General features: G+C 37.7%; 9 protein-coding genes and 1 long non-coding RNA gene across 11 annotated transcripts in view; 8 read left to right on the forward strand and 2 right to left on the reverse strand.

The window, feature by feature from the left end:
- Positions 1-6,622: 6,622 nt before the first annotated feature.
- On the reverse strand, positions 6,623-22,878 carry LOC140921593 (uncharacterized). The gene is made up of 8 exons (XM_073371593.1): positions 22,518-22,878; positions 20,113-20,305; positions 17,495-17,796; positions 15,614-15,754; positions 13,179-13,576; positions 9,351-10,523; positions 8,389-8,650; positions 6,623-7,431 (listed from the first exon to the last, which is right to left on the reverse strand). Exons 1-8 carry the CDS (start codon positions 22,686-22,688, stop codon positions 7,045-7,047), a joined length of 3,027 nt encoding a protein of 1,008 aa, XP_073227694.1. The 5' UTR covers positions 22,689-22,878; the 3' UTR covers positions 6,623-7,044.
- Positions 22,879-29,100: 6,222 nt separating this feature from the next.
- Positions 29,101-40,134, forward strand: LOC140953874 (uncharacterized). Its single transcript, XM_073403252.1, has 3 exons — positions 29,101-29,274; positions 39,176-39,383; positions 39,779-40,134. Exons 1-3 carry the CDS (start codon positions 29,101-29,103, stop codon positions 40,132-40,134), a joined length of 738 nt encoding a protein of 245 aa, XP_073259353.1.
- Positions 31,957-33,075, reverse strand: LOC140921605 (uncharacterized). Its single transcript, XR_012164029.1, has 3 exons — positions 32,912-33,075; positions 32,534-32,683; positions 31,957-32,161 (listed from the first exon to the last, which is right to left on the reverse strand). It is a non-coding gene; the product is annotated as an uncharacterized lncRNA (long non-coding RNA).
- A 363-nt stretch (positions 40,135-40,497) lies between the features above and the next one.
- Positions 40,498-47,227, forward strand: LOC140953875 (uncharacterized). Its single transcript, XM_073403253.1, has 7 exons — positions 40,498-40,869; positions 41,516-41,880; positions 42,630-43,766; positions 44,173-44,443; positions 45,263-45,648; positions 46,010-46,101; positions 46,878-47,227. Exons 1-7 carry the CDS (start codon positions 40,777-40,779, stop codon positions 47,225-47,227), a joined length of 2,694 nt encoding a protein of 897 aa, XP_073259354.1. The 5' UTR covers positions 40,498-40,776.
- A 1,571-nt stretch (positions 47,228-48,798) lies between these two features.
- Positions 48,799-70,474, forward strand: LOC140953876 (uncharacterized). Its single transcript, XM_073403254.1, has 8 exons — positions 48,799-49,096; positions 54,362-54,566; positions 56,604-56,920; positions 57,823-57,963; positions 59,372-59,739; positions 62,035-63,183; positions 67,415-67,676; positions 69,085-70,474. Exons 1-8 carry the CDS (start codon positions 48,920-48,922, stop codon positions 69,490-69,492), a joined length of 3,027 nt encoding a protein of 1,008 aa, XP_073259355.1. The 5' UTR covers positions 48,799-48,919; the 3' UTR covers positions 69,493-70,474.
- Positions 70,475-73,171: 2,697 nt separating this feature from the next.
- On the forward strand, positions 73,172-76,965 carry LOC140953877 (uncharacterized). Its single transcript, XM_073403255.1, has 3 exons — positions 73,172-73,310; positions 73,859-75,918; positions 76,465-76,965. The coding sequence occupies exons 1-3, from the start codon at positions 73,172-73,174 to the stop codon at positions 76,963-76,965; spliced, it is 2,700 nt and encodes an 899-aa protein (XP_073259356.1).
- Positions 76,966-102,041: 25,076 nt separating this feature from the next.
- On the forward strand, positions 102,042-126,948 carry LOC140921591 (uncharacterized). The gene is made up of 13 exons (XM_073371592.1): positions 102,042-102,127; positions 104,326-105,574; positions 106,693-106,890; positions 110,048-110,245; positions 112,102-112,407; positions 113,475-113,672; positions 114,586-114,783; positions 117,719-117,849; positions 120,635-120,898; positions 121,875-122,079; positions 123,006-123,292; positions 125,727-125,864; positions 126,810-126,948. Exons 1-13 carry the CDS (start codon positions 102,104-102,106, stop codon positions 126,879-126,881), a joined length of 3,468 nt encoding a protein of 1,155 aa, XP_073227693.1. The 5' UTR covers positions 102,042-102,103; the 3' UTR covers positions 126,882-126,948.
- Positions 126,949-126,965: 17 nt separating this feature from the next.
- LOC140921598 (uncharacterized) overlaps positions 126,966-140,000 on the forward strand; it is a 66,634-nt gene continuing 53,599 nt past the window's right edge. The window contains exons 1-4 of one of the 2 annotated variants that reach the window (XR_012164028.1): positions 126,966-127,174; positions 128,350-129,426; positions 129,959-130,220; positions 132,063-132,812. Coding sequence is in view for 1 of the 2 variants with exons in the window: in XM_073371600.1 (XP_073227701.1) it covers positions 126,966-127,174; positions 128,350-129,426; positions 129,959-130,220; positions 132,063-132,446 (1,932 nt within the window). In the remaining variant the exon portion in view is untranslated. Of the gene's footprint in view, positions 127,175-128,349; positions 129,427-129,958; positions 130,221-132,062; positions 133,736-140,000 lie in introns of those variants that run through there. The other variant, XM_073371600.1, reaches the window with a different exon arrangement.
- Positions 136,290-140,000, forward strand: part of LOC140921603 (uncharacterized) — an 11,232-nt gene continuing 7,521 nt past the window's right edge. Inside the window, exons 1-3 of the mRNA XM_073371608.1 lie at positions 136,290-136,648; positions 137,650-138,788; positions 139,802-140,000. The exon at positions 139,802-140,000 is cut by the window's right edge and continues 13 nt beyond it. Coding sequence (XP_073227709.1) covers positions 138,685-138,788; positions 139,802-140,000 — 303 coding nt within the window. The 5' untranslated portion in view covers positions 136,290-136,648; positions 137,650-138,684. The remainder of the gene's footprint in view (positions 136,649-137,649; positions 138,789-139,801) is intronic.
- LOC140953878 (uncharacterized) lies at positions 136,368-138,675 on the forward strand. Its single transcript, XM_073403256.1, has 3 exons — positions 136,368-136,648; positions 137,650-137,780; positions 137,873-138,675. The coding sequence occupies exons 1-3, from the start codon at positions 136,368-136,370 to the stop codon at positions 138,673-138,675; spliced, it is 1,215 nt and encodes a 404-aa protein (XP_073259357.1).

The raw sequence follows: 140,000 nt of genomic DNA on the forward strand, positions 1-140,000 counted from the left end.
GTGTAGATTTTGTGATAATCGATGCAAGAGAAATAATTACCCGAACGATGTAAGGCAGTGAGGGGTGTGTTCTGATCTTTTTTAAACTCGTGTAATGGGTAACGTTTGCTGTCCAAATGAATAACATTGAGTATCTCTGTCTTTAAATGGCGCAGGTGCAAAATGCTGTGAGAAATTTCTATTGGGAAAAGATCTTTACTTGCGGCCCATTCTATTAACAGTTTTAATACTCGCTATTGGGCATCTGGCAATATTCACTCATACTCTAGCGATCTTTTGGCAGTGTCAGAAAGGGAATCCTAACGCAAAAAAAATAAAAAAAATAAGATACTCTTGCAGATTTAATAAGATGATGGAAAATATTTTCAATGAGTGTGTCTATCATTTTATCACTTGATCAATTTTCACCAAAAGAAACATCTAGGTGATTGTGACAGGAGTTTTCATAACGGTCAAATGTGTTCTGTTTACGCAGTCAAGTTTAAATTTACCAATGCTAAGCAAGAAACTGTTTTCGTAATTTAAAGAATTCAATCCGAATGTCACAGGTGGCCGAAGCTTCTAGGAGCCTTCAACATGAATATGACATTGGTAACGATCGTGCATGTGGGATATCACCCTTAACAGATTTAATTCTGATAAATTTTCCTTATTCCCTTTAGAAGTTAAAATTGATCTGATGTAACGTAAACAAGTAATAACGCGTAGAACGTAAATAACTTACTAATGAAAACTAAATAAGTCAAACAAAACAACGTGAGAATTTTGGAGCGTCGTTTAAGTTTCCTGCATGGGGTAACAGCTTGTAATGCATTACTAAGGCCCGGTTCAGACGCCGATCTTTTCACGAGCCGAACCTAAAACATTGAATTAAGTACATGAAAAGTTCGACGTCTGAATCAATTAGGAGCGCCTATTTCAATTTGGAACCCTTACGGCTCAGCCGTTTTTTACGCCTAGCCCAGCCGGGAATTTTTCGACTGTGGAACGGTTTTGGAAGGCTTTGATTCAGGCGCCGAACTTTTCATGTACCAAACCTAATGCATAAATTATAATAACGTATTTTGTAAGCGGTTTGACAAAAATGACATTTTTCTCCATTTGAACTTAGTTCGGCTAGAATTAAGATCGGGCATCGGAATCAGGCGGTCTAAATAGTTTGGGTCGGCCTTAATTCGAATTAGGTTCGGATCATGAAAAGTTCGGCGTCTGAACCGGGCCTAATAATTGATTAACTACTTAGGTCAGAACGATCTGGTAACTTAAAACGAGACGTCTTCATTTCAGACCATGAAGCTCGACAAAAAGACATTTATAACGTAAGAGTGCTGATAACATTACCAGTCAAACCTAATATTATTCTAGTAAGTGTATTTTATTCACAAGTCCTAACCTACTGAAGAAGGGGGGGGGGGGGGGGGCGAAGGGCGGAGATCCAAAGATGCCTGTTAAAGAAATGTTACTAGCAACTACAACGTCTCTTAGTTTATTCACGGTTTGTTGGATCTAGTTGTTGGTTGGGAAGGGAAGGCCTTTTTTGCAGTTTTGAGTGATCACAATTTGGTGTCCATAGACTCGTGTTCAAAGTTCTGCTGTGTGTAACTGGGATCAGTTGGTAATGTTCTTGGTTCTATCAAATCAATAGTAACCGTATCTTGTCCCTTTTGGCTTTTCCTGTCCATCCTATCTAAAACCCGACGTCTAGAGCACAATGTAATTAACGATTGTCTAAATTAAGGGATTTTCAATGCGTAGATGATTGGATTGACAAAGGAGCTGGAATAGGTAAGAATATAGAAACAATGAAAAATTATAGGAACAGAGACCATATGTGCCGCCGTCATATTTAGAATAATGGCGTGAGGAAGCCAGGAGGACACAGCGGCAGCAGACACAACTAGCAAGGTCTTTGTCAGGCGTCGGGCTTGGCGCGCACTGTTTTGCTGATGAATAGCATTCATTGGCGCATTGTTTCTCTGTTGAAACTTCCACCAAATACCAATATTGCAGCAACATAAAACAAGCCAAAAAATCGAAATTAATATTGTCGTAAGATAAACACCTGTTTTTGTTGGGAGTAAGTCTCTAACTAGTTTGAAGAATGCACTACTTAGAAAAGCCAGTGTACAAATTAGTTTACAATTGATATTTTTTCAGAACAGCAGTTTTGTGGAAGTTATTCGACATTAGATTCTCATACAAACACTGTAATTTCTCACACATTTGCCTACTCGTCAAGATGGCGTCGAAAACCGTGACAAGGTCTATTATTACAATTATTAAAATAGCCTTATCCGTAATTTTTACTGTGTTAAATAAAATAATAATAATAATCATTAATAAAATTATATTAATAGCGCTTATAAAAACATTTCTAAGCGCTTTACATAAGTTTAAAAATACAACAAATATCCTAATTTACAGACGAGTATAAATGTAGAAATTTAAGCTAATTACAAGAGAGAAAATTGAAAAATCAAATGGCTACAACTCAAAAGCAAGCTTAACAAGGTGCGTCGATAAACTATCAGACAAACGCACAATTCCCAGGCGGCTGAATTGCTGGTAACTCATGTCACCATAAAGGCGCCTGCAGCAACCCCCTGAGACCATAATTTATCATGTTGTATCTAACAGGTTTGAGGTTTAACGGAGCAAAAAAAAAAAAGGAGCGCTGGGATCTTGCGGGCTTATAAGTCTCTGAAGTTCTTGTAAATGACATGGCGCAGAATCGTTTAAACATTTAGATGTTCTAGCGTTAACTTGACCTTAATACTATTCCAGATTCTATAGCCAGCCTTTGCAGCTCCTGAAGCACGGGACGGTATAATGTACTCGTATGCAAATGCTAATAGGCAAAATTCCCGCTATTGTTTGAGCTCATTTAGCATTAGAAGTATGCTCGTAGCGTGTGAAGATCGATGATTGACTCGGGCCTAACAATGTGAAAACCACACTTTCCTTCGTTTGATTCCCTCCGTCAGTGATTCAACAATCCGTTCGTGAAATAAATTGTCAATACATTAACAAAATTGAACCTCGAATCAATACTCAATTGTTGACTGGGTTATTAAATAAAACGTTACCTGTATTTCTCAGGATAAAGAAGTTTCATAGACCGCAATGCACGAGTGGGTAAGCCGAGTTACCGCGACCCTGCGGCGATGTGATCGAAGAAAGCGCAGTTCCATAACGTCGGTAATGGGGGACAATTCTGTTGACCTCTTGCATGATTAATTTTGAATGACTTGATATTTCATTTGCACTGAAACCCTGATAGTCAAACTCGAAAATTTCTGCTCGGAAAGCTCCAGACGTCCGAATCCCATTGTCCGCCATGATTTTTTTTTACCGAGGAAGAGCTGGTGCTTAGTATTCCTTATATGGCAAAGCTTCACTCGTTTGTTTTGATTGTTCTTATGTCCTGTGAATAGATTATGCGTCTATCAAATGCACGGGAATAACACCCTTCGGGGCAAGCGCTAGCTCTACCCTGGCTGGCTGCCTGTTTGTTTTTTCCTTACTTTATTGCTAATACAGTGAAACCTGTATTAAGCGGACACCCTCTATTAAGCGGACAGTAGCCGAAGTCCCCAAATTTATTTCCCTTATTTACTTTAAGTGAAACCTTTATTTAGCGGACACCTCTATTAAGCGGACGCGGACACCTAAAAAGTCCCTGAAATGGTCATTTCTATCGTTGCCACCCTGTATAAGCGGACGCTTGTAATTAAATGCCACCACCCAACATGCCAAACACCGGGAATGCGAAAGATTACCTCGAATTGCCACCCACAAATTTTTCAATTTTACATTAAAAAACCTGACTTGACGAACTCATTTGATTAGTTTCACAGTACAGGATTGTTTTCTATTTCGTTTTGTTTGTATGGAGTTTGTTCCACTCATCTGATTTCTTCAAATTTGAGTTGCAATCTTTGTTTAAGGTACTATGATCAATTGGTCTACTTTGATAAAGAAATTAATGCAAACGTACATCGTCATAGTCTCTGGGAGTATTCTAAACGTTTCCACTGTTCATTTGAATGGCATTTGACACCTCACATGACGTTATCTATTGAAACCCGCATTAGGCGGACACCCTATATTAAGCGGACACTACAGCCTTCCCCGAGGGTGTTCGCTTAATACAGGTTTCACTGTAGTTCTAAGTGAAAGACCGTGGCACGGTTTACATTATAGGAAATTTCGAGAACGGACCTCTGGAGCTAGGGTTGAAGCAAGCACAAGAACCAAAACCAAAGCCAAAGCATTTTGAAAAAAATGATCAAAGAAGACGAAGACGAAATCTGAATCCGTAAACGCTTGTATGCATAATTCTTACATTTTTTAATTAGCAATTTACAGGAGCCGATTCCTGCAATTAATGAAAGTGTCAGTGAACTTTGTAGTACAGTATATAGTTGCAACTTCTGATCACAATTTGGGGTCCATAGATTCGTGTTCAAAGTTCTGCTGTGTGTCTTACGAATTGGTTGATGATGTTCTTGACTCTACCACCGTATTCAACTCAATAGTAACCGTATCTCTTCCCTCTTTGCCTTCCCTGTCCATCCCGTCTACATCCGACATCTTGAACACACTGTAATTAACGACTGTCTAAATTCAGGGATTTTTAACGCGTAAATTATTGGGTTGACAAAGGAGTTGGAATAGGTAAGAATGTGAAGATAAAGAAAAGTTGTTACAGGTACAGAGACCATGTGTGCCGCCGTCAAATTTAGAATAATGGCGTGAGGAAGCCAGAAGAACACAGCAGCAGACACAAAAAAGCTAGGTCTTTGTCAGGCGTCGGGTTTGGCAGGTTCTGTTTTGCTGACGAATAGCATCGCTTGGTGCATTTTTTCCTCTTTTGAAACTTCCAATAAATACCTACATTATAGCAACATAAGACGAGCAAAAAAATGAAATTAATATTGCATTATAGAAGAACCTGTTTTTGTCTCTAATGAGTTCGAAGAATACGCTAACAAGAAAAGCCAGGGTCCAAATTAAAGTAATGACAATGGCATATGCTCTCCTCGACAGTGTTGGATGTTTTTAGTGGCCAGTAGATGGGGTAAAATCGTTCACAAGATATAAACACTGCAGAAATTAAAGAGGCCTACAAGAAAATGAGATCAAACCAAAGGAAAAAAATCTCCAGCGGTTCCAGAGCATCTCGGTCTCCTTAGTGGTGGCCGAAAACCAACTCGCAAGTAAACGAACAAACTATGATGCAGCTCCAAGCATCATATCAGCGAACGCCATATTTATAACTAGAAGCAAACTTTTCTTACGGAGCTTGTTTTTCAGTGTGAAGAGAACAATTGCGAGCAAGGTTCCCCCGACAGTTAAGACAGCGTCAATCACGATAGTGCTGCAGATTGCTGTTTCGTCTGTTCTGGAAGGAAACTTCATCGTAGATGACGCCGGTGAGGTATTGGTAAAGCCGGCCGAAGTTGATATATTTTCATATTTAAAAGACGAATTCATCAGATGGTGTATCAGCAGATTTTGTGACAAACGATGCACAATAAATTACCCACAAATCTAATTCTTTCTTGGATGGCTTGTAATCACTTGCCTTAAAGTCGGTGAGGTTTGTAATTTATTTCGGGGTTTGTTTACCTTTACTCAACATGCTATTTATACCGTTCGCTATCGCTCGGGGCAGCTGGAGAGCGCTTTGGGAGATTTTTTTATGCTACTATAACAAAAAATTAAAAACTAAAATTAACAATCAGTAATTTCAAGATCGAAATCTTACTAGCCATAACTCTTTTACCGAGGAAGAGCTGGTTCTTAGTATTCCTTATATGGCAAAGCTTCTATCTAACGAAATAGACCTCTTTCTTTAGCTCGTATGTTTTGTTCTCAGGGGAAATTGCCATTTTGTCTTTTTATATGCAAGGGAATTACACCGATCGGGGCAAGCCGTTGCTCTACCCTAACTGGGTACCTTTTTTGCCTTACTTTATCGCTAATAGTCAGCTGAATAGTTCTAAGCGAGGGACCGTGAACACGGGTTATTACCTCCTGGGGAATTTCGAGAACGGACCGCCCTGGGTTAAAGCAAGCACAAGATCAGAACCAAAACAAAAGCCAAAGCATTAATTATCGAAAGAGGGAAAGCTCGAGAAGGCAAATCCATATGCGCGGTGATGGAAGTGAAGTGTTGTTGCTGTTGTTGGATCTCACGGTAGTTGATATATTGCTTTTTTTTATGCGAATTGAATCAGTTGTTGTTTTTGATTGCAATTTATTAATTACGCAGACGTTGAGACTTGGAAAAAAAAAGGTAATAGACTTGCAAAGGTCAGCGCGAAATGTAGCTGATAACCGGCTGCTTGAAGAAAATTTACCGTGAAAGGTTTTGTTTAATTTAAATCTTGCTTTTCGTTGCGTGTGATCCAAAAAATATACAGATTTCGAAGGGCGTTAAGGCCTCGGTGGATAACACCCTCCGAGTTCTAGGTAATTCTTTAGATCATACGAAAGCCGAATCCAGTGATTGCTAAATATTAAAGCGATGTGTTCCTTTTTATGTTTGTATTACTGACGTACTCAGAGCTTTTAAAATTCTTAAATGCATGGAAGAACCGATTTTCCAGTTCACCAATAATGGCCAATTTTCTTTTGGTAACTCGCTATTTCTTTTGAGGAGTACTTTTTGAAACAAAAAGTTCAAAATATGTTGAAAACAAGCATTATTTGTCTGTTTGTTATTATAATTAATATTATCGTTTATCTTAGACAAAGATGAATTGTAATCGTTACATTTCGCACATGAAAACGATTGTCTTGATACACATCATCCGTTATTAGTGCTATACAAAACTAGTTTATTTTCCCATTAGGATTACAAGTTTCGTTTTTCAAAGCTACGTCAAAGATTATTGCATTCCACTTATAAACTTGAATTATTCAACTATAAATTTCTAATTATGTTCAATCTGCAGACGAACTCCTTATGTTTTCAAGTGCAGCCTACAAGAGCCGACATGTGACATAGATCATTATTCACTCAGCGTCAAATTCAATTTAGACAACTTTCTTTTGGATGCACACTCTTTTTATTTCGTCCTTGCACGCCAGAGCTGTAGGGCGTGTCTCGGGGTTGCCGTCCCAGCACTGCATCATTAAGTTCTTCCACGGAGGTTTGTCGGAGCTACTCTTGTGCACTGGGCGATTACCATCTTTCAACCAAACAAAAAATTCTTGAACCGTACCAGGCCATTGATAGGCTCGCTGTCCGTACCACATCTCCCACAAGACTATTCCCAGGCTGTAGATGTCTGCTTTCTCGTCATATTTCTGGGAATCAAACACTTCGGGTGCCATATAAAAATACGTTCCAGCGACAGTGTCTGTAATCACTTCTACCGGCTTGGCTAGTCCAGCAATCTTAGTTAACTTTTCTTCAGATAGCTTTAATACAAATGAGAACATTTATTTGTACTTCAATAATAATAATAATTATCATAATTATAACAATAATTAAAATTTGTATGGTACAAGATTAAGAGGGATATAGCCAGTGAGAAGAGGAAGGATTTAAGTTTAAACAAGAATGTTCTCCAAACCAGCTACTGTGATAGATTTTTTCCGCTTTATAGTGTTTTATATAACACTAGTATCTCAATGCTTTTTTTTCTAACTCTAGGTCTGTTTGCAGGATATTATATATAAATACAATTGAAATCACCTAATGCCTCACCTCAAAGGTAATATCGTCGGCCCCAATAATAGTCTAATCTTAATCTTATCTCCGTAAAAAATGTGATTATTTCATTCTTCTTCAGAGACCACTCACGTATCATTGTACACGGGAACAGGCGCTGTGTGGCTAGTCAAAGTAGTAATCCGAAAACAGAACTGACATGTGTTAACCGCTCTCCCACCACCCCCCCTACCCCCACCACCACCAAAAAAAAACCAAAACAAAACAAAAAACAGATCTTAGAACAATCAAGGGGTCCTATTTTTCTAGATCAGTTACCTAGCAAGGTACGTGCAAAGACTAAATATAATAATAAAAATAATAATAATAATAATAATAATAATAATAATAATAATAATAATGGAAACTTTATTTCTGTTTTTGAATGTACAATTGTAAATCTCGCTACGTATAGGCAGTTTACAAATGCAGCTTGAGATTGGATTATTAAAAAGGAAAAAAAAACAACAAAAACACAAGAAAACAAAACAAAAGCAAAAAAAACCAAAAGATGTAAAATGTTGCTCTAATGGCTATTTTTATCATTTTCTTGATTATATAATAATAATAATAATAATAATAATAATAATAATAATAATAATAATAATAATAATAATAATAATAATAATAATAATAATATAATAACATAAAAGTATAGTTCATACCAAAATGTTTTCAGGCTTGAGGTCCCTGTGCACAACTTTCAGCGCATGTATGAAAGCCAAACCATCGGTGATCTCTCTTGCCCACTGGAACTTTAATCGGACAAACTGTTTTTTGGATCTGGTAGGGACTGACTTCTTGTTCTCGTCTTTAAAGATATAGTCTGCCAGGCTTCCAATGCATTTTTCGAAGCCCAAGACTACATAATTTTGGCGAAGTGATATGCCATAAAACTGCAAAATGTGACGGTGGTCGTTTAACTTCCTAATCAAAGGAAAGATAAACTTTCTTCTCAGCAAGGGTTTTGTTTTAAACATTTCATGGCTTCGAAATTCCAAACAGACTGTTACGTTAATTGATTTTACCATCATTTTTAATTCATAGCATTTTAATTTTTTCAGCAAGTTTCTTACTGTTATCTAACTCGTGTAAGTTGCGTTATTGTAAGTAGTTTTTCAAGGAAATCCAACCTTTTTTTAGCACCTGTCACTGTAATGTCCTGGACTGGCCGTATGATACTCAGACCTACCGTAGAAATTTCAATACAGATCGAGGGAGAGCTCTCAGTAGAGCGGGCGGAGCTTATTTAGACTCTTAAACTCATTTATAATTCAAAAGGAAAAGGAAAGAGCCAAGTCGGGAGAGTGAGGCATTTCCCCCAAAGAGCTAAACAATGGAAGGAGAAAGAGAAAATCGTAGTTCCCGACCCTTGTCCCTCGTATTCCGAAAACTGTCCAGCTCGCTTCCCAGCTGATAACCCTCACGTCTCAAGATAAGAGGGGATATCACCGTAAAGGGAGAGGGGGGTGGCTTTTTTTGGATTAAATAACTTCAAAACGGTGGGTTATTAGACAGATGAAGACCAAGACCAAATTTACGGTATTTCCAACAAAGAGTGAAACGTCAGAAAGCCCTTATTTTGCATTAACCAGTTTGAAGGAAATTCAGACTCTTGTTCTCTTACCTCAAAAGTTCAATATCGTCCATGATTTCGCTGGCGTTTTCAGCATTGAGCTCTTTTTTGCACACCTTCAATTCCACAGTTTTGCTTCCCTCCTCTTTTGTCATATTTTCTTGGTAAACACCACCAAATGTACCGCTGCCAATGGGGAAAGAAATGTCTCCTTTCCAACTTATTCGCAAGGGGAATATTTCTGTTACACCTAACACTGCATAAAGGCCTCTCATGCGACACCCGTCTTTATATATCTTCCAATAAACATTTTTTACCTCTTCCAAAGAGCGCTCCTTATTTTTAACCTGTAGAAGTTGCTTCTTTTTCACAGGGATTAACGTGGAGAAATAAGCGCCAACCTTGACAAGGTATTGCTTTACAGGTCTCAATTGCAATTTTACGAAGTTTTGAAGCACATTTCTATTTTTAACAGCGGTGAGAAAGTTCTTGGAATGGGTTGACATAAACGCTTCCTTTCCGTTTTGAAATTCACTTTTCTCCCATCGTGTCCTTAATCTTTCAATAACGTTTAACGAAAGGCTAAACGCAGGATAAACAGCAAAAACCAGTCGAATGGCAAGTGAAGGAATAGGGATGAGCCAGGCAATTACAGCAAAGAATGCGTAAATACCCCCAATAATGAGTCCTTGACGGCTGCCGCTTTTGGCCTTCTTGAAGTGGCGGTACCAAGGACTGTTTCTCTTTTCACCCTCATTATCATCCGGGACATCTGGAAGACACTTTAAGTGGTCTTCAGGTTGACTGAAGTACTTCTTCAGCTCTTCATGAACAAAATCTTCAGCTGTTGGCAAAAACATGCCCTCTTCGAACCAAGACTGTAATGTTTCCTGTAAACGGCTTTGGAATGCCCTTTCGATGTTTCGTTTCGTCTCCTCCCAGTCCCTGTCTTCCTGTGGAACCTCCTCTTCAGTCCACGAGGTGAAACGGAATTGAACGTCATCAGAAGAGAGATATTCGCACGCTCGATTCAAAGCTTCAAGCTCAAAGTTCTCGAAATGTTTATAGAGTCCTTTCATTATTTCATCTTTATGGCTTTTAATATACTCCAAGGCGTCATTGATCTGTTTTATTTCCTCTGTGACGTTTTCAAGTTTCGAGGAAAAAGTTTTGAGGGAAGTCTTTGCTTCAGCAATCATCACGGAAAGTACGTCATTAAGCCACCTAAACAAAGGAAAAGATGAAAATGATTCAGAAGCGATTTTAACATTAAGCCGCCTTTTTGTTACTGATACCTGGAACACGTTCTTTCTTTCCCATTCAAGCTTAGTATTCGGTGCGTATACGTACAAACAACACTTAGTTGTCTTAGTTGAATTAAAAAAAAAATAATAATAATATCATTTGTACGTGAAAATTTTTCATAATTCTTCATTCTTAATCAATACTTGGCACATAAACACTCAACCGTAAGCACAGAAAAGCAAAAGGTCGTCCAGTCGTGCACGGGACATTTATTACTAAAAATACTCTATGATCACTGACATGTGCTTAAAAGTGGGGATTTGCGCACCCAACCCATTCGCTACATAGACTGATAAGTTAAAGTGGACAACATGGTAAATTCTGTTAGTCATCCTTTGGAATGAAATTTATACTGCAAATCACGCGCAAGAAGACTGAAAATAGTTTTGCAAAGTTCAGTTCAAAGTCATCGTAACAGGTAACCCGTTATAAATTGTGAACACTAAAAGTATAAATTGACACCCTATAACAGTTTTTTTTTTCAATTTTCCAGTCCTTGAAAAGCTGTACGACTAAAAAGTTTTGTTCGCTCCTGCATTACCAACTGATATACCATCACCGTGTAGACAATGCAATATATACCGCTCTAATTATAGTTAGCTATGCTCTAATCTAAACCATTTTAAAACATTTTCCATTTTATTTTTTTGAATTTCTCTTGCCGAAAGTTCATTCGGTCCTACGAAATTGATTCCGAGAAATATAACAGGCAAGAGGTTACACGATGATTTTCATTACGTAGTGCATGAGTTGTTTCCTGAAAAAAACAGCACAAACATCCAGTGCCGCAAATTATGGTAGCTGTAACCATGTCCACTCCCTAAGCGCTAAAAAGCCTAAGCGTTCTAAAGTAAATATGATTTGCGCACCAAGATAATTGAACCGGAACTAGGACAACCACAGCAGCAGGAAATAGAAATTGCATAATCACGTTACGACTCAGCGATTTTAAGTCACAGGCAAGTTTGAGTTTACTCCCCGGACACCGTGAATTAACCAATGAAAACGTTTCAAAAGCCAGGGAAAAGCGCCCTGGGGACGAGGTTGAACGTTTCATATTTTCTAATCGACCAATCGAAACCAAGACATTTACCGACCTAAAAGCAACTAAAAACCTGTAAAACCGGTTACACCAACTAAAAATAGCACACGGCCTTATCTTAATGAGATTCTTGCGCATTTCATTCATGAAGATAAAAAAAAGGCTATGACGTCATCGGCGATAATGTATTCCTGCGCAAGTTAATGAAATCCCTGCGCAAAAAAACGGAGTAACCGGTGCGCCCAATTTTGACAGGTCGATTCATGTACCAAAATTAATGCAGCATCTAGAAATTTGTTTGACGACAACTGAGGCCAGGGTTGCTTTCCAATATGCCAAAATTTCCGCAGATTTCGGTCGAAGTATAAATGGAAGGAGGAAATTTTCAGGAAAAAGGTCTACCTCCAGAGTCCTCCTCTTTCACCAATCGGTCCGGTCCGACCTAAAAAGTCACCACTCCTTTCTAAAAATGCTCGTATCCACTCTTATTGGCTGAGAAGTAGTAAAAATTTTGGTTGGAAATGGAAGTGGGACTCCTCGATCCAGTTGGAAATCATATTTTGATCGAACAGTCTCGTTCCATTTCCTCTTGGTTAGTTCAACTGGTTTCAGTGGGCTTGGTCATGATGGAAAGCACCCCAGAGCTTTTGGTCATATCTTCTTCGCGTTCCTCCACTGTCGCTACAAAATGAAATATAGAAGTTATCAAGATTCTTCTGTTATGAAAAAAAGTTGATAAGAATTGATTTTGATCAATAAACATTTTTAGAAAAACTAACGATGATCAAATGGGACGAAATTTGCGGATACACAAAAGAAATTACATGAAGGATGGATTCATTTGCAGCTTACGCGTATAGCCGTCACATTTGCCCATTGGAATTTTTTAGTGCGTTTGAGGTCAAAAAATAATACTTGGCCGAATCATCGTTAGGAAGAGGAAATTAGTATCTGGATGAGCCACCTTAAAAGAGGAATAAGTATCCTTTCTTGATATACCTAAGTTAGCCAGCGAAAACAGCCGTTTCCCCTCGCTACTCGCCCCTGGGGACGTATCGCGAGGAGGAAAGTCTGCGACTCAGCAACAGATGACGTAAAATCTGTCCGGAATCCGTCAGAAGCGCTGATTGGTCGACACAGTAGTTACATTGTTTTGTCTATTGTTTACGAATGATAGACAAAAGACAAAAGACCACAAAGGTCGAATATAAACGCGTTGAATCTCTAACAAAACAGTCAATATTTGTGGAAAACAGTCTTCTCTAGAAGAAGCATTTGAGTTTTGATGAAGCTCGTTCGCAGATGAACACAACACTTCACCAAAATCAACCAGGCGAAACGTAAAATTGAACAAACTTGCATTTGGAACCCCATGACTACCGGACTTATTATATAAACATTGATTTACGTGATCAGTATGGAATTTCTATCACTGAGTCGCAGACGCTCCTCCTCGCGAAACTTCCCCAGCGGCGAAGAGCGAGGAGAAACGGCTGTATTCGCAGGCTATACCTAAGTAAACTAAACCTTACCGCCAATTAAGTTCTAGTCTGGCGTTAATGCATTTGGTGATCAAGCCATCCATACCATTCATCAACGAGTGAAAATCTTCTGTTGCGACATTGTACTGCTGAGCTACTCTGGCATATTTTGCTGACATGCAAATAAGTTGTGATTTGGGATCAAAGCCGGGCCAGATCTCCTTCAATTTCCTGATGGAAACTTCCTTGACATTTTGAAATTCTCCCTTTGGAACTTCGTCCCACTTGTTAGACACAAACAAGGCGCACTTTGTTAACAGATATTCCTGCAAAACATGCGTCATTCCGCACATTCCTTCTTCAATAGGGAACGCAGTGGCCAGATTTTCTCTCACTTCTTGTTTCAAAACTCTGAAGACGTTCATTACCATTTCAAATAATTTTCTGATCTGAAAAGTCGAAAAAATCATACAAATAATTTATAACGAAATTACCAGTAAGTTGTATTTAGTAAAACACTAAAAAACTAATTATTTTCTGCCTTTAGTTAAGACAAGTTACGAGTGATATCTGCGTACATTTCTTATGGTTACACTCTTTTCTTTTTTATAAGAATGTTGTTTTTCTGGCTTAGGCTGAATATTCTTATTTTTCTGCCGATTTTAGGCTGAAAATATTCTTGTATTATTCTTAAATTATAGCTTATGACATTTCCGTTTTAGAATTTATTGGGGTATATGTACATGTATTACATGTACCGTTCATCGAACTGTCATTAGCGTTGAACACTTTGCTATAGCTAGTGCAGGTTTTTTCGTTTTGTTGGCTAGTTTCGCCGTTCAGAGAAAGGAATAATTTTATACGGTTAAGTTAAAAACATAAAATTGTATTGTATTTACAGATGTTTCAACACACAAAATTATATCTATCCTTTTCAAAATCTCAGCCTCGGCTTTATTCTTAAAATATTCTTTAAAGTTCGCAAATTTCAGCCTCTATATTCTTATAAAGTACATTCTTATAAAAAAAAAGAGTGTATGATCAATGCGTAGTCATGAACCCACGTAACCTAATGTGTAATGTTTGTTGTTCGTGACAAAATAGGCAAATCTTTGGTTGAAGCTGTTTTTGTCTCAATAGCATGCGCTCATCAATTTCTGATCAAGCTATAGCTGCAGCAGAACAATTTTGTCTGAAAATTTGAGCCCAATTTGCAAGATATATTTGTGCTAAATATCGTTTTAAAACAATGGAAAAGGTCCGTTAGATCGAATAATGCCCCCAATCCTCAGTCTTCTTAAGCATAATGACCAAGCGCGAGGTCCTTGTTTTTAAGAAGACCGACGAAATCAGGCATTATTACTGCTCGCTCAGTATGCTCAGTATGCTCAGTATGCAGACCTATTTCACTCAGATGCCGGTTTTATTCTCGACATTTTGCCTCGCTTTCGTGCGGCTCACCACCAAGCTGACCATTGTAACGCTGGCTCAACCTTGTGCTTTACAAGACGCTTCTAACTGGATTTGTAGAATAGGCGGATATCTTTAAAGAGTATTTAAGTGGTACTTTGTCACGAACAGGAGTTGCAGGACTCCAAAGCATCGGCACATTTAACACAAAATAAAAATTCAGACGGCAAAATCCTCCCCTTTCTCTAATATCGTACCATTTGGGAAGATTGTTGCCACAACCAAGCGAGGAATATTTATTTTATTTTTTTCCTTCCTTGCCTTATCAATCAGAGTTTTATCTCTGATTGATAAGGCAGGAAAGGAAAAACAATCAAGGAAAGAACCAGGCCTACAGTTTGTTGTCTCAGAATTAGTCACGACAAGTAGACTACAAGTGATTGCGGTCACAATATGCGCGTAGTGACTGGTTGACTCTTAGAACAATCTGAAAGATCTGATTAGCTGATAGACTCACCAGAAATTGCCGGAAAACAATTATTCCTCGCTTGGTTGTCTCGACAATCTTCGCAAATGGTACGACATTAGAGAAGAAAGGGGAACACTTTTCGTTTCTTCCTGCCATATTTGCAGGCCTATGGTTTGTTGAAGCTTGTTGAGATCCCGAAATTTTGCTATCATGGCAACGTGGCGTATGACTTCTCCTCTCTAAAAATCTCCATCTTATAACTTAGGTTCAGTCTCCAGCCGCGGGTGTATCGGTGCGCCTGTGGGTAGTACCGCGGGCGCAGCGAGATACCTACGACTGGAGACTGAGTCTACTTATAGAACAGCCTTGAGACAATTGCAAGTTTTTTATATAAAATGACGACATCCATATCCTGCTGTTTTATCCAAGACAAAAATTTAAACATTTAATAACAAAACAGCAAAGACAAAAGCGACTTGAAGTTTCCTGATATTGAGACAATTCCTTCTTTTGCTTCGACAAAGGCCTGGCACACGAAATGGGTCGATTTACGTAATCAAATCAGGTAAAGTTGGCAAAAAATAATGTAAGCGGTTAGGATACTTACTGTATCTTTTTGAATTCCATCAGAGTTTGCGGCAGAAAGGACAAAAATGAAAGCAAAGACTTTAGGGAGATACTGGTACACCACGTCATCCAACTCTTTAGATTCCCCAACGCCAGGACTGTCAACGATCACTATGCCTTTCTAAAATTAAAGACATATCAGATTTAGTTTTATTTACGTTTTAAGCCATACTACCACTATCTTTGCCGCGTTGTGCTACCATTACTTATACTCCAAACTACTTGTACTTCTACTACCATTAGGCCCCGTTTACATGGAGAAAAGTCGTCCGTGGGAAAATGGTCATCCGCCTACCCGAGCTAACCTCGGCGAGCCAACGTTTCATACATTTCCTTACAAAATGTGGAAATGTGGCGAAACGTTTTAAAGAAACAATACGTTGGCTTGGCTAGAAGGGTGTCCTGCGTCACCCTTTTTCAATGGTTGGGTCTGACCCTACTAGCCGGGACAACTTTTCTCCATATAAAAACTGGCTCACCCAGCGGGATCAACTCGGTCAAGGCGAGACAATCACAGCATGCGCAAGCGCTGTATTAGACAATCAGAGCGTGTGTGAGCGCTGTTGGTTCCAGCAAAGAGGTCAATTTTTTTTATCATATATATGCGCATGCTCGCTAAAGTCGATAACTGACTACCGTGTTTTACCAAAATTATCAATAGAGCAAGGTTTCCCTTCACGTTACCCGTCTGCAAAAAGAGAGATTAAAAGGGAAACGTTGAAGATTTTAAAATCTTAACCACTTGATAGATCATCTGAGATGGGAAATCACTGAAAACGTTTTGAAGCTGAAAATCGGGGACGAAAATCATTTGAATCAAGGCCGACTGCTCAGTGCGGACACTTTCTTTTCTCGTCTTAATGTGAAAATTTAAATTACAATATACTATCGGAGCTATAAATAAAGTTTAATTAGACGTGGTTGTCGGTCTGAAGTTGAGCGGTTTAAAAAGGGCAGAGGTATTTTTCTTCTGCCACAAATTGTCCTCTGGCGTGCGCTCTTTAGATATATGGCTTGCGTTATTGACCAAGCTTGTTCGGTCAGGATGGCTGGATATTGGTCAAGTTCTTTTTTGCTTTTTTTATTGACAGAGACATAAAAAAGCAGAAAACAACGAGGCCATTATCCAGCCACCTTGACCAAACAAGCTTGGTCAATAAAGGGTTTATTACATGGCCAAAAAGAGAACTTTTTCTGGCGTGACCAGCGCGGGAAATCCCGAGCGAGCAAAATGGGTCCATCTTGCCTGCTCCGGTAGCCAATCAGAACTCAGGATTCGCTTCATCTTGCCCGCTCGCGGATTAAGCCATATAAAAAAAAAGTATAATGTATAGACTGCCGAGCTTCAGGCACCCTCGCTTGAACGTTTGAACAAGTGAAGCCAGCCGCTTAAGCTCATTCCTAAGGGTGGGACCTAATAACCAATTTTTTGAGGGGACAATTTTTCTTAAATTGAAATATCGTAAGGTTTTAGGTAGGCTAGTTTAGAGTTATAAGCCAGTTATGATGTACAAAACAATTCTGATGAAATTTCCAAATTGTTAATCAAGTGAAGTGTCTGTGCACAATCAATAGGTCAACAGGTTATGCTCCAGGAATGAAAAAGACCTATTTTAGTGCTTTTTATCCTTTAGACACAACAACAATACTATGGATATTTTAGACAGAGGTTTGTGTCACTGACACGGTATATGGGTTGAAACTCAGAGGAGCTATGATCTGAGACTTTTTCCATTTGAACTTCTGCACGGCAGCCAAGCAGAGTTATCTCCAGTGAACAAAAACTTAATTGTAGCGAAAAATACAACACTCAAGGATTAATTTTTACTTCGGGTATAAAACACAATGAAAATATAATCACCTGTAAAAGTGGATGAGGCCAAAAGAGTTCAATCCTCGTACAAAGTGAAGCATTCTCGCTAACAAAAGGAGAGATCTGTTCAACGTAATTTTGTTCAGAACTTCCTGAAGGCGGCTCAAGGGATATTTCCTTGGTTGGCTGTCCTGTTTCAGGGTCCTTACTTTTAAAATAGGCCTTAATTCTGCGTTGCTCCCCATACCTTATCTCGCATATGGTGGAAGTAGCTCGGGTATGTGCGGATGGAAGAATTTCTTCTCCCAGCAAAAGATTAATCAGAAGGCTTTTTCCGGCAGACGTCTCGCCTAAAATAAAATAAAATAAAATAATTAAAAATAATAAACGGTAAAATTCACAGAAAATAAGTCCCGGGGCTAATATTTTTCAAAGGCCCTTTTGAGGAGCTTATTGTTGGAGGGGCTTATATTCGGAGGGGCTTATCTACGGAGGGAAATTTGCGTTTCAAAATCGATTGGGCTAGCCTTATAGTTGGAAGTAAATTTACCGTTTTGCTTTGTTTTACTTTGTATTTGAGGGCAATTTTTCAAGTACAAGCCCCCGGGGGGCTTATATTTGGAGGGGCGATTTAATGGAGGGGTTTTTTGCGTTACCGGTTTGGGGGGCTTATATTTGGTGGGGCTTATACAAGGAGGGGCTTATTTTTCGGAATTTTACACTATAGATTTAGCCAGGGCTAAAAGCGAAGCTCTCTTTAATATTTAAAGTTTTCTCAAAGAAAATACTATAGACGAGGTGAAAACAACGAGAACGGTAAAAAACAATAACAACAGATCTAATAAGCAAAAAACAAACTTTGCACGTGCAGCACACTTCTTTTTTTAATTAGTAAAAAAAAACTTTGCACGTGCAGCACACTTTTTTCTAATTAGCAAAAAAACAGCTTTGCACGTGCAGCACACTCTCACCGCCGTTATATAATTTTCATGTTTTTCTTCCAACGAAATTGGTCTTCATTGTTATTCATTTTTCGCTCTAGCTCTTTTCCTGTTATCTAAGTTAGTGTGGACATTAAAATTTAGTGGAAAGAAAGACTTGTTTTTTTCTTTAAACGTCCAGGCCGCCATGTGATTTACCGCCGAAACGACCGGGGTGCGTGAAATGCAAACATTTCACCTCAGCCATTTCATATTCCTCCCCAGACAGGCTGACTCCTGACTCCCCTCCCCCTCCCCTGAGTCTGTACGGTCAGCGTTCGGTCGTACGCTGACGTCATAAATAATTTTCGGGGGTGGATAGATTACCAAATTTTCTTAACCATGGGGCTCCACTAAAAACACCCCACCAGAGGTTACATGCATGTGTGCATACCCGAAAAAACAAAAAACAAACAAACAAAACAAAAAAATAGGGTGTAAAATTTCCTTTTCAACTTTTTTCTACGGTTGAATTTACATTGTATTGATGGTGGGACAGGAAGTATTGACTTTGACGGGCTTGATTTGAATAATATATTGAGTGATCAACCACACAAGTAGACTTTTAGAATGACACCATTGACTATTACTAAAAACAACATATTATACAATTACTGTTTCCCTCATATTTTGAATGCACATGGTTTTTTTGCTTGCCTTATTGCAATTGTCTTCGGAACTTATTTTAAGTATTTTTGACCCTGTAACTTTAAAAAATTATATCTCTGCTGTTATTTACAGTTCAATATAGAGCTATACCTCATTAGAAAGGGCAAAAATTAAACTTTCAGAAAAAAAATATTTCGGTCTCAGGAAACCCATAATATTTCGCCAAAAAAGATTACAAGGCATATTTGTGCACAATTATTTTGCCAGGAGAAAACGATAGTCAAAAAGATTTTTTTTCTTCAATATCTAAGCAAAACAGCTCAAAAAATCGATTGAAAATATAGGGCGACTAGTGATTTCCAAGAAATTTATTTTCTGACGCTGTGACATTATGCAATGACGTCAGAGCTAATTAGCATAATGGCACTCGACACACAGTGGATGTTGACCTTCGAAAGACGCTTTATATTTTAGTTTCTCGGCGAAATATCGAGTTAAAAACAAGCAAACATGGATTCACTGATAGGAGTCATCAAAATAAGCAAGGCTTTGAAGGCAAAATTAAGCTTAGCGGGACGGAATTCACAGCGTTTTAAGAGAATTGTGTGCCAGACAGCCGACGACGGCGCATTCCACACAAAGATTCTTACTGTTTTCTTACCTTGGTTTTCGCGTTTTTTTGCTTGTTATCCTCCAGAATCCTTCAAAATAATTTGCTTGACTTGTATTTGGTTGAATAAGGCTTCGTTCTTCGCAAACACCGCCACAAATCAGTGCCGCATCAGATGGCCATATTTTCAAGTTTTTCAAAAATCGTTGCGTGAAGCTCAAAACACGGTGGGGGCTGGAACTAGGCACATAATTGGCTAAATCTATTAACTTCCTGTGGGCCAAATGGAAGTAACGTAATTTTTGGCGAATTGTTTTCCTTATCGAACTATTTCGTACGAAATTTTAGGGGTCCAAAGACAATGAGATTTATCGCACTTAAAAAAAATCTGATTACAAACTTACTAATCTACATAGGTTAACTGCAGCAAAACTAGTTTCATGCAGTAGAACGTAAATTAGTGGTACCTGTGACAAACAGGAAATATTCCTTTTGCTTTAGATGTTCAATGCGCTTTTCAAAGTTGTCAATGAATTTCTGCAATACAGGCAATTTCTTGCACGCTTCAGTCAGTATCGCCTCGGACTTGGTGTAAGATTCCAAAAGCTTGTCTCTTTTCCTGTCATAGTCCTCTTTAGCTTTTGATACAATGGTGAAGGCCTGAGAAATGTACAAAAAAAAAAGTCTTCAGCGTTCATACTAGCTTATGAACGCAGACTTATTTTCGCCAGTTGTCGCTTTCCATGTTCTTAACTACAATCAAGAGCCATACAATCCAACTTACTAAAAACAAAATATAAAGAGAATGGCCAAACTGTGGATTGTCATCTCGAATGCTTATATCGTTCCCACACCGGCCCACCTTGGGGCGCTAAGAATCCACCCAGTTCCTTCAAAGAATTCCAACACGTTGACTGAAGTTGCAGTGTGAACGTTGACGCACAAAAAAAGACAGGGAGAGTTTACGAGCGTGGAAGAGCCTTAAATATCGAGTTCAAAACGAGAGAGAAAGGAAAAAATGAATACATAGGAAACGCGCGAGGCGAGTGTCTTCACAGGAGTACTGAAAATCCCCTGTATCCCTAGCAGCTAAACTTTCGGCCAGTAATCTTAACTGTAAGAATTTTGCATCCTAAAAAGAACAAACAACTTTATCAACTAATTATCATCAAAGACCTCCAGTCACCTTTCGAAAAACTGTAATTGTTTCTGAAGAGATCGAAAGACTGTGCATTACAAACATCAAAATCAGTTGTTGCACCACGTATTTGAAGTGCGGAAACATGCCTTATGACCGACTATCTATCATCGTAAAATGTAGAAAGGTTATAGTAAAACCGGGAGAAAAAAACAAAATGCAAAAAAAAGGTGTTTTGGGTTCTCCTGAGATTTTTTTCTCAAAATAACCACTTTAGAGGGCAAAATATTTCTAAACTGGTGTTCATCTAGTCAGTTTGTGCTTGGACGAATAATATCCACCCGAAACTTACCTAAAAATGCTTTGCGGTCACCAATAAACAACACCGGATGAAGTTTGCTTAAATGAATCAGTTTCTCAACACTGGAATACCCCATTGTGTATAACGCAGTGATGAGTAAACTTAAAGAATTTTTATTTGGTTATTTTCATTTTTCGAAGCGAGAATTAAAGGTCCGCCAAAGAGGTTCAAGTTATCTCGATCGAATGTAAGATCAATACAGGGCTAGTAGGGCAACTCGTTCGATACAATCGGCTCCTGGTTCAATTAGTTTCGTACCTCTCTTGCCGACCAGCTTTATCGACGTGTCTTTGACTTTACCCCGAATTCTTATATTTAGGCCTTTCATGTCGTCCAGTCCTTTCAGTTTCCAGCACGGCTCTCAAAATCGTCGATATCTTTCACTTTGCTAAAAAAAACTAATACTGAGATATTCACAGTCCTCAAACTTCCGTTGTTAAGAATAGAAGCCAATACTCATCACAAAGCGATTCTCGGAAATATCGATTTGATAAAGGGGAGGGGGAGGGATGAACTATAGCTCTGATTCACACTATCATATCTATTATTAATGTCGAAATGATAACAGATATATACAAGAATGCATTAACTGACAGACTGCGTGATTCTCCGGGTTTACGTGGGTTTGACCAACCGTCTTACCTTTAGTATCTCGACTAGTATTTGGTATCTCTTACAGACAAAATAGGAACCGCTTTCTTCAAACGTGCGGAGTGGCGAGTGAGTGAAATTGTCAGCCTCGTAGACCCTCGGACTATCTTCCTAAGCTCAATCGCTAAGAAGGAAAATCCAAACGAATAGTTGAATTTTGTTCGTTACTTCGCACTGTTATAGTTCTGTCAGATCGGAATAATCCGGCACGGCGAAGTGCGGCTGTCAGATATTTGGGTGATCTTCGGTTGACATCGAAGCTTTGCGACGTGATCAGTGTGATGGAACTGATCGACTAGGAAGCGGAAGACTTTCGCTTTCACATTTCTTGTTTATTACATGATAATAAAAACGTGTAGAGAACTTTTTTCATGAAAAAGTAAATCCTAGTCGAGAATTATTCTTCAAATGACACTAGAAGAGTCATGATGAGTATACATATTGTTAATTTGTGCCTATCATGTTTCGATTGCCTCGGTACAGGGCAAAAATCCATAGCCTTTCTTTTCTTAGACATCAAAAGGGAAAAAAAGCCGTCCATCTTGAGGGTTAGGACACAAATCCTAAGAATGAAATTAACGAAAAAATTCTAAACTTATTTTTGCCTTATAACCTCGCATGGCCTCATGCGAGATAGTGATTACTAAATAGCGTTCATGCAAGCAATTGAATACCCGAGCTAAGATTCGTTCGTTCTGAAATTTTACCAACAAATACCGTACCTTTCCTGGTGACCAGTTCGTCGTCTTTTCTGCCTTTATTGTGGTTTTTATTAGGGACCTAGCGTCCTTCAATTCCATCACCCCTTCGTCCGATAAACCAAGAGCCTTCATCATTTCGCACAGCTCCATGAAGGTCATTTCATCGACGCATTTGGCTTTGCCAGAGGCCATTTCGAATAACCTACTAGCCGGTTTTTGCTACACACGAAGTTATTTGGGAAAATTCTGAGACCAAAAGGCTTAACAGCTCTATCTCGTATGAGCGTAACTTCTAAGCGTAATGCACCGCAATAAGACGCACCCGCCAAGCATCAAAGAATTAAAACTGAAATTCCAAGAAAAATAATCAGGTTATTACCCCCTCGGTCACACTCGCGCTTGAAATCACTCTGAAGCATGCTTGCTTGTGACGTCAGACCCGCAAACCTAAGCACGTGCTAGAGATCGAGCAAGCGGGATCTGGTCACATTGAAAGAACAACAGCTTGCCTCAATACTCCCGTTTTTCTTTACCTTTTTTCGCACTTAACGCGCACGCGAGCAAAGAAAAAGGGCTTTACTACGAAGAAAGCGCACTAATGTCGTCTCCTCAAACACTCTTTGGCTTGCGTATGGAACACTTGCTGCAGCTGAATCACCAGAAAGGTTTGGTGTAAAACTATCGGCATATGGTCTTGGAAATGCAACATGAGGCGCCAAAGGTGGTGGATAACTCGTTCCGGTAAATAAATTTGTAAACTGTCTCGGCACCTCGCTAAACGGAATGGGAGATGGAGTTGACGAAATTCTTGAGAAACGAAGACGGAGTCCTCGAGCGCTTGTTAATGCCCCAAAATAAAGGAAATATCAAGCAGTCAAACAGTGCTTGTCCTGATTGGTGAATTGTTTATCTAGCTTAGCTCAAGAGCACTCGGTTCCTTTGAAGGTTAAAGGTCCTTTTGCGGTTCTTTTGAAGTTTAAGCAACTCCACCTTTGTTATTAAGAAAGCAAGCAATGCCAAGTTTGGTCGATCAAACGATTCTAGCGCGAGTGTGACCTACAGGTGAGTGGCGGTGGGTGGAGTTAAAATCGATCAATTTACTGATGAACAGGAAGGTTTCTTAGAAGATTCAGGTCAAAGCTAAGGCTAATTTGTCCACACACTAGAAACGCAGAAAATTGATCTGTTTGTGAAACCTTCTAAAATGTTGATGTACATTACATTTACTGAAGAACTGAGATATAGATTTAGCCAAGCCTAAAAGCGAAGCCTCCGCAAGTCTTTTTTTCTGCAACTTTAACCTTTTAAGAGTGGCCAACATCAATTATCTCCTAAAAATGTCTATACATAACCACAAGACAAGGTAAGGAGAATTAATAATATGATCAGTTTAGGGACAACGCTTTGGGTCTTTTATTAAATTCTCTTTATTAATTCTTTAAGGAAATGTATAGAGATTAGCTATAGTCTAGGGAATTTTTATGTGAGAATTATTGGCAGGGGCTTTAAGGGTTAAATTAATAAACTATCTTGAATTTTTTTCTGATTATCGTGGGACTGTTGATCACAACTTTGTCTCTAAAAACTCATTTTTAAACGCCAAGTGTGGGTGACTGGGATCTGCTGCCGAAAGTGACGTCGAACCTCTTAGCCTAACATCAGTCCAGTTATTTTCCCTTTCTATGTTCGTCCGATCGACAGCCCGACCTTCTTATTGGACAACATGTAACCAAAGATTACCTATGATGCATAGATTATTGGATTGAACAAAGAGTTGGAATAATTTAGCATGATTACGGCATATTATAAAATAACTGAGATAGTACGCGTGATCTGATTGGTCAAAAACCTATGGTTTATTATACCGGTAAACCCATAGAAAAAGGCATCCGGACCACGAGCCATAAACAAAATCCGCTATTGATCTGCAAACAACGATTTTAGAAAGGCTAAAAAAACAGAACAAGTTACTTACCGTAGCCTTCTTAATATAAAAAGCGTTGGTTTACACATTTTATTACTGAGGGTCACAATCGCGACTGCCATAGCTTTAGAAGTTATGAAGTACAAAGCTGGAAAGCAGTTTACATTTCACGACGATGCCAAATCGACGAGAAAGACAACAACTGTGTGAATTTCTGGTGTAGAAAGTCTCTAGGAAAACTTAACCATGTGCCAACCAGCAACAAAACGGATAGTTTTAGCATTCTTGATTTATTTTATGTCAAAATTAAACTCCTTAATGAAAGAAATTGTTCCAAAAAGAGACCTCTGATCAAGATATGGTACAAAATCGGCCGCTGTAGGTTGTAAACAAGCTGCCAACGATGATGAAGGATGTCAGAGTTTCGGGCTGGTTTTTTCCAACATTTGCACAAATTATTCGGTGATATCGATGCCATAACCTACCTCAAACTACCTGACTTCACAAACCGACAAATATTAGCGCCAATATGTGGCTACGGCAAAGAAACCTTTCTTCACCACTGACATATTTCCATCGGGCGCTGTACGTACCTGTATAAAGTTACATGCGACAACTTCGTAAATGCAGCCACGTCGTTACCGCAGCATTTCTTGATCATAATAAAGTCCAGAAAACAGATCTTAAACCACTGCGGCTTGTAAAAAGTGAATGAAGTCCTCCATTACAATAACTGCCAGTTCCGTCTGTAAGCACGAAATTTTTACGGATCGACTCAACAAAATACAGCTGCGTACAGTCTGATGTTCAATTAATTTCTACTTCTGTAGTAAACAAACCATGAACGTATTCTTTCATTGTACGTTCGCATGAATATGTGTTGACTTTTCCTGTAAAACAGCTTTCATTAGTTATCATGTAATGAGCGCAAAAACTCGTGTTTTGAAGTGCTGTTGTTTGTTGTTTGACTGAACTGAGTTTTGAGAAAGTTCAGCGCTATTAAATCGTGAGTCATGATTGGCTTATGATGACTTTAGAGAGAAGACATGACTTGATCACGGTACTAAAAGCATATTTCTTTACCTAAAAGACTCCATTCTACTAAAAGTTATTTTATAAAAGCAATAGACCACACTTTCTATGGGTTTACCGGCGTGATAACCCACGCGGGATGTTGGGAGAACACTCGAAAAGCTTGTAAATCACTCGCCTTCGGCTCGTGATTTACAAGCTTTTCTCGTGTTCTCCCAACATCCCGCGTGGGTTATCACGCCGGTAAACCCATAGAAAGTGTGGTCTATTGCTTAAATAAACCTTTCTAGGTACAGGGACTTCGAGTACCTCAGTTAAGCAGTCGACAATTACATATGGAAGCCAGCACAACACAGCGACAGCAGATACAAAAAGTAAGGTTTTTGTTAGGCGTTTGTTTTGTAAGACTCTATTGTGTTGTAGAAAAGTGCCGTCTCTATGTTGAAACTTTCTCCAAATACCAATGTTACAGCCACACAGGACGGTTCTGTTTTGTTGGTGAGAGGAGATGGTTCTCATTTTACATTTTCTCCTAATACAAAAGTTACAGACACATATGATGAAGAAAAAAATCGAAAATAATATTGCAGAAAGATAACAAGCTGCTATGACTGAAATTAAGTTTGCAAGAATAAACTACATCGCGCTGGCAACAATAGCAAGTGTCCAGATTACACTTATAACAATGGCATATGCCCTTGTTGACAATGTACGGTGTTTTAGTGGCCGATAGACGGCGTAAAATCTTTCACAAGATATACAAAACTGCGGAAATTAACGAAGCCTGCAAGAAAATGATATCGAAGTGAAGGTAAAAGTAGTCCAACACTACCCCAACCTCTTGTGTGATACTCCATAGCTGAAAACCGACCTTTAAATAAACAAACAAAGGAACGGATACAGCTCCTAACATTACATCCGCGAACGCCATGTTTATAACCAGGGGAAACAAGCTTTTCCGCTTTCGGAGCTCCGTCTTTAGTGCGAAGAAAACAATTGCGACCAAGTTCCCCGTGAAAATGAGGAGAGCTTCAAACAAAAGAGCGCTGCAAACTACTATTTCTTCCGCTCGAGACGGGAAATACATATGCGCCGGTGATGAAAGTGTAGTTAGGTTGTTGCTGTTGTTGGATCTCACGGTAGTTGACATATTTTTCATTTTAGTGCGAATTGAATCAGTTGTCGTCGTTGGTTGCAATTTATTTATAACCCAGAAGATTTGAAAAAAAAAACTCTTACTTAAAACACTTGCAAGGGTCAGCGCGGAATGTATCTGAGCGGCTTTTTGAAGAGGATCTACTCTGAAAGCTTCAGTTAACTTCAATCCTGCTTTTTATGCACGCCTAGTGCTGATCCAATCGGCAACTTTATCACTAGGAACAGGTGCAATGCTCTGGGAAAGAATTTGAAATGAAATGTTATTTCAGATGGATAAATGACCTACCATTCAGCAAGTACACGAAAGAATCTTAACTTCAACTATAGTTTTTTTATTATTATTTTATTGTTATCATTTTTTAAAGAGGGTTCAACGTCGGTAATTTGACTGAGCCGTTCGGATGTCCATCAAAACTTGTCTAATTGCCTACTTTTCACAAGAGAGTATTTAACAATTATTCCTCGAGCCCGAATGGGCTCGGAGTAAATAGCCCATGAGGCCGAAGGCCGAACGGGCTATTGACTCAGAGGCCATAAGGGCAAGAGGAATATTTGTTTTAGTAAAATCCAAATAGTTGGTCAAAAATATCGAGAATAACAAAATTTTAGCTACTTAAAGCTAGACTTTAATCCTTTTTTGCCCCCCAAAAGCTGGCGCTTTTCGCTACTAGTGGGCTATAACCTATAGCCTTCGTAAATTTTCTGTCAGTTTCCTTTAGGACCTACTTATTATAACTCTATAGAAAATGATATTAAAGAATCTAATTCTCTCCACTTATTCAAAACGAAATTGAAGAAAAACTTATATACGAATTATTACTTATAAATCTTGTAGTAAATAGTTATCTTTCTTCACATGTCTGCTATTATTTTTATACTTATTGTTACATATACCATACTTTATATTTTGTCAACTCAGTCTATGTAATTAGTTAATTTATACTTACCTTCATTGTATTTTACTTTCGATCCTGGCCTTACTGTTACTGTTAACTTTATTTTTACTCTGAGGGAGCCCAATGTCTATAGGCCTCAGGGTTTCTTTTTGGGCTTCCTCGCCACTTTCATTTGCTTTTGTGTAACTGTCTTGTTTTATCGTTATTTGTATTTTGTGGTAAATTTAAATTTAAATGTTTAGTTGTTACATAGCAACGCTTTGTTTCTGTGGCGGCAAGAAGATACAAGCTCGTTACGTTTGTTATCCTATTTCATGGCGTATCATTTCATCTAGCTCATCCTACAACAGTTCAAGTAAAAGATGTAACCTTTGCCTCAAAGCGAAATTTTTAATCATGTGTCGTCCCGATCTATCATCACTTAACAAACGTAACGAGCTTGTATCTTCTTGCCGCCACAGAAACAAAGCGTTGCTACGTTACAACTAAACATTTAAATTTAAATTTTCCCCAACGATGTAATCTAAAAGTATATAGCCGATGGTTATGAATGTTCTTATCATTAAATCCCCTGAAGAGTGAGCGATCACGAAACAGGCTTGTCGGGATGAAAGTGTAGTTTTTTTCCTATTTCCTATATTTATATAAAAAATATATATATATATTATAAATATAATTAAAAATTTATAACGCGCCTTTTCCACACAAATATGATCAAAAGTGCGTGACACTAAATCTATTACATAGTAGGTTAAAAACATTACATATCAAAAGCTAGTCTAAAAAGATGCGTTTTAAGTAAAGATTTAAAACGTTCAAAATATCCCCCAAATGGAGAGCTTGTTCGCAGGCTATTGGCGAATGAAAGGCAAACCACCAGTTTACCCAAACCACCAGTGCATAAATTGAACGATTTTAACCCCACCCACCATCACAAAGTAATAATTAGATTTTTCTAGGAATTTGTAGCCTCCATGATGTTTCCGTGCACCACATTGGAATGGACTTTTAACAATTAATGAATGAGGCTGAGTATCATATGAAGAATTATGGACATCGAGGAGGGTGTTATCCGTCGAGGCCGTAAGCCGAGGCGGATAACACCCTCCGAGATCTCCATAATTCTTCATATGATACGAAAGCCGAATTCAATAATTGTTTTATTATTCATTCAAAATAATTCCTAGTTAAAAAACATAACTAAAACAAGCTTACCTTCATCGATATTAAGTTTTTCTTCGATAGTTTACGTTTAGGTCGGTTTGTCCAGCTCCGGAAATATTCTCCAATAGCAGATGTCGCCCTCCGAGTTGTCCGACTTGCTGTTTTTGCTGTTTTTAGCCATTATTTCGCCTAGTTCCAGCTGTAGTTCTTACCCTTGAAACGAGTGATGTGTCCGCCATTTTAGTTTTGAGAACGAAAAACGTGAATGGTGAATTATGAGTGTGCTTTTAGCCAATCAGAATTGAGGAAATATTTGGAATGAATAATAATACCGTTTATTGAGACATACTGATCTAGCAGCGTAGCACTGACAAAGTTCTTTAAATAACTTCGCTTGTAGCTAACACCGCCGGCTAGAAGGTTATGCGAAATGGCCACTGGCAAAGCGAAAAGTCTCGATGAAATGAAAATGAAGGAACTGACTGAAGTTTTGGAGGTTCTTGGTTTATCAGACGAAGGGGTGGAGAACCTAAGCGACGCGAGGTGTCGAATAAGATCCACGTTAAACGCGGCCGAAAAGGTGTCGAACTGGTCACCCGGAAAGGTAAGGTATTTCATTGTAAATGAAGGTTTCAGTACCTTAACGAGTTTGGCCGGGGTTCATGAATGTCCTTCAAGGGGAGCGACATTTCGTGATCGCTATGATGGAAGCTATGCGACGTTAAACCGTTATTGTCTAAGACCTAAGGACTGACTGGCTGTAAATAACAGTTTTTATTTCATTTATTTCATTTATGCGCGGCCCCAAAAGACACATAACTGTATGTTCTACTGGAAATTTCATTTTCTCCGTTAAGGTTACACCCGTTTCATGCTTGGTCCTTTTAACTCTTGAATTTAAATACATGAATTAAGTTTGACAAAAGCTCGACGTTGATTTCGTTTGGCAAAGCAAAGTAAGTTTGACGATGTCTGTCGTGTTATATGAATCCGCATGGTATGGTAGTTATTCAAACCTCGTGATCAGTTATGCCATGTCTAAATAAATTCATAAATTTTGGAAATGTTTTTTCGGATATCATTGTATTTTTACTTTTTCTTCAGCTACCACTGACTTGATACTAGTGCCTACATAATTATATATTAAGTTCCAATCTGGCACGAAGTCTGCATTGAACTCGTACCAACTCTTGTTTCTGTTGAGCACATGCAATTAATTACAATAGAGTTCGGCAAGACAGAAGCACGACGTATGAACTGTGCCTTAGATTTATATGCGTGCGTTTACAGCACTCCATAAAAGCTCTATTTTATTTTCTCGGAATATCAACCTGACTAGCCGCAGGCTCGAGTTTGGGACCGCGTTAACGTTTTTTGCATATTTATTGCCGATTAAGATAACGCTTGGTGTGCATCTTTTGTTTGGAATAGACAACGTCCTTAAGATTCTTTTGAAGGTCCTCAACATATACAAAAAAGGTCATTTCACCTGCCTTTGAACAGTAAGAGGTACAAGGAATTCAATTTGTTGCGACACCTGCTACGCAGGCTACTCCGGTTGTTTATACTGAATGTTAAAGAATAAGCTTGTACTTCTTGCTAAATTCTCTTTGACCAAACTTTGCTTTGTCTAAGTTGTTCATCGGTTTTACTAAGCGTCTTAGAATTGGGACTTTCTCTGTTAGAAATTCAGATTTGCTTTGTTCTTCATTTTAGATTCAATCAGGCGTGAGCAATTTTAAACTATCATTGTTTAAAAACAATTTTTCGGAGAAACGTATTAAGTATTGTTTTTATTACTGAATATAATATCATCACTCAGGGACAAAACTAGTCGCGTTCGTCAGAACGCATATCCTTATCTGGTGTCTCTGTGGCACTACTTTTCACAAGAGAGTATAAAGCTTATCCTCTCTTGATTTCACGGTATCCCTCAAATGGAGAGCTTGCTCGCAGGCTATTGGCGAATTAAAGGCGTGATAAACATTCGTTCTTTAAAATCGGACTACAAACTGAAAGCTACTGCTTTTATCTTAAACAGCTAAGAAAAGCTGGTTACTGAAACAGCAGGCCGTATGATTGTGATTTACAAACTTATTAAGTTGCCTGATACGAACTCTTCTAAGCTGTAAAAATATCTTACTATTCATGTTTCGTTTTACCCAAACCACCAGTGCGTAAATTAAACGATTTTAACCCCACCCACCATCACACAATAATAACTAGTAATAGTTGACATTACAGCTGCCCCCGCTCTGTATATTGTCGGTCACACTGTAAAAACTGACCAGTTATAGTGACCTCAAAAAAATGGTTAAGGTTTGAATCCCAGGTAACCGTATTTTATTAGGTTACAGTAACCAAAAAAATATAGTTCAGGTTAACCATTTTTTATTCCCGTTGAAATAACTTTTCTTTATGGGTTACATTAACCCTTAGAAATGGTTGTTTCTAGCACAGCCCACGCCACTTCTTATGACTTGTTTGTCATAACCTCTACTTTTTGGTTAAAATAACTTTAAATTTTTAGTTGTTATAACCGAAATAAAAAGATAAATATGTTTCAACCCATACAGATAAGTTATAATAACTATTTTTTGTGGTCATGGTAAACCAGTTTTTTGGGTACTAGTGATGAATCTGTGGTAACCCATTTAAAATAGTCAAGAGGTGGTAGCTTTAACCATTCCATATGGGTTACAAGAAAACGGTTGTTTTAACTGATAATAATGAATTGCATTAACCTCACAATAATGGTCTTCAGCAACATTTTTAACGGTTATGTTAACCGTTCTCTACAAACAACAACAACAACATAGTTGACCAATAACTTCATAAAAAAGATAATCATACAACATTGCAAGTAAAAAATGCTTATGTTTCTTAATACAAGTATTTAAAGCAGAACAAGGAATGATTAAACAATCAGCCCTGCTTCCTAAACTATAGCAAATTTAAATTGGAATACTGCATGTCTCTCACGAGACTGCAAAACAAGACTTTGTACACTGGCATATGATTGTAAAACAGAAACATCCTTAAGCAGAAAAAATTCAAGTAACTCCAGGGTCAATAGTGATACAGTACTTTGATTGAATTAAACCCTTAAGGTATAAGTGCCTTTCCTGCCAAAAATACTTTGTCAAATACAAAGGGAATTAAGAATTTCGTGAGATTCCATGATATAATAATTGTAAGATCTTGCCAGTGAAGAGTTAACTCCTCACCCACTGTACATGTAACTTTCTTTCTTTTGCTAATGATTGCATGAAGCGAAGCATATGATCTAAAAACTACCAGTGCCCTTCATTGTTCTACAAGCCATGTTTTTCTACTAGAAAGCAAAAAAAGATCCTATTCCAAGCAGTGGCTCGTTGAGGGTAACTCATCCGCCGGATCAGGACTTGTCTCGTTGTAATGAAAATATGGGTACTCGCCGAGCTTCATTCAAAGTTGTTTATTCCCTCAGTCGTTCAAATTTGGTGATATTTCTGAAATAAACGAAAATATTTCGTTTTTAAGTTCACTGGTTAACGCACAAAAAATTACAGTCTTTCAGCGATACGCCTGTGGGGAACACGCACGCACGCGTGTGCGTGGTCATCGTGAGTAACGCGCGACACAAAGCTACGATTAAAAAAAAAGCTTTGTAATAGCGTATGATAGCTCTGTAACAGCAGTACAATATTGCAATTAAGATGGTCATCCGAAGACTGGAAAATCCATGCAACTGTACTGAACATTAAGAAAACTTTAAAGGGCCACGCAAGTGCGTGGGGTTATCTCAAAACGCGTCTATTTTTTTGCAAAAAGATAATTTTAAAAACGATTTAGAGTTCTGTTTAAAAATAAGCAATACATACCGGTCATGCTGTTTCAGTGAAGGTCGGTGAAACAAGTCTTCGAGATTTTGCCTGTGTTCATTTGTCTTTAGTCGACGGGGCAGATATTTTGCTTATCTATTTCAGGCGGTCAACTGAAGTAAATTCTGTCATGATCTTCTTATCATCCTCCTTTGAATAAAAGATTTGCAAGGTATTCGTTAGCTAAGAATTTTATAGAAGCAGTAAAGACTGAAATTCAAGTGAGAGATCTATTCTGAAGACGTTCTCTTCGGACTACGTACCCTGTGAGCAGAGTCTCCATCGATCTTCCTAGATAAGTCGACTTATCTGGGAAGATCGAACGAGGCTCTGCTCGCAGGGTATCTTCGGAATTGCATAAATTTGAAATCACATTACCTTTTTACTTGCCACATCTCCATTGCTGTCCGTGGCTAGGAAACGAGCTCCCATTGACTTTTAACTGAGGGGCTTTATCCAGGCGAAATATAAAATGTTTCTTTTCGCAGCAATGAACCAAGAGCACTGAATTCAGCTTGGCGCAAAACGGTTAAACTAAAAAACTGAACTATGAGAGCCGAATTTGGCATTGATTTTGAAATTCCAAGTCTCTCATTGGCTAGCTAAGTAGATTAACGTCAAGGTGTTAAGTAACATACTACAGTTGACAGGAAACAATGCAACATTTTCTGAAAACCCTTAGTTGTTTTTCGAGTAAACTCGCCTAACATGTTTCCAACCATGAAATAGTTTAAGCTTATAAGAAGGTTACTGAGTAAGATTTTTAATTTACTGAGAACATTTAACGCCATTTAGGGTTCGCGACGTGATGAAATAGAGTTACTTTAGGTCACTTCAGACAAATACCGGAAACCTGCTGGAATTTTGTGACCGGTGAAAAACACGAAAGTATTTTTTGAAAACACGCGAGGATAGCTGTTGGCTTTTCGAGGTGCTCAGCATTGATTTGAATGGAATAACCTGTACAGGACATCTTGAAGAATAATTTCGCCTAGATGACGATTAGTTCTCTCGGCTAGTCCGTCGAGGGAAACGTCAGAGAAGAAAATAGTCCTCGCGTCACGCGACTTCGCCTCTCGAGCGCGCGTACCAGCCCAGTCATTGAAGCAAGACGCGAGTTGGATGCAAGTCATTTAATTAACAGTTAATGAATGAGGCTGAGTATCTTATGAAGAATTATGGAGATCGAGGAGGGTGTTATTCGACGAGGCCGTAGGCCGAGGCGGATAACACCCTCCAAGATCTCCATAATTCTTCATATGATACGAAAGCCGAATTCAATAACTGTTTTATTATTCATTCAAAATAATTCCTAGTTTAAAAACATAGCTAAAACATGCTTACCTCCATCGATCCATCGATGTTCAGTTCATCTTCGATAGTGTCGTTTAGGTTTGTCCAACTCCGCAAATATTCTCCAAATAGCAGATGTCGCCCCTCGAGTTGTCTTCTTGCTGTTCTTGCCATGTTTTTCGCTATTTTTTCGCCTGGTTCTTACTCTTGAAACGAGTGAAATGTCCGCCATTTTTTCAAGTTCACAACCAAAACAACTCAACCTCGTGCCCAGGTCTTCTCGGTTAACGGTGCCTTAACCTGCGAAAACGCTGCATTTTTGACGTCATTTCCTCGTTAAAGTCAAAATTCCTCCAAATTTGGTCATCAGTAACTGGTTATGGTGAATTAAACGTGTGCTTTTAGCCAATCAGAATCGGGGAAGTATTTTGAATGAATAATAAAATATTTTAACTGTTGGCGAAAGTTGATTTGGCTATTCAATCTTAACCTATCCTAAATCCCATAATAAATGCTGATTATTTGTTCTTTCTTTAGCGTAAGGGAAAAGTCTGCGTTGAAGGTTGGGTACTGAAGGCTTTTATGATCTGTTGTTGTAAACTCATACCCGCCGTTTGTGTAGCCATTTCCTTCTGTGGTTTTCCGTTCAGTTTAACCCCTCGGAAAAGTCAGTTTTGACCATTCAGTGTTTAACCTACTTCATAGCTCTAAATAACGGATCGTTATTGGTTAGTCATGACCAACAAATAGTTAATAAATAACAATTATTCACCGAAGTGGAGGTGGCTAGTGATGGATATTTACCGAAGCCGCGTTAGCGGCGAGGTAAATATCCATCACTAGCCACCGACACTGAGGTGAATAATTGTTTTAGTATATACTAAAACAGTGAGATAATTGAGCACAAAAATGATGATTTTTAACTCATTTACTGTTGCCTGCAACGATTACAATTTTGGCGCGCAATGACCGAACGGCCGCTGTCGTCGGGGCAGCACTAAAACACGGAATCCGGAATCCGGAAACGGAAACGGAATCACGGAAACGGAAACGGAAACAGAATACGGAATCAAATATCGATGATAGAAAATTAAAGAATTTCACAATACACAATTTAGTACAATCCAAAGAGAATTTGTCTTAGTTTTCTTGGCAGTTCCCTTAAATATATTCTTGTTATTGTGTCTTGATAAGGTTTGGTAGTGTGGGTTACTGCACTGCAAGGCCGATGAAAGTAATTTTACGAGTAATTTTTATTCACGAGTTCATGGGTTGAATAATACAGTTAAATATTACTTTTGTAGCTAATTGTCAAGAATAGTCGAAGCTAGCCTCAGACCACACCACGTGATTGTCCCCAAACTGAATACTCCACACATGACCGACCGGTGACGTGACCACAGTTCCGGTGTTTTAGCAATAAGTTCAACTTTTTCGCCAAGCTGAATACTGATGGAATACTGGTGTACCGGTAATTAAGTTTACGTGGACGTTCGTATTTTTGTTGAAGAGGCTTATTAAACATGGCGCATTATTTTGATGTAATCGGTTGCGGAATCAAGCAAATGCATGCACAATTCTCTCTTCTCTGTGGACTCCACAATGCCATGGTTCTCTTGAGTAAGTTGTCTTGATAAATAAAACTGAACACTGTTGAAGACAACCCAGAAAAGACACTGAGAAAAACTTGACGGCGACGCCTTTCAGTTATGTAAACGACGCCTCAGACGATTCAAACAAGGTCTGTCTCCATATAACATACCTTTTTGTTAAGGCACTAGTTTTTGCCAGTCACGTTTTTCTCCTCGCTTTGCTGTCCCATGCATTCATTGCCGACAGTGGTATCAAGCGTCTTTTCACCGGAATCGACTCCTCTAGTGACACAGCAGTCTCCTCTCCTGTACTCAGCTAATTTATTCATTTGTGCCTTTTTTTTTATCTGTTTATTTATTTCATTGTCATTGCTAATATTATTTTTTTCAAATCGATCGCTTGGAACCTTCTTTCACAGATTCCGTATTCCGTTTCCGTTTCCGTTTCCGTGATTCCGTTTCCGTTTCCGGATTCCGGATTCCGTGTTTTAGTGCTGCCGCTGTCGTCGCTTTTTCTTGCCGGCAAATAAAACTTTTGAAGGCATTTGTTTACCTCTTGCGGGGAAATTTCCTCAAAAGGAGTTGTGAATTCTTTTTGTATTTAAAATCATTCTGTAAAAAGGATTATTAGATTTAGTTTTAAGCTTATTTATGAACAAGTCAACTAAAAAAAGTAACGCAAGACTTAAACTTAATTTGCATTTGTAAACAACAAAACTTTTTCGCCGGTTTTATCGATAAATTCAAGTCAAAAAGACAAAGTTTTACCTGTGAAAACTTCCACCCCGAGCTTCGTCACTTTCTTCGTGTATTTCGGAAACAGCTTGCGTGATTAGTTGTGAAATTTCTTTGTTTGTTACGGCAGCAAACCGGGAAGGCATTTTGCAACTTACGCGAGTTTGGCGTCTCTCGCTCGGAGGAACTAGAGGTGAATCAGTGAATAGTGCAGGATATTCACTGATTGAGCAGCCAATCAGAGCGCGCGAAAAACACTATCCACTGTTTTAGTATATACTAAAAGATTTTAACCAATTGATTTCAGGTTAGATGCACATTTTTACCATTTGCTTAACCATTTGGTTTCGTTATTTTGACTGCCATGAAAAGTTATTTTGACCAGTCGATATTCTAACGGAATTATAACCGTCACAACAACTGCTGATCATTGGTTAATCTAACCAATAACATAAAGGTTACGATTTTAACTAGTTTATTTTAGGTTAAAATTACCTTTTGCAACTGGTTATAACCTTTTAATATAGTTACCATAACTGATCTGTTTTTACAGTGCAATAGCATTCTTGCTCGTTGCGTAGCTCTTTGAAATATACCGATTCATAAGGAAGATTTTCACACGTATTCCATACAATAGGTGAGATAAATACAGGAAACGCAAGGTTCCATGCACAGTTTCAGGTAGATTTACACAGCTTTGATCAAAACATTCTCAGTTTCGAGAATAGTTTATTCTAAACCATAAGAAAAGATTTAATGAGAAGTTGAATTTTTCGCTATTTCTCTTTTAGTTTTTACATTCAGTTCATTTTATTTGCCGAAAAGGAAGCCGTAGAAATTACAAGGACGTTTGATCAATTCACACTCGCGCATTCTAGTCTTATTTTAAACTTTGTAGCGGAAGGACATCTGTGAGCAGGGAATAAGTCAGCACAGAATTTGATTGTCGGCGAATTTCTGTAACCGTCCATCGTTCTGCTAGTGAGAGGCTAGCCGTTGTTCACTCGTCTTGCTTGTTTGGGGCTGAGTCTTATTCCGGTCAAAGAGAGAGAAAGAGTGTCTGGCAAGTTTTGCAATGAAAGATTTGTGAACTCGTGTCTGGAAAACTCTCCAAGTGTTTATATATACACAGTTATACGCACCTTATAACTTCTTCTGCGCTTAACGAGTGTCGTTAAAATTTGGGTTTATAACTTTCACTGAAACAACTGCTCCACAGAATGTCACTGATAACTGACGCAAAAGAGTGTCGAAGTATGACTGCACAATAAATGTTACAAAATCTACCTAAGCGGTCCCTTGGGGATGTTCTGTCTTTACGTCATCCTAACCATTTCGTTCTTGCGGGCGCAAACAATAGAAACGTCATCATTACCCAATTCCTCGTGGCCCCTGTTCATGCAAATGCTAAACGTTGAACAATAAGCATGTGCTTCATGTTAAATTCTCTTTGACCAAACTTTGCTTTGTCTAGGTTGTTCATCGGTTTCATTAAGCGTCTTAGAATTGTGACTTTCTCTGTTAGAAATTCAAATTTGCTTTGTTCTTCATTTTAGATTCTATTAGGCGTCAGCAAATTTAAAATATTATTGTTTAAAGCAATTTTTCCAAGAAACGTATAATGGCTTGCTTTTATTAAATAATATCATCACCCAGTGTCAAAACTAGTTGCGTTCGTCAGAACGCACTCCCTAATCTGGTGTTTAGTGTGGCTCTAGGGCAGAAGTTTTCGAGTTATCACGGGTTACTGCCAATTAGCAGCCCCTATTGATTTTATCTGGGGCCGGGAAACTGGACTCTTTTCGACTCGATTTTTTGTGATTTTTCCGTATTAGTGACGAACACGGATCCATAATCAATAATAACCTCTAGTTACTTCAAACATTAATGCAATACCATCCGCCATCCAGCGCCAATGGAGAACTCATATATCCGGAGACCCTGCCTCGAAAAGAATTTTTCTTGCATACTTAAGTGTTTAATTAGAAAAGTTAATTTGGGCCTTTTGTCAGTATCAGTCAGCAAATAAAATTGCATTATCTCTCTCCCTCTGGAATGCAGAATATCTTTTGACTCTCGGGGAAGGTTAGTATACTCGAAGGAGTAATTTGTGTGTGCGGCAAGGCTGTATCTTAAGTCCTCTCCTTTTTAATCTTTATATAAACGACCTACCTTCCACATTTGAAAATACGTTATCTAATTCTTTTGTTTTGCCAAACGGTGCAAAATTTAATTCTCTTTTTTATGCAGACGATTTAATCACGATCCGGAAACAGGATTACGAAATTGGCTTGATAAGTTGTCTTCCTACTGTAGTTCGTGGATGATGAAAATCAATCTCAAGAAAACTAAGATTATAGTCTTTCAGAAACGTGTCAGGAAAAATGTTGAACTTCGCTTTCTGATAGATGGTCAAATTATTGATGTTGTGCAACAATACACTTATCAAGGAACTAGAATCTCCTTATCAGGAAGTTTCTCAGTGTCACGTGAACATCTCAAAGAAAAAGCTCCTCATTCCCTTTTTAGCTTGACACCACATACGAATCTCAGCAAACTAAAAACATCTCTTGCTTGTAAAGCTGAACTTGAATATATTTCAGCTTGCTTTGACTTTCGCGACAAATTATTAACAAATTAGTTTAATTGGCCAGTGATTAAATTTTAGTTCTTTTTCTTAAAACATAAATATAAATAGCTTTTGCAATACTGTATGTACTTCTATGGTTCTGCAAATAAAGCTTTTTTGTTGTCGTTGTCGGTGGGGGATGTGCCGCCCAGTTCTCCAAATCTCGACCCTACTTCAGATCAATTTTTTCAGAATGCCATTTTCCAAAGCTGTTTTGAAACCTGGCCTTAAAATTCCATGCCCCTTTGCAGACCAGGCACCTAAAAAAATTGCACTCATGCCATAGGCAGCCCAATAATTAGGTGCTCTCTGATTGCTTGCTTTTAATTACGACCAGAGTGCAATCCACTCACATACTCTCCCGCCTGCCTTCACCATTTTCACTATTTTTAGGCCTTTTCCGTTTTATCTGAGGCTAGAGGAGAAGATGTCAGAAGAAGATCTGAATTAATTGAGTTTTATACTACAGCCGAGACCATTTTGGATAAAATGCATGAACGGATGATAACCTTACTTCAAAAGCACATTCCTAATGTGAAGGAGGATATGAAACTGCATATAAAGCAACTGAAGGAGAAGGAGTACTATCTTCTTTTTGCAGGTAAATGGCAAACTGCGCAAAAAAACATTAACTTAATTTTAACCTTAAATTATGATCCGTGATGTTTTAATGAAAGAAAACTTACTTAACCAAAAAGTGTTTTCTTGATAATCGTGGAGAGAAAAAACCCGCAGTTTCACGGATAGGTATTTTGTGCCGAATTTCCCTTAAACCCACCAATGCCGAGCATACCTCTTTGATCTGGCTGGATAGTCGTGATTAGTAGTAGAATCCTCCTCGCAACCAAACTGGTCTGGTCTGCCGGTTCTCTGAATAAACGGAAAACTCTCTAGTTTTGTGTATCATTTAGCCTCTCAACAGACCAGTTTGAATGAGAAATCAGAATTAAAAGGATTTCCCAACTGAACGCATCGTTCGTATCGGTTTATTTACAGGTGAAACGTCTTCTGGTAAAAGCAGCTTGATCAATCTTATTCTTGGAGAGGAAATTCTACCCTATTCCCATAAATGCTGTACATCCACCATATGTGAACTGAAGTTTGGGGACGAACGCAGGCTGGTGGTGCACTTTAAAGACAAGGATCATCCAGAAACAGAACTCCCAACTGAGGAAATCTTACTTGCGCAACCAACAGAATCTTTCAGCTACCTTGATCAGATCTTTTCATATATTCATGTGAAGAATGACAGTGGAAATAAAGGTTCAGTTGTCAAAAAGGTCGAGCTTTTTTGGCCGCACAGTCTTTTGCAGGTAAATCAACCTCATTTGCCCGCAAAAGTTTGTAGATAGACTGATAGTTCCAGAGCAGTTTTAGTCCATTGTGGTCTTCAAATAGTGTTATAAATTAAATCGATGACACTAAAGTTAATATGTTCTTTAATTTACACTGGATATATCACTGGAAATTATTGACAATTTCTTGCAAAACAAAATTATTTGACCAGCGATCAATTACATTTTAAAAAGATAAGGTTACTTTAACGACAATGTGCTCTCTCGTCCACATAGGCAACATAGGTAAATGGGCAGAGTACGATGAAGAGGTTGAAGTTGGAAGGCAAAAAGGCGGGAGCCTCTTCGAGGCTTTCTTGAGAGGAGAGAGGATGCTTTAAAATGTCCGGGGATTACTTAAGTTAAATACAATATATTCCCGGAAATGCTACTTTTCTCAAGAAATTATTTTGAATGGGTTACAAATTGCCAGTTTTTAGATGATCCTTGTTGAAAAGCGATCAAAAAAAGGTTCCGTCGATACTTCTTCTGTCGGTCATACTTCCTTAACTCATTTATCTATTTTCTCTCTCTTTTATCTCTACTGATTGGGCTGTTAGGCAGTTATTGTAATTTTAGGTGTGTTTTGATTTTCTTGGTTACTAATCATAGACAGGATTAGTAATCATTGACAGCCCTGGTGTCGGAGAATCTGATGAGATGGACAAGATGGTAGTCCAGTATCTACCTAAAGCGTTTGCTTTTGTCTATGTCATTAACAGTGCAAACGCTGGTGGAATTCAAAAAGACAGGGTGAGTATTTTATCCTTTTCTGTCGATTTTACCCATACGTTCCTCATAGAAGGTTGGTGAGGGGGCGGGCATAGGCACTCGCGCTTCAATCCGTGTATTTAAAATTCTCTACATTACTTCCACTTGAAACTAGCTGATTTTTTTCTGCGCGGGAGCGCACTTCAGTGGGAAATTTAAATAGCACTGGGAACATTCAGTTAATTTAACACGTCGAGATTGTGTTGAGACGTGATGACTAAAGGTCAAAAAAGGGTCCTCAGGGGAATCGCCATCTTGAAATAAAAGCCAAAATGGTTTCCGAGCAGCAGGGTTGTAGTCAGTCTCCTGCAAGCTTCTATTTTGACAGCAGTACCGCTCTGGTTCGACTAATTCTGTACGTTGTTCTAGTACTGCAGTTTAAAAATGTGCGAATTTTCTGATACGGGTAATTTACTTGTGAATGGAGAAAAGCATCATTTTAGAGCTACAAATTTAGGCCGAGTCAGTTCCGATGAGCCTTTGGCACAAATACAGTTAACGTTTGTCAAGACAACCTGCCACTTCACCAGTTCTCCCTTTTGCTACATCAATGGCGAATAACGAATTAAAACTTTACATCAGCAAGAGACTGAAGAAGTGACCCGTTGGCACAATTTTTTTCTCACAGCTTGAAAAGCTGCTGGTTATGGCGAGGGACATGTCACTCGGGGATCCAAACCAAGAAAAAGAAGAAGGTGGATTAACGTCCGTTATAGAGGAAGATCCCTTATCCAAATGCGCGTTGTTTGTGTGCAACAAGTGGGAGCAAGTGCCAGAGCAAGAAGTTCAATCAGTCAAAGATGAAACCGTAAAAAAACTAGGAAAAGTCTGGCCCGGCATTGATCCCGAATCACAAATCACCCACATGTCAACCGCTAGAGCTGTAACTGCTCAAAACCTTGGTGTTATCACCGAAGAATTTTCCTCTGTAATGGATGGAATAAAGTCAGTGATCCTGATGAGCATTGAAGCTAAGTTGGAACTTCATTGGAAGTAAGCGTTAATTTATAAACTCTACCCTCTCCTGCATCAAAAAAGGCAGCGATACTAATATTCTGCCAATACGCTCAGACCCTTCGATGCATGCACAACAGTTCTACCTTTTTTCATTCTGGTTAAGATGAAATTAAGACAGGAGGACTAAGCATTTTGCGAAGACTTCGCTGTAAAAGTGCTTGAGGTGCTGAGAAAAAAGCCGCATTGTGTGATTCGAACTTTTTATTTACCGAACTTAATGACTTTTTAGGTCGACCAAAATGATACAAGTTCGACGGTTGATTCAAACGTCAAACTTCATTTGTCGGACTCAATTCATTTTCACGACGTACACTGGTCTACAATGCTTGTCATTGAAAATAAATTATAGTAATTTATGCATTATGTTTGGCACATGAGAAGTTCAATCGACGAGTAAAACAAAGTCGCTCCACAGTCGAAATTCTCACGTGGGTCACTCGATCTCGATTCCATAAAAATTGTAGCCTATAGCCATTTTTTCTGGAGAATTTGATGGGAGTCTGACTCTAAAATCGATATTAGTTCAATTGGACTGAGTTTGGATAAGGATGGGGTGCTAGGTAAAAATCGACTTGTGCTGGCGGTAATTAATGCAAGAGAGGGAATAATTTTCATATTGTCAAAGTTGGTTAACACTACCTTCTTTGCCTTTCCTCAAAGGTGCGATCTTTTTTCTTTGTGATTAATTGTTGCCACAGATAACTACACGTGCTTTCATTTTTTAGTTGGCTTCACAGATTTCTTACAACGATTGTGATTCACGCAAAAGTGTTCTTGGAAAATGCTTCCAATACCCATGACGACATCAACCAGAAAATGGAGAAGGTTATTCACCGTTTAAATGTAATGAAAAGAGGTCAAAGGAGAGTGATTCAGGACCTGCAGGCATCTTTCAACGAAAAAGTCCACACTATTTTGTGCCAACTCTCGGAATATCTCGATTCTGAAGACGCAATGGCGCGCTTTACATCATGGTCGGAGAACGAATTTCCAGATCAGTATATATCGGCTTTGACTCCGGAAGTGGGAGAGAAAATAGACACGCTACTGTCTAGCCGTTTTCAAGAGGTTGTAAAGCAATGGGAGGAAGAAAACCATGTGTTTGCAGATGCTCGCCTTTCCCTCGTGAAAAAGGTTAAGAATTGCTACGATGAAGCTGAATTTCAGAGAAGGAATCTCCTATTCGACGCCACAGACGTACCTCGTGGTGTTAGCAATTTTAAAAAGTTTCGGTTTTCCATCGCCAGAAAGGCGTACATGAAGATAAGAATTCTTACCTTCGCGGTGTTTGGCTTAGTCGCCGACGCTATGGATGTCAGGTTTATTACTGAGTTGTATGGGGGTTCCAAAATTGACTTTAAGGATGTTATCTCACAAGCTTCAGTAACGTTTCTCTCTTCTAGAAGAGAGAAGAGGCAACTTAAAAAGTTTGTGGAGGGCAAATTAAACGATGTTAAGGACTGTCTTGGTAAAATTGAAGTTCGTCTTCCAGAGCTGATAGAGGAGGACAGAGAACTTTATTCAGAGCTGTATGGGCAACTCTTATGTAACCTTGAGCAGGAAACTCATTTCCAGGAGGAAAACAAAGACCGCTACCGGAGGATACGGGATGAGGGGTCACAATGCAGAGATCAACTGGCACTATTTGGTCTAAAAAATGTTTGTACCACCAAAATCAACCACGAAGAATTAGAATGGAAAGAAGAAAAGTCATCGCTCCTGGGCAGTGGGTCATTTAGTGCAGTTTATCAAGGAGCAATGAGAAGATGCGGCGAAGTTGCGACTGTGGCTTTGAAGGTGTTCAATGAGGCGCTAAATGCCGATAACGCCAGCGAAATCATGCAGGAGATGAAAATGTTAAGGCAAGTTAAAACGTTTTGTTTTGTTTCTTCCCTACACGTTCTTGTAGGTCATTTTTGTACGGAATTTGAATTCCCGTTTTTGAAAGACAAACTTAGGATGAGTTGGATTGACCTTCAGAAATATTCCGTATTAGGGACAAGTGGAAATAAATTGAAGAAATCACTTGTTTTGGCATTTACTTCATTGCAATACCTAGAAATTTGCTTGAAATAAAATATTCCAATGTATGTAGAGTTGAAATGGTCCAAAATCTACGGTAGAAGAGATTTCATTGTAACAAAACTTGCTTTTAAGGATTCTTATTCCGGAATACGATCAATGGAAAGTACCCTGTGTTGTAAACTAAACAAAGTTGAAGAAACTGACTGAGGTTAATTGCACCTCTTTCCTTTGTTCATATGTCAGAATTCTAAAGCACCCTCACATCGTGCAGTTTTATGGCATATATCTTGATATGAGCAGCCCTAAGAGCACTAGAGTCATCTTTGTCATGGAGAAGTGCAAAGGAAACTTAAGGAACCACATCTTCAGGGAACTGGAGTCAACGCCTGGTAGATCTAAAAAGGCTACTACCGTCAAAGAAGTTTGCCACTGGGCAAAACAGATCATTGATGGTTTGGCTCATATTCATGAATTGGGAGTTGTGCACGGGGACTTTAAGCTGGAAAACATCTTGGTATGAAGATAGAATATTTTAATATCATGATTGTAAAAGTATGATGATGTATACAAATTAGAGTCCTCCCGGAAATATTGAAAGGGCAAATCTTGCAATGAAGTCTTCTCTCTGGATTTAGTTAATTTGAGTGTCAAAATATGGGAGACAGTGAGCTGAAACCATTGTATCTTTTTCCTTTTGTAAAAACAGTGGATATCAAGGTATCAGGAGAGAGAGCACCCTTTACTTTTGGGTGATCTTTTTTTGGGGGGTGGGGGCGGATTTGTTTCCTTTTCACGATTAGCACAAAAAGGGGACTACTCAAAACAACTCCAAAGTAAATATCAATTTACGTAAAATATCAGTTGTTTTCTTGGGGTGGTAATGAAAAGTCAAATGTGACTCAAGTGACTCCGAAGAAGGCGTTGATCGGAGGCGTGGTCAGAACAGGCAGTCATGATCAGCTACCACGCAGCATGGAAGTTGTTTGGAAACACACCATTACATTTACCCAGTGCGAACAAAGACTTCTCTCGGGTGAGGCTTTTCCTGTAAGCGACACGAACGACTTCGTAAACGCTAAAAGCCATGCCAGAGGGAAATCGTTGCTCGAAGGGTAAATTACATTCCTAGTTTAATGGCCTTTGTTCCCACAAGTCTTTCGTAACTTAATGTAAAGTATCTGTACTATCAGCCAGAAGGTCAAAGGGTCGACTCTTGTCGGAAGAACTCTGAATTTTCAACTCGACTAGCCGGCGTCACAAACCCAAAAAAGCATAATCTTTGTCTAAACTATTGCACTATTTTTTTGTAACATAATGCATTGTTCCTTTAAAGTTGTCTGAAGATAACACAGTGAAGATTGCAGACGTTGGCCTGGCTAAAGCAGAAACAGAAATCACCGGCACCTTTAAGGGAACACCTGTTTATATGGCACCTGAAGTGTTTCATTCCCAAGTGTACGACTCCAAGGCAGACATCTACAGCCTAGGGCTGTTAATGTGGGAGATGTGGTACGGACAGCGGGCCTTTGCTGACGCTCCAGGAACAACGCCCCGAGGTTTTTTTGACTGGGTTGATAAAGGAAACCGTCCAGTTCACAAGCAGGGCTGCAAGACGCCTCCATCCGTCTGGGAACGGTTGATGACACAGTGTTGGGACGGGAATCCAAATAAACGTCCCAAAGCCAAAGAATGTCACGAAAGAATGGTCAAGTCTGTAAGGTTTGAAAGTAGTGTCTGATCCTTAATAACGGATAAAGTAATAAACTGGCTGATTTGTTAGAGCCTTTGCAGCAAAATTACAGAAGAATCATTAGGAGGATTCAAAAATTCATTAGAGAGGCAATCATATTATCCAATAGGAATTCGATTAAAATGTGTGCATGTAGCTGACGCTAAGAACAGGGTAACGCGTATAGGTAACTTGGAAATATATAGTTTTACAGTTAACTAATTAATCTGCTCTTACTAGCTAGCTACAAGCTACTCATGTATGGTGTAGCTTCATGGTAAGCCATTGATGCCGGAATTAAAGATTTGATTACAGATTTTAAACAATATAACCGTCAATTTGAATCGACAGAACAACACAAACAACTGATATAATAGATGGTTTGTTCTACTATTTTAGCCATGGGATCAACAACTTTTCGAAGGAATCAGTGGAAACTATAAGTAGGTTGATGTTAATCAGTTGAACGTTTTGAGATCTTTGAGAATTTACAAAACAACAAACAAACCAAAAAATAATTTTGAGGAAGCTGAATTGAATTTTGTATCAGCATCACGATTATTTTTTATTATTTTTGTACGATCCCAATAAATTAATAAAAGTGTGCAAAATTTCTACCCAAAACGTTTCAGTATAGCAACTCAAGAGGTTGCCGTCCGTAGAGTTAAAAGTTATAGAGTGACAAGTAATTTCGCCATTACATGATCTTGAAGTGAAAGGCGTTAACTGTTTGTATCTGTAAACAAGAGCGTTTATGACATAGTCTTAGGAGATGGTTCCCAGAAGGTAGTTACAGAGGGTCCCTGTGAAATATGGACATGAGTGAAATTGGTAGCCTTTATATTTAGTTTTTGCAGATGCAAGTTTTGTTTTGTCTTTTAACTACTCACAGTTCTTCTTTTGACTGTGGGTCAAACTAAAGGGTCTTAAAGATCATTGAATGACTGTCTTAAGTAAAAAAGTAGATTATAGTAAAAAGTAGATGAGTTAAAAAAAATGACGAATTGTAAATTTATCCTTATTTATTCTTACCTTCCGTTAATAGCTTATCGCCGTTGTAAAAATATTAACGACATGCTCGTTAGAGCCCAGCTTACTAACAGCACCGACACCAGTAACTCCCGACCCACCCCCGGTTCCTTTCGGTGCAACAACAGGAATTGTACCACCTGTCCCTATATTGAACATGGCCGTAATCAATACACTTTTCATTCTACAGGTGAGACCCACTACATCAAATCTCATATCACTTGTGAAACTGTTAATGTTATCTATTTGATTCAATGTCGCCTGTGTAATCTACAATATATTGTAGAAACTAAACGACGCCTCAAAGACCGTTTTAATGAACACAGACGACCTGTACTCAACCCTACTGGTAATTACATCCATACTGCAGTTTCAGAACACTTTTTAACCAGTAATCATTCCGACAATCATATGCTTTTGATTCCTGTTGAAAAACTTAAAAATGGGCGTGATTCTTTCGGGAAAGCACGTGAAGCCCACCTTATCCATAAAGCTAAGACAATTGAGTCTCTGGGTATCAATAAACGTGATGAACTGTAACTATATATAGTATATCTTTTATTTTTTTGTTATCTTGCCTTTTAAAAGTAGCGACACCATACCACGTCATATTATGTGATTTCCGGTCATTATTTTACCTCATATTTATTTCTGTAAATTCGTGATATCTCAATATAAAACCTGATGAAGACTGGTATTGGCCCGTCGAAATATCGCAACTAAACTCTATTTCACGTTGTTTGCTCAGTCCTTTAATTTAACATTGGAATTATAAGTTAGCTGAAATAATTCACCATTTTCACATAGATCATAATGCACCTTGTTTACCCCTCAAAATTTTGCATAAACATTGTCTTCGATCTAAGACGACTATAGTACCCAGGTATGCAACATTTGTGAGTGTGTGTGTGTGGGGGGGGGGGGGGGGAGGGGGGTGTGTACAAGGTGCAATATGGTCTATGTGAGATTGGCGAATTAGCCTACAAGCAAGCTCTCCTATTTGAGCACCAGCGAAGCGAGCCGCTCGAGAATGCACGGGCGGGTGGCGAAGCGGCGAGGGGCTCTCGCGCGTCTACCTTTCACAGGAGAGTATTTGGCAATTATTCCTCGAGCCCGAATGGGCTCGGAATAAATAGCCCATGAGGCCGAAGGCCTCACGGGCTATTCACTCAGAGGCCATGAGGGCGAGAGGAATAATTGTTTTGGTAAAATCCAACTAGCTGGTCAAAAATATCGAGAAAAAAAGTTTAGCTACAGTTAAAGCTAGACTTTAATCCTTTTTTGCCGCCAAAAAGCCCGCGCTTTTCGCTACTAGTGGGCTATAACATATAGCCTAGTAGTACCTCAATCAATCAGAACGCAGCATTGATAATAGACCACTAGTTGGATTTTACTAAAAAACTTTATCCTCTCTTGCTTTTCACGGTATCCCGCAGGCTATTGGCGAATGAAAGGCGTGATAAACATTCGCTCTTTAAAATCGGACCACAAAAGAAAGCTACTGCTTTTATCGCACTGCGCTTTTCACAAACATGCGAATTCTGAAGTTCAAAAGCCATAACTGACGATTGCGTTTTTCGCTGCCGTCAATAATAATAATAATATTAATAATATTTATTATTTGGTATTGCGCAAATTAACATATATCAAAGGGAATATTAATAGTTCGCATATATCATATCTTAGGGAACAAAACTTAACTTTAATGGGTTCAAAAGGTCATGGTTTGTGATTTGTGATTGGTGGATTTGGATCCGTTTTGTGTTTCTGTGTTTCAACGTTCGTTGCTTGTGATCGTAATTATAATTGACGGTAGCGAAAAACGCAATTGTCAAGGCGGCTTCTGAACTTTAGAGTTCGCATGTTTGTGAAAAGCGCAGTAAACAGCTAAGAAAAGCTGATTACTGAAACAGCAAGCCATATGATTGTGATTTACAAACTTATAAAGTTGCTTGATACGAATTCTTCTAAACTGTAAAAATATCTTACTATTCACATTTAGTTTTACCCAAACCACCAGTGCATAAATTAAACGATTTTAACCCCACCCATCATCACAAAGTAGTAATTAGATTTTTCTAGGAATTTGCAACCTCCTTTATGTTTCCCGGGTCACATTGCGATGGACTTTACACTTTATTGAGACATACTGATCGAGCAGTGTAGCACTGACAAAGTTTCTTTAAACAACTACGCGTGTAGCTAAAACCGCCGGTCAGTAGGTTAGGCAAAATGGCCACTGGTAAAAAGAAAAGAATCGATGAAATGACATTGAGGGAACTGGCTACAGTGATGGAGGCTCTTGGTGTATCAGACGAAGGGGTGGAGAACTTAAGCGACGCGAGGTCTCGAATAAGATCCGCCTTAAATGCGGCCGAAAAGACGTCGAACTCCTGGTCACCAGGAGAGGTAAGGTATTTCAGTGTAAGCGAATGTTTCAGAACCGTAAGGAATTTGGCCGGGGTTCATGGGTGTCCTTCAAGAGGAGCGGCATTTCGTGATTGCTTTGATGGAAGCTATGCGACGTTAAACCGTTATTGCTTAAGACCTAAGGAAACTGGCTGTAAAATAACAGTTTTTATTTCATTTATGTACGGCCCCAAAAGACACAAAACTGTTTGTTCTGCTGGAAATTTCATTTTCTCGTTTTAAGGTTACACCCGTTTCATGCTTGGTGCTTTTAATTCTTGAATTAAGTTTGGCAAAAGCTCGACGCTGATTTGGTTTGGCAAAGCGGATTAAGTTTGACGATGTCTGTCGTGCTATATGAATCTGCATGGTATGACAGAGAGTCAAACCTCGTGCTCAGTTATGCCGTGTCTAAATAAATTCATAAGTTTGGAAATGTTTTTTTTTTTTCGGATATCATTGTATTTTTGTTTTTGCTTCATTTACCACTGACTTGATACTAGTATCTACATAATTAAGTTCCACTCTGGCACGAAGTCTGTTTTTAACTCGTACTAATTCTTGCTCCTGTTGAGCGCATGCAATTAATTACAATAGCTCATCTGAGTTCGGCAAGACAGAAGCACGACGTATGAACTCATCAGTGCATTACATTTATATATGTGCGTTTACAGCACTCCATGAAAGCTCTATTTTTTTTTCTCGGAATATCAACTTGACTAGCCGCAGGCTCGATTTTAGGACCGCGTTAACGTTCTTTGAATATTTGGTGCTGATTAAAATCACCCTTGGTGTGCATCTTTTGTTGGGAATAGACAGCGTCATCAAGAATCTTTTTAAGGTCCTCAACACATACAAAAAAAGGTCAGTTCACCTACGTTCGAACAGTAAGAGGTACAAGGAATTCAATTTGCTGCATGTTTTGTTATTTTCCATCTTTTGTTGGGCATCGTGGCCTACCAACTCTGCTAGGTTAGCCTCGGCGTCGCACGCGCAAAAATGGGAGGGGAGGGGGAGGGAGAAAAGCGCGAAAGCTGGTTGAAGAATAAACATGTGTTTCATGTTAAATTCTCTTTGACCAAACTTTGCTTTGTCTAAGTTGTTTCTCGGTTTCATTAAACGTCTTAGGATTGTGACTTTCTCTGTTCTTCGTTTAAGATTCAATTAGGCATGAGTAATTTTACAATATTATTGTTTAAAAACAATTTTTCGAGGAAACGTATCGAAGAAGTTCGTCGGTAGTGTAAGACCCTGTTTACATGGAGTGGGGGACCCCGGTCTAGTGGGGTAGGTTTCTTTTGTTTTGTGTCCCCCAGAGCGTGAAAACAAAAGAAACCAACCCCACCAGACCGGGGTCCCCCACTCCATGTAAACAGGCCCTTTTAAGTCTTGGCACCTCTTCAACGGTGAGGTTTGTATTAGAGTTTTCTTTCTTTGGAACGCTTTGTACTTTTTGCATACAATTTCGATTCCTTTTTCTTGAGGAATGTTATTGTAAAGGCTGTTGACATCCTTCAAACAAGTATTTGTCTTTTGAGGGATGAAATCTAAAGATATGTTCGGCCTCTGTATTTTTACTATGATCCACCCTAGCGAGCCTTGGGCTCACAAGCCAGACACGCAGAGATCTTGAGAGATATACATGTGCGTAGTAGATTTCTTTACTAGTCAAAAATGCTTAATATGGTCAGATATTGTTTCTCTAAGGCTGTCTATGACAGCATGCTCTTTATCAGAGCCCGTCCGTTGATTTGATAACTCACTGCAAAATACTCAATACTCAAACGACACTTGAAAATATGCTAACCAGAGCATCAAAGTGAAAACCTACCAGAAATTTAAAACGATAGACAATATCAAATGTGAAGATTACCTTCACCAGGTCACCGATACGCGACACAAAATAACTCTAACAAAACTACGACTAAGCAACCACAAATTAGCCACAGGGACATACAGGACGTTATTCGAGACCGTTTAAGAAACCTGAAGAAAGAATTTGCCCAATTTATAAAATAGAAATGGAGGACGAATACCATTTTCTAAATATATGCCCTGCTTGCCAGGAAAAAAGATGTTCATTTATTTACTAGATCATTTGAGAAAATAGAATAAAATGAAAATAAGCAGAATGTCACCTGACAAAATATTAATGTTTCTAAAAAAAACCCAAGCAAAAAAGCTAAAATACAAAAACTATAGGCAAAACATGTATTCAAATGCTTTGAAAAAAGAAAAGAGGGCGCGGCAAAAAGTAAATACTCTTAAACGTAATTAATTAATAACTTATAAGTCATATATGGTTAGGAATTTTTGTTGTTTGTAATTTAGGGACTCTTCATATGAGCCCGGTTGACCGGGCTGGCCCAGTTTCCGAGATCTCACCTTAACTCTAAATCCTTTGTAAAATTTTCGATATGTTCATATGAGAGGGCGGGCTGGCTCGGTTCCCGAGATCTCGGTAAGCGAGCTGGAAATTTTGCCATATGAACACTTCATCCCGGTTACCGGGATGAATGGCGGGATGAATTCTGGCGGTCATGGCATCGTCTTGCATTACCTGCTGTATTTTTTACATCATAAGCATCCCATTTAACTGCAGTGATACAGCTTTAAGAGTTACCGATGCCAAGATAAGCCCAAGAGCTAAAATGTTTGTGTTTCGCTATGTTTGTTTTGTTTCCCGAATTTGGCGCCAGAACTCGTCCCCAGGATCTTTGACCTTTTCTCATCTCGGAAACCGGGCTGAAATATGAACCCGAGGCGAAATTCATCCTAGCCTGCGTAGCTGGCGGTATTGTGTAGTAGTCGAGTGAGATTTGGCGGCGGAGCCGTTGTAATATAGTCGAGTGAGATTTGATGACGGAGCCGTCATGAGCGGCGAAGCCGCGAGAAAGTGGGTATTTCAACCGCCTCGTCCCTACTCCCTTTTTTTTGAAACACGGCTCCGCCGCCAAAACTTTAATCTCGCACCCACACAATACCGCAAGCTACGGAGGCTAAATTCATCCCGGTAACCGAGCCAGCCCAGTCAATCGGGCTCATATGAAGAGGCCCTTTGGAAAAAGGTCGAATCGGATATACTGTTTAAAAACACGTATGCATGTATGTATGTACGACTCGGGCTTAAAGTGAAGCCTTATACTAAAGACAAAATTGGAAGCCTTAAAAAAAACCTCACTGGCAGAGGTCAAATTTGCAGATTAATAGAGTGTTTTCACATGACGTCACGGCGGCCATACAATGAAACGGCGGCCATGTTGGTGTCCCAAACGAGTCCTCTGGGAGTTGAACTCTTTTCTTATGCAAACGCTTTCTTTTGTTCCAATAAATTTACATAGATGCTGGCCACGTGAGTGAAAACACTCTATAGGGTATGCTGCCTTTTGTCATGCAATAAAACCCATTGGCGCCACACATTAGGGACCGGTCATTATTTATCGCCTGGGGGTGGGGTCGGAGGATTTTGGGCTAAACACGATGAAATTTAGCCGATCCCCCCTTTAAATGTTATTTTATTGAAGTGATCCCCCCTCATAACTATATATAACTTTCGTGATCCCCCCCCCCCATGTCTTTGTACCCATATTCACCTTTCGACGTGTATATTTAGTGTTTTAAACGTTCATATACAGGTAGTATTTCTAACTATGATGTACTTACAGCATAATAAAGCCGTTATCGCGCAGTCTTTTTTTAAAAGTGTCTCTTGATCCGTGTCTTTTTCTAGTCTGGATCCAGACGTCTGAATTCAGTTGACATACAAGCAATCTTGCTTAAAACTGCAAAGTGCTTGAAACTGCAATCAGTGCTTGAAACTGCAAAGTTACTTTTTTTAGAGTGCCAAATAGCAGTCCGCCAAGTCCCTATCAGCAGGTCATATTTAGCGACAATTTTCAGAGGACCACACTCTAAAGTCATTTGCAGGCGATGAGTTGGCCTATTTAGAAGAAGCACATAGGCGAATCACTACACTGCACGAGGAACTTCAGTCCGCATCCAATAAGTTGACAACAGCGCATATTAACCTGTCAAAGAAGTTTCCTTTGTGCGCGAGAAGATCAACAATGTCAAGAAGAAAGAAGGAAAATAAGAGGAAGGTCCGAAAAACCAAGGACAAGCGACTCAAGCAGAGGGCACCTCATCTCTTAGGAAACTTGACCTCAATCGAGGTCGCGGGGCAAATTTTCGGTTCAATCGAAGAGAATGATAGAGTTACTCCTGTAGATAGCATCAATGCTGACTTTGCTAAGAAACTAACAAGGCGTTTGCATCTAGACCCTTTGCTATGGCTACTAGAAAAGGGTATTTTTAGCACGACCCTAGCAAAAAATCTAGAGTAAGTAGCGGCCATTTTAAGGGCACAAAGTCCAGGATCAACCCGCCGAAGGGGACTAAATGTTGCTGTTGAATTGGATGACGAGGCTCAAGAGGCAAATGAAGTTGTTGAATGGGATGATGAGGCTCAAGATGAGGCAGATGAAGCAGTTGAATCGAATTTAGTATAGAGCTGACACAGGACGCCATTCCTGGAGAGGCGATAAATGGTTTATGTTTAAACAAACACGCTTTTGACAATGTTTCAGTTATCAGAAGTTTATATGGTTCACAATTCAGAATTCACCTGTCATGTTTAAAGATGAATATTAGCTAAGTCATGAGCACGTTATAAAAGGAAAAATATAAAAGCGTTAAAACAAAGCTTTCTCGATATAAATTGAAATGCACACATTCGCCAGTATGACAGACTTTCGTTTTTTAAATAAAGTTGTGTTAGAACAAATTGAGATTGCAAATGCTATCATCTCGCAGCAGAATGGGCACATTTATGTTGTATGCTTTCAAACTGGCATTGTTCAAGCAGATTTGAGTGGTCCCCCCTCTGAATCCTTCCAAAATTTTCAGTGACCCCCCCCTTTTGGGCTCTCAGTTACGACTGATCCCCCCGTCTGTTCTCCTAAAAATCAAGTGATCCCCCCCAAAATCCTCCGACCCCCCCCCCCAGGTGATAAATAATGACCGGTCCCTTATCGAGAAAAAACCGTTTCTAAATAGAGATACATAAAACAAGTATTTAAATATATAAAAAAGCTTAAAAACAAACGGTTTTGTCATGTGGTCGCTAGAGTTTGAGAGCCAGCCACTCAAATACAAAATCCGATTGGGCCTTCTTCGCTTTCGTAAGACTAGAATCAGCCATGCATGTACTTGTACAAACCTCCTCAATTAACTAAACCTTGTAACATAACAGCTTTACTTTTTTAGGCCTTCTCCGTTTTATCCGAAGCTAAAGAAGATGCCAGGAAAAGACGGCACTTACTCTATTTTTACACCACAGCCGAAGCTTTTTTGGGAAGAATGGATGAAGAGATGATAACTTTACTTCAAAAGCATACGGATCATGTAAAAGAGAATATTGAAATGCGTATAAAGCAACTGAAAAAGACGGAGTACTTTCTTCTCGTAGCAGGTAAATGATAAACCTAAAAAAAAAAAAAAAAGATCGGATACGTATGGAGAGAAAACTCGAAAAAAAATTTCTGAGTTCCACGGAAGGGAATATAACCCATGACCTTACGTACAATGGTCGGATGCTCTATTTGTTCACTAAAGGTTCTTACAACACAGCTTAGTTTTTAGTTCCAGCCTTTTGGGCTCTGAATTAATCCAAAACCTATTGATGAGGATTACCAGTCAGAGAAGGATAAATATCCACTGGAACGTTTTTGAAGCCTTCGATAAACTCGTTATGCCTGATTTTCGAAAATCAATAGGTAAGCAACGAGTGCTGCTCGTTTATTGAAGCATTACAAAGAATCTCGATATGGGAACTTGTGAAAGTGTTGCTCATTAGTCAATTTTGCCTTCCTCTCATTTGCAGCTCAGGAAAGTGATCGATTGAACCAACTTTTTTTTAGAGTTCGGCTGGTGATCTTCGGTTCGGGGTTCTTTCCCCTTTGCCAGACCGACCAGCCAGAGACCAGGGAAACTAACCAATGGGAAATAAAACGAGGTCACGTTGTTCGATTAAAACAAAGTTTCCGACTGGACCGAAGCCTTCTACGTACGTTTCGACCGAAATTTCGATTACTTCACTGTGTGCAGGGAGAAAAAACGAGAATTTTTGAAAATGGAAAACAGGTTTCATCCGAGAATTCTTGGACATGTATTTCAATAAGAAGATCCAGATTGTTAGCCATCTACAAAAAAGTTTCCGAAAAATTCGGTTGGAAAACAAACTGAACGGCTGAAAAGGTATAGCAGTCCTGTTTTCCAGGCCGGAACGTCGAAAACGGAAGTTATTGCCCCCGCAGGGATTTCGCCCAGAAGGCGAAGTCCCGAGGAGGGACTCTAGTAACTCGCGCGTATATTAAGGAAAGTACTTACAGTTGAAATATACAGTCATACGGTCAATATAGAAAAAATCTCGATTTGCTTGAACAGGGCCTACGAGGAATCGGTAGGTAATGATGACGTTTCTATTGTTTGCGCCCGCAAGTACGAAATGGTTAGGATGACGTAAAACACAAAAAGCTTACAATCGCACTTCGATACTCTTTTGCGTCACGTGCTATCAGTGACATTCTGTGGAGCAGTTGTTATGAAAGTTATCGACCAAAAGACACTCGTTAAGCGCAGATGAAGTTATAAGGTGCTTAGAACAGTGTACGTTTTAACACTAAGTGAGTTTGCCAGACACGAGTTCACAAATCTTTGCCAGTGAAAACCTTCAGCTGAACCTTGCCAGACACTCTTTCTCTCTCTTTGACCGGAAAAAGACTCGGCCCAAAACAAGCAAGACGAGTGAATGATTCAACGGCTAGCTTATCACTGGCAGAACTATGGACGATTACAGGAATTTGCCGATCTTCAAATTCTGTGCTGATTTATTCCCTGCTCACAGATGTCCTTCCGCTATAAAGCGTGAATTGATCAAACGTCCTTTAATTTCTGAGGCTTACTTTCCGGCAAATAAAGTGAACTAAATGTAAAAAGCGAAATAAAAATAGCGAAAAATTAAACTTCTAATTAAATCTCTTCTTATGGTTTAGAATAAACTATTCTCGAAACTGAGAATGTTTTGATCAAAGCTTTTTAAATCGAACCGAAACTGTGCATCGAACCTTTCGTTTGTTTCCTGTATTTATTTCACCTATTGTATGGAATATGTGTGAACATCTTCACTATGAATCGGTATTTTTCAAAGAGCTACACAACGAGCAAGAATACTATATACAGAGCGGGGCCGGGGCAGCTGTGGTGTCAACTATTACTAGTATAGTATTCCATTCTTCGAAGCTCATCATAGTACCTGTTTTAGACCTCTGCGGCTGTTCTCCGTAAAATGGGACGGATTTGTAGAATGGTAAACGCGATTCCCGAACAGAATTTACCAGTCTTGAATTTTGTTTACCATTTGCCCAAGGTGTGAACCATGTAAAATGGGCAAACCAGAAATAAACGGATTTCCCAATGGAATGTACCCTTCGTTTTGGTTTATTTACAGGTGAAACGTCATCTGGTAAAAGCAGCTTGGTCAATCTCATTCTCGGAGAGGAGATTCTACCTTACTCCCTTCTTAGCACAACGTCCACCATATGTGAACTGAAGTTTGGAGAGGAACGCAGGCTGGTGGTGCATTTTAAAGACAAGGATCCTGAAACAGGACTCCAAACTAAGGAAATTTTACTTGAGCAGCCAACAGGATCTTCTGATCAAAGCTACCTCGATCAGATCTCCCCATACATTCACGTCAAGACTGACCGCGAAAAAGGCTCAATTGTAAAAAAGATCGAGCTCTTTTGGCCGCACAACGTTTTGGAGGTAGATCGAGCTCATTTGGTCGCACAATACTCTGTAGGTAGACTGATAGCAGAGCTTCCGTGCGCGCCAAGCACGCGCAGCGTAGCCCATTGCTATACCAATTGGAAACCTATGGATGCGAAAAAAATTTGGTTATGACGTCAGCGTACGCCTGCCCGTGAGTACAGACAGAGGGGGAGGGAGTAGAGAGACTCTGTAAGGGGGGGAAGGGGGGGATATTTAATCAGTTTAGAGGCAACCAATAGAGTTGCTTCGGTAAAAATTTTGAAGTTTCTTGTTTTTGTCTATGGCAAAAGCTATGAAAAATGAACTTTAAAGGGTTTGCTTTTAGCTTGGTCACACTTTAGTCGCGCTCCAGGACTAGCCTAGTCTCAGACTGGTCAAAATTGTGACAGCAGAATTCATGCGTAAAAACTTATGTAGCTTCTAGAAAATTGTTTACCGACAAATAAAGCTTTGAGTAAGTTTTTTCATTTTAGGTCTGTTTGCGGGATAATTTTTTTTCTTAAATCACCCAGCCCACTCCCTCAAAAGGTAAACGGAAGGCTCCTAAATTTAAGAATAGATTTTCGGATATCTTGGTACAGGCTTAAAGTTTATGATTTTTAATATAAAAATTGTGTTTATGAACGGAAGTTTCGCTGTTAGGCTTGGCAAAATCTATATATTAGTTCCAGCGGTAGATCAAGGAAATTAGGTGATAATTCTTTGTTTACGTATTTATGGGAGTATATAGAAAATTACTCACGAGAGCTCTCATTACTTTAGATGAATGAGTTAAATTCTGATAGCTGTGTTACCGAACATTTCAAGGAATTCTTTGTGGAAGATATAATTATCAAGATCTTTTTTTTTTTTACAAATTTTGTAACATTTTTCCAAATTTTGGTTATGAATCATAGGCAGGCTTAGTAATCATTGACAGCCCTGGTGTCGGAGAATCTGAAGAGAAGGACGACATGGTAATCCAATATCTGCCTGAAGCCTTTGCTTTTATGTATGTCATTAACAGTTCAAACGCTGGTGGAATTCAAAAAGACAGAGTGAGTATCTTGATCAGCTTCGCTCGATTTTGCGCATGCGTTTAGTATAGAAGTTGCTAAGGGGAGGAGAGGCTTAATTCCCACACACCCCTGCACTCCATTCCATGTGATTAGAATTTACCCTCTGAGCGTCAGATTTCACGTGTAGTTCCACTTACTTTTGATGACGTTTGTTGTTTTTACCCACGTACGTACCATACCATCCTGAGAGACTCAGGGGCAGATAGTTGCCATTTCAAGTTCACGTTGATTTATTTATTTTTCTTCCCTTTTCCTGTTTGAAATTCGGATAGTTTGAGGCTCAAAATATGAAAGCAGCAGACCAGGAGTGACTTTAACCGCCATGAGTATGGCAGAGGATGAGAGAACTAAAAAGATATTCTCTGGAACATGGAGTTTCAACAAGCGCGAGGAAATCTTCTTTGCAGTTAAATGTCAGAATGGTTTTGCCGGGTGGATCTAAACTTCAAAAAGATGAAACTAATGATATGCAGACACACTTGTAATTCATGACACTGCAATGTGCTTACATTCTCGTCTCGACCGAAATTTGCCTACATCACCGGTTTTATCTCTTTCGAAGTTTAGGTCCAGTACTGAGGCGGGGATTTCCCCTATAGGCACTTACACTCCTCGTTCCTGCAGTTCTCAGAGTTCTGCCATGCTCTTGGCAGTAAAGTCGGTCTTATTTTTCTGCTTAGACATTTCCACAACGGAACTATTCGAGTTTCAAACAACGAAAGGAATGGAAAATATATAAATAAACGGGAACATGAAATTGCGACTCAATTTGTACAAGTAAAGTATGTGGGAGAGAGCGGATGGGGCTTGTTTACAACAAAGGTCATCAAAGGTCACGTGAAACTACACGTGAAATTTGACGCTCAGAAGGTGAATATTCTTCATTAGTTCTACTTGCAACTATAACTTGGAACTATATGACTTTTTTTCTGTGAGGAAGTGCAAATATATTTTCTAGCCTCAGAGTGAGCAAGTTTTGTAAATAGCATTAGGAATACCCAGTTAGGTTGATATGCTGAGATTGTACAAAATTTCCTCAATTAAAGACAGTAATGGCTAAAGCCCAATCAAGTAAAAGATAAACGGCAAGATTTAAGGCGTGGCAAAATAATATGGAAGACGTTTCGTTTCTGGGTAGTTATTTTGATAGTGGTACCGTTTTGGACCGACTAAATTAATGATGCTTTGTTGTTTAAAAATGAGCGAATTTTCTAATATGGCAAAATACATGGAGAATGCGCCATAGAGCTGCAAACTGAGGTCGTTTTCCGATGAGCATTCGCTACCAATGTTTGTCAGGACAAGGTAGATTTAATGGAATAACAAAAACCTTGCCATCAGCTATAGAGGCAGACGAAAATATGTTCACCTAATGTTTGCCTTACAGCTTGAAAAACTGCTGCAAAGAGCGAGGAGCGTGTTAATCGGGGTTCCAAAGGAAGGAAAAGAAGAAGGCGGAATATCGCTCGACATACAGGAAGATTTGTTATCCAAATGCGCTTTGTTTGTGTGCAACAAGTGGGATCAAGTGGTTCAAGAGCAAGAAGTTGAGTCGGTCAAGAATGAAGTTGTAAAAAAACTGAAAAGAGCCTGGCCCGGCATTGATCCCGAATCACAAATCATCTACATGTCAACCAAAAGAGCTACTACCGCTCAAAACCTTGGTGTTATCTCCAAAGACTTTTCCTTTTTAATGGATGGAATGAAGTCGGTCATCTTACAGAGCATTGAAGCTAAGTTGGAACTTCATTGGAAGTAAGCGTTAATCTGGGCTACAAATACATTTACTCCTCGTTGTAACTTTCTAATTCCAGTAACCTGATGCCTGAGTCTTTCCATTTTTCTTTTCTTTAATAATGATTGATGATCTGAATGCAAGAGGGGCAGCTATGTGGAAAAATGTAGATGATAATACAATTTCTGGGGTGGTATGTAAAGGTCAAGAGAGCTGAATATTCTGCAAGTAGTAGACGATCTCGTAAGGCAAGCAAGGAATGTCGGATTTCAATTAAATGAAAGGAAATGCAAAGATCTCAGGATTAGCTTTGTAAGGAACGAGCCAGTTTTTCACCCTATCTGCGTAAATAACGGTCCGCAGACCCTAGAAACCGTGCACAGTGTGAAATTGCTAGGACTTACTATTAACGGTGATATAAAGTGGAATGCGCACTTGTGTCGCGGCCTACTCTCAGGGACGTTAAGTCGCTTTAAGTTACGGCGACTTAAGGTGACTCGACCCAGTTTTTTTGGGGGGGTACCATCCTACTATGAAGCTCTCTGGTTTCCCCACCTTTACTTTTATCCTAAGTCTAACACATAGAATGGATAACATATAGATCAATCTACAATATAACATAAAATTTTTGGCGATCGGAGTAAATGTCACGTGGTTATAATGCCACGCCCCTTTTAGGTCTGAGTCGAAAATCTGCTGTTGCCGGCATTTTTTCGTGAAAATCTCTCGGTTACACATAGTGCGCATTAGTGCCTTGCGCTGAACAGAGTTTCACCAAAATCGCAAAGACCCAATTTGAGAAATTCAGCGGTTTCCAAATTTAGGTCAATGACAGACTAGAAACAATAGACAACTCCCAAAGCACAAACTCAGCGAAAACGCTAAAAATCTTCAATGTTTACTCAAGTTTGGGCTTATAGAAGGTAATGTCACAGTTTTTCAATGACCATGAAATTCAGAGTCCGGGTAGTTAGTTAATCAATTGTGGCCCTAAAAAAATTTGAAGGAAAAAAAACTACGAATTTTTAAGAAAATGCTTTTTTCGTGAGAAGGACTCTTAAACGCTGACAAACGTCAATAAATAGCGAAAAGTATAATTTCTATATGTTTGCTTTGCTCGAAATCGCGCTCATTTACAAGGCCCTAAAGCGTTTTGCTGACTGGCAAGGACCCATCTGTTATAACGATGCCCAAAATACAGAGATGAATCTCATAGTTTATTAGATATAATCCGTGTAAAGTTTGCTTATCATTTTCGCATAAATTATGACCTAAATTTGGAAACCGCTGAATTTCTCAAATTGGGTCTTTGCGATTTTGGTGAAACTCTGTTCAGCGCAAGGCACTAATGCGCACTATGTGTAGCCGAGAGATTTTCACGAAAAAATGCCGGCAACAGCAGATTTTCGACTCAGACCTAAAAGGGGCGTGGCATTATAACCACGTGACATTTACTCCGATCGCCAAAAATTTTATGTTATATTGTAGATTGATCTATATGTTATCCATTCTATGTGTTAGACTTAGGATAAAAGTAAAGATGGGGAAACCAGAGAGCTTCAAAGTAGGATGGTAACCCCCCCCCCCAAAAATGGGTCGAGTCACCTTAAGGTCCCAGAGTAGGTCTGTGTCGGAAAAAGTTAGAAAGGTCTCAACAAGATTAAATTTTCTAAGACAACCAAGAAATCGCATCCTGAAATCCTGAGAGAAAAGTGTTAAAAATCCTGAGACAAAATTGTTTAAGGGCCTTGATAGATAATCGTCCAGGGACGGTTCGACCACAAACATGCAAACAAAATACATTTCTACCTCTTGTTCATTCTTCCAAGGCGAGACGAAGTCAGCCGGACTAAATACAGGGCGAAGACTACGATGTTAGAACTGATGTGCGTGTTGGGGGTGTCGAAGCGCATAAAAGGGAGAAACATCGCATCGTTTTATTTGTAATAATTTATAGTATATGCAATGTTAATTAATTAAGTAGTCCACAATTCATTGAAAATTCGAGTCGACAAGTTTCAGTTTCGGGAGTAGCTTAACAGAGTAGGAGGGAGCCTAACACTAAAATCAGTGTTAGTTAATTTGAAATACTTTTAAAGGATAGGGTGCTAAGTAATATCACTGCACGAAATATCGCCTTTGCCAATAACCTTTTCCGCCGGGTCTCAGGAGGTTAAAAGGCTGTTTTTACTTATGCCTTTCATTTATTTTCCAAGTTGGTTAACACAGCGCCCTTCCCTTTCCTCAAAGGTGCGATTTTTTTCTTTGCGATTACTTCTTAGCAGAAACAAATAAACGTGCTTTTTTTGTTTCAGTTGGCTTTACACACTTCTTTCAAGGATTGTAGTTCAAGCAAAAATGTTTGTGGTAAATGCTTCCAGAAGCAACGAGGAAATTAACCAGAAAATGAAGGAGATTAATCACCGCTTGGAGGCAATTGGAAATAATCAAAAGAAAGTGATAAAGGATCTGCACAGATCTTTCAACGAAAACGTTAATGGTGTTGTGCAGCAACTCTGCGAATACCTCTCTTCAGAAGAAGTAATTGAGGAGTTTACATCACGGTCGTCGGACAAGCTTCTAAGTCTAGATAAAGAGATGTCCTGGAAAGAAGAGAAAGAGGAAATCACCACCGTAATGTCTAGCCTGTTTCAAGAGATTGTAGAGCGATGGGAGGAAGAAAACCAGGTGTTTGCAAATGCTCGCCTCATTCTCCTGCAAAAGTTTCAGGATTGCTACGACGGTGTTGAATCTGAGCTTCAAAATCTCCAAAGCGATGCCACCGGTGTTCATGGTGGCGCTGGCATTTCAGAAAAGAAAACCCTTAGATTTAAATTTTCCAACGCCCGAAAGGCGTTAATGCAGATGAAGATTTTTACCTTCGGGGCGCTTTTCTTCATCGCGGGCGCGATCGATGACGTGTTCGATTCTGAGGTGTCGGACTCTTTGGAAAATTTTTGCGTAGCTGACTTCGAAAATTTTTGGACAAAAACTTTCAAAAATTTCCTCGCTACCAGAAGAAAGAATAAGAAGCTTAGAAAGTTTGTCCTAATCAAATTAAGAGATGCTAAGCTCTATCTTGATCACATTGAAGAATGTCTTCCAGCACTGATAGAGGCGGACAGAGAACTATATAAACAACTCTCACGTAAACTGTTGGAGGAAACTCGTTGCAAGAAAAAAACAAAAGCTCGCTACCAGCCAATATTGGTTGATGGGTCACAACTAAGAGATCAGCTAGCACTATTTGGCATAACAGATGTTTGTGTAGTCAAAATAGACCGAGAAGAATTAGACTGGAATGAAGAAATGTCATCCCACCTTGGCAGTGGGGCGTTTGCTGCAGTTTACAAAGGAACAATGACAAGAAGGGAAGAGGTTACGACTGTGGCTTTGAAGGTGTGCAATGAGGCGCTTAATGCCGATAATGCCAGCGAAATCATGCAGGAGATGAAAATTTTGAGGCAGGTTGAAATGTTTCGTTTTGTTTTTTTACGTCCCTAATTGTTCTTGTAGGTCGCACAGAGTCACATTAGTGTGTTGTGAAGCGGACCCCGATTATAGATGACTAGAACGTGTAACTACAAAGCAAAGGCAGTACATTCTCCTCAGTTGTTTTAAATCCCACGTGTTGCCTGGCTGGGAATCGACCTCAGACCTATACTGCTTGCTTTGAGGGTACGAATTATGTAAAAACGTCTCTAATACCTTGAAAATTATATACTTTACATGGCATGGCACTTGGTAACACTTCAAAGAAAAAAGAGAAATAGAAATTTCTAAGCTTAATTACAATACTTATTACAACTGTCATGAAAAGTGAAAGGAGGTGGAGAATTGTTTTCTGTACTGTGCTTCGTGTAGAATTTACATATCAAACACGAGAGGCAGTGTTTCATCACCTCAACACCGGGAAAAGAAGTTATAAACTTTACGACGTCTAGTGGAGTAAAATATGTTTGAGACACTTTTGGAATGTTGATATAACTTTTCAATTAAGGAAACGTTTCCGTAGGAGACGTTAAGCTGACTGCAAAAACAAGAAGTATCTCATCAGATTCGCCCCATGTGAGGGAATCCATGACAGTCTTGGATTCTGGATTCCACCCTGTGGATTCCGGATTCCGAGTACTGGATTCCGGATTCCAGCTCAGTGGATTCCGGATTCCAAAAAGGGCTGGATTCCAATTTTTTTCTGTTTTAATGCTTTTCTTCGCAATTCGTTTTCGTGTTCGAATCTTGCTATATTGAAAGACGTTGTTTATAATGCATAACAAGTTTGTTTTCTTTTTCGATTTAAAAATTACGTGAAGAAATGTATTACTGTTGCGTAAGGGTTCATTGGGGGACTGTCCACACCTCAACACCGCGGAAAATAAAAAAACAAACATCGCATCACCGCAAAAAAACGTAGCGAAACACTGACATCGCAATTTTAAATTTTGTCCTTCGATTAATCTAGACCAAATCTCCATATGATTAGGGATCTCGGATCTCGGAGCTGGTTTAGTGATTAGTAGAGAGTGAGACTGACCTCAAGACTCTATTTTTCACCTTCTCTATTTTTGCGAACTCTATTTTCAGTCATGCAGATAGAAAAATGCTTAATTAGCAGAAACAAAAGAACTCTTGCAGATCATTCCTAAATATTCGCGTTTATTCATTTGATTGCTACATAATAAAGTATTGGGAAAAGGTACAGTCATTGCCAGGGAAAATCGAGCTGCAATTTGCAAGAAAACGGCCTAACAAAGTTCTTGTGTAACTCCAAATTAATTTTTCCTATCTATGCCATATCATAAACCAGCGAAGGTTAATCAAGTCTTTTGCTATCCACCAATAATATAATAGAAGGTTCATTTTGTTTGTATGTCGTTACATTCGTAGTTTTCCTTGTCCTGTCCGAACGCCTGAAACAGGCTACGTCGAATCATGTTTGCAAATTCTTTTGGAACATTAAAACAGTATTTCGAAGTAATATTATGTTTTAGGACATTGTTTTTCGTTCTTTTTCTACTTTTTATTGGAATCACTGTCATAGCGCAAAAAACTAAATTCGGTTACTGCTCTTTTGTAAAACTTTCATTTATAGAGACACAGTAAGCTGCAGAACACGCGCATTAGATATCACTTCTTAACTGAATTGCTTTCACACTTTCTCATATGACTCGTAAGACACGAATTTTAGCCAAATTCCAAAAATTACACTTCTTCTAGGACGGGATAAGCATATATACTCAGTAAAAGATTGACAATCAAAAAGAGCACTACAGAAGATTAAATTGGACTTCAAGCTGACAAAAGTGGTGTCCCGGTCAGCGTGGCCCTAAAGCGACTAAAGTTGACTGTGTCACATAATTGTCTAAGAATGATAACATAGCTCAAAATAAATTTCGGACAGTGGCCGGACCACGTTGATCCACTAAATAAATTTTGACGCTGTCACGTCTCGAAGTTTATGACTGGTCAAAATAAAGATAAAAAGTCAGTAACTCTTGACAGTCTGCAAGCCCAAAACTATCAGTTACTTGGTCTAGTTGCTGCTGAACCATTTAAATCGAGTTAAAAAGTGGCTTAATAGACAAAACGGCTCAAAACGTAGTCAAAGATAGCCTGATTTGCCCGCGTTCAGTCAAAACTGTAGAGTTGAACTTGTTTGCTCTTTATTGACTTACGCTACGCAAGCATCCTTGCTGGACAGCATGCGAGAGCAAACCGACCCGTCCTCCCTCGCCCTAGAGGTCAATGAAATCCCTAATCTCGTACCCAGATCTCTTGTTGACGAAGCCAAAGGCGAGACTTGGCCCCAGTTGTCGCGTTGAATTTGATGTTAAAAAGATAAAAAAGAACACAAAAATTAGTTGGTTCATACTTAAGATGTGCGCATAACCACGTTTTGATAGAAGAAACTTCACGGCTCTATCAAATTCGTTGTTTAACACGTCAAAAATTGAGGATTAATTTCAAGCATACGCTCTTTCATGGCCTGTCACATTCCTGACAGGCAATCACGGATTTGACCAGATCTCGCCTTTGGCTTCATCAATAAGTAAGAGATCTGAGGGTGAGATTATGAAGTCCCCTGCGAGTTTTACTTCATATTAGCGCGTTCTAGGTGGCTCTAGGATCCATTTCAAAGAAAAAAAAAATACGGTCTAAACTGATCTCAGGTCGGTCTAATTTCCGAAAGCGACCTGAATGTGAACGAGGCCTAATCGCAACTGTAGAACCAGAAAACATGAAAAGTCCGTTTGATCCTCGATCGAGTCTGAGATGACTGAGAGATCGAGAGAGACTTGCGCATTTCTGACACGTTGGCTCGTTCTAAGCGTTTAACAATGTATACGATATTTTCCCCAAGGACGACGTAAAATTTATTACATTCAATTATGATTGAGAAAAAAATCAATCAGCGGGCTTAAAACTATAAACTTAACGTTTCTTTTGTCCATGATTGTGACTTGCTTGCCGCCACGTTCAGTACAGTCCACAGATCGACACAAACGAAAAATCATGCAGCTTTTCCTTTGGCACGTTTAGATCTATCGCAGTCAGCTAAAAATTGGTATAAAATTTCACTGCACAGTATTACAGGTACCTTTCTTTCTCAGCCTTTTGTTTTTGCTTGTGCTTTCCAATAACAGTAGAAAAGAAAAATCCAACAAACAACAAACTTCAAACTGGTCTGATCGAAGAGGTGGCGAGATTTCACTCGAATGCCGGGGGATGAATGAAAAAGGCACCCACCGCGTGCTTGCACGTGATTACTTTAGTGACAGCTGATTGGTACGGTTCTGACAGTTCTTGGCTTATTTCTCAAATAAAGATTATCGAAACCATGAAACTGTTCTCAGGGAAACTACTAGGACCAAATTAGGTACTACGAGACTGTGAATTTCTTTTTTTTCTTTTTAGATAAACTGTTGAACGTAGACGTTTATTTTCAGTTATGAACCAGGAGGACCAGCAAGGTTCAAGAAAAGGTTCACCTCAGGTGTACCTTTTCCAGTCCTATACGAGGTCAAAAAGCTCGCATAAAATCGCTTTTGATTTTTTAAAGTTCAGCAAAGCGAGTGAACAACAGAGAATCAAAGATAGCCAGAGGTCGAAGTTATTCATAACAATTCAATTTAAACCTTAAAAAGGCTGCGCTGTGTTCCCTTGAACTCCCCCCCCCCCCCCCGCCCCAATTTTGTGATCCTCCCAGCCGCTCATAAGCAAGGGTTCCCTAGCTATAATTATAGAATTTTAACCATGTGGCCGTGACCTCGACCTTTCATATGGAGCTCGTGGACTATTGTTTTGACACCAGATATACCGATATTATGTCGTCACATTCAGGTCTATACCCTCGGGAGGCTTTCCATAGACTAGCCTCCCCGCAGACGTCCTTTGGGGTTCGTTCGTCACGCATTCATTTCTCCCCCACGGATGGTTTTTCTTACGAACGAGTAGCTCAATTTAATCTGGAGTGGATCTTTAGTAAGCTGGATTATGGATTCAAATCTTTAGTAGGATTCCGGATTCTTAGTGCTGGATTCCGGATTCCAAAGCCCAGTATTCCGGATTCCACAAGCAAAAAATTCCTGGATTCCGGAATCCGGATTCCCTTACATGGGGTGAATCAGATATAAATCACGTCAATATAACCTGCGTGAGATTAATAATTCCACCTATATTTCTTCTGTTCACCAGAGTGCTTAACCACCCTCACATCGTTCAGTTTTATGGCATATCTCTTGTTCCGAGCACCTCGAGAATGATGTTTGTCATGGAGAAGTGCAAAGGTAACTTAAAGAACTACATCTTCAGAGAACTAAAGTCAGCTGCTGGTGGATCTAAAAATCCTACTATCGTCGGAGACTTATGCCGTTACGCAAAAGAGATAACCGACGGTTTGGCTTTCATTCATGCAATGGAAGTGGTGCACAGGGACCTAAAGCTGGAAAATATCTTGGTATGGAGCTCGAATATTTTATTAGGATAGTAAATATAATGTCGTTTGTTCGTGTGTGCAAATTGAATTGAGGCAAGGTAATCTTAGGACGACGTCTTCTTCCTGAATGTAATGTCAAAACGTCGGACATAGTGAGAATCCTAATGTCTAAAATTTCAGCTAGGGGTGTTTTTTTTTTAATTTACTTTTTTTTTACACTTTACTGACAATCACAATGGTAACAAGAAAAAAAGTACAACGGAAAAAAATGGGGAAGTACAGTACTGCAATTTACGGGTAATTTTGTAACATGTCACTTGTTCGATTAACGCTGGTGTTACACATAACATAAAAAAAAAGAAAGAAAATTGAAAAACTGCATACAGAAATTTTCCCGTTCTGCAAACTGGTGACCGATATCAAGGTATTAAAAAAGTGGAGCTGTGAAGTTAGTCTGTCGAGTAACACTTGATTTTTGGGCGATCTGACTTTTGCGATTTATTCGGTTTTCCCACGATTTAGCACAAAAAGTGTTACCGGAAAAAAAAATAACAACGCAAGTATAAAACGGACATGGATCTCAATTAATTTATTTACCTGAAATGCAGGTCGAGTTTGTTTTACTGGGTTGGTCGGAACGTTGATTGTGGGAAAAAGCGACTCAGAAGATGGGGCATGAATGTGAGCTAGCCGTAATAAGAGCAATCAACCGCACAGGGACAAGAAAATATAGTTGTATATTTTTTTCAATGGAAATGAACGCGAACATTCATTCCCAGTGAGAAAACCATTAAGACTGGAGCAAACGCAAAAATACCAAAAATGATTTAAAAAAAGAGACAATCCCCGAAAAAGTTAAACTCTCTCAGCGAGTTTGAGTCTTATTTAACGTAAGTTTCGTATTAAACACCTCTCTCCTACTAAAATGAGTATTCGGAAACCAGTTTTGTTGACGTGTGAGGATGGGCGATACCTGGAGGTTAAGTTAAGGGACATTTTCGGAGCAAAGAGACCAGTAAATCCTACAGTTTACTGTTCTCCAAAAAAAAAAAAAAAAAAAAAAACGGGAATCTATTGACCAGCCCGCTGCCATGCAGCACGGAAGTTATTATTTGTTTTGTAATTTATTGGCTTTAATTAATTAACTTTTTCGCACTTAAATAGTGAATACAAAACAAAAACACTGCAAAACTTTACCAAATTACTTTAAAAAAACACTACAAAAACATATCCAAACATATCTTTATGCAAGGAAGTTATTAGAAAATATACATTTACATACCTACTTATGGCCTTGGCTCCCACGAGTGTCCTGTAGCTCAATGGTAGAGAGTCTGGATTAGTAACCAGACTGTCATAGGTTCGACTCCTAATACAATTACGTACTTATTACGCGCTTGTTATAACATAATATATTGTCTCATTAAAGTTGTCTGAAGAAAACACAGTAAAGATTGCTGACGTGGGCCTGGCCAAAGCAGAAGTAGACATCACCGGCACTTTTGCAGGAACACCTGTTTATATGGCACCGGAAGTGCATCATTCCCGAGTCTACGACTCCAAGGCAGACATCTACAGCCTGGGGCTGATAATGTGGGAGATGTGGTACGGACAGCAGGCCTTTGCAGACGCTCCGGGAAAAACATCTCAAGATTTCTTTAAGTGGGTGGATGAGGGTAACCGTCCAGTTCACAGGCAGGGTTGCAAGACGCCTCCATCCTTCTGGGAACAGCTGATGACACAGTGCTGGGACGCGAATCCAGTTAAACGCCCCACAGCCAAAGAATGTCACGAAAGAATAGTCAGTTCTGTAAGATCTGAAACTTATTTTATATAGAATAAGTAGTAACTAGCATATGTCACAGCTTTGTGACAAAATTCCAGATGTGTCAGAAAAAGGATTCAAAAATTAGAGGCTTCTCTGTTGTCTCTCTCAAAAGAGGCAGGCAATCATAAACCAAATAGAAATTTGATCAAAATGAATTTTGATCAGATCTTTGATAATCCGCTAGAAAAAACAGACACAAACAAATAAAAGCAAGGATACTTAGTTAGTGAGGGAAAATTTACGTTTATGCCGAAAGCCTTCAATTTTCCAAAAAGTTAACTAACAAGAAAAAAGTTATAGAATATGTAGATGTTAACTTGTCGTAGTTGTAACGCTGTGGGTTTACTTGACTTTTGTATCATCATTGGGATTACCGTGTAGCACGAAATTTTTGCGGGAGTTTATTTTTGCAGATTGGCGATTTCTTGTGTTTTGCGGGAACTGATTTTTGCGATTTTCAGAAAGTACCCAGTACCAGCATTGATAATATTTTCGTTTTTAGTGAGTACGTGCAATAGAAATACATATTTTTAAACAATAAACCAGTATTTCATTGTATACCATTTTTTTTCTGAATGAAACAATGCGGCGCAAGCATTCCCGCGGTAAATTGTCATAGTTTAGTGTTTATCTTTTTGTTATTAATAAATAGTCTAAGGATAAGGTTCTAGGTATTTACAAAGGGTTCCTGTGAAACATGGACCTAAAGCGAACTGCGTAGCCTGTATATTTATAGTTTTTCTCTTGTCTTTTTCCGGATTGTTGTTCAGTAACAAAAGATAAGTAGCAAAGACAATTTAAAAAGTAGAAAAGTAAAAAGTAGATGAGTTTTAAAAAAAGACGAACAGGAGAGTAAATGGTCTCCTGTGAGGAATCATTTGTTTCCTATTTTTAGAGCAATAGGCTGTTTGCAATCAAACTAGCTCTACATTGATTTCGGTAATTTACAAAGACTGAGTAGCGAGGCATTAAATTTTGAATGGAAACTTTAGTTGTTCCAGATTACTTTAATTGTTTTTTAAATGTTGGTTTATGAACTTGAAACTGATGGGACACTGATTCACTGAAGCAGTGCTAGAACCAGTCACTGATGTTGACAACATCCACCCCTAGAAATCTGATGTTGATGATGGTCCCCTCTGGGAATCTGATGTTGACGACACCCAGTCCTGGGATTCTGGTGTTGATGACTTTCACTCTTGGGAATCTGATGTTGATGACACCCATGCCTGCAAGGATATGTTAAAAACACGCAACCCAGGGAATCTGATTCTGACCAAACCCATCATGGGGAATCTGTTGTTTACAACACCCACCACTGGGATTCTGATGTTCATGACACCCACCTCTGGGAATGTGATATTGACGACACGCACTCTGGGGAATATCATGTTAACAACACCCACCCTTATGAAAGAATCCGATGTTGATGACACCCACCCCAGGGAATCTGTTTTTGATAACACCCACCCTGGGAATCGGATGTTGACGACACCCCCACCGGGGAATCAGATGTAAAAAATAATGCCCCCCCTCCAGGCCCCAGAGAATCTGATGTTGACGATGCCGACCCCGACCCCCAAAAGATCCGATATTAAAAGAACTTTCTCATGGAAGGTATCCGATCCAGATTATGTTGAATTAAATCAATAACCTCTTTCTCACACAGTAATCTGCAAAGAACCTTTGGTATATCGGCAAATAGCTCACGGTCAAATCAAAGGAAAAACATGCTGGGAGGCAAAGGTTATATTTTGAAGCGGTTTTTCAGTTCACATTCTCCCTAGAAAGTATTCCAGGTGAACGCAGTTGGCGTTCAGCTAATTTTTAGGTTAATTGACCATTATATCTCTGCTGTTATTTATAGTGCCGTATAAAGCTACTGGTATACCTCATTGGAAAGGGCAAAAAATACGGTTTCAAAAAAAATATATCTCGGTCTCGGGAAACCCATAATATTCCGCAACAAAAAGAAACAAGGCTCATTTTCGGAATAATAACTTATTTTATAATAATTTAAAAAAATAATAATTTAAAAGTTTAATAATGAATTTAATTTTGCCAGAAAAATTGTCTATTTGGTTTTAAATTGTAGTAATAGAAATTTCGCTTCAATATCTAAGCAAAACAGCCTAGCAAGTCGTCCGAAAATATAGAGCGACTAGGAATTTTCTACAAGTTTATTTTCTGCCGCTGTCACATTATGCTAATAAGACTGAAGCTAATTTGCATTATGATACTCGCCAAAAGACGCTTGATTTTTGGGTTTTCATCCAAATATCGAGTTAAAAACAAGAAAACATGAATTTGTTGATAGTAGTCATCAAAATAAGCAAATCTTTTAAGGCAAAAAGCTAAGCGGACTAAGCGGGAAGGAATTCACTGCGTTTGAAGAATGTGTGTGGCAGACCGGCTCGGCGAATTGCACGCAAAGATTATCATAGCCCGTACACAGACTTTGCTGTATTTTTCCCCAACCCCCTTGCGCTAGCGTTCGTTTAGCCACAGCGTTCATTTAATTCCCTGCTTTCTTTATTCTTTTGAATAACACGCGCTCTTGGCGGACTGTGAACGGGCTAAGATTCTTACTGTTTTCTTACCTCGATGTTCGCGTTTTTTGGCTTGTTATCCTCCAGAATCCTTCAAAATAATTTGCTTGACTTGTATTTGGTCGTAATTCGTTGATACAAACTCTCACTCTTCGCAAAAGCCAAATAACCGCAACAAAAATCATTGCATTGCGTGAAAGTAAGAACCAATCGGGGGCTCAGTGGAAGAAGCCACATAATTGGTTACACCTATTGACTTCCTGTGGGTCAAATTTGGAGGCAATCGGAAGTTACGCAACTTTTTACGAATTATTTTCCTTCTAAACGTAACCTGCGTGGCTATTGTATTCGTTGTATAAAGATCCTTTCAGACAGCAATTCCTAATGAAGATTTGATCATAAAATATTTTAATATTTAAAAAAAATCGTGATGTCTGAAAAACTTGGCTTGCGAGTGTTGCCCATTTCAGACCATGCTACTGTGCTCTAAAGAACTGCTTCTTGGCGAATACAAATTTCGCTACACATCCCTTAACGATTAATATCACACTTTTTCCCCTTTGTTCGACTTTGTAATATAATTACTCTGTAGCACTCCCTTAGGGTCAGAAATAGTATTTAAGTGATTTGGAAGCTCTCAAAGTCCTCCAAATCGCTCTAAATGTCACTTCTAGTGTAAAAGAAAAATTAAAAAAAACTAATAAAATCCCAGAATATGCAAGGGATTTTAAAAATGAATATCTTTTTATAAGAGGGATTAATAAGGAATTGGATAATTTTGTAATAAATTATCTTTCAGATTGTAGTGAACTTTTTGTTTCTAGTTATTCTGATAGAATTAAATTTTTTATAAGAAAATTTTTGAAAGCCCAAGAACTTGGTTATCTTAAGGATACTAGTTGTTTTATTTTTAACGAGAGTGATGTTGTTAATATGGTCTTTTTATTTGGAAGAATGTATTTTGATTTTGTAGAAGATAAAGAATTTGTTGATGGTCATCCTGATGATTATTTAGGTTATAGAGATTTTTATGAGTTGTTTTGTAAATTTTATGATAAATTAAATATTGATATTGATACTGATAGTGATTAAATAATAGCTTAAAGTCTTCTAATCTAATTATAAGATTAGAAGACGTCATGTCTAACCAAGCAAATGGTTTCCAGGGTTCTCAACCCTTTATAACTGATAAACAATTTCAGAATTTATCTTTGGATGAAATAAAACATTTAATAGAAGAAGAAAAAGAAGGACTTAAGAAAGATTATAAAGAATTAGGTGAAAGAAGAAAATTAATTAAACAATATAAAAAATTAAAAGAAGCTAGAGAAAAAGTTCGAAAAGGAATTGATATAAAAAAACCTAAAAAATCCAAACCTAAAGGTGTTCATAAAATAAAATCATTTGATGAGTATTTTCAGGAATGTATAGCAAATAAGGAAATACCCCAAGATACTCCTTCTTATTTTCGTAAAGCTCTTGAGCGAGCTATTTTGGAATATGAACAAGGAATTGTAAAAGAAAAATCATCTTTGGAAAATTTTGCCAATAAGTATACTATTGAAGGAGATCCAAATCTTACTCCAATTGAATATTTTAAAAAAATTTATGAAACTTTAAAAATTTTTTTTACATATCATCGAAATATTAAATTTAATATGATTTTGGTGTGTTACATGGAACAACAAATAATTAGTAAAGATAAAGGTGTTGTTGGATTAAAAGGAGATAAATCATATTTTACCTCAGGTATTCAATTTAATCTTGAATCAACAGATGTAGAGAAATTAATTGATAAGTGTATTAAAGGATAATTGATGATTTAGAGGCTTATTCGGAAAATGGAAGTGGATGGTATTTTAAAGAAGTAGTTAAACTTGAAATTCATACTGTTGAGAATGGAGTAATGAAGGGCTCATCTTACATTCCTCTTCCAGATTGGATATCAAATAAAAAAGCAATCGTTAATATTGAAAGCAAAGATGAGAAATGTTTTTTTCGGTGTATACTTAGATATCTTCATCCAAGAGATAGAGATGAAGAAAGATTAACAGATTTGAAAAAGTATGAGAATTCTCTTAACACCAAAGGAATTAGTTTTCCTATGAAATTAAAACACATTTCTAAATTTGAAAAACTTAACCCATCTCTTCCAGGAATAAATGTTTTTTCAGTTAATGATAACAAAAAGTTTTATCCTTTGAGAATGGTGGAGAAAGACTGTTTAAATACTATCGACTTGTTTTTCTTTGAACAAGATGGTGTTTCACATTATTCACTAATTAAAAACTTTACTCGTTTGGTTAAATCACAAATAACTTCAAGTAAGAATGGTTCAATATTTATTTGTAAAAAGTGTTTTACTCATTTCACTAAAGAAGAATTATTACAAAAACATATCTTATATTGTTCAAATAACGAAACAGTGGTTGTAAAAATGCCAAAAGAAAATACGATGTTGGAATTTAAAAATTACCACAAACAACTTCCAATTCCTTTTGTAGTTTATGCAGATTTTGAATGTTTTACTAAACCAATGAATACTTGCAGCCCTAATCCAGAAAAATCATATACTTACAATTATCAAAAGCATGAACCATCAGGATTTTGTTTTTATATAAAAGGAATAGTTTCTGGTATAAAATTTGAACCAATTACTCATACAAAAACTAAAGATAGTGATAATGTAGCTGAGATATTTGTGAACAAACTTGCAAAAGTAACTAATAAGATATATAATGATTTTTATCGTCGTCCAAAACCTCTTCGTTTAACAAGACAACAACAAATATCCTTTGATAAAGCGGAAACCTGTCATATTTGTAAGAAAGAATTACTGTCTGACAAAGTTAGAGATCATTGTCACTTTACAGGTCAATATCGTGGAGCTGCTCGTAACAGTTGTAATCTCCAGTGTAGAAAGCCTATGATTCTTCCAGTTATATTTCACAATCTTCAAGGATATGATGCTCATTTGTTTATAAAACAACTTGCTTGTTTACCAGGTGAGTTAAACTGTATTCCATCTACAGAGGAAAAATATATTTCCTTTTCCAAAAAGATTAAGGTTGATGAGTATAGATCTAGACGCAATGGAGAAATGATTTCGTTATATTTTGAAATACGATTTATTGATTCATTCAAGTTTCTTCAAACAAGTCTTGCTAATCTTGTTTCAAATCTACAACCAGATGATTTTAATAATACAAAAGAAATATTTAGTGAAAATGTAGACCTACTAACTCGCAAGGGAGTTTATCCATATGACTATGTTTCCTCAACAGAAAAACTATCTGAAACACAATTACCACCAAAAGACTCCTTTTATTCAAAACTAAATGATGAAGAAATAACTGATGATGATTACCAACACGCTATTAATGTTTGGAATACTTTTGAATGTAAAACAATTAGAGATTATCATGATTTATATCTTAAGTCTGATGTACTACTATTGGCAGATGTATTTGAAAACTTTAGAAAAACTTGTTTAAAACATTACAATCTAGACCCAGCACATTATTACACATCTCCTGGTTTAGCTTGGGATGCATGTCTTAAAGAAACAGGTCAACAATTACAACTTTTGCACGATTATGATATGTTGATGATGTTTGAAAAAGGTATTCGTGGAGGAATATCACACATATCAAAAAGATATGCAGCAGCGAATAACAAATACATGAAAGATTACGATCCTGATGAGGAGTCTACTTTTATTCAATATCTTGATACAAATAATCTTTACGGATGGGCAATGTCGCAATCACTTCCCACACATGGATTTAAATGGATGAAAGATTTAACAATAGATTCTGTAATTGATTTATTGGATAAAAAGAGAAACCCAGAAGTAAAAAAAGGTTATATATTTGAAGTAGATTTGGTATATCCCAATAAACTATGGACCTCCCATAATGACTATCCTCTAGCACCTGAGAAAATGATTGTTAATGGTGTAGAAAAACTAATTTGCCATTTTAAACCCCGAAAAAACTATGTAGTACATTTTCGAAATCTAAGGCAATATCTTGAAATGGGAATGAGGCTTACTGCTGTTCACAGAGGAATATCATTCTATCAGAGTTCTTGGATGGAACCTTACATCAGAAAAAATACAGAACTTCGAAAAACAGCAGCCAACAGTTTTGAGAAAGACTTTTTTAAATTAATGAATAATTCCGTATTTGGAAAAACAATAGAAAACATAAGAAAAAGACAAAATATATTTATTGTAGATAATCGTAAAAAAGCTGTAAAATTAACAAGTCGTCCAAACTTTGAAAGAGTAACAATATTTGATCGTAATCTTATTGCAGTTCATATGAAAAAAACTGAAGTTTATTTTAACAAACCAGTATATGTTGGACAAGCAATTCTAGATCTGTCAAAAACATTAATGTTTGATTTTCATTACAACTATATTAAAAAGAAATACGAACACAAGGCTGAGTTAATGTTTACAGATACTGACTCACTTTTATACCAAATTCATACGGATGATTTTTACAAGGATATCTCCTATGATATAAAAACCAAGTTTGACAAATCTGATTATCCTCCTAATCATCCATCTGGAATACTAACAGGAGTAAACAAAAAAGTAATAGGAATGTTTAAAGATGAAGTAGCTGGTAGACAGATTACACATTTTGTTGGTCTTCGTCCGAAGCTTTATAGTTTCAAGGTAGAGGATGGAAGTTTAACCAAAAAGTGTAAAGGTATAAAGAAGAATGTTGTAAAAAAGGGCCTAGTATTTGAAGATTATGTTGAGTGTTTATTTACTGGTGAAAAGCAAATGAGAACTATGAAAATTATAAGAAGTGAAAATCATGACATTTACTCAAAGGAAGTAAATAAAATAGCTTTGAGTAATGAAGATGATAAAAGACAGGTCTTAGAGGATAAAGTGAATACGATGGCTTTAAGATAATAAGATATAAATAATAAATGACTTATACAAAAGAAGAAATAGAAAAATATTTAGAAATATTAAGAAGTTATAATAACCAATCGGAAGAGAAAGAAAATAAAAAAGTTAGATGTAGTAATTGTAAAAGTGATAGTTTCTTAGTTGATTCGGGTTATAATATTTGCGATTCTTGCGGTTTAACTAATGGTCATGTTCTTGGTTATTTTGACTTGAAAGAGTACGATCGATTTCATTTTCGAAAGAAGAGTATTTATCAGAGAAAGTATCACTATGAGAAAAAGGTTGATCAAGTTTCCAGAAGACTACATCTATCTGATAATGAAAAGTGTGAACTGTACAATAAACTAATGAATATAGATAATCATGTCATGGAAATATTAAACAAACAATTTTGTAGAAAGAGAATGATAAGTATTTTTTTATCTAATCAAAAAACTTTTGGAAGAAATGGGTTGTGAAAAGAGCAGGCTAGTTTATCTAAAGATTTCCGACCAAACTATGGAGAATTATGAAAAGTGGTGGGATAGTTACAAATCACTCCTTTGTGAAAGCACCAGTAAATAATTCCAGTTAGATAACCAAGTACTTCACATTCTTTAAATGGTGTGTTGAAAGTATAAACACATCCTCTACCAATTCTATAATGTTTCCAGAAAGCTCTAAAAGCGAGACTAAATATTAAGTGATTAGCAAGAACAGATGAGTTTGAATCGAGGTAATGTCTTGCTTCTGTTAGTCTATAAATAATTTGGTCTATGTCTAGTTTTTGTGAAAAATACTTTGCATAGAGAAACTGGTAAACAAGACAAGCTTTAATAAAGTTATCAGGATAAAACTGTGTTTTATTAGAGGGAAAGTAAAAATTAACATATTCTACAATTGTTTTAATCATTTTTTATATTATGAATAGATAGAAAATAAAGGCTTAAAGAAATAAAAATACTAATAAAAATGATTGAAAAAAATTTCATTAACCATCAACTTGGAATAAAATTTAACTCTTACATTGATGGAAAATGTAGAGTTTGGTTTAAAGCGAAAGAAGTTGCCAAGATACTTGGATACAAAAAAACAGAAAATGCTATAAATAGACATGTAAGTGAAAGTCATAAAAAAAATTTTCTTTTGAGCTGTCACCCCGTTTCAGGGGGTCAGGTAATTAAAAAAAGCTGCCCCCGTGATTCACGGGGTCAGGTAATTAAAGATAAAAAAGGCTACCCCGCCAAAACGGCGGGTCAGGTCCAAAACAGATGGATTATATTAATTGATGAGCCTGGATTTTATGAATTAGTTTTTAAATCTAGATTACCAACTGCAAGAATATTCCGCGAATGGGTTTTTTCCAAAGTTCTTCCTTCAATTCGTAAGTTTGGATATTATTAGATGATTGATTCAAAAATAAAACAAAGAGTAATATTTGAAGGTGTAAAATATTACAAACATCAAGTTTTTTCTAATTATGCTTCAAATAAAAATGGAGATATTTTAAGTTTAAAAAGTAAAAAAAATATCAAAATGATAAATTGTAATGGATATTTATGTTTTAACATTTATGATAAAAAACTAGAAAAACCAAAGGTTTACTATCACCATAGATTTGTTTACGAGGTTTTTCAAGGTCCAATTCCACGTTGTTTTGAAGTTGACCACATTAACGAAAATAAATATGATAATAGAATAAAAAACTTACAATTACTTACCCATAAACAAAATGTAATAAAAAGCAATAGTAAACCAATTATTTCTAAAAATATAGAAACAGGAGAGAAAAAAGATTTATTTCTATTCAAGTAGCTTCAAATGAATTGAAAATTAGTTATTCTATTATTTCAAAAATTTGTAGAAAAGAAGGTAAAACAGCTACTTCAAAGAAAAATGGACATAAGTACACATTCAAGTTCTTATATTAAATTTTTGATATTAGTACTAATATCAAAAAAAAATGCTAGAAAAATCTTTTATAAATAACCAACTTGGAATTAAACTAACTTTATATACTTGTTAGTATTTTAATCTTTAAACCCTTTTTCTTGATCTTGAAAGATCTTCTAAAGTAATTTTGATACTTCTATAATTTCTTGTATCTTCTAAATACTTTTTACATTTTTCACGCAATTTTTTATCAATTTCATCTTCTTTTAAAAGTCTGCTAAAAAGGCAATAAGAATCAGCCTTTGCTACAAGTAATTTAAAATTATCTCCATACATCGAATCAATTTCTTCACAGATTTCTTTTCCTTCTACAGCTAAAGTTGATTCGTAACTATCAAGTAATTGTTCTTCAAACGTTTCAAAATGGTCCATTTTATTACTTGCTTAAATTAAATTTTTTACTATACCTACTAGCAAATCTATCTGCTATAGGAGTCTGATCAATTATCATTTCATCTATTAGTTTCATACGATCAACAAAATCTTGTTTATTCCACTCATCACCCCGAAGAGCTGCACGCAGTTCAACCAGTACTTTTTCATAAGTAGTAAATGCAATTCTTCACATTTCAATTTTTCTCTTATAATTTTTTTTCTTTCCAATTCCCGCCACGACAACTCCAGCACCATTTACAACTCCTAGAACAACGGGGTTTAGTGTTACACCACCAGTAATAGTTCCTATTGCTACTAGACATATTCCAGAAATTGTAAACACATCATCAAGAAATTTGTAACTCTTATGACACTTTTTAAAACACCAGTATTTCTTGTGATAATGTTTGTAAAAGTCTTTGAGAGTTGTGACGTCTGATTCTGACAGAGATTTATCAATGTGATTAAATTCAAATATATCCTTCATTCATATTTATACTATATAAGATCCAGTTAACTTTTCTTGAAGCATTACTTTGTGATATTGCTCAGAGTCAGTGTCGTAAAAGTTTGGAGAGTACATTAATCTTTTTAACACTCCATCTTCAGTTGTAAACTTCCAACGTTGATTAACATTGTAATGAACGGTTGGTATAGTTAATGTTGAGATGTAGTTACTTATTGAAACTTTTGTGACAATTGTATCAAAATTTTCTGCCAGCCATAAAACAATTATTTTTCCATTAAAACTACTTGGCATGGTAAAATTTTGAGTTGTTTTATTGATTGTTAAAGTTACTTTATTGTTTGATTTATCATAATTTATTTTTAATAAAATATTATTGCTTGTTGATAAATATTTAGTTAGGGTAAAACTCCTATTTCTCCAATGACTAAAAACAATATATAAAGTAGATTTCGAAGAATGTGAAGGAGAAAAAGTAACATCATAACCATTAACATGTTATCCTTTTTCTACTATTTCACTTAGGTCTTTATTAGCTGGTAGTGTTATATTAGGTTTTAAAGAATTAATAATAACTCCAGATGAGCCTATATTTATTCCGTAACTATCCGCATTAGCAAAGTCATAGAACTCACTAAAGTATTTTTCATCCAATTTTTTTTTTCTAGTAAAGGAATTAACTCTTTTACTGATTTAATTGTTGCAAAATTATCATCACTTATTTGGTCAAGTCTGATATGTGCTAATTTTTTTCGATTTATGAGAGGGGGAACATTAAACAACACGTATCCTGAGTGGATATCAAATGCGGTGTGATAGTCATAAACTTTATCTGAGTCGATATTACTAACTGTGCCCACAATACCATAAGCTATCAAATAAAATCCTAAAAACTGCAACGGATACGCAGCCAGGTCAGTTCCATCCTGAGGAATATTAACCAAAAAGTGAAGAAAGAACTTATTACCAGATGACAACTTCCGGAAATTAACTATTAATCTATGATAATACATAACTTTTGTTTGCCCTTTTCGATCAGTATACCTATGGGATAGTTTTCTTATACCTACATTTCCAATTGATAATCCTGTTGAAGTTCCTTTGCCAACACTTATTTGAGACTTATTCCAAAGTTTATAATCAGTGTTGAGTATTTCCAGACACAACGTGTAATCAGTATTTGCAGTTAACCCGTAATAGTTGATTCCCATCTTACACTTATATCCACCTTGGGAATTTTTGATTATTCCTAGGGAAATTACTTTGTGGTTATAGTCATGAAAATTACCTTTATAAGGAGATAATTCTTCTATTTTTTTTACAAAAAAACTACCTCCACCATCTATTTCATCAGTCCATTGAGCCGCACTTGACATGAGATAAGCAAACTGGTCGTTGTAATGACTTGGTTGAACTGCTGTACTATGAACTAGTTTATCAACATAATCTTTGTTTACCGCATCACTATTTTGGAGTGGTTTACTAATATTTATTATTTTATTACCACCAGCATTAAGTTCTCCAGTCATAGCGACGGAACCATCTTTTTTAAAATAATTACTCAAATCTGGACTTCCAGCATTATCATCCACATATTTCTTTGTTGCAGCATCTGTATTTAATGTTGGAGTTGCGAGACCAACTATTTTATTACTACCAAGATTAAGGTTTCCAGTCATAGTGACGGGACCATCTTTTTCCAAGTAATCACTTAAATCTGGGGCAACTGTGTTATCATCCACATACTTTTTGGTTGCAGCATCTGTGTTTGATACTGGAGTTGCGAGACCAACTATTTTTTGGTTTCCAAGATTTAGGTTACTAGTCATTGATACACTTCCATCTTTTTTTATAAAAGAACTAGTATCAGGTATTGAGTCATCTACATACTTTTTGGTTGCGCCGTCTGTGTCATTTGTTGGTGGATTTAAATGAATTATACTTTTATTATTCATGTTTAGATTATTAGTCATATTATTTGTTCCAGCAACGTGGAGATACTTCAAATCTGTGAAAGCTAATGGTGTTGGTTGTTTGGGACCCGTTGGAGCTGGCAGATTTAATATTTGATTGTTGTCCATATCTAGATTTCCAGTCATTTTTTTTGTTCCATCAAGATTTAAAAAATTATTATCAGTGTATGATTTTGTGGATGCTTCATTTACATCAGATGGTGACTTAAGGTTTAGTAAACGGTACTGTTTCTTCATATCAATGTTTGAATCAACTGTTAGTTGTGATGTTTTTGGCGATCCACTGGAATTATCATCAGCATATTTTTTTGTAGCAGCATCAGTATTATCACTAGGTGCACCAACATTTCTTAGTTTTTTATTTATCATATCATAATCCCCACTTGAAGTGAGATTAAATCCAGCTCCTGGAGCACCCTGAATTCCCCTAGCGAAAGGATGATCAAGAGATTGTTCGTTAAATATACCCATTTTAATTATTGGTTATATTACCAGTAAAGTTTTTTGCAATACGTTTTCTTGGTTTATCAACGTATAGGAATGAATACGGTTTTTTAGTTGCTGCTTTATAATCTTCTTTACTAACTCCTAACTCAGATGACATTCTGTTGGATTCCCTCGATGATGGAAATTCATATAAACAGTAATGAGAACAATTCAGCCGAATGTCCTTTGGTGTTTTATAAAACGATTGACTGAGGTAAACCACAGAGCAATTCCTATGTCGTCCTTGAATGAAATAATCAATCAGTTGTCTCTGGTTTTTATCACAAACATAGTCATCAAATATCACAAGTTTTTGATTGTCTTCGTAATCCATTTCTGTTACTGGGGTTATTTCATCATTACTCACATGAAGTATTTCATATCCCAGTTTACTACTCAACTCCCTCATTTTCTGAATTAGCTTTTGATACTTATCCTGTTCTAGATTACGCGCGTAAAGATAAATCTCATCATAGTACAATAGTGGTTTAATTAACATATGGTACAACAGATTAGTCTTACCATTTCCACTGTTTCCACAGATTAACATCCGAAATGTGTCTGATGGCATGTAATCTAATAACTGTTTGTATTTTTTATCTGGTTTGTTACTACTATCATAGTTTGGTATTTCCATTTTATTTAATCATTAGATAAAATGGATATTGAAGAATACAAAAAACTTGCAAGAAATAAACTTGAAGCTGATGCTTTGACTAAACAGGTGAGAGATGTAATAAAAATAACAAAATGGCAAAAACAAGATGCTCGGGAAGGTTTTAAAGAAACATTTAAACCACTTATTGAATCACAGGATAGTGTTAAAAAAAGTATTGATAAACAGCAAGACTCATTAATAAAACAACTTCAAGCTAATCAACTTGCTCTTACACAAGGTCTTAATCAAAACAGACTTGCTATAACTGAAGGATTTGATAAAATGGATGAGGTAAAAAGATGGGAATTGTCGCAATTACCAGGTTTTGAAGCAATTGAAGAGCCTAAAGAAGATGATCGAGTTTTACCCTCTTCATCAGATGAGGGACCAAAAATAGCAAAATTTAAAGCTGAAGACCTCGATAGATATTTAAATAGTAAAGATTCACAAGATATACTAAAAACTAACGAATATTACAAACTCCCTTCTGAGTATTTTAAAGAAGATGTTTCTACCATTAATAAAGTAACTGATGATGTTAACGAAGATTTAGAAGAGTTGAGTGCAAGAATAAAAAATACTGCAGATTTTGTACGAGACGCAAACGGTTATGTTTTAGCTCAACCAAAAAGTAAAAAACCACGAGAAGAAACATTAGATTACATAAAAAATTATAACATATTAAGCATATATGCAACAAATTTAAGTAATCTTAAGTATTATAAAACAAAATCTGGCTCTGGGATTGTTTACTTTAACAATCCACAAGAACTACTAAAAAGACTTGAATTACTCGGTGGTTCAATTCTTGCTGGGAATAATGGTGTAATACCTGAGTTTTCTCAAATTGCACATCTTCTCAACCAAATGAAAGTAATATCAAAAAAACAACTAAATGATTTACTAAAAAGTTATATACCAATTATATAAAAATGGAAGAACGAGCTATCCACACTTCCTCAATAAACAGGGAAAAAAGAGGAACAAATAGACCTGGTGATTTTACTATCAAGTTTAATCCATCTCTGAAACTTGACCCTGATAAGAAACACGAACTTGCTCTTGATCGGTTATCTATGACTTACTCTTGGTACAACATTAGAAGTGATTACGACAACAATAAAATCAAATACACCCATGATGGAAGGACTTGGCAAACAATTACTTTTACAGATGGAATGTATTCTTATATCAATGATTACATTCATCAATACATGGTACAAAAGTCTCATCACTCAACAGATTCAAGTGGAAAAAAAGTTTACTCAATAAATCTAACTTTTATACTATCTGCCTATCGAGTTCTCATATCAATTGATGGTGATTATCAACTTGATCTGAGAGGAACAGAATTTGGAGACCTAATTGGATTTGAAAAGAAACTTATTACAAAAACAGAGTATGGAACAAAACTACCAAATATCACAAATTCGATTGATGTGTTGAATATCAACACAAGCGTAATAACTGATAGCATTGTAAATGGGATAAATACAAATACCATTGCTGTGATACCAACAGACAATCTCACAAGGTCTTTTCCATTTACGTTTGAGCCTCAAAGGCCATTGTATTGCCGTGTATCTAGATATCACATTGATGAAATGAGAATCTATGTGACAGACTCGCTTGGAAGACCAGTGAATTTTAACGGTATAGATTGGTTTATGACTTTGATACTTCATTCAATGTAAATAGGGGAACCTACGGTTTTGTATAACTATTAAAATAAAATGATGAGACAATCAGAGTTTAAAATGAAACTTGACCCTGAATTGGGTAGATATACAAGACAACATATTTACGGAGAAGGAATGATGGATGTGTTTAAATCGGTTGGTAAAAAAATATTTGGAAAGACAATGAAAAAGCTGATAAAAAAGGAGCTGAAAAAGCGGTAACAGCAGCTGCAACAAAAACTGGTGAACATGTAGGCAAAAAGGCTGGTGATAAAATAGTGCAATTGTTATCAAAAGAAAAGGCTGCACCATCCAACAAAAAAGTTACTTTTAATAAAAATGTTGAAACAATTCCAAACAAAACAATGACTCAACAAGAGATAAATAAAAGAGTGAATGTCATTCTTAGTGGAGGTTCAACACGTAAGAAAAAATTATATAATTATTAAAATAAAATGAAGTCTTTTAGAAATCCAAAATATTTAGAAAGATATGAAGATGTTGTTTTTGACCTTGAACAGGCTTTAGCCACGCCTGGAAATAATGCTCATCAAACTAAAACAGGTCATAGATTTGTTGCTGATAACACAGGAGAAGCTACTCCTTTTGATTGGTATAACGCGCGATTTTCAGTAGATTTCAAAATTAATCAGCTAGCTGCTGGAGCTGTTATAGATGCAGATGGAGATCAAATAGGAATAGTAAATGGAAGTAGTTCTCTCATAGAAAAGTTATCTATCCTAGCAAATGGTAGAGATGTTTACAGTTGCAACTATGCTAATCATATAGTAAATATTAAGAATTTGCTTGAGTATAATCCATGTTATGTTGAGAGCGTTGCCACAAATGAATTTTACTATCTTGATACAACAAGAAATGCTGAAAGAAATAGATTCACAAAAAGGCAAGTAACTCACAGACAGAATGCAGCTAATAACGCTGATGAAGCAGGATTGATGATAGATAATGTTGAAGCTAATTATAACAAAGGTTTTGCAATAAGAAAAGCACTATTAGGCGACTCAGCAACTGTACGATGTGAAATCCTCCTCAACAGATATTCTTTCTTTGAATCATTAGAGGACAAACTTCTTCCAAATACAAAAATTGAATTGAATATAGAACTAGAATCGGATAACAATCTTATCTGGCGAGCTGGAGGAAACAATTGTAGAGTTATACTAACAAGATTTCAACTATTTGTTCCAAGAATAGCATTTAACTCAGAAGGACAAAAACTATACATGGAAAATTATCTTAAGCCCTACAAATGGGTGTATCTTAATGAATTAGTAGAGCGATCAAATAACTCTCAACAGCAAACAGGTCATTTTAGAATTACAAATGCAATCTCAAAACCTCGCCATGTCTTTGTTTTTGGAATTAACACAGCTAATATTGATTCACAAACAGCAAATCCATTTTTATACAACACTTTTAATCTGCCAAACAATGCCAATATATCTCGCTGTTATCTCGAGGTTGGAAATGGAAATGAGTACCCTGATATTCACTTTAAACCAGCTACAGATCCAGCAAGAGTTTTCAGAGAAGTAATGGGTTATGTTTACGCAAATAACGACTTTCAAGGTGGAACACTACTTAATAGAACAAATTTTGAGTCTTTGTTTTCGTTTGTTTACTTTGACTTGACAAAACAAAAAATGGATATAAAAGATGGAGTTACAAAATTATCGTTTCATTACGAACTTTCTGCTAATCCAAACGCTGATTATAATTTCTACGCTTTAATACTTCACGAACGAGTGGCAGAAATCGAACAGCAAGGAGGAAAACTATTGCTTCGTGCTTAAAGTAATAATATAATAATTAAAATAAAATGTATGAGGATTACTATTCAGACGATGATGAAAAAGTAGAAGCTAAAGTTAATATTTATTACGCAAATAGAATAAAAAATATATTAAAAAATGCTAAATTTTTAGTAAATGATTATATTCAAGCTATTGTTTATTAAACTCAAAAACAACTAAATGAATTGTATAAAGGTAAAACTATAACCTTAAATTTAAGAGCAAATATAAATAAACCAAAAACTAATATTTTTGAATTTCTTACAAAAAATAGATCAAATTTACCTTCTATAATTTACCTTTCACTAAATCAAATGACTCAAATTTATTCTCGTTATAAGAATAGTACTAAAAAGTTTAAAATAACCTTATCAAAAAAACAATTATCAGTTACCCTAAAAGAAATTAAAAAAGTAAACAAACAAATTGATTCTTTTTTTAATGATTTTAGAGATAAAAATGAAAAAATATAATATCTTAGTAAAAAATGAATATGATAAATTTGTATCTAATTTAATGAGATATTCTTCAAAAACCCCCATGTTAGAAAGCAGAAATCAAAAAGTTGGTAAAGTAATCAAAAATATATTAGAAAAAACACAAAGAGTAGGAAAGTATTATCAAGCTTTAGTAAATATAAGCTTAATAGATATACATAAATTTATAAAAAAATGTATACAAGGAAATACTAAAGGTGATTTTACTTTAAATTTATATTCTAAATTAAAAGAAAGTAGAAAATATAAAATATTTCCATTTGTTCTTTTCCTAACAGCAACACAAAAAAAAAATTAAAAATATGGCCAAATGATACAGCGATTATTGAAATAACTTTGAGCAACAATCATTTTCATAAAACATGTTTTGCTACAATATTACTAAATGAGTTTATTTGGAACCAAATAAAAATTTTTATGTCTCCCCTTCCAATTTCTTCAGTGCATGGATTTTGGGTGGGTGGGGTCGATTGCGGCTTCAAAGGCTTAGAGGCTCTCGAATGTGAACTTTGAATTATCTTACAATGGTTTACGATCGCATGAGAATCACAAGACGGAAAGTAAAATTACTTTTGGGTAATAATCACGAGCTCCTATCGTAAGGCCACTCAAAGTAAATCTACTTAGCCTCGATCCCATTATCTCGCGGAGACCCTTTATAAGAGGGTGTAACCTTTTGTTAATCCTCTCGGTCTGAAAGCTGACATCAAGCCGAATCTTCGATAGCTGACCCGCTTATTCTTTGAACAAGCAATCGACCCGCCTCCTTCCCAATCTTCCACCTTTTTAACTTGCTTTAGGTATTTCTTGTAGTTTAGTTGCCTTTTTCTTCTGGCCCTCACCTTTGCTAGACCTATAAATTCGTAAACATTATTTCATATTTTAACATTGATAAGATGATTTTACAGATTTCAATAAAACCGGCCATTAACTTGGCCATGTTTTTTAATCCCAGACCACAGTCTCGGTTTTCTTTGTTTCTAAGTTAGGCGTCTAGCAAACAAAGCTCGGCTGTTGGCAATAAAGGGGGGTTTATTGTTAGTGTTTCAGTAAACCGGGGAGGAGACATAAATAGAGATATTTATCACTTAAGTAAATATGATTATTTACCTCCTGAACCAAAAATAAAAAGAATTACACCCCTTTTAGCAATTGAAATGAAAAAATTAATAGATTTTGATAATCCTCCCGCAGCCAATAAACCAGATCTTATTCCAACATCTAGCAAACCAGATCTTATTCCAACAATCAGCAAAACAAAACAAAAACCTGTAAAGAAATTAAATGAAATAATGGAAAAAAATTCATTAGATTTTACCAAAGAACCATATAAACAATTTAGCCCAAATCAAAGTGTTAAAAAAATACAAACTGAAGTAAAAAACGCCTTAATAAGTGAAATTTAACACCCACTTACAAAAGATGTTATTGAATTAAAATTAACAAAAGAATTAAAAGAAAAAATAAGTAAACTTACCACAGAAGCAGCAATTGGTTTAACTTGGATTATCAGAGCATTATTTTTAACTAACAAAGGAAAATTACCAGTTTATTATAATAACTCATATTACCAATTATCTAAAACACAAATAAAAGAAATTATTGAATATTACTTTTCATCATTAGCTTTACTTCTAAATCCAGCACAAAAACATTAATATAATCACTTTAATAAAATGACTACTTATATAGAATACGGAGTAACACTATACAGATGGACAAAAGTCAAAACTGGCTTCTGCAATGTTAAATAAATCACCACTAACTCTTCGGTTAAAACATTCTCATCTTCGAGGTTCTGATGAGTTAATGTTAACAAAAAGACAAATTTCTAAAATAAAAAAATCTATTGCAAATGGAACAGGATCAGATATAAAGATTAGTAAAACACAGATTAGACGTTCTGTAAAACATGGTGGAAACTTATTTTCTTCACTCGCATCTCTTGGAGCGAGAGTACTACCTTACGCAGTAAAAGGAATTTCAAAAGCTGTTCCTGCATTAGCAACTGGTGCTGCTACTGTACTTGGAGAACTTGGAATAAATAAAATATTTGGAAAAGGAATTACAATTCCCCCTCAGTTTATCCCATTATTACCACCTCTTGTAAGAGAATTTACCAAATCTCAGATAAATCAAATTAACAAAGCTTATCAAACAGGTGGGCGATTAGTTATAAAACCAACTCGTAGACAGATAGAAGGAGGATTTCTTGGAACTCTTGCATCTATTGGAATTCCAATGGCAATTAGTTTAGTATCTAAGACGTTTGGATCTGGATTATTGTAGGTTGATAGACGTGGATCATCTAATACAGCAAATGTTTACGTTCCACATCCTCCTCCTCCACCCACACATGGAGAAGGTTATCCTTATCACTTACCACCACCCTTTTTAGGTACATGGAAAAACCCAATTGGAATGGGAGTAAAAAAAAAGTCCAAGTCCAAAGGAAAAGGTCTTCTTCTAGGAAAAAACAGCCCATTCAACTCAATTCCCATATTAGGAACCATTTTGTAATTAAACCTCTATCCAACTTTGACCTTATGGATTGGGTAAAAAAACTTGGTATTAAACATTTTAGAGGAATATATAGTCGTGATGGATTACCAAAAAAAAATTAGAAAAGAATGTGCATGGAATAATCAATCTCGATGATATTCAAGGTCCTGGAACACACTGGGTTTGTTACAGAAATATAGATTCAGTGGTTGAGTACTTCGATCCATTTGGTTTGATAATGCCAAATGAAGCATTGGTGTATTTTCATACTTCTGAAAAACGAATAGTTTACTCAATGGATGAAATACAAAATCGCAATACTGTTCTTTGTGGTTATTGGTGTTTATACTATCTGTTTGAAAGACAGCGGGGTAATAGTATTCTAAATGTAATACATAACCCACATTTTGATAATGACAACAGTGATTTTATAAAAGAGTATTTTGGAGGATAAAAAAAATAATATTTATTAAATATTATTTTTATTCACTATCCACCGGTGAATCCTTTAGTTGTTTAACCATCTCAATTTTTGTATTTAGATCTTTAACACTATCAACTATTTCACTAAATTTAGAGTAAATGTCAATAAGCCTAAATAACTTCTTCTTTTTATCACTATTTATTTTCAACCAAGAATAATCCTCATTACTGATTTTAACCTACATCTCACATTCACCAGCCATTAGTATTCTAGAAAGATCATCATTTTTCTTTCTAATAGCCTCAAACTCATTATTTATTTTTGTCCTTACTTCTTTCTCAAAATCTTTTAGTGTTTTAACATCCATCTTTTTTTCTATCTCAGAAAAGAATTTGGCTTCCATTTATTATATAAATAGATAATTTCCTTTTACAACTTTATTAAGTTTAATTGATTTCTCACTTATTTCCATAAGCAACTCAAATACTTTTATAAATCTAGTGTCATTTTCCAATCTAGCAAAATCAGCATATTCATAACTCATGTTTAGGTTATCGTATATCTTTTGAAGTTCACTTTTTAGAAAATTAGATCTAGTAGACATATTTATCTAAACATTATACTAAATGGCAGAATCATATTGTATTGTAGATAAAAGAGTAACTCCTTGCACAGAACTAAGTGGTTACCAAAAAGATAAAAGAGGTAGAACTCAATTCTATTGTAGATGCGCAGTTTGTGGAAATAAAAAAGTTAGATATGTAAAAACTGGATCAGCTTCTCAAACTGGAAGTGGAAAAAAGAGAAAAACTAAAAAGAAGTCAAAAAACTAATAAGCCCGTCTGAGAAGGCGGGCAAAGGTGTTTCTGATGCTATTGGACCAATCAAAACAGGAATAAATATTGGTCAAAAAATTTCAGAAACCTTGTTTCCTCAAACAAAGCAAACATTCAAAGATTATTGGTCTGGTGATATTGCTAGAGGTGCTGTTAATTCAGAAGATGGTATATTTACTTCCAATTTCTGGACGGGTGAAACAACTGTCTTTCGTTACGATGGTAAAAAATTTTATCTCAAAGAAGGTAATCCCATAATGATTGTCAAGAAAAATGGCAAACAAATTGGGTATACTCATGTAAAAGATTTTTTTAGTGGTGGTTTAGGAACTAACAAAATATACAAATCTTTAGCGGAAGTTAAAAATAAATATGGTTCAGGTCTTTTTGACACAGCAGTTGGCACAGCAGTTGATGGATTTGTTCATTACGGTTTACCTTGGATGGGTAAAAAAGCAGTTGATATGGAGCAAGCGAGTTAATGAGGAATAAAAATCTTCAAAAGAAAGCTGTAAATTATGGGATTAATAAACTCACTCCATTTATTCAAGATTCTGTTGGATCAGCAATGGACCAGTTATCATCAAAAGTGAGACCCAAAAAGAAATATAAAACTGATAGACCAGAATTGGATGGAAGAGGAATAGATATTCACAAACAGATTGGTAAATTACCAAAACCAAAAGGTGGATGGACCTTACCAGGGCATAAATATACAGGTCCTTATAATGATCTCGAAAACCAAGTAAGATACAATCCGGAAACTGGTGAAATATTAGAAATTTATGATCAACCAACAGGACCAACTGATGCTGTGGCCATGCAACATGATATTGATTATAGTGTTTGTGGTGATGACCGAAAGTGTAAAAATAAAGCTGACAGAAAGATGGTGAAATCGTTAGATGCAATTCCTTGGAAAGAAAGACAATGGGGGCATACTTTGGCTAGAACAATAATTAATACTAAACAAAAACTTGGAATGGGATCAAAAAATGTAAAGCGGCGTTGAGTAGTGATTGGTCTCAACAATTAGCCGACGAACTTCACAAACCAATCACAAGAAACTTTCAAAAGAAATCAGTGGTGGTAAACGGAATTGATGATATCTGGACTGCTGATTTGGTTGAAATGCAAAAGTTTAGTAAATGGAATAAAGGGGTAAAGTATCTTCTAATGGTAATAGCTGTGTTTAAGCAACTATGGATGGATTAGAGGACTGAAAGATAAGAAAACTGAAACTGTTAGTAAAGCATTTGATGACATATTCAAAAGCAAACGTAAACCAAGGATGCTATGGACAGATAAAGGTTCTGAGTTTATCAGTAAACATTTCAAAGAGTTTCTGAAAAGAGAGGGAATTAAACTGTATCACACTGAAAATGAAGAAAAATCTAGTGTTGTTGAGCGATGGAATAAAACAATGAAAAACAGAATGTGGAAGATGTTTACTGTGAATAACAACACTGTTTAAGGATAAGATAGATAAACTGGTTAATGACTACAATAATGCGAGGCACTCTAGCATTAAATGACTCCTGTTGAAGCTAGTAAAAAGAAAAATGAAAATAAAGTTTGGTCTAATTTGTATGGTGATTCTATTTACTTGAAACCTGGTAAACCAAAGTTTTCTATTGGAGATAAAGTTAGAATTTCAAAATATAAGAGAAAGGTATTTGATAAAGGTTACACACCAAACTGGACAGAGGAGATATTTGTTATTGATAAAGTTCTACCAACAAAACCTGTTACGTATAGTATCGTTGATTTGACAGGAGAAAAGATTAAGGGTTCTTTCTATGGACAAGAATTACAGAAAGCAAAACAGCAAACATTTAGAATAGAAAAAATTATCAGGAGGGATAATAAAAAGAAAATGGCATTAGTAAAATGGAGTGGATATCCTGATAAATTTAACTCATTGGTGAGTTCTTAGGATTTGGTTGATTTTTAATACAAATAATGTATTAAAAATAAATCCTATAATTACTCAGTTTCTTCTTTATCAGAAATAACTAAGTCTTCAACTACTTGCTCACTATCCTCTTCCTCTTCCTCTTCCTCTTCAATTGTTAGTAAAGACTCCCTAGGTTTTAATGGTTTGACAAAGCACTCATGCACTTTTATTTGTAAAGATGTCACAGTCTTACTAATAAATATTCCTTCAATAATCAAAGCCATTTTAACATTACAATACTGATCAATATATCTAAAAGGATTTAAATCTTTCTTTCCCTTTGTTTTAAATAGTGAAAGAATTTTCTTAGATTTTTCTGAGTAAATCAGTTTTGTGTAAAGAACTGGTGCGGATGAGGGATCTATTCTTGTTTTCTTCTTTCCTTTCTTATCTGTATATTCTTCCTGTTTGTAATAAAATGGTGAAGATAGAGTTGATGCTAGATCTGCACCGTATTCATTCTCTAGATGTTGCTGAGAGATATTTGTTATATTGTTAATAGCATCAAAAAATGATTTTTCTTTAGTACTCGGCTCACTATCTTTAGCCCAAAGACATACTGGAATACTATAACCTACTAACTTGTTTGTTTCTTGATTTTTCTTCTCATTCACACCAAAGCTGAAAAGAAGTGGAGTTTCGACTACCAAAGCTCCTTTCTTTCCATTTGGATATTTGACTTCAATTGGGATACGTTTGTATTTGATCTTGCTATCTTTCACTTTGTACTCTTTAGTTTAAAAACAATATTCTCTGGGGTTAGATGATCGTAACTTGATAACTGCATTTTTTTTATTATAATATTTTAATCTTTAAGCCATTTAATTCCAAAGAAGTTTTGTTGACCAATAGTTAGCCGATTCTGGATTAGTATGAGTTAATTCTCCCTGTTTGTTTTTAATCTTTGTAGCTCTAGCAAGATATTTCTCTTTTCTCTCTTGGTCTCTGTGGATAAGATAATCTGGATACTGTGATGACCCGAAATGAATTTTCTTTCCACTTGAAAGTGTGGCTACATATTTGTTATTTTTACGTGTTGAATAATCAAGCGATTCAGCGCCGAGTTTTTTAGCTTTTCTGGTTAGTTTTTTAAACTCTTTACCTGAAACAACATATTTATCATCATCTGATGAGGAGGAATCTTTAGGCTCATATGTTGGATCCTCATCATGATTATAACCATCATCAACTATAAAATCTAGGTCTTCTTTTGTAGGAGTATTTTCTCTTGATCTTGGTTCCATTTTAGTATTTGATTAGATTATTTTAATTAAGAGATTTTAAATCATTATACCACTGATCTGTTTTTGTAATTGGTATAGGAATTTCTAAAAACTCAACATCATCCTTATCTTCCACAACACATTTCAATAAAATTAAAAATCTATTTCCTCTTTCATCCCCACCTCCACAATAAAGAGCGTATTTATATGATAAACAATTAACAATTTTTTTAAACTTTCTAAACTAATCTTTTTACCATCAATATATCCTTCAATATATTTACAAAAAATCTGAGCTACATAAGAAAAAAATACACATATTTCTTCAAACTCCTCATCATCCTCATAATCTTCTACTATTTTATAAATATTTGAACAAATTGATAAAAGTCTACTAAAACCTTTCAAAATTTTTTCCCTTTCTAAATTATTAGTTTCTTTTGCTTCCTTAATCTTTTTAGATAAATTTTCAATATAGTAGTCAATCATTCTAATTATAAATAATTTAAATTTTTAAACCTTATTTAAAAACAAAAAAAATTATAATAAATGATGTTTAAAAAATGGAATATTGTTTATCCTTCAAAAAAAGTTTATAATGAACTAAAAACTATTGAAAATAATATCAAACCTTTTTATAATAAATTACCAAATATTTCTTCTTATTATTACACCCCCTCTTTTTATAGAGATACTGATACTCTTATCAAAATAGAAAAAAGTGTAAATAAATTTTAAAAAACTAAGCTAATAGATGAGGAATGTTCTTTTCACGAAGAATTTCCAGCTATATCTTCATTTATTTACGAAGCGTATTACTATGAAGATTCAGTTAGAAATTCTTCTGATAAAAAATTTATAGATATAGCTAACAATTTATTTAATAAAATAGATTGTTATAAATCGATGGATATATTTAGTAAAGTATTAATCTTATAACAAAAAAAATGTTATAAGATTAAAAATATTAATCACTATCACTATCATTTAATATACCATCAATATCATCACTATCACTATCTGCAAATACAATTTCACTTTCTGAAAATTCACTTTCACTCTCACTTTCACTATCACTCTCTAAATAACCAACATTTAATTTATCATAAAATTTACAAAACAACTCATAAAAATCTCTATAACCTAAATAATCATCAGGATGACCATCAACAAATTCTTTATCTTCTACAAAATCAAAATACATTCTTCCAAATAAAAAGACCATATTAACAACATCACTCTCGTTAAAAATAAAACAACTAGTATCCTTAAGATAACCAAGTTCTTGGGCTTTCAAAAATTTTCTTATAAAAAATTTAATTCTATCAGAATAACTAGAAACAAAAAGTTCACTACAATCTGAAAGATAATTTATTACAAAATTATCCAATTCCTTATTAATCCCTCTTATAAAAAGATATTCATTTTTAAAATCCCTTGCATATTCTGGGATTTTATTAGTTTTTTTAATGCAATTCTGGAAATTCGAAGACTGCGTCAGGATACCCATTTTACTAACTACTATCGTTCATATAGCATTGACTTGATTTTTTATAGAACAGAAGAGAAATCATTCGTAATTAAGAACCCAAAACTGAGGGGGATCAATGTCGAGGGAAATCAAGTCATTGAATACCTAGGTCATGTAAATGAACTCAACATCAGGAACGATATTAGAACAAGGGAGGCTGAGAAGAAAAGAAAGTCAAATCAGCTGGTTGGTTTAATATTATGCAAGTTCACACCAACAGATCAATAGTCTGGGCTCCTTGTGGACAAAGATACTGGCTATGCATAAATGTAAACACTTGTATTCTGGGTAGAACGTATTTCGTAGAGCGCTCAATTCATTTAATTGAACTCCTGAAGCCTGAACTCCTGTTATTATTAATATGCATAAATTTATCGATTTTAGCCAACAGAGAATACCCCACCCGACCGTTCTACAGTAATCTTAGATTTCTTATTAGAACTCAGTACCTTGCCTAGATGTTTCACGCATCACACTTCAGTGGACGTTATGCTTATATGAGACAGAGCAGTGTAGCTCGTGATTAGCGCTGCCGGCGTACCGTATTTCCTCGAAAAATAGCCGTCCCTCGATTAATCGCCGCCCTCGAACTGAATCGCCCCCACCCCTCTCGCCACCTTCTCTTCCTTTTATCCCCTCCCCGTCAATTTGAAGTGTAATGAAATTCAGCAAAACTGATCAGTGACGATTCAAGCTCTGAAAATTAATCAAGGAACTAAATTTGGAACTCTTAAAAAGCTTATGTTCAGTTTATTTGACGTGATTATTTTTTGATTTAATGGGAGAATAAAACAAAATATTTAGGGCACGACTTCCAGTGAGCAATATTTGAAATAATCGCCTCCCTCGAATAATCACCCCCTTTTTGTGCAGAAAAAAAAATAATCGTCCCCCGCTTTTATTCGAGGAAATACGGTATTTTTTAAATAACTTCGCGTGTTGCACCAATCCGGTAAGTAGGTTATGAAAAATGGCCCATGACAAAGCAACAAGCATCGATGCGTAAATGACTATAAAGATCTGTGTAAAAAGATGGAGGCTCTTTGTGTATCGGAAGAAGGGCTGGAGACGCCAAGAGACGTGAGGTATCGAACAAGAACTGCGTTAAACGAAGCAGAAAGTCGTCGAACAGGTCATCGGGAAACTGGCCACGGTATTTGTTTGTAAACGTTCAGAACCTTAACAAGTTTGGTCGGTATTCAGTTTGTTACGAGAGCGACATTTTGTGATCACTCTGAAATCATGCAAGATTAAGGCGTTTGGTCAGTGCTAGACCTAAGGAAATACAGAATTGACTGTAAATTTAACGCAGTCTTTATTTCGTTTTAATTTTTTGTGTTTATTTTGTAGAACCGCTGTCATGAGCCCCAATACGAAAAAATGATATGCGTGGCAAATTTGTTAGAAGAGGGTCTCAATGGGGTGGTGGCTTTTACGGTTATCGGCTAAAATTTTGGCTCTTTTACGGCTATCGGCTAATTTTTTTCAGTTAACGGTTAACAAAAAAGTTAAAAATTAACTTCTTTTGTTTCAAAAAGTTAAATATTAATTAACCTGTATTTTTTTGCATCTTTAAAGCAAAATAAAGATCTTAAGATCATCTCGGGATATGAAATAAGCTATTCTTTTGAAAAATTTTAGCATTTGATAGATCATACTTTTTATAAAGTATTCCACTTCTAATATTATTTTACACATAAAAATGTCAATAGTCAATTTAAAAATAATCTTTGTGAAAAAGCAAAGTCGCACGCGAACGCCTAACTCAAGGCCGGGGCGCGACATTCATTACAACAGAAATGGCCGTTTTCACACTAGAGACGGATTATTCGTGTGAGACGGGTTATCCGTTTGATGATTCGCGTCAGATAGGTAATACGTCTTAATTTGAAAGTGGAATAGTTTTAATTTTGCATGAACAATCCGCCTGACTTTATCCTTCAACTGCGACGGACAGTTTAAAGACGGGATTATCCGTTCCAGATAGCCTGTGTACAGCCGCCCCTTCCCCTCAGAAAAAAAATCGGAGAGGGGGTGTTTGTCGGGAAGGGGGCGACTGTACACAGCTAGTCTCAGATGGATAATCCGTTTCTAGCTCTAGTGTGAAAACGGCCAATAACAAAATTCCCGTGTCCAATGTTTTTAATGGTAGCGAAGGACTGTACGGAACCACTGTCAGCCGTTTTGTCTTGTCCGTAGGCCTTATTATTTCGCGCGGCTAATGCGATTTGGGTCACGTGGTCCGAGCGAGTTCGCCACCGAAATGCCTTGACCGAAATTGCGTGGGAAGACGCCGTACAGGGACTAGGCATGGCAATGTCTACCGTAGCGTTAGAGAAAAACAGGGAAATGTTGTTTATCGGCAACTTGTTTTACAAACAGTGAGATCTCTTCGTGTTGTTTCACTAGTGTTTCGAGGGCACGACCTCCTGAAAATCGCAGATATTAATCCCCAGCAAGAAGCCACACTTTTGCTATGGAAAAAAAAATTAGTTCCCCGAGAGAGCTGCGGAAATTAATGGAAATGGGTCTTGGTCTTCACCTAAAAGGCGCTTTACCTAACGTGCGTAGGCAGCCACACTAGCCGGGAAATAAAAAACGCAACCATAAGTGAGTTTAGTACCTTCCTTAAAAGTAGCAAATCTAGGGAACAATTTCTTTTACGGTTAACTTTTTTTTTACCCTATTTACGGCTAACGGTTAAAATTTTTCAATTTTTACGGCTATCGACTAAATTTTTGGCCGTTTTACGCCTATCGGTTAACCCTATTGAGACTCTCTTAGAAGAGTGTCAGTCTGTTCTAATTTGATCTGTTTTTTAAAAGCCTAAATATTCGATTTAGGAGAGTCATATTTATAACCAAATTAATCCGTTATGATTAGCGAGCCAGTCTACAACACACTGTACACCTGCCGATAGACCTGTGTCCTTCACCAACTTGTCTTTTGTCTGGGAGACAATTTACCACAGGCCCAGGAGGCGGGTAAACGAGAAATGCTTTAACAGATTCGATTCCCTATCCCTAAACTTTTTAAAGTCTTCAAAAAATCTAGTTTAGGGATAAGGAATCTGTTAGAGAATTTAACAACATTATTTTTGTCTGGTTTACCTATTGTTCCACACCCTTGGTAAATTTTCTCCCAACTTGTTTCTTTCATTTCTCTCCAATTTCTTTCCATCCCGTTCACATTTGTTCCCAGATTCCTCGCTACTGTGCTCAGACTCCATGCTTCATCAACTTCGTCGCTTCTTGTACGCTGCTTCTGTCTCCTTTAAGTGTCAAAACCAGAAAGGAAAATAATTACAATGGAGCAGCCCGACACTGAACTGTAAGTTTGCCGTAAAAGAAAATTACCAATTTAAGGGTGGAAAAAGATATTGCGTCTGTTGTTTAAGTTGTGGAATGCCCAATCGATCCTTCCTATTATTTTCGTTCTGTTAAATAATTTTTAGACAGATGTAGGTGTGTTGAGGATAAATGTAGAGATTTTGTATCAGCATTGAGGTAAATTCCCCAAAAGAATCTTCTAACGTAGGAGGTGGACAAAATGGAATAGGGAAAATTAACGGCACGTTTGATTTCTCGCAATGCCTTGTTTATTCGACTTCCGCCTTATCCGACTCCTTGCATCATCACGACGCGATCGCGTGATCTTTTTCATCTCCCGACCTTTTAATTATTTGGAAAGAACCTGGATGGAGTCGATCTCTCCTAGTTTGTAGGGAAGCGTTTGTACTTTCCGAAGATTTGCCGGATGTTCGATTTGGTTTTCGACACGATTTGCAACTCTTTCCGCTGCTATGCGAGGTATCTATGTCTCGTAGGAATTGGAAAGGGAGAATAGGGAATGGGGAATCGGGAATGGGGAATGGGGAATGGGAAATAGGGAATCGGCAGTTGGGGATTAGGGATCATATTTAAAATTCAATATCTTAACTTAAAGATGCAAAATTAGCAATTATGGAGGTAGCTGGGAGATGTAAGGCCCACTTGTAAAACTAAACAGTATTGTCAAACAATTTTTCTTTTAACTGTCTGTTAGGGATTTAGCCCATTCTCGACCCCAGTGCTTACGGGTTTGGGAATGCGCACAAAAGCTCTGGGAAACTCTGCTCCGGAGTAGCCAAAATCTGGCTATTTGGGCCTCACAGCGCATGCTCTTTGATCCAACCAAAACTTTTTGCTTCTTTTATAGGTATTAGAACTGAAGAAATTCAGTTATCGGCCTTGAAGAGTTTTCAGGTATCCAAGGCTCTTGTGATAGCTGCTGAGAAGATACCGTTAAACGTTCCCAATCACGGATTTGAGACTTGAAGTTTGCATATGCTTGACAGTTGATTAAATATTTCTGTGGATCACTTCACGAGGCGGTAAGTAAAACCCGAATGGCTTGTTAAGATAAACTGATCAAAATTCCAATAAAACTTTCCAAAATAGGAATTTAGCGTCCTTAAAATTTATGTTTGTTAACACTTCAGCGAAGCTGCTTTGAAATGCGATATCGTGCGAACGGAAGACAACTATAAATATCTAGTCGCATTGTACACGCATCACTTTAGTGAACCATTTACTTTTTTTTTTTTTTGAACTTGCAAGTCTGTTTTTGGGCAATTTATGACAAGAAACTCAAGTTTTCATTCATACTGGCTACTTCATGTGAATATGATAATGTGGAAGTCAAAGAAAAATCAGTAATGTGTCATGCTTCTTAAATTATAGCTGGCAAAGATGTTTGTGCATTTTTATTTTATTTTATTCACATTCAAATCTTTTTCTTTCAATTTTTGTTTTGTAGCTAAGCTATTTTATTTGAAACTTAGAAAATCCAGTAATTCTGCCTAATTAGTCACACAAATGTTGTTTTGGAATCGCTGAAATCAAGAATCGGCTGGTCTTGTTTACTTCAACATTTCTAGGGAAAAACCTGCTCACATGCAAACTTGAATGGACCAATCAGAAACACTTTTATTGTTTTTTGCTGAAACCAATCAGAGACAATCTTGCTTCAGGGTTCCCCAGAGCTCTTGATCTCTCCCCTCTACATGCGCAGAAGAGCTCTGGGTCAAGATTGGGATTTAGCCAGGTCTTATTAAGAGAGTGACCTACTAAGGGAGTCTCAGGTAATAGTACTTGTCACCAACTCCCCTCCCGTGAAAAACTATTTTCTCCATTGGAATGGAATTACATGACCATAGAAAGCCTTCACTTTTTGATCAAGGTGAAGGTGGTGGGGAGGGGGTGGACATCCAAGTGATGATGATGATGATGATGATGTTGACTGACTGGGTAGAGTTCAGTTTGCTCTTATCTGTAAACCTGTAATCATATAGACTATGAACAGTCTTTATTAAGTCTGTTGAGCAAAATGTGCTAGGAAAGTAAAATGTCCATACATGTGACAGATGGCACAATGTCATGGGAAAGAACTAAAGATTCGAGGCTATTCCCAAACCCAGGGTGAATTTTAGAATTTAATGGACTTTATTGGTGAAGTGTTTTTTTGACATTAAAATTTGGAATCTAACCATAATTGTACAGTGCATCTAATAAAATTTACATCACTTTGCTTCCTTTCAGTTAACTCTGTTGTGACACTGGGTAATGTCTTCAAGTAGAAACTAGTAAATTTTTTGCTGATTATGACTGTAATGTAAAATGAAAACACACCACTGACTACAAAAGTGCCATCTGTGGCAAAACACCCACGATGTAGTTAACTAAAGACCAGCAGATGAGCGACAGAAGTATAGCCAATCATTGTGTAAGCGTGGGTTTATAATAAATTGCTGCTTGTTAATTTTGAAGGAAAAAAGAGACAGCTGTTGCAGTCTAGTTAGTAATAAGACAACATGAAGTACAGCTTAGTATAATTTGAGATTTGACAGCCATGTTTTCATTGCGGTGTGCTCGGCGAGTGTCTATATCAAACGTATCAACATCAACTTCAAGGCCAGAAAATACAAATATAACTCTTAAAATTTAGGTTGGCAGTCTCATTCTCTGACTCATTTTCAGAGATTTCTGTAATACCAACAGTCTTTTTTACAGTTGTTTATAGTAAGGAAGCTTCTCTTCTTTATCAACCCTGTAAACCTGTTTTGTTAACAAATCCAACCTTCAAGAGAATCTTTCAAAATTGTCTCCAACATAGGTTTAAACCTCAGGATTGTTAAATTTTGTTGGTAGTGCAGGGCTCAAAATAAAAATTTTACTTGTAGTGCAGGGCTCAAAATGAAAAAAAATCCTCAGGTTGCCTTTTGGCGACCAACTGGAGAAATATAGTCGCCAGATGCAAAATTTTCAGTCATCAGTTTGTGTAATGTAAATGATGCAGCTCATATTATGGCGTGCTCCATCTGATTTGATTATTTGAAAATATAATGGAGGTAAACTGGCTTTGTCTATGTGATTTGGGATATTTTTTATGACAAAAGCAAAGTAAGATAAGATGAAATGTTTGTTTTAACTTCACTCTTTTAACTTAAATCTGAATCATAGAGAAATCTGGTCGCCAAAGTGGTGACTAAACCAGAATTTTTAGTCACCAAGGAGCAAATGTCAGTCACATTGGCGACCATATCAGTCACAATTTTGAGCCCTGCTATGTTAGGCTCCACGTAATCAGCTATTTGTGAGACTAATCACTATGATTTCTAAATGATCTTGTGTGTTCATTTTGTTTACTTTGAGCACGCCATTAGGTTCATTGCTTCCAGGATTATGTCAACCTGTGGTAAGTTAACAGGCTGAACCTGACAAGAAAGCCACTGAGGCTTGCAGAGAATGGCCAGTTCAAGTGCTGAAAAGGTTTGTTATGACACTGTTGTAGGTTGAACTACATTTTTTGAAACATTTATCAGTTAATTCCAAGAGCATCCATCCACCCCCCCCCCCCAGACAAACCCCTATGCATTTGATTTTTTTTTCCAAAAAAATTGTTACTGACAGTGTCAAATACCCAGTCCCATCAAATACCCCACCTTCTGTGCAAGAAGCTTGATCAAACCCATTTCATTGCGCCCCCCGCCACCTTCCTTAAAGAGCACTTGCAAAATTTATGTCGTTAAGTAGGCATTTTAAGTAATCCAATTTTTAAATTGGAATACTTTAAATGCTGGTTTTTAAAAAAGCGAGGTTTCAATTAGCAATTTAGTACATGCATTTCAGAGCTCTTTTCAGTATTTTTCGCCGTAGATAAGCCTCACCACATACCTCCCTGCATGCAGTTAGCATATGGACACCTGTAGTGTTACTAGAACATTTGCTCTGTTAATCAATCTCCACGTCTTTGCTTCTAGCAAGAAAATGTGTAAGTTAAATGAATAAAATGCAAAAAGTCGAGAACTTCAGATAACTTCAGTTTGATACAGTCGTTTCAAAGTCATTTTAAAAAGCGCAGGATTATTTTTTTGGTTAATTAATCACTCGTGAGGCAGTTGTTATATAAAAGGGTAAGGGGCTGGACCTAGGGGTGGAGCCTCCCCGTATAAAACTTAATTGAGGTTCCCCCCGGGCTGTACGTTTTAATAGGGAGCTTAAGCAACAGCGTTTTTGAACGACGGACGTCAACCGGAAGTGGACTTTTTGCATCATTGGGAGTGGTGTGGTTGAAACTCTCGCGTAAATCGTCTTTAAAAGAGAAAAGAAACCCAGCAATACAAGTTTGTTAGCGTCAAGGCATATAAAAAGGGAGAGGGCCACACTTCCGGTTGACGTGCGTCGCTCAAAAACGTCTTTGCTTAAGGTCCCTAATGCCACATACAGTGCAGTACCTGAATCGCATGTGAAAAATTATGCAGATCGTGGAGGGCGTTATCGACTTCGGTGGCTAACATCGTGTGAAATCACACGGAACGCGAATTCATTAAATGTTTTATTACTGGTTCAAAATACTTCAGAAATGTTTTCATACTCATATAACAAACGTTCTTACCTCTACGTATAATTTCGTTAAAACATTTCCCTGTTCCTCGGTAGTGTTGAGATATGAACCAAGATATGAGAATTTTTCAGTATCGTTGCTATTATTGTGATATAAAATCGCCTATTTCCTCTGTGCTTGCCTTGTGAAATCATCCGCCATGTTCTCAGTCTCTTGACCCCGGAGCTCTTCTCTTTCTTCGTCCCCAGTGTCTTCTCGCTCTCCAATGTTGGAAAGCGAGAAGACCCTGGGGACGAGGTTGGCTCCGGCGACGAGATTGCGCACCTCCAAAACAGCTCAGCCGCCTCGCCGTGGTTCCACAGGTGGCCCAAGCGTAATTAATGACAGTTTGTTTGGGAAATAAGACTCACATCGAATATCAGTAAAGTTTAAATATAGTTACCTAGTGTCATTTTTTTCTTTCTAAGTCGTTTCAGCGAAATTTAAGCACTCATGTGACCTGACAAATTGCGCTAAAATTAGTTGGTGCAAAGAGAGACAACAACAGAACATCATGAAACAAGATGCATGAAATTGATAACTTTTACTAGTTGAAATTCATTCGTTGTAAGTTATTTTCCATACAAACTGTCATATTACGCTTGGGGCTACCTGACTGCCTATGCGTGACTTCAATCGCCCAATAAGTATATTATTTGACAATTGAAATCAGTCGTAAACAATAAAAAAAAGTCTCCCGATTGACCACCGCTAGATATCATGAAAAGTTTAACCTAGGGATTTAAGCTAATCAGAAACAGAGAAGTATCTTAAATGATAATAAAAGGTGTTATTCCTGGCCAATTGTTTGAGCGAATGTCTGTTATTTAAGTAGGTTCTTTGTTCGCATTGTGCTACCAATTATTATCATTTTTTGTTGTCTTTGAATGACACTTGTTATTGACATATTTAACATTGGTTTTTCAACATTTTCATGTTTTAGATATTATTACCCGTGTATGATAACAAGAGTTGATGATGATAACAATTATTTCCTTCTTCCCCACTAAACTGTTTCAGTGAAGGAAAGTAAAAAAGTTAGCATTTAAGATGTCCTTTTAAGATTTCTGTTAATCTCTTACAGGCTGATTGTCCTCAGATCATCAGCTCAACTACACCAGGAGGAGTGCTAGGAGATAGTGGTGGTTCTTCTACCAGACCAACACTTAAAATCACGCTTCTGGGTAGTGAGTGGAATTCTTCAGCTGGTGGTTTGTCGACATTTAACAGAGAGCTTGCAATACACCTTTCAGAACATCCCCAAGTGGACGTGACGTTGTTAGTTCCAGAAGGAGCTTGTAAAGACGAGGAGAAAAATGAAGCTAGAAGATATGGAGTTAATGTTGTCGATGCAAAGTGTCAAGCAGGGTTAGATCCACTTTACTGGTTAAGCTGCCCACCCAAACATCTCCACATTGATATTGTCATTGGACATGGTATGAAACTTGGCCCGCAAGTACAAATAATACGAAATTTTGTTCAGTTCAGTAATTGTAAGTGGGTTCAGGTGGTGCATACGGCTCCAGAAGACCTTAGCAAGTTTAAAAACTACTCTGATCCTACTTCTAAAGGAGAAACAAAATATCAAGCTGAAGTTGATCTGTGTAAATGTGCTGATCTTGTCATGCCGGTTGGTCCTCGGTTAACACAGTCTTACTCGGCATATTTAAGGCGCTGGAAGAAAGGTGAAGATATTTTTTCATTTACCCCAGGACTTTTTGAGAGAGAATTTGGAGATTTAGAACAAGTTGCGAATAACAACGATGATTTTAAAGTGTTAATAGTTGGTCGAGGTGATACAGAGGATTTTGAGCTGAAAGGGCTTGATATTGCTGCTAAAGCATTTGCTGATCAACGGTTGAAAAACAAACCTTATGAATTAACCTTTGTCGGTGCGCCTGAAGGAAAACAAGAAGAGGTAAGAGACCGACTTCTACAGTGTGGTATTGCTAAAGAGCAGTTGACTGTCAGGAGATTTGTACAAAGCAGAGACAAAATGAAAGATTTGCTTTGCGAAGCTGACCTTGCTATCATGCCGTCGAAATCAGAGGGATTTGGCCTTGTTGCAGTTGAAGCTTTGTCTGCAGGTCTGCCCATTCTTGTTAGTAAAAGGTCAGGATTTGCCAAAGCAATAGATAATGTTCCTCATGGTCATTTGTGTGTGGTGGATTCTTATGATCCTGCGAAATGGGCGAAAGCGATTGAGGCTGTTCGTTCCAGACATGCAATGCGGCTGAAAGAGATCCTAGCTGTTAAAGCATCCTATGGAAAGATGTATAATTGGAAGGAGCAATGTGAAGCCCTTGTGGATAGAATGTGGCAAATGGTGCAGGGTATGATTTGTACTAAATATTTTTGTTTTCAGAGTGCAAAGAATGCAATTTCTTAGGCTTGCCTTTTAGGCAAATTAACGATAGACTGAAATGTTCTAGCTAAGGAACATTTTCACTAGCATCAGTGCATGACAAATAGTCAATTACATCTCCGCAGAATTGTATACGTTTGTATAATTACGCTGGAGAAGATTCATTTGAATTTAACCGGGCGAGTGATGAATAATCGTGACTGAGGTTGGGGCGGTACAAAGAATTTCACGGGAGAGGACGACGGGCTTAAAGTAGGGGAGGGGAGGGAGAAGAACGGCAATGCGCATGTAAGCAAGCAGCTGTTCGTTTGGCAATCCCCTGCACTAGATGAACAGGGGGCTCTGACTTTTTAGGAATTTTTAGAGGCGTTCTTTCCCTGGGGTATAGGGGAGCTGGAAAAATTAAAAAATAATAATAATCAATTGTCGTAAAGTTCATCATTCTTCGGATGACATGATGGCGCTGGACCGCGTGGAGAAGACCCCGAGACTTTTTACTGTCAGGCAGACTGGTTAGGAAAGAATAACCTCCCAAAATTATAATGTGTATTCGCAGGTACGTTTGTTACAAATTGTCAAGCAAATGTACTCGAAGTGTACTCGAATGCATCGTTATTAACTATTTCTGTTTGTTCACTGGTCGTTAACTTCTTTCTCTCAAGGAAGCGCTGTTGGAGGCGATATTATACATGTCACGATGTAGATACTTTGTTCAATTAACTCTGGAAAAGCGTTAAAGTTCTTGTTCAAACGCCTCTTTTTCCTACTGTTCGTAAATCATCATTGTTATTTTTATGATGCACCCAAAACAAGGTACTGTTGTGCCCGGGGTTGGGGAATAGACTGCCACGTAGGAAAAAAAATAAATGTCAAATCATCCCCGGAGGGCATGCCCGGTAGAATGGTAACATGTGGAATTAAACCGTGCATGAGTACTATACACTAAATAAGTAGTACCTTGTGAAAATACTCAGGAAAAGGTTTCAATTGAATGGCGACATGCAATCTCAAAAACTATTACAGGGGTTACTTGTCCTAACTGTGTGAATGAAAGGGTTAACACGGAGGGTATGTTCTTTAATGCAGGAAATGAAAACATGAACATGTGCCAAAAATGTGATGCCCCTGTTGATAAGCATGAGGAGGCTTGTAGAACTTCAGAGCAACGACATCCATTTGAGAAGAGAGAGAAAACTTTAGGAACAAATGAAGCTGAATCTTCACCGAAGAAGGAGCCTCTCGAAAACTTATGGCCAAGTCTTTCAGAATCTACGCCTGACCCAGGTATGGAATATACCAACCTCACCTGCTTATATACCTGTTAGGTATTCATGCGAATGTTCCCTGTTTCTATTTGTCGCCGTTATTTCATTCATGTTAAATTCTCTATATCTGGTTCGACTTTATGCATTCATGGGCACCCGGTAAATGTGGAAAAAAATATCGAGGAAACTTTCCCTTAGCAGGAGAATGACTAGACACGTACTTTCTTGCCATATTGATTATTTAACTTGCACGTAATAGAGTCTATTCATTTGTTTCCTTTGTTGTCCCATCCGTTAGATAACGTGTTCTTTCCTGCAGATTTTCTCCCTTGTCTTGTTAGAAATATAATGTGCCTCTCGGCTAGCATGGATATGATAATGCTCCCTTGAGTACCGTATTTATTCGATTAAACGCCGCCCTCGATTACACGCCGCAGATGGAAGCAAAATTATCAATGAACGCCGCCCTCGAATAAACGCCGCACCCAATCAGAGGAACGCGGCGTCTATTCGAGGATAAGAGAAAAAAATCGGTACAACTTGGTAATCTACACCATCTGGACAATTACGATTCTATATCAGCAAAATAAGATACAGCTAGATATTGGAACCTTTAAAGAACATGATATTTAAAAATGATTTACAGTAACTGTTGTCAGTGATTTAAGAAAAAATATTTTGAAACAAACGCCGCATCGGAAACGCTGAAAATTTTATAAAACGCCGCGATGTTTAATCGAATAAATACGGTAACTGTATCATCAGATGATCTATATTAGGGAAACAAGTCATGTAGCAGCTGCTCGGAAGAGAAGTCACCAATGGTGCCTATATCCCTGACCCCAAATAATACTAAAACAATTGAAAGAATGACATGCATGTCATTGTTTCCTGCGACCAATCAGGGGAGACCATACGAGCAGCTCCTACACTATCCAAACAAAGCAAAGAAGTGGCTATAGGTCTAGCATCGGCTCGCCCACATTACGTCTGGACAAGCATGGCCTCCCAGGCAGGCGTTTTTAGGGGAGCTCGTCTTTCATCCCTCCCCACAAACGGCGTTTGTGGGGGGTAGTTTCGAAAACGAAGCACTCGAAAACGAAGACCGAAGCACGAAGCACCCAAATCTCGAAAACGAAGCACCGAAAACTCGAAAACGAAGCACCCTAGATCGAAAACGAAGCACCCAAACTCGAAAACGAAGACCCCTAAATCTCGAAAACGAAGCACCCAAAACTCGAAAACGAAGCACCCTAGATCGAAAACGAAGCACCCAAAAATTCGACACCGGCCTGTCCTTTATAAACACGAGACCAATGCTAATACAGCAGGAATCAAGCACGATAACGAATCGAATGCAGTTCAAATCTACTCAAGTTGTAAATGCATTTCCGCCGCTGCGTGGGAGGCCCGGTGGGAGGCCATGTTTTGGACGTGATCAGAAAACCAAAAACGCCCAAACTATTTCTAGAATGTTACTGTATTGCAAGTAACAGCCAGTTAAATTCGCAGGCTTGAGTCGATGATAGAGAGCTTTAGATTTTAAGACGAGTACGAGATTTTCTTAGTACTAAGTGGTGCTCGCGCGCGAACCAGCGTCATTTTGGCTGGAAAACGTGGTAGCCGTCGTCATTACGAGTCTTAACGATATCGAAGCGGCGAAAACAAGAGAACAAATGTTAGAAGTTTGATAATTTTGCGATCGGGAGGGGGCGTAACCTTCTGCATATCCAATATGTTAGACTGCAAAACAATCGGTTTTTTTCTCAAAATCAGTAAAGAAGCCGCTAAAGCGTGGCGTAAGAGTAATACGCGCGAGCCTCACACTCCGTTTTCAGCCTCGTTTCAGACCTTTTGTGTTACTGCTCACGCGTACTTGAATACGCCAAAATCTGCTGACGGACAGTTTTGAAGTCTACATAAACATGTATGTGTACCGAAAAAATGCATATTAAGGTAAGATGTATCAAGTATAGCGAGACCAATAATAAAATTAATACAGTATATCTTATCTAGAAAAATTCAGTTAAACAGTTGGCAGGCTCTTATAAAACCTTGGGATGGATTTTGTGGACCTTTGGAGGTGTGGACGCATCCGCTGCCTCCACCTGATTCAGGAGCTTCGTTTTCGAGTTTTGGGGTCTTCGTTTTCGAGATTTGGGTGCTTCGTTTTCGATCTAGGGTGCTTCGTTTTCGAGATTTAGGGGTCTTCGTTTTCGATCGAGGGTGCTTCGTTTTCGAGATTTGGGTGCTTCGTGCTTCGGTCTTCGTTTTCGAGTGCTTCGTTTTCGAAAGTACCGTTTGTGGGGAGGGATGAAAGACGAGCTCCCTTAAAAACACCTGCGTGGGAAGGCTAGGACAAGCACTACTCTTAATTAGCTCTTCGGGCCCGGTGGTGGGGAATTTTTAGAAGCGGTCAGCTTTCCCGCGGGTATAGGGGAGCTAAACAAATTTCCAAAAAAGAAAAAATAACAATCAACTTTCGTAAAGCTCATCATTCTTCGGATGACATGATGGCACCGGACCGCGTGGAGAAGACCACCGAGACTTTTTACTCTCAGGCAGACTGGATAGGAAAGGATAACTTCCCAAAATTATAATGTGTATCCGAAGGTACGTTTGTTACAAACTGTCAAGCAAATGTACTCGAAGCCGTGCTCGAATGTATCGTTATGATCTATTTCTGTTTGTTCACCGGTCGTTAATTCCTTTCTCTCAAGGAAGTGCAGTGGGAGGAGATATTATACATGTACATGTAGATACTTTGTTCAATAAACTCTGGAAAAGCGTTAAAGTTCTTGTTCATTAACGCCTCTCTTTCCTATTGTACGTAAATCATCACTGTTATTTTTATGATGCACCCAAAACAAGGTAGTTGTGGTTGATGACAAGCCCGGTCCTGCCTGTGCCCGGGGTTGGCGAATAGACTGCCAGTTGGCAAAAAAACCTAAACTTCAAATCATCCCTGGGGGGCATGCCCGGGAGAATGGTAACAGTTGGTATTGAATCATGCATGAGTACTATCATTACTAAATAAGTAGTACCTTGTGAAAATACTGAGGAAAAGGTTTCAATTGAATGGTGACAGACAACCTCAAAAACTATTACTAGGGTCATTACTTGTCCTAACTCTGTGAATGAAAGGGTTAACACGGAGGGTATGTTCTTTAATGCAGGAAATGAAAACATGAACATGCGCCAAAAATGCGATACCCCTGCTGAAAAGCTTGAGGAGGCTTGTAGAACTTCAGAGCAACGACATCCATTTGAGAAGAGAGAGAAAAATTTAGGAACAAATGAAGCTGAATCTTCACCGAAGAAGGAACCTCTCGAAAACTGGTGGCCAAGTCTTTCAGAATCTACTCCTGACCCAGGTATGGAATATATCAACCTCGCCTGCTTATATACCTATTAGGTATTCATGCGAATGTTCCCTGTTTCTATTTGCTGCCGTGATTTCATTTATGTTAAATTCTCTATATCTGGTTCGCTTTTATGCATTCATGGGCACCCGCTAAATGTGGAAAAAATATCGAGGAAACGTTCCCTTAGAAGGAGAATGACCAGACAAGTACTTTCTTGCCATATTAATTATTCAACGTACACGTAATAGAGTCTATTCATTTCCTTCCTTGTCCCATCATAGATAACGTGTTCTTTGCTGCAGATTTTATCCCTTGTCTTGTTACAAATAAAATGTGCCTGTCGGCGAGCATGGATATGTCTATTTAAAATGAGAATCTCCCTTGAGTACCGTATTTATTCGATTAAACGCCGCCCTTGATTACACGCCGCAAATGGAAGCAAAATTACCAATGAACGCCGCCCTCGAATAAACGTCGCACCCAATCAGAAGAATGCGGCGTCTATTCGAGGGTAAGAGAAAAAAATCGGTACAACTTGGTAATCTACACCATCCGGACAATTACGATTCTATATCAGCAAAATAAGATACAGCTAGATATTGGAACCTTTAAAGAACATGATATTTAAAAACGATTTACAGTAACTGTTGTCAGTGATTTAAGAAAAAATATTTTGAAACAAACGCCGTATCGGAAACGCTGAAAATTTTATAAACGCGGTGTATAATCGAGTAACTACGGTAACTGTGCCATCAGATGATCTACATTTAGTCCGGCGGCATAGCTCGAAATTTCGGGTGAATTGTGCACTTTTTGATACAAGCACGAAATCTGGCACACTGATAGTAGTCACCAATACAAGCATTTCAGATATAGTGCCTAACCGGAATTGCTGGTTTCAATGAAAACCGCAACTAATTAAAATTCAGGAATGTTTAATGAATTCATTTTTCCTTGTTTATCAAGACATAGTAACATTTCAGTCAGTGATACCAATCTGTTTACCACGTAGGTCTTGTTTATCACACGCCATCAAACCGTAACTATGCGTTTCCATGGCAATGGTAGGCAACGGAAAGCTAAAACTACAACTGAAACGACTTCATAAAATTAATGTGCCTTTAGTTGGTTTGATTTTTATATGTAAAAGAACTATCATCTTTTCTCATAGCTTCGTTGTCTATTTGATTTCACGTTTGCGTTACGAAATAAACTTAAGGTGATTCTCTAGTTCTGCACTGCACACCTCTCACTGCGCATAACAAGATGGCCGCCGTGAAATAGAGCTTGAGCAGAAGCATTATTAAAATGACGTCGATCGAAGAGAAACGTTAAATGGATTTTCCATAGCGGTTTTCTTTTCGGTAGAGTCAAGTAAGAGCAGGTTGGCTGAAGGTGAAGCTATAAACGGAGATGCAATTTCTCCCGGAATTAGTACAAACAAAAAATGGTAAATCATCTAGAGACGGAAAGCCAGATCAAAGTGAGAGTGCCAACGGAGTTGAAGCACAATTGGGGGGAGTAGGGCTGGCTGTATCAAGAAAACTGACCCGTACAAGGGAACTGGTGCCAACAACCAGTGGGAAATGAAATGTGTTTACAAGAGACATTTAATTCCTATTTAATGTAGAGTTGCTTGTTGACAAGTAAATGAAATACTGAAGTCTTTCCACACTCTCACAATTTTTTTTTGGATAAAATTGAATCTGTAGCACATTACATTTTTAACCTGGCATTACAGCCTTTTTGAAATAATTCAGTTTTAACCAAATTGATTGTTCTTTTACCACCAAAGAGAAAAGATAGGTAATTGTTCTTAATGCTAAATAAGAAAGATGTTTCACTGATAGTTTTCTTTTCTGTAGAGTCAAGTAAAGGCAGCTTGGCTGAAGGGGAATCTAAAAACGGAGATGCAATTTCTCCCGTAATTAGTACAAATGATGGTAAATTATCTAGAGACGGAAAGCCAGATCAAAGTGAGAGTGCCAGCGGAGTTGAAGCACAATTGGGAGGGAGTGGAGCTGGCTCTATCAAGAAAACTGACCCATATGAGGGAACTGGTGCCATCCCAAAGAGACCTAAGCAAGGCAACAGCCGCAAGCCAGAGACTTCTATCAGTAAGGACCCCTGGGCTGAAGAAACTGGTGAAACTGAAATATTACCAGTTCAAGGTGAGCCTAAAAACAACGTTGATTTGTATTGTAAACAGATGTAAAAACCAACATGAATCATTGCTTGGGTTTGGTCTTAGGGACCGACGGATTATAAGAAAGAAGTTACTATTTCACTGACAGTCTTTACTGTAGAGTCTGCTGGGTCGACGATTTTCTGGAGATTAATTTTTCATATTTTACTACCCAGGTTACACTATTTTTCTTACAAAAAGCCGGGGAGATTTTTACCAGGCCTACCAGGAAACCCTAAACCTAAGATTTTCGGATTCTAAAATGTGCTGGAGAGAGGAATCAGAAATATTCTCCCTTTCGTAAAACGTTAAATTGCACCTAAAATTTTCGGAAAAATATTACTAAGGCCTTGTAGTGTCGAAAAGACTTAAGTTCCCCTAGGATGTCTATTGACCGAACAGATAAAAATTTTGTAGTGCTGCTTAGAATACATTTCTATCCATAAGTACTCTGGATAGCCTAAAAAGTGTTTTCGTCGTATTTCGGAGGAAACCGTCGTTGGGTGCCCCTGTCGCAAGTCTGAGATTTCTGGCGTTCTGACTGCTCCTTCAGTTGCAGTGTTTAATCTTGTGTCTGCTTCTTGCCTGTCCCCTCACTCCTAATTCTAGGGTATATTCTCCAAACTTGAAGATTATTTGGCTTGTTTGCATTAGAGCGGTTATAAGCCAAATAATGTTTGAAATGAGTTCAGTGTGTAGGATTTTAGTTACAGTAAAAATTAACCTTCATATTTTCTAGTTCCTAAAAGACCTTAGTCTCGGTCCTCCGGGCCCTATCCCTTTCCGACGGAATGACTACGCCACACGTCCTACTTATTTTCTTAACCTTTCTTGGCTTCGGCGTCTCCTGAGCATGCATTAAAATAAAGTTACATCATAGATTGACTGGCTTTACAATGGCCTGTTTATAATCCAGAGATTTAAAATGACATGAGAATGGTTCTATAAACACAGCAGTGTCATGTAAGGTCAATGTCAGCAGTGCGGTGTTCACATCACCACTTCCTTTCGCCGGTTTGTGTTAATTAAAAATTATGACCTTTCATAACACAGAGACTTCAAATGTTCTGTCCAAATGTGACTTCCGTCTTGAGAAGCATGAAGCAGCTGCTAAAACCTCAGTACAAAATCCTGTTTGTAATCAGAAACAGACAGCTTTGGGAAGAAATGAAGATAAAAGGTCTTTGAGTACTGAACTTTCCACAAACTGGTGTAAGCCTAGTATGTCAGGGTCAACCGCCTCTGAGCAAGGTATGGAACTTGCCTATTACTAGCTGCACTTTGCATTTTGCATGTGTGAGTTGGTTGTGCTATTGGTCCATACGGCATACAAATGAGGTTTTAACTAAAGTTATATTGTAACGAAGGTCTCAGTTTCTATAGTGGGTGAACATCAACCCAAGCTGAATGCGTCTATTGAACTTTGTGAGGAGTATTCTCACTACGTAAACAATTGCCTCGTGACGGGGGAAATAAGAAACTCCAGACCTTTAAATTCTGTCGTGTTGGACGTGCGAGCTGGTGGCATGATGCATTGCGGCCCTTGGGTAGAATTGCTAGGTTTTTGCCCGCCTCTTGACCAGTTCAACGGAATTCAGTGGAAGTGACTTCAAAGTTTCGCCCCTTCCACCTCCCCTGGTGGTCGTTGACGTCGCATACCCTCATTGTTCGGCATGCCTATTGTCCCGTAGTCGGGGTTTATTCACTCTTAATACTAGGGTATATTCTCCAAACTTGAATATTATTAAGCTTGTTTGCATTATAGTGCGGTTATAAGCCAAGTAATGTTTGAAATGAATTCAGTGTGTAGGATTTTAGGTACAGTAAAAATTAACCTTCATATTTTCCAGTTCCTAAAAGACCTTAGTCTCGGTCCTCCGGGCCCTATCCCTTTCCGTCGGAATGACTACTCCACACGTCCTACTTATTTTCTTAACCTTTTTTGGCTTCGGCGTCTCCTGAGCATGCATTAAAATAAAGTTACATCATAGATTGACTGGCTTTACAATGGCCTGTTTATAATCCAGAGACTTCAAGTGACATGAGAATGGTTCTATAAACACAGCAGTGCCATGTAAGGTCAATGTCAGCAGTGTGGTGTTCACATCACCACTTCCTTTCGCCGGTTTGTGTTAATTAGAAATTATGACCTTTCATAACACAGAGACTTCAAATGTCCTGTCCAAATGTGACTTCCGTCTTGAGAAGCATGAAGCAGCTGCTAAAACCTCAGTACAGAATCCTGTTTGTAATCAGAAACAGACAGCTTTGGGAAGAAATGAAGATAAAAGGTCTTTGAGTACTGAACTTTCCACGAACTGGTGTAAGCCTAGTATGTCAGGGTCAACCGCCTCTGACCAAGGTATGGAACTTGCCTATTACTAGCTGCATTTTGCATTTTGCATGTGTGAGTTGGTTGTGCTATTGGTCCATACGGCATGCAAATGAGGTTTTAACTAAAGTTATATTGTAACGAAGGTCTCAGTCTCTATAGTGGGTGAACATCAACCCAAGCTGAATGCGTCTATTGAACTTTGTGAGGAGTATTCTCACGACGTAAACAGTTGGCCCGTGACGGGGGAAAGAAGAAACTCCAGACCTTTAAATTCTGTCGTGTTGGACCTGCGAGCTGGTGGCATGATGCATTGCGGTCCTTGGCTAGAATTGCTAGGTTTTTGCCCGCCTCTTGACCAGTTCAACGGAATTCAGTGGAAGTGACTTCAAAGTTTCGCCCCTTCCACCTCCCCTGTTGGCGGTTGACGTCGCATACCCTCATTGTTCGGCATGCCTATTGTCCGGCAGTGGCTGTTTCCTCCCATAACTTACCCTGTGGCACGAAATTTTTGCGGGAGTTATTCTTGCGGATTGGCGATTTTTTGTGTTTTGCGGAAACTAATTTTTGCGATTAGTACAGATTGGTTTTTCTTGCTGGGAATTAATTTTTGCGATTTACAGAAAGTACATTAAACGCCGCGAAAAAGAACCTAGATTTTTTGAAGTTTGGCAAAATAGATTCTTATAGTTTGGAGAACAGGGGTCTTTTTTGCATGAGTATGCGCGACCGCTGACTTGTCAAAGAGCACGCGACCAGTGACAGCGACCGTGCTGCATAGTCATAGGAACCAAATTGTTCACTTCGAAAGCTTGCTTGAGATTGAAATGGTAGCAGGAACTTAGGAAAGACATTCGTTGTACAAAATAAGTAAAGATCTGTTGATTTAAAGTGGAGCCTGACGCGCTGAACGAGGTGAAAGAGCAAGTTTCTCAAGGATGTCTGACACGAACATGGCTGCTTGTTGTTGTTTGGCGCTCGACTCGTGTCTTGATTCTCCTTTAAGAACCGCAAAGTTTGGCATAGAATGCATTGCTGATGCGTAGCTATTGAGCAAAATGTTCTTTATTTAGTGTTTGTCTATAAATCGGATGTAAATCAGTTTCTCGATGCCGTAGAGGATTTCTGTCAATAATTTGTTAATAGCTGATTTAGCCATATTTCGGGAGTGGATTAATAACGATCAGCAGGCGACTACCATGCCGTTTTCAGTTGGAAAAGAAAGTTTTTGCCTTAAGTATTTTAGCGATACAAAGTTTGTTTATAGGAAAATTGTAGAACTTCTTGTGTTTGCGTGGACTAACATTGTAACGCATCTTTTACAGGAATTTGCTTTCAGCCAGAACTTAAATGTTCTAATGATTTTTAACTCTTGGTCGGCATCACATGTTTACTGTACTTCTTGGGAAACCTAACCGTTTTTTTTCATCAAAATCGGTCACAAGATTGGACTTAAATTTCGGTCCTATTGAATGCAGTTTTGACTGTGTCTCATTGATATTCATTTTTTTATTGTTCGAGACATACAGAGTGACTACCACCAACATCTCACCAGGTGGCTAATCTACGTCTCGTGTGCTCTTAATTTTGTAGCTTTAAAGTGCTGGGAAAATTGTAGAACATATATTAGACTGCTGAACTGAACATCGGCTTTCGCGCACCTCGAACTCACATAAGCGCTGTTGTCCAGGTCAAGTGGGGAGATGAAATTTGATAGTAGCTCATGTATGTTAAAGCCGGTCTTCTTCGCTTTTGTTAAGACCATGTTAGAGTTTTTTTTTGCAAACTACACATTTTGTTAAATCACGAGCACATTCGCCAAGACCAACGAGCAAAATAATCACTATGATAGCTTTGAGACACGCCATTTTGATGAAGGCAAACCCTGTGGTGAGCCTCTATGCACATCGCTTGTTCAGCGGTCGCACATGCTCGTGCAAAAAAGACCCCTGTTAGTTTGGAGTATTTATTGGAAATTTAGGCTAAATAGGTTCTTAATTAGGTTCTTAATTTTTATGAAGAAGGATACTGTTATTGATTATGAGAAATTGCTATGAATGGGATTTGTCCTTCATAATAGGCATTTGTTTACCAAAAATCTAACAAAACTACGTTAACAGCTATAATATATGCAGTTTTCAACAATGGTTCTACACATTATACATTTATTATTATATCTAAATGTTTATGACAATGTAGTCTTACCCTACATATATAAAAACCTGTTGATTTTTCTTGGCTAAACTGGTTCTTATATTTTGGAGTATTAACATGACATTTCTGCCAGCAGGTTCTTAAATCCTAGGTTCTTCTTCGCGGCCGTTTCACCTTGCCCAGTACCCAGCATTGATAATATTTTCATTTTTACTGAGTACGTGCAATAGAAATACATATTTTCAAGCAATAAACTAGTATTTCGTTGTTTCTGAATGAAAGAGACAAGTTGTGATTGAACAGACACGAGTTCTTGGTACTGTATTTTTGTGTAGCGAATTTAAATTAGAGAATATTTACTCTGGAGTAATTTTTTCAGGAAAAATGTTTGTGGTAATTTTTACATGTTTGCGGGAACTTATTTTTGCAGATCTTAAAAATCGCAAAAATTAGAACCCGCAAACATTTCGTGCCACACGGTAGACTGCTCGCAGTCCGCCTTTTCTCTTAAAATCCGTCTAGTTCTTATCTCATCCAGCGCGTTTGGAAACCACCAGACGTCCTCGTTTCTCGCGGCTCGCGGCTTTTCCGCTCGCGTGCAGTAACTTTGCAAAGAAAAAATAAGAGACTGCTCGCAGTCTAGCCACATGGTAGTTCCCCATGACGGCACACTGGGTATGCGGTGCGAATATTATCCCAGTGGAGGGATAGTAACGCTTGTTTAATCAGTAATTGAGCCACAATTATAGTTTCACTGCAATGGCCCGCGGCTTATGACTGTAATATACCTTTCATAATTCTTCATCCTTAGTTTCAATGGTCTCGGGCAAAATGCCTACCTTTGTTAAAAAGAAGCCCATTGAGACGATGGATGAGATGAAATCTGGAGTAAAAGAAGAAATCACAAGAAGAAAAAGGACTCCTGGCTCGTCAGCCGGACAGGTATAAATGTCGAATAAATTATTTAAAAAGTATAATCACAAAAGTATACTATTCAACATTATCCATGACATTAATATCCCCTTTCACTTATGACTAATTGTGCTGTTTCTTTCAGCTAATCGTAACATTTCAATTTCAAAACACGGAATTCGAAAGGAATACATACATACAATTAAAATGACAAGCACGCTTACCCAAAGCGATGTTTGCTATGCTATTAGGCCATGTTTTCTTTGTTGGAATTCAGTTGGAAATACAAGACTGATTTTCTTGCGAAGAATCTGCATGAAGTTGGTGATATGTTTTATAACAAACGAACGAAGAATCAACAACCTTTATTAACTCTTGAGAGAAATGTTACATTTGATAATAACTAATGGTAAGATGAGAAGACGTATACACTATTATTAAGGGATGTCTTGGATAAAATGAACAAATGTTTTCGTTTTATCCCTTAATGACCCAAATATATTTTTTGCATATTATGAGATTTAAGGCTGGCATTGTTAAATATACTGTATCTTCCTTGAAATTCAAGGTATCAATAAATTTAGATAAGTGGTAGACAAGATTTTGGGCTATCCGCCAAGCCACTTTTTATTAATAAGCAATTGTAATAACTAATACTTGACAGGTTGTGAAACATTAAGTTCATGTCACACAACATGTTCAGTCTAATTGTTTTCAGTGCGCTGAACTTTCAATCTGGTCACGAAAATTACTGCAGGTGTCCAAATTTAAAAGCAATTCACCTAGGATCATTTTCATACCACATTTGTCAACTTTTGATGCCGTCAAGGCTATATCCTGTCCAGAAAATATAGCATGGGCGTGTGTTGCACCTTTGTAGGCCCAACCTTTTTATTAAAAGTGAGAACTTCTAGATCGCTTTCTTCCAGCGCAGCAGCTAAACAAAAACATGCAAACAAATGTTTCGTGGCCTTCTAGGATGAAGAAAATCTTAATCACTGTCAAAATCATTAAATGAATATGAGTGTCCCGAAGATTTGGTTTGAGGAAATTTCAGTACTCTACTTCGGTCTTCTTCAAAAGAAAAAATTGTGATAGCTAGAATTTTGTAAAGAAAAAATTATTGAAATCATGTTTTTTTTTAAGAAGTTCTTCAATGCTAATTAGGGCATGGGCATTTCAGTGGCAGACTAATTCAAACATATTCTCCCCATATGGGCCTGCAGCAGCATTCGCCATGGAGATGAACTTGTGTGCGAAATTCTCGCAGTGTGAATTGCGTCGTCCGAGTTGCCTTTACCCTTCTCCGAAAATTTAGACCTCTAAAAAGGCCTGTGAAACAGAGGGAAATATAGAAACGAAAAGGCAAACTTTATACATGTATAGAAGCTGCAAAATCTACGGCGCAAACACGCAAAGCCTTCTGGGTTAAAATGGTTTAATTAACAATTATTCCTCGAGCCTGAATGGGCTCTGAGTCAATAGCCCATGAGGCCGAAGGCCGAATGGACTATTGACTCAGAGGCCATGAGGGCGACAGGAGTAATTGTTTTAGTAAAATTCAACTAGCTGGTCTAAAATATCGAGAATAAAAAAAAAATTAGCTAGTTAAAGCTAGACTTTAATCCTTTTTTTGCCGCCAAAAAGCCCGCGCTTTTCGCTACTAGTGGGCTATGACATATAGCCTAGTAGTAGCTTAACCAATCAGAACGCAGCATTGATAATAGACCACTAGTTGGATTTTACTAATGATTAATAGTGCCTGTATTTAAGTGTCCGGATGTTGCAGACACTACCGAACGGAGGAGGATTAATAACTGGGCGTGTCTTTAGACAGCCCAGTAATGATATTATTAACACAACTGTCAGCATTGTATATGTTACATTTTTTACTTTTTTTTTTTCAAATTCATTGGAATTATATTACCATGCGCCAAAACAAAGGAAAAACAAAACTAATTAAACTGATAGAAATGGAAAACTTACTGCAAAAGTTCCAAGAGATCAACGACTTCTCGAAAAAATCAGTGGAAACTATAAATAGGTTGATGTCCTGAGAATCCACGAATTTTGTATCCGCATTCCCCATCAGGATTATTGATGCGAGGCCACTAATCCCAGGGTATTGCCTTTTTTGTATTCTAGTTGTTATTCAGGTTTCTTTTCTTCTACCAACTGAAGTTATATTTTTTTTCGGTTTGCCTAAATGCAAAAATTTCTTCGAGGCTATTATATATTACAGCAAGGGTAGTGCGGACATCCAGTTATTTCATTAGATACCTAGAATTAGATATAAATAGTACTGTTCAAAAATTCTGCCAGTGACTTGAGTTGAATAGGTACACCGGGCGATTTCGTCCACACGTTTTAAAATTCGATCGACAAATACTTTTGCCATGGCAAGAAGAGTGTTTATATAACATAATCTTAAGATTAGGTTTCAGGTATCTTACAGAGGGTCCCAGTGGAATATGGACCAAGAGCGAACTGCGGGTATTGCGTGCATAATTATTTACAGTAGTTTGCAGATGTAGTTTTGTCATGTCTTAGTTTCCTGATAGTGGTTCTGTCAATTAACAAAGATCAGTATCTGAACTTAAAAAGTAGATATGTAAAAAGAAGATGATATAAAAATGAAAATTTTTTTGTTTTCTACTTTTAGAGCAGTAGATTGTTCCCATTCAAACTTGCTCTATTTTAATTTCCGGTACTGAACAAGACTTACAAAGATTAAAGATTGTAGACTGAGTTAGCAATGTATTTAAGTTTGAATTGCAACTGTTACAAAGTTCTTTGTATTCTTTTTATACCGTAGGTTTATAGTGAAACTGTTGGGTGCTTAAAACACTGTGGTAGCGCTAAAACTAGTCAAAGCGCCAGAACCACTCCGCAAAGCACAACCAGCCACAAATACAGAGCCAGTGAAAGAATCGATGAAATGAGTATTCGGGAACTAACAGAAGTGATGGATGTTCTTGGTGTAAGTTACGAATGGGTGGAGACCCTAAGCGACGCGAAGGTCCAAATAAGAACTGCGTTAACTCAGTTGCAAAAAAAGACGTTCAACTGGTCACCAAAGGTATGGTGTTTGTCAGTAAAATTTCAGAACCGTAACGAGTTTGACCGAGGTTCACTGTCTTTCAAAAAAGAGGGCCAATCCGTGATCGCTATGAAACCATGCAACTAAGATCAAGTCGGTTTGGTTATTGCTAGACCTATAAGGAAATACAGAACTGATTGTGAATTTCAATTAAAATTTTTAGTTTATTCATTCTTGTATTTTATGTATCTGACTCACAAGATGCACAGCTTTCCCCATATGTGATCGAGAGAAAATAGAGGCTTTGCATTTTTGTATTGTAAACATTTGTTGCACTGAACTTCAGTGTACTGTGTACACTAATTGAGTCCTCTAGCGTTGTTTGAAGGACAATCCACGACTAAAATGCACCTTTTCATAGGGAAACCCCTTTCTATATGTTTCCCTTATCTCATGTAAAACAAAAAAAGAAAAAAGAAATGTACCTCCTTCGTCGAGGGACCTTTAAGTGCTGAATCGTACATTAATTAAGGGTCGTTGAGGCTGACAATGGCAAGGCATTAGTGTATCTAATACGGAAACAAAATGACAAAAATTCGTGTAACAAGGTTAACAGAGAAAACTGTGCTGAAAAGTATTCACGTTTAATTTAAATATTGACCTAGTGTAATGTCATGATGGCTGGATAACTTCTGGATAGATCACCTTAGTTTCATGTACTTTTTGATGGGATGTGAATTCGGAAACGAGGCCAACACCCACGCCAGTCGCTGCATCAAATAAACGAACAGTGCCTGTTCTTGTCAGATACGAGCAGCGATCTACTGTTCTGTACAGCATTTTTGAAAATGAAGCAGTTCGTCTAACCCCTAGAGAACCGGCACAACCTTAAACTCATCCAATTTAACCTTGAGTTTTCACAGCACTTTGTACTGTAAAAGCTCGGTACTTCAAAAATCTAGCGAGAAATTTTTACAGACTTTCTTGTCTAAAATATTCAATTTACTTTCTTCAGGGCGTCTTTTCCATTTTATCTGAAGCCAAAAAAGAAGATGACAGAAAAACACAGGTTTTGCTAAGCTTCTACGCCAAAGCCAAAGACCTTTTGAGTAAACTGGATGAACCTATGCTAACTTTACTTCAGAGGCATACTGAAAATGTCAAAGAGAACATGAAGTGGCGCGAGAAGCAGCTAAAGGAGTATTTTCTCCTTGTAGCAGGTAAATGATGCGAAAGCCACCAGGCTGTATAATTTATCATTGCTACTCTAATCTTTGGGTCCCCTGCGGTTTCTTGGGTATCCTGTCTCCAAATAGGCGTTACAATCTCGATTTTTGTTTGTTAGGATGATTTTAGCAGAAATGGCAAGCATTATTTTCATAACTTATTGTCAAATCATAAAAGTTATTGCGTCATTTTAATTGCACTAATTTTCGCATATTGTGGCTTGCACAAACAGTTTCGAATCATTTTCGTATGACTATAAACTGGTCATATAGACTCAAATCACAAAGAACTCGTGATTGACTCCCTTTTAGTCCATTATCCCACAAATTAAGATGAAACTGTACTGTCCAGCATCTGCTCACGGCATTATGAATACTAATTATAAGCAATAGAAAACGATTTCCTTGTTTGCATAGCCTGATATAAACACGAGACGGGTTGGGAGAATTCTCGACAGTTACGCAAACCCGAGACGAACTCCAGTGTTTATATCAGGCTATGCAAACACAAGAAAAACGTTGGTAAGATTTCTTTACCATACATTTATTATGCATGTAGCAATTTCATACTTTTTCTCACAAATAGTTTTTAAATAAAAAACTGCCTAACAATTAAAACTTCAATTTACCTATTATAAGCATAAATTAGACGGCGAATTGCTTTGTACAAAACGACTGATTTATTAGCAATAAAAAACATTCAAGTCGGCAGTCTCATGTCTTATTTTTACTTATCAACTCTAAAATGCTTAGTTGTGCTTCTGGTATACTAAGACACCCCTGCTTGCCGAGTTTTTCATGCTGAGAACGTGTGGCAATGTCGCTAACAATCCCTATTTCGCCCCCTCCCCCCGCCCCTCTAAAAAGCCAGGCTTTGATTAGTTAGCACTCTGCAGCTGGTCGTTTTGATGCATTTGCAGGTCGCGTATCCTCTGGTAAAAGCAGCTTGATCAATTGTATTCTTGGAGAGGAGATTCTGCCCTGTGGTGCTTGTCTCACAACGTCCATCATATATGAACTGAAGTATGGAGGGAGACGTAGAATGGTGGTGCACTTTAAAGACAAGGATCCTGAAACAGGAATGACGACTAAAGACATCTCACTCCACGAACCTGATGATCATCTTGAGCAGATATTGACTTACGTCTACGAGAAAGGTTCAATGTTTGAAAAGGTTGAGCTTTTCTGGCCCCATGAACTTTTAAAGGTAATTATTCGCTAAATGGTTTCTATTTTTTTTGCAGCGGAATAAGGATCTACTACGCGAGCGGCTATACAAATCACTGAATTGCTAAAATTTTTACGATCAGCATCTGTTATAGAACAGAGCATTATTATAGGTCAACCAACTTAGACAATTTCATTGTCAGCTATACCATATACCATGCATACACTATTTCATGCCTAACTGCACCACCACTTTGTGGTACCAAACCAGTTGTACATTGTAGTCACATGAGCGTACGTCTGCCCGTCCGCCTATCTGTCCACAATCAATCAATCAATACTGACCTTTATTTAAGTGTCAAGCATAGCAGTAGTCGCATATAACAGTAGAGGTACCATTAAATGGGGACACTATAAATTAAAATAAGCTACTATTGTAGCAAGTAAAATCGAATTAATAATAAAAATTAAAACTACCGGTATTTACAAGTATTTCACTATTGACTAAAATTTGTATAGGTGATAGGATGATTTGTAGTGATATTTCGAAATTGTTGCACGTAATTTCACGAGCCGTTAGGCGAGTGAAATTTGACAATTTTGAAATATCACTAGTGGTATTTATGCCAAATGTCACATACAAATCATGCTATTATTTGTTTATACTACTACCCGCAAAAGGTTTGTAATTTTCACATGTAGTTATTTCAAATTAAGCTGAAATACCACTGCTCCAAGCCAATCAAATTGCAGAAATTTCTCATATAGTAGTATTAGAGATTATTTCATGTGTATAATTGCTAAATTATAAAAATTAAAATAAATAAATAAAACAGTAGTGTGTTCATTACGCACTACAAAGAGTGCAATTTGAGCACTGAGTGTCAGCAAGCAAGGAATTTAAGGTGACTCAACCCAGTTTTTTTGGGGGGGGTACCATCCTAGTTTGAAGCTCTCTGGTATCCCCACCTTTACTTTTATCGTAAGTCTAACACATAAAATGGATAACATATGGATTAATCTACAATATAACATAAAATTTTTGGCGATCGGAGTAAATGCCACGTGGTTATAATGCCACGCCCCTTTGAGGTCTGAGTCGAAAATCTGCTGTTGCCGGCATTTTTTCGGGAAAATCTCTCGGCTACACATAGTGCGCATTAGTGCCTTGTGCTGAACAGAGTTTCACCAAATCGCAAAGACCCAATTCGAGAAATTCAGCGGTTTCCAAATTTAGGTCATAATTTATGCGAAAAGGATAAGCAAACTTTACACGGATTATATCTAATAAACTATGAGATTCATCTCTTTATTTTGGGCATCTTTATAACAGATGGGTCCTTGCAAGTCAGCTAAACGCGTTAGGGCCTTGTAAATGCGCGCGATTTCGAGCAAAGCAAACAGATAGAAATTATAGTTTTCGCTATTTGTTGACGTTTGTCAGCGTTTAAGAGTCCTTCTCACGAAAAAAGCATTTTCTTAAAAATTCGTAGTTTTTTTTCCTTCAAATTTTTTCAGGGCCACAATTGATTAACTAACTACCCGGACCCTGAATTTCATGGTCATTGAAAAACTGTGACATTATCTTCTATAAGCCCAAACTTGAGTAAACATTGAGGATTTTTAGCGTTTTGGCTGAGTTTGTGCTTTGGGAGTTGTCTATTGTTTCTAGTCTGTCATTATACAGCATTCTTGTTCAGCAAAGTAATGTAATCCATGTAGTTCCAAATACAGTTTTCAACCAGTCCACAGTTAGGTAGTTACTTTGCTTGTTGGTTAATTAGTAAATTATTTTTATTGTTATTATTTATTTTTACCACGCACATTTCTACTCCTGACTTGATAATGCATTTGTTTTTGTTGTTGTTGTTTTTTTCTATTTGATTATATCTGTCTGATTTCGTTTAAACGTGGGCACTAGGTTTTCGCCTGGTGCCTGGCGCCCCAGGCCAGTGTAGTCTCCAAAAAATGTATTTGCCTTGAGTCTTGATTCACACAGCTGGATAGCCCAGGGACTCTCCTAACAGTGGATGGGTGGATCCGGCCTGGGGGACAAAACTAGTGGCGTAGGGAGGGGGCTATTTTGACACAACCCCTTCAGTAAGGAGCATTGTTTTCTAGTAAGAGGATTTGACGGGCAAGTACCTTGCTCATTCTTTGCCCTAGCCAGCTGAATCAGGCCCCTGCTGAGAATAATTATCATGATAATTGCAGCGGTCAGTAGGAGGCACAGACAGTCATCCAGTGTCCCGGCTGAGGAGGGTCAAAGTCTTGGTACCAAGGACATAGTTGCTGTTGACCTGTAGTCAGTCACATATGAGGACTTTATATTTTATATTTTATTAGCAGATGTAGAGCCATTTTTTTATGGAAATGCTGTTAATAAACCGTTATTATTATTATTATTATTATTGTTATTATTATTATTATTATTATTATTATTATTATTATTATTATTATTTTCTGAATTACAGACAGGAATAGTAATCATTGACAGCCCTGGTGTTGGACAATCTGTAGAAATGGACGAAATGGTGATTCAGTATCTGCCTGAAGCCTTTGCTTTTATATATGTCGTTAACATTGCACATCTAGGGGGAGAAAGAGACAGCGTAAGTACCTGGATTTATTTGGTGTGAGTCCCTTCCGACAGTTTACACGGATCGAATTCGAAGCTAAGAATATTACATGTATATAGTAACTCCTCGATATATATTAGCAAAAACGGGACACTTATTCTGGAGAAAGGACGTATTAAAATAGCCTATTCCACAGCGAATTTCCGTAAAGCGCGCAGAATTATAAACCGAGAGGTGGCTTTTTGGTTCAATAATGTTAGGGTCCATGTCAGCCCTACTGACGTAGAATCGTGTGTGGATTCAAGAATCCAGATTTAGATTCTCTGGAAGAAGCGAACCCTGATAAAGTAATATTGTATTCTCCAAAAAAAACAAAAAACAAAACGCATCTTAAGTTTGTAAAACTCAGTCAGTGCCATATTTTCATTAGAAATAGCCAGTTAATTCACTTAGAGCTGGTGATAGCGTGATAAGTAAAACAGCAAACGGCTAATTAAACGTATCCTTTCAAGTTATATTAAGCGAAAGGAAATGTATATGTCTGAAAACAACAAAAACAACAAAACAACAATATTGTGAGAATTATGAAATATTCCGACAAAATTGCGTATTTCAGTGTCACTAGATGGTTGTCAGTACTTTTACGAGTTCTGATTTCTCCTATTTGATTGTCTGTTATAGAATGTTATTTTTATCTTAGATTTTAGATTAGTTAGGAAGTTAGTTTTTCTATACTTCAATGTAAATGTATACCTGAAGGAAATACCGTGTTTAAATAAAGTTACCTTACCTTACCTTACCTTACCTTACCTTACCTTTTGGAAGCCATGTCAAGCCTGAGCTACGCCCAAATTGGCCTCCATTTGAGGTGTAATTCCAATTTTCCGTTAAACTTCTCCGCCCATTTCAATGAAGCTCACCCGGAACCATAAAAGAGAAAACTTAAGTTATCATGCCAACGTTTGTCTTTTCTCGCAGCTTGTAAAACTTCTCCAACGCGCGAGGGATGTGTCAATCGAGGTGCCAGGAGAAGGGAAAGAGGATGGTTGATTATCCCTTGATATACAGGAACGTCTGTTATCCAAGTGCGCATTGTTTGTGTGCAGCAAATGGGACTTCGTCCCGGAGAAAGATATGCCACTCGTTAAGAATGAAGTTGTAGAGAAACTCAAAAGGGTCTGGCCTTGTGTTGATCCCGATTCACAGATCATATTCACGTCAACCAGGAGAGCTAGTAAAGTTCTAAGCCTTGGTGTTATCTCGGAAGAATTTTCCTCTTTAATGGAAGGATTGAAGTCATTGGTCTTGCGGAGTAGAGAAGCAAAGCTGGAACTTCATTGGGAGTAAGCTTTATTGTGCATGTTTTGTCCATCCTCACTGTGAAACATTTAATGTCGCAAAATGTTTCAGGGGAAAAGATTGAAGAATATTGCACCATTTTTGTACTGAGGAGTTTCCGTTTAGTGCTCCAACACAATTAAAATGTTCGTTTTCAAATAGACACGGACATGTGTACCAGGTTTAAATTTTGGAAATTTTTACCGGATTGATTACACCCCCGGATTCAGACGTGTGTTTTTGTTGTTGTTGTGGGAAAGGAAAGGGCCAGGGGGAGGGGGGGGGAGGAGAGTAGAAGTTATGGTTTGTTAGAAGTGCTGAATTCCGAAAGGTATTTCATGTCACACTTTTCGGCTAGCACTTAAGCCTTCAACACGTGAAATAGTTGTTCTCCCACAATACCATCTGCACTCGCCTTTTTTTTTTTCGCGCTTCCCTTTCGGTAACATTGCTGCAAAACGAGTTGAATAGCGATGTTGCGCACTTTACCACCCAGGAAAAAAACCTTGCAACCGTATTTGTTGCAAGGCACGTTCTAACGATGGTGGTAAAACGCGCAACATCGCTACTTAACACGTTTTACAGCAATGTTGAAAAATAAGTTGCACGTTTTTTGTTGCCCGTTTTACAGTACCTTTATATGGTAACTAAGACCCTGTTTACATGGAGTGGGGGACCCCGGTCTAGTGGGGTTGGTTTCTTTTGTTTTCACGCTCTGAGGGACACAAAACAAAAGAAACTTACCCCACTAGACCGGGGTCCCCCACTCCATGTAAACAGGGTCTAAGGTGAAGAGAGTTGCTCTAGAGGTAACGGTCAGTATCAGTTCACTTCCTGCAGGCTAAGCACCAGCTGAAACAATTGAAAAATAACGCCTTCCAAAAACTAGTCCGCGTCAAACCATAACATCCACGGACAAAAATTTTTATGACTTATCAAAAGCTATAATGAAAAGAATAGTGCGGTTGCAAGAGTAGTCCTCTTCTTTTTTTCTGGACTTTTTAAGCCTATATCAATCCTGTTGAACCGAAGAATTTTTAGAGACATGGAAACATGTGTTTTAGCAAGTGACATTCAATTTTTTGACATTTTGAGAAGGAACGTCAAAGTTAAAGGTTTTGCGAGACGATTATCTAGCACAATTTTTTCGGAATCAAGACTGACATATTTTTTGTTATAGATGGCTTTACAAACTTCTTTCGAGGATTTTCATTCAAGCAAAAGTGTTTGTGGTAAACGCTTCAAAGAGCCCCCAGGAAATCAGAGAAACACTGGGAAAAATTTTCAACCGCCTAGAGGCAATTCAAAAAGATCAAGGGAAAGTGTTAAAAGGCCTCCGCGAATCGTTCAGAGAACAAGTCAACAGTGTTGTGCATCAACTCTGGCTACATTTCTTGTCAGACGACATAAAAAAACGCTTTACAAATTGGTCTAGAGAAGACGCTCCAGATAAGGATGCCGGGTCCTGGAAGGAAGTTGAAGAGAATGTCAACGCCGCTTTGTCCGGACGTTTTCTAGAAATTGTAGATCAGTGGGAGGAGGAAAACAAAGTGTTTTCAACTACTCGTACTTTCCTCATGGAGCAGTTTCAAAATTACCTTGAAAATGTCGGATTACAGAATGTTCAAACTGAAGCTGCTGATGCTGATTTCAACAACCCAAACAAGGCAGTCTTTATTAATCAATTATCATTTTGGCAGAAAGCCATTTGCAACGTATTGGATGTTACCGGTGGCGTCTTAGGCCGGATTGTTTACGGAATGGACAGACCAGAAGAAATGTTCAAAGAAAAACTCGGGTACAGAAATTTATTAGTAGAAGTGTCTAAAGACTTTCTCACTAATGGTATAAAAAAGAAGCTTAAACCGTTTGTGGAAGACAAATTAAAGGATGTTAAGCTCTATCTTGATAGAATCGAAGCTCGTCTGCAAGAGCTGATCAAGGCGGACAGGGAACTTTATGAGCAACTCAGTAAACGATCAGCTCACTATCGGCCTGTGTTCCATGAGGTAAGCAAGCACAGGGATCAACTGGCAGAATTTGGCTTACGCGAAGTTTGTGCTGTACAAGTCGATCGCGAGGAACTCGAGTGGAAAAAAGAAGAATCTTCCTGCCTTGGCCATGGAACATTTGGTGCCGTTTACCAAGGAACGATGAGAAGAGATGGAGAGGTAACAACAGTAGCATTGAAAGTGTTGAATGAGGCGCTTGATGTCGCAAATGCAACGAAAATCGTGGAGGAGATAAAAAATTTGAGGTAATGATTGTACACTCACTAGGCCGGAACATACCTCCACTTATAAACTTTTTTCTTTTAAGTACAGTCACTTGCCTGTCATATGCATGTTCCTCGGTAGTATCATTGATAATATGTTCAGTTTCCTTGCAGATTTTCCTCGAAAAACAGTTGAAATCTATTGTCCGACGAGTATTATTTTTGTGCATTTTTGCTATCACTTTGAGTCCGTAAAAGTTTAGTAATTCGGCTCTTTTTTCGATTCTTCTACAGCGGCTGTCGGTGATCTCACGAAACGGTTAGGCTGCCGCGCCACTATCCCACGTGACGTCAGTCGTGAATTTTAATTTTTGTTGATATTCACGCCATCAGTTATGACTGACGTCAAAGATAAAATACAGGAAAATCGATATACCGAAGGGCCAATTAACTGGCAACATGTGGTATTACTACTACTACCACTACCACTACCACTACCACTACCACTACTGCTACTACTAATAATAAGTTAATTAATTTATAATTATCAATCTTCGTCTTCTCTGTTAATTAGAGTGCTAAACCACCCTCACATTGTGAAGTTTTATGGCATATTACTGGACAAAGGAACTTCAAAAACGGCTTTGGTCATGGAAAAGTGTAAAGGAAACTTAAAGACCCACATCTTTAGTGGTCCAGAGTCAGTTCCTGGCAAATCTGAAAACCCCGCTGTCTTCAAAGACGTATGCCGCTGTGCAAAAGAGATCACCGATGGTTTGGCTTTTATGCATGCGAAGGGAGTTGCACACCGGGACTTCAAGCTGGAAAACATATTGGTACTAATCGTATAACAATACATGCATTTTTTCACTATTATATCATAGATAAGTTTGTAGCCTGTGTATAGCCGCCCTCTCCCCTCAGAAAAAAAAATGGAGAAGGGGCGTCTGTGATTCAATGTTGCTCAGAAACATCGTGTATGGCGATAATTTTGCATAAAAGCCCTTACAAACCCTTATTAAAGGAAAATATCCATGATCTAATGCAAGCCTTAGCGCTGGATACGGAAAGTCATTAGTTTGAAATAAAGTGTTGACAGGTCAGACGCAACTCATACGCTCGTGATAGTGTAAAAAGTGACTTTAACGTTCGGTTGAGCAACAGAGGTTTTTCCTCCCTTACTCTCTTAGGGGCACCCAGCGACTTTTTTCTGTAAAATAACTGTTCGAAGGAGTAAATGTTGCCTAGAAATTTCTCACGCTTGAGAAAAACTAAAAATTTCTGGATAACCGTTCCATAAGTCTAAAATATTCGGAGGTTTTGTAATAGCTTAATTTTCGGAGGTTGTGTTGCTTACTTGCGTTAATTTTTCCCGCTGAGAAGAGTTTGCCGCTGTCCTCTCAGAGCCCCTATCGCATTATAATCTATTCTGTGGCCAATCTTAGACCCCATCTTAGTCACTTTGGGGCAAATATGTAATTTTCGCGATTCCCAACTGGGTCCCTTTCTATTTATGCATCTACCCTGTATTGAATGAAGAACACTTTACTTTTCACCTACAGTACAAACATCCCGGTATGTTTGCTAACCGTAAATATGAAGAACTGTCTTTCCCAAAAATCAGAAAATGTGCTACCCATTCTAGTAACTCCATTGAAAATGCGAACCCATTATAGTCAATCCAGTCGTGAAAATGCGACCCCATCCAGCGGCACATCCCCATTAGCCTCTTATAAGGAAGTACCCCCCGGGTGGGGGGAATCGACGTACCTGATCGAATTTTTAGTAATTACAGATACTGTCTCTCTGAGGTAGGATCAAAACTACTAGGTCCTACAAGTCAAGAGTTACCGGCACCTTTCAAACGAGTTTTTGACGGACTCAAGCAAAACTGCTTAGCCATACGACAGACAGGACAGTCGAGAATTTCACTAACAATGAACTACAGTTAACTCTGGAAAGATGATATTACGAGTCTTCATAGCCAATGATTGGCTTAACTGACAGACGACCGATAACACGTCGAATTGACCAATCAGGTCAATACCCAGAGTTTAATACCATCATTTAATGAGATACAACTTACTTTAATTCTGAATATGGCTACCGAAGAGGTTGTCGAAAGGCTAGTCACTGTCAACAACAGTTCTTTTCAGGACTACGATCACCTGAACGATCATGCTCCACCAGTACTAATTATGGACTTTCTCTCTTGCCCGAGTGAATTTCAATCATTTCTAACTTGTAAAATAAAGCCTGATTTCAGGAGTGAACCCAAAATTACACTGGTCTCGCAGTCATAACTTGTAAGTACTTCACGACGCGATTTTAATGAGCAGCCTGCTGCCGTGAAAAGTCAGTGCTGTCGGTTCACCATTATTGTTACTGAGAACCTGTTAAAACGAGTCCAGACAAATTTTTGAACGGACAAAAGCTTGCGCGGATCCGCCTTTCGTTTAAATGAGACCCGCGGAACGGTGCAGTTCAGTTTTGAACAGTAAACCGTACTGTAATCTGCAACGCAGAATTTGCACGTTTCCGTGTTAACGGGTTGGACAGGTGAAAATTCGTCCGTTAAAAATTTTGTCCGGACGCGTTTAAACGGCATCTGACAGAAATAAAGAAAAAGGTATAGTTATTGTCTCTTCTAAAAGTTTATATTCCTTGTCCCATTAAAGCTGACTGACGAAAACACAGTGAAGATTACTGGCTTGGGCCTGGCTAAAGCAGAAATAGACATCACCGGCACCTTGGTAGGAACACCTGTTTATATGGCACCTGAAATGTTTCATTCCCAAGTGTACGACTCCAAGGTAGACATCTACAGCCTGGGGCTGATAATGTGGGAGATGTGGTACGGACAGCGGGTCTTTGCTGACGCTCCAGGAACAACGCTGCTAGAATTCTTTGAGTGGGTCGATAAAGGAAACCGTCCAGTGGACAGGCAGGGTTGCAAGAAGCCTCCATCCTTCTGGTGCAAGCTAATGAAAGGGTGTTGGGACAGTAATCCAAAGAAACGCCCCACAGCCAGAGAATGTAACCAAAGAATAGTCGGGGACTGATACTAATGCCTGAGCCGTTGTAGGATAACGTCATGATAAACTAGCATTTGTCAGAGCTTTGTGACAAAATTCAGGACGCTTCAAAAGAAGGATTCAAAAATTCGTAAGAGGCTAGGTTTCTCTATTGTCAATCTCAAAAGAGGCAGTCACTCGCAAAACACATAGAAATTCGATAAAAATGATACATGTAACCGACGCTCCGAACAAGGTAACGCATATATTCAGAACTCGGAAATAGAAAGTTGTAGTTAGCAATTTATCTGATGCTATACTACTGAGCTACTCTTGTACAATGTAGCTTCATGGTAAGCAACAAGAGCTTTATTCTCTCTTGTAATCAAATCTCGAATTGTTTTAACAATTACAGTTTTTGTTAACATTACTTTCAGGAAAGCAATAGATAACAACAGATTGAAGCCCCTGATGATAATTTTTTATTGTACTTTTTGATCTGAGGCATGGCTCCAAGAAGTCAATGAGTTGTCAAAGGAGTGTGAAAAAAAAAGTGTTTTGCGATCTTTCATAATCGTTTCCACTGGAAAAAAAAAAAAAAAAAAAAAAACAGACCCCAACAAGGCAAACAAATAAAAACAAGCATACTTTGATGGTGAGGGAAAATTTACGTTTAGGCTGATAGCCTTTAACTTTCCAAAAGTTAACAACCAAGAAAAACGTTATAGCTATAGAACATGCAGAGTTTGTTAACATGGCGTATTTGTAACGCTGTGAGAGTTGACTTGACTTTTGTGTCAGCATCAGGATTATTGATGCGGGGCCAGCACAGTCCCTCGGTAAATTGTGATAGTTTTGTTTATGTTTTTGTTATTTTTTTTTTCATGTTGTTTTTCATTGTTTCTTTTCCTTTTAGAAAACTACAAGAATTAAAAGCAGAATTTGGCTTGATCGCATAAAACTTTGCTTTTTGGTTGCTTCTCCAAAGAATTTAAAAAAGGTTCTTGTGAAATATGGACCTAAAGCGAACTAGGTAGTCTATATTTGCAGTTTTTGTCTCGTCCTTTTTCCTGACAGTTGTTCTTTAATGAAAATAAGCTAAGTACTATAAAGACAATTACAAAAGTAGAGTAGTAAAAATAGATGAGTTTTTGTTTCAAAAAAGACGAACAGGAGGGCAATGGAGGCTCTTGTGACAAATTATTTGTTTCCTATTTTTAGAGCAATAACAAGGCCTCCTGTTTTCAATCAATCCAGCTCTACATTGATTTCCGTGATTTTGCAATAACTGAGTACCGAGGCAATAAATTTTGAATGGAAACGTTTGTTCCAGATTACTTGAATTATTTCTTAACTGTTGGTTTATGAACTTGAAACTGATGGGTATTAGACACTGAAGCAGCGCTAAAACAAGTCACTGATGTTGATGATACCCACCCCAGGAAATCTAATGTTGACGACACCCAACCCAAGGAATCTGATTTTGGGGACAACCATACCGGAGAATCTGTTGTTAGCGACCCCCACCTCTGGGATTCTGATGTTGACGACCTGCACTCCTGGGACTGATCTGATGTTGACGATACCCACCCTGGGGATATGTTAACGTCACCCACCCCAGGGAATCTGATGTTGACACCCACTCCGGGGAAACTGATGTTAACGTCACCCACTCGAGGTAGGGAATCTGATGTTGAAGATGCCCAATCCCAAAAATCCAGCGTTCAAAGAACTTTCCCATAAACAGTGTCCAACCCGGTGAATTGTGCTGAATTGAGTGAATGAACTTTTTGCCAATATTCTGCAAAGAACCTCTGGTAATTATATCGGCAAAAAACCCGAACTGAAATCAAAAGGAGAACATGCCGTGAGGCAAGGTTGTATTTTGAAGTGTTATTCATATTCACCCCAGAAAATAGGTCAGGCGAACGCAGTTAGCATCCAGCGAACTTTGTTTACTGGCCACTAACCGACGTCGAACCAAAATTGAGCCCGTATCGAACAAAAAAAATGACTACATAAAACAAATAAATAATTGATTAACTTTCAACCCAAAATGTCCGTACATTTTACAAAAATTACTTGAAAACAAACTTTTTTTGCATATTTATTTATAAACCAATCTGTAGCAAAGGAAATTGACGCTTCAATTCGTATATCTTATTTTCTATTTAACTATTAATGATAACCTCCGGCTAATCACAGTGAAAGTGATGCGTTCTTAACCACCTCGGGAAAACAAGACAGTCATTTCTCTCACGAAAATGAATCACATAGTGTCATGTTAGACCAATTTTGAGACATTATATATCATACTTGACTCGGAGGAATAACAGAAAAAAAAAACTCTTATTCATCCCTTAACCTCCACTGAATCAGCCTAAAGGAAGTGATTTCTTCTGTTTCATTTTCCCAAGCCTCGGAGCCAAGTACGAATGTTCATTTGTCGAAATTGGTCTAATTAACACTCAACTAACACAATAATGTTAAGCTTAATTTGACTAATAGGCTTTAAAAAACAAAACATCACTTAGCTATAACAGAAAGCTACAATTTCAGTTTTTTCGTATTCCAGTATATCTAGTAAATGAGTGTTTATTAGCCAGTTATGTTATTTTGCACCATTTATGCTGTTAATCCTTTCTTCCTTGTCTGCGATCCATTCCACCATTCCAAGAAAGATTGTGGCTGAAAGCACCTTTCGTCAACCTGATAAGGCGTGTTTTCAACGACAATGTTAGTTATAAATTTTTTTTAAAGTCTCCTATCACAAATTATGTCTGAGAAAACCTTAACGTGAGTCACAGTTAAGCTATTGTTTATGAATTAAGTCTGTTAATATGTTTGGTTGTCAGTCGATAAACAATTTATATTATATAATACGATCGCCCCTGTGATTTGGAGTAACTATATTGGGCAGTTATAAAGCTCGAATTGTACATAGTAAAACTAAGCTGTAAATAAGAAATAGGTAAATATAATTTCTTGCTTATTCTACTTGGAACTAGATAAATTTTTTCCGTTCGACAACGCCCTGTGGTGTACCTTTCATGTATCACGTATCATTCATATCATGGGCTGTGGGTGGGTTACAGTGAGCTCATAAATGGACTGATAGCGTCTGCCAGTGGCGCATTTGTATGCTGACGTCCTCTAATCCACGACATTACATTACATGTATATGCATTACGGAGAGGTGATGACTGAATAAATCAAGAAAAGGGGCCTTAATCGCTCTCTCATGAAATGAACGCCATGTCGTTTCCAAGCAGCCATTTTGACAGCAGTACCGTTTTGGTCCGACTAATTCAGCAGTGGTGCTCTTGTTCTGCAGTTTAAAAATGTGCGGATTTTTATTTGTGAATGGAGAACCCATCACTTTAGAGCTACAAATTAAAGTAGTTTTCCCATCACAATGAACCTTTGGCACAAAGACGGTTAACGTTTGTCAGACAAAGTGCTGCTAAAATTGTCTCTATTTACATTTCTTGCTTGCCTGCCGCTCCTAGGATTTTCGAACATCTATAAAATGGTAAAATTGCCCATTTTCAACGGATTTTTACCCTAAAAAGGTCACCTAGAATTTTCGGGAGCCTTTTTTCTGGCTCCAATTTCCGAACGGGTAAGTTTTGATCCCTATAATTTTCGGATCACTAGACTTTCAGCTAGGAAATCCGAACAGATGAAAAATTTATAGGGGATAAAAATATGTCCATATCCACCGTTTAAATACTAAAAGACGTTTAACAATGCTATGTTTAAGTGATTTTGAACTATATTCTCGTTGGGTGCCCCTGCCTTATGTTACATCAATGCAGTAACGAAAACTTTACATCAGCAAAAGGCTTAAGAAGTGACCTTTTTGACATCATTTTTGCATTACAGCTCGTAAAGCTTCTGCAAAAGGCGAGGAACTTGTCAGTCGGGGTTCCAAATCAAGGAAGAGAAGAAGGTGGATTAATGCTCGACATGGAGGAAGATCTCTTATCCAAATGCGCTTTGTTTGTGTTTAACAAGTGGGATTCAGTGCCAGAGAAAGAAATTCAATCGGTCAAGGATGGTGGTATAAAAAAACTAAGAAAAATCTGGCCTGGCATTGATCCCGAATCTCAAGTCACCTACATGTCAACCACTAACGCTACTACTGCTCAAAACCTTGATGTTATCAGCAATGAATTTTCCTTATTAATGGATGGAATGAGGTCGGTGATCATGACGACCATTGAAGCTAAGTTGGAACTTCATTGGAAGTAAGCATTAATCCAACATATAAATTTAGCCAAAGCTTAAGGCTCCCGTTAATAAATTTATAATTTACTTCAAACAATAGACTTGAAGATGATGGAGTTGAGCCTGCTATCAGTTGAAAACTACTAACTTATCAGCGGAGAACTTAAAAAACACGTAACCTCGATGGGTCGACATCTGAGCCCGCGATACGGTCACGTGATACTGATCAGCAGATACCCTGTTTTGAGAGCCGTCAATTGACCATAATATGGATGTGCAATATAAGATTGCTGGCTCCTATACTAGCTAGAGAGTGTGACATTCACAATGGTTCTAGCACGGGCGGACGTACGTGCGTAAAATTTCTAGGATGGATAGATGACCAAATTTTCTTATGAAGCTCCTCTCGCTTGTGGAGCTCCTTTATAAATACATATTGTTTCTTTTACCTCCTCGTTCGATTTTGTTATTCGGGTAAGCTGATGCCGAATTTTTCTGTCAGGAAAGGGTAGGAGACTAAAAAACTAATCCTTCAGGGTCCTTCAGGGGACGGTGTTCTGACAATAAGTTCAGACCCTTAGATGCACAAAAAGTACATTTCAATCTTTTTTATTCTTTAGATGAAATAAGGTCAGTAGGACTATAACCATACTGCGAAGACTACTAGATGTTGTGTGCTTGGTGTGCTGGGAGAAAAGCGCGTCGTGTTATTTGCATTTTCTCGTACAATATGTTCATTAAATTCTCAAATTCCCTTTATTTTCGGGAGAATTTGATAGGAGTCTGACTCTGAAATCTACATTAGTTAACTTGAAAGAGTTTAAATAAGGGTGGGTGCTGGGTAAATATCGCCTTTTGCAGCATCCGGGTTTCAGGTGGTAAAGGCCCCTTTTTCTTATGCCTTTGATATATTGTAAAAGGTGGTTAACAGTGCCGTCCATATCTTTCCTCTAAGGCGTCATCTTTTTTTCTTGTGATTATTTCTTGCACACGAACAAATAACCGTGCTTTCGCGTTTTAGTTGGCTTCACAAACTTCTTTCAAGGATTGTCGTTCAGGCAAAAACGTTTTTGGTAAATGCTTCTAGAACCAAAGAGGACATCAACCAGAGAAAGGAGGAGATTATTAACCGGTTAGAAGCAATGGTAAAAGGTCAAGAAAAAGTGATAAAGGACCTGCAGGCATCTTTCGACGCCAAGTCAACAATGTTTTGTACCGACTCTCGGAATTTCTTTCTTCTGAAGACGTAAAGGCGCGCTTTACATTATGGTCGGGAAACGAATTTCCAGATCAGTATATATCGGCCTTGACTCCGGAAGTGGAAGAGAAAATAGCCACGCTACTGTCTAGCCGTTTTGAAGAGTTTGTAGTCCAATGGGAGAAAGAACACAATTTGTTTGCAAATGTTCGCCTTTCTCTCGTGGAAAAGTTGAAGAATTGCTACGATAAAGCTGAATTTCAGAGAAGGAATCTGCTATGCGACGCCACTGGAGACTTACATCCTGGTGTTAGCAATTCAAAAAATTTTCAGTTTTCCATCTCCAAAAAGGCGAGTATGAAGATGAGAATTCTTACCTTCCGGGTGTTTAACTTAGTTGCCGACTCTGTGGATGTCAAGTTTATTACTGAGCGGTATGGGGGTTCCAAAATTGACTTTAAGGATGTTATCTCACAAGCTTCAGTAAAGTTTCTCTCCTCTAGAAGAGAGAAGAAGCAACTTAGAAAGTTTGTGGAGGGCAAATTACACGATGTTAAGGACTGTCTTGGTCAAATTAAAGTTCGTCTTCCAGCGCTGATAGAGGCAGACAGAGAACTATATTCAGAGCTGTATAAGCAACTGTTAGTTAACCTTACGCAGCAAACTCATTCCCAAGAGGAAAACAAAGATCGCTACCAGAGGATATTGGATGAAGGGTCACAAAGCAGAGATCAACTAGCACTATTTGGTATAACAGATAGTTGTACAGTCAAAATCAACCACGAAGAGTTAGAATGGAAAGAAGAAATGTCATCCCTCCTTGGCATGGGGCCATTCAGTGCAGTTTAACAAGGAACAATGAGAAGATGCGGCAAAGTTGTGACTGTGGCTTTGAAGGTGTGCAATGAGGCTTTCAATGCCGATAAAGCCAGCGAAATTATGCAGGAGATGAAAATTTTAAGGCAAGTTAAAACGTTTTGTTTTGTTACGTCCCTAAACGTTCTTGCAGGTCGCACAAAGTCGTGATTAGATTATGAGTGCGTTGTTAGACAGGCCCTTTTTTAAAATAGCTAGAACGCCTAACTACCGATCAGAGTAGCAGGCAGCACCGCTCGGTTTCTCCGCTGTTTTAAGGTGGCTCGATACAGTTTTTCAGGGCCCATACCTCCCTAGTTTGAGCATAAACTAAGTCGCCATAAACAGAGTTTTGGAAAAATTTCCACCACAGTTGTTTTAGATAAAGATGAAAATTTGTGATGATCAGGGTTGCAACGGCATCAGAGTTGTCATAGCAACGAAATGACGTTATTGCCCATTTTACTTGCAGCTGTATATCTCGGCACTGGGAACTGTTCTTCGAAAATCATTCACGGGAGCTTTTTCCTCCAATAGCCGCCTCGATGTTCGTGAAGTTTAAGCGAAATCTGTAAGAGCGTTATCGAGATATTTTGCGATAATGTTTTTATTGTCAAAGAAACACAGTAAAAAGTGGATAATATTGTTCTTTGGCCGTTATCTGTAGAAAATGAAGCGCTTTTCACACGCAATTTCACCTCATAGTAGTTTCAATCTTTTTAAAAACGTCTGTGAAAGATCAAAGAGATAGCTCCAGCCGTTTGCTAGAAAGAAGGATTTGATTAGTATGTATCGAGGCGCTCTTGTTTGCGGTTTTTTGAACGTTTTGGTCTACTTTAACAAATTAGCGAATAATTTCTAAACCGCTCGATAGAGTTTTTAAAAAATTTAAGACTCTTGAGATTAACCTTCGTTTTATATGACCTTTTAGTTTCAAGATTATTGATATATTGTAAGGCAGTAAAATAAGGGCAAAATAAAGACATTTGTAAAAAAAACTTGCTTTTGCGAATTCTTATTCCGGAATACGATCAATCGAACGTACCCTTAGTGGAGACTAAACAAAGTTGAAGCATCTGACAGAAGTTAACTGTACCTCTTTCTTCTCTTAATATGTCAGAATTCTAAACCACCCTCACATCGTGCAGTTTTATGGCATATCTCTTAAAATGAACACTTCTACAATTGTCTTTATCACGGAGAAGAGCAAAGGAAACTTAAGAGGCCACATCTTCAATGAACTGGAGTCACCGCCTGGTAGATCTGAAAATCCTACTACCGTCGAAGAAGTATGCCGCTGGGCAGAACAGATCATTGAT

The sequence above is a fragment of the Porites lutea genome, chromosome 12 (genome assembly GCF_958299795.1).
Source record: "Porites lutea chromosome 12, jaPorLute2.1, whole genome shotgun sequence".
NCBI classification, from domain to species: Eukaryota; Metazoa; Cnidaria; class Anthozoa; order Scleractinia; family Poritidae; genus Porites; species Porites lutea.

Coding starts and splice junctions, on each gene's coding strand:
- LOC140921593 (XM_073371593.1), bottom strand. CDS start 22,688: ATGGCCTCTGGCAAAGCCAAATGCGTCGATGAAATGACCTTCATGGAG. Junction 15,755..17,494: donor GGCCTCATCCACTTTTACAG/GTGATTATATTT, acceptor CTTTAATTTTAG/AAAGGCATAGTGATCGTTGA. Junction 13,577..15,613: donor ATGGAATTCAAAAAGATACA/GTAAGTATCCTA, acceptor TCGACTTTTCAG/ATCAGAAAATTATTTGAAAT.
- LOC140953874 (XM_073403252.1), top strand. CDS start 29,101: ATGGCCACTGGCAAAGCGAAAAGTCTCGATGAAATGAAAATGAAGGAA. Junction 29,275..39,175: donor CGAACTGGTCACCCGGAAAG/GTAAGGTATTTC, acceptor CACTATTTTTAG/GCCTTTTCCGTTTTATCTGA. Junction 39,384..39,778: donor GTACTATCTTCTTTTTGCAG/GTAAATGGCAAA, acceptor GTTTATTTACAG/GTGAAACGTCTTCTGGTAAA.
- LOC140953875 (XM_073403253.1), top strand. CDS start 40,777: ATGGACAAGATGGTAGTCCAGTATCTACCTAAAGCGTTTGCTTTTGTC. Junction 41,881..42,629: donor AAGTTGGAACTTCATTGGAA/GTAAGCGTTAAT, acceptor TTCATTTTTTAG/TTGGCTTCACAGATTTCTTA. Junction 45,649..46,009: donor AGAATGGTCAAGTCTGTAAG/GTTTGAAAGTAG, acceptor TTGAATCGACAG/AACAACACAAACAACTGATA.
- LOC140953876 (XM_073403254.1), top strand. CDS start 48,920: ATGGCCACTGGTAAAAAGAAAAGAATCGATGAAATGACATTGAGGGAA. Junction 63,184..67,414: donor CAGGAGATGAAAATTTTGAG/GCAGGTTGAAAT, acceptor TCTGTTCACCAG/AGTGCTTAACCACCCTCACA. Junction 67,677..69,084: donor TAAAGCTGGAAAATATCTTG/GTATGGAGCTCG, acceptor GTCTCATTAAAG/TTGTCTGAAGAAAACACAGT.
- LOC140953877 (XM_073403255.1), top strand. CDS start 73,172: ATGTCTAACCAAGCAAATGGTTTCCAGGGTTCTCAACCCTTTATAACT. Junction 73,311..73,858: donor GAAAGATTATAAAGAATTAG/GTGAAAGAAGAA, acceptor TTGATGATTTAG/AGGCTTATTCGGAAAATGGA. Junction 75,919..76,464: donor ATATATTTGAAGTAGATTTG/GTATATCCCAAT, acceptor TATATTAAAAAG/AAATACGAACACAAGGCTGA.
- LOC140921591 (XM_073371592.1), top strand. CDS start 102,104: ATGGCCAGTTCAAGTGCTGAAAAG. Junction 102,128..104,325: donor CCAGTTCAAGTGCTGAAAAG/GTTTGTTATGAC, acceptor AATCTCTTACAG/GCTGATTGTCCTCAGATCAT. Junction 106,891..110,047: donor AGAATCTACGCCTGACCCAG/GTATGGAATATA, acceptor TCTTTAATGCAG/GAAATGAAAACATGAACATG.
- LOC140953878 (XM_073403256.1), top strand. CDS start 136,368: ATGGAGGAAGATCTCTTATCCAAATGCGCTTTGTTTGTGTTTAACAAG. Junction 136,649..137,649: donor AAGTTGGAACTTCATTGGAA/GTAAGCATTAAT, acceptor TTCGCGTTTTAG/TTGGCTTCACAAACTTCTTT. Junction 137,781..137,872: donor GTTAGAAGCAATGGTAAAAG/GTCAAGAAAAAG, acceptor TTTCTTCTGAAG/ACGTAAAGGCGCGCTTTACA.